The sequence below is a fragment of the Cryptomeria japonica genome, chromosome 5, assembly GCF_030272615.1.
Source record: "Cryptomeria japonica chromosome 5, Sugi_1.0, whole genome shotgun sequence".
In the NCBI taxonomy this organism is placed as follows: Eukaryota; Viridiplantae; Streptophyta; class Pinopsida; order Cupressales; family Cupressaceae; genus Cryptomeria; species Cryptomeria japonica.
The window spans coordinates 194,785,667-194,929,845 of NC_081409.1; the positions used below are offsets into that span (position 1 = coordinate 194,785,667).

Here is a 144,179-nt window from a genome sequence, read left to right on the forward strand (position 1 = left end):
AATAACACTATGAAGATCTTCTCCCAGGAACTTGAAGCACAAGAAAATGATTTTGAAGCTTGGTTGAAATTTGAAGACTATGATCTAGATGAGCTCATCCAAAATGGTGTGATCCCTTCACGATGCATGTAAATTGAGTAGCGAGAGGCCTTGGAACCTCAGATGATTATCCTAGAGCGCTTAGTTAAGGATATGAGGAAAGCTCAAAGAGAATGTGTAGATAAAAAGAAAGAGATTGCTACCAAAATCTCTAAAATCCCATGTGTTTTCCTTGATGAAAATGAAAAAGTGCTTGATGTGGATGAAATCATCAAAGATTTTAGCTTGCTCATGATGGTTGAGGTTGATAGGGAGGATTTCTCTTTGTCCTCTATTGACAAATTACTTGACCTTCAATTTGTCCTAGATTTTCTGGACTCTCTTATGAAGAAACATAAGAAGTGTTGCATCGACTTGGAAGATTCCATCACCAGAGTCAAGGTCATCACTAACAACACTCAAGGACCCGATGGGTTTCAAATGAAGAATTCTCTACGAAAGTTCAAGGAATTACAGAGGAAAGATTCAGCTTGAGGAAAATGATACTTAATAATTATTTTCATGTTTTCCCCCAATGGCATTTTATTATGCCAATTGACACTTCAGGTGTCATTTTGTAATTACTCATGTGCACCTGTTGAGTGCACAAGTCCGAAGTCAATTTGAACTCTTCTTTTGACTTAGTCTTAGAATTAGTTATAATTTTCCTATTTTTATGCTAGACCCCTCTTCTATATATATGAGGGTTATTATTGTAATAAGGATCTTTTTTCCATCTTTGTTTATGTAATAAAACTCTACCAAATTGAAGAGCAAATTGTGACTCGGTATTCATTTTGTAAATTTACAATTTAATCAAGAAAGAGAAGAGCTTGGCATTCAAACTTTGTTTTGAGTTCAATTTGTTATGTGGTATAAATGTTCTTATATCATTGGTATCATATGTTCTTGAATGATTAAAGGTGGATGAAGTTATTGGTGTTGAATATTGAAGAACTTTTGAGTCTGTACAAGTAATCTTTGAGTTACTTTGGAAATTCAGAAATTGGAAATTAGTTGAGGGAGAATTGCTTTAAGTCTTTGAGCTTTTACAAGTTATCTCTATAAATTGTATTTGAAAGATAGAAAGTAGAGTCTTTGTGCTATACAGACTATATGGTTAGAGTACAATATCTTTCAATATATTTGTGAGTCTTTGAGCTGACAATATATTTGAGTTACAATGGTTGATAGGAGTTTTACTACATAGAAAGAATCTGAGTTCTTAACTGTGCAAATTCCCATCCCTAGGTCATTTTTAGAAAAGGGAAGTAACAAAAGACTTTATTCTTTCACAGACACTTTACTTTCTAGATAGATTATTTTAATATTCCTGCAAGTTTTTCAAGTTATTTAAGTTAAAGGAAAATCCATTCTTAAAAGAGAATTGGATGTAACTGGTTCTGAAAGAAGAGAACTACGTTGTTATTGTATCTTGGATTAGTGTAAAGTTAGTAGGTAGGTGAAATAGAAAGAAATTGCCGTAGAAAGGGGAAGCCTTCCCTTATAAATAGGAGGGGTTAAATATCTTGCCTTCTGAAAGATATCATCTTGCGTGTTGTCGTGAAACGCACATTTTGTGAACTTTTGTCAGTTTACAAAATTTTCACCCAACAAATTTACTATTTTAAATGATTGAAAAATGTCATTTTCATTTTCTTTTTTCTATTGGTTTGAGTAAGTTCAAAATTTATTTTTACATATCTAATTTATTTAATACATAAACATAAAATCAAAAAACAAGGTACAAAGATGAGAGCTGTCATTAAAAGCGTTCATAAATAGAGCACAACTCATTAAAAGAGTTCATAAATGAACCACAAATTATTGTATCGAAACAAAAAAATTCAGATATAATATTAATACAAAAGATACAATATTTATAAATATAGAGTAATTTTTGTAATGTACAATTAGAAGCACACAAGGAAATAGCTTAAGTTGGTTGCACGACTATCTATTTTATGCCTTCATCACCCAATGACCTTTACTATTTGGAGAAAAATAAAGGAAATCAATTTGGGAGGTTGTACTACTCTAAATCCCCATTCAAAAAAGTAGACTAGTATTAATTTTTTTGAATATTTTAAAAAATAATAATTTATATTATATTTAAATAATTTTTAAATCAATTAAATTTTTAAGCATAAGTAATTTTTTTATTTATATTTCTAAAAAATTCATTTCATTGGTTTTTGGGATACCTTTTATAATTTATTAACACAAAGATTAAGAGTAAGGATCAAGTGTTAATTATATCGGATAATCAGAAGAAAAATTGCATAGTGAAATCAAATTATATGTGAAAAGTAAATCTTGAATAGGAGTTAAATAAATTTATGATGTGAAAACTATTTCCTCTATGAATTATGGGATAGATGATCTAGCTATTTTATGATATGTTGAACATGGGTGTGGTTATGTTTCTTTGACTATGTTTACTATATTCTACTAATTATTGTGACTAAGTTTGGTTTGAGTTAGACTTGAAAGAGTTTGGGGGTGGAAAGCAAATCTTCATTTCATAGGGGATGCATATTTATAAGGTTTTCACCAATGGATGTATGGGTGCTTACCCTATTTTAAATAATTATAGAGATAAAGTTATTCTAAATATTTTTGTATAATAGTAACAAATTGATGATATGTTTTGCATGCATTCCATAGAGGAGTCTTATTAATATCTATGATTGGGTTGTCCATTGTTTTATGAAAATATCAAACTAGATTGGAGCATTAAAGATATAATAATAATAATATTACATTACCTAGTAATTTAAAAAAAAGATTAATGTAAAGTTAGATAAGTATAAGCATCTAACTCATGTGATAAGAGATGATATAAATTAGCTTATAATGTACATATCATGTGTGGAAAATACTATATTATGCCTTAGTAAACAATGTTATAAGTGTATATGAGTAGATGATATGCATTAACTAGTTGATTCAACATTATAAATCATAAATAGCTAACTAAGAAGTAAATGACTATTAATTTGTTTATAATTTAAAAGAATCATGGAAGTGAATTCCATAACTTACATATGTTTATCACTTGTAAGATGAACTTATGCTATTTGGTTGTGGGTCACCTATAAGATATATACATGCATTATATATTTATATAATACAACTATTCACTATTGTTTTAACAATAAATAATTGAAATTATTTTTTAATTACATATACACACTCATACCATCTAATTAGAGAGGTTCTAATAAGAATTTAAAGGTATAAAAGATTTAAATGCCATTTTATTATATTATATAGATGTATAATATATTCGTATGATTATCCACTAATAGAAAAAAAAGGAATGATTAACTATTAATGCATAGATATAATGTAAATATAACTTATATTATTCAATGTTTAATCTTGTTACAGAGCCACCACTTTCTGGCTAATTACTGTGGTTATGTATGAAATGAATAAATATTGGGAAACAATACACACATTGTAACGCACTGGACTCTGCAGCAAATAGAGTTTTTTTGGAACTAATTAGGAGACAACTATGTCCTAGTCCAATTTATTATCCAACTTACAGAAAGGTTACTCTAGTAATATACTCTTGTCATAATAACTACAGAGTATCTTTTGTAAATAAAAACGTATTGTATGAGTAACATAATCAACATTATAGTGGGAGACAACATGCATTTATGGAGGATGAAAATTTCTCTTGGTCTCATAGACTAATGATTTCATAGATTAATGATTTCATAGACGTCATTAAAATTCATTCATTTTCTTGGTAGGAGCAATTTCAGCTCTTAGACAACTCATACTCTGATGATTCATAAATAATTCATAAATAATATTATAAAAGAAAGAGAGAATGCCAAAAAAGTAAGTAAAAATAAATGAGAATTGAATTGTGGTATTCAAGAAGTAAATGGGGAGAACAAAGGGGTCTCAGGTAAGATTCAACACGCAACTGATATTTTGACTGAGCCATACTCCATCTATCCACAACTTCTAGATAGGTAAAATAGACAGTAAACTTAATGCAATTCAAGGCTACTGAAGGAATTATCTATCCAGTCATAAATTTAAGGGGAGCGTGGAAATTTTGACAAGAGGCCTGCCAAATACAATGGCTGGAAAGTTTTCAGTCAAAAGAAAAATCTGCTAATAAGGGTATGCGATGAGATCACATCTCGGGGCAGGCAAAGTCTAATTAGACGGTGCTATTACTCTCCCAGCAACTCCGACCCTTGGTTTGATTCAAAAGCCAAATTTAACACCAATCATCTTCGATTCTTCTACAAATTAAAATAAAATAAAAAGAGTAGGGGGGTACCTGCAAGTAGTTCATGCACCTGGTTTGGTTTTCACATTGTTTTAACAAGACCAGGGACTGGACAAAAGGGGGGACGTTCATTATGCATTGAGGGATGTCCATACGCTGTTCTAGAGCTCCAAATTTACCACAGGCAGGGACGATACTGGCATAAGAGTAGGATTTATGCCTGTCAACTGTTTCCATTTGAAAGTTTCTAAAGTCTTTTCCATAAATCGATTTTTCTGCATATCCCGCAGTTATTGTGTCCACATCAGGCAGTATTTGTCTGAGGTTTTCCGTCAAACACGGAAGGATTTGGTTTTGGCACAAGTCGAGAGGACTCTGGCCTTACGCCCGTCAATTGCAATTTCTTGAAGAGTTTATAAAGCCTTTTCACCAAATCCATTTTCTGCACAATCTTGTAACCATTGCATTTCATAGGACTGCATCTCCTTCAGGCATTCTGTAAAGATAATGATGGTAAGTGGTAAATAATTCTATCTTTTTGCCTGCGTGTCTGCCCCAAAGCATTTCCAACTAAAATATTCTACAAAAATCTCCATGTCGTTATGGTACGAGGCGTGGTAATATGCCATTTCAAAAGCTCCCATTGTGGCTCAGGGCGAGAGGACACCACAAAAGGATTTGGCTTTACATCTACATTTTTCATTTGCTTGAAAGCTTCTAAAGCCTTTTCAATCGATCCATTTATCTGGGTGCACAATCGGCAGTCAAGACAGGCGCAGAACCCCATCCCCATCAGGCACTGTATCATGTGTTTCACCTGACTAGTCTATGCCTCCATACTTTGCGTACATATCTGCTATGGTTTATTTTTGAAAATGTGAATGTCTCCCAAGCTCCCATTCTGACACAGGCTGAGAGGATACTGGCAAAAGAGTTAGCGTTACATCGCCATATGTATTTTCTTGATATTTCCTAAAGCCTTTTCATCAATTAATTTTTGTAAAACCTTGCAATCATTGACTTCCATGGGACGACACCCCTTGAATCATTCTGTAAATAATTTAGTTTCCATTTCAACTCAACCTGCGAGGAAGCTGTTCTATGGCATTGAGTTGACAAAAATCAGAGGTGGGGAGCTGGCAATGGGAGGGAGACACTCCCTTCTGAGCGTGAGACCAATCTGGTCCCTGTATTTTCATTTGCGCTGGAAAAACTCAGCAATGGAATACATCTATTGGAGAACATATAGGGCGTTACTGGAGCTATGATGGTAAGTAAATTTTTTTTCACACCTACTTAGAGAGTTTTGAGAAATTTTCGCTGCAAATCAAATAGTGCAATTAATTGTTTAAAAATGTATCGATAGCCACAAAGGGAGTTAGATCAACATTGAGCAGATAACAAGTCCTTAGTTCATGTGTTTCAGTAGATAAATTTTACTACATTTCTAATTTATTTGAGATTAGATTCTTGTTAGCGATAATATTATAATTTCTAAACTTTTCATACAGGGTACAATAACCAAATATGGAATTGTGTAGCTGTAAGTTCTAAACAGTGTCATGAGATAAGTTTATTAAACTCTGTTTTATATATATATAAGATGTGGCAAGATCATTTGAGTAAATGATTAGAGATAGGGTCTTATAATATATATATATAAATAACCCAGGAGAATGGTTTAATTGTCAAGTTTGGGAATATTAGAGAAAAATAAATAAAAATCATGGATTCATTGTCATTAAGATATATATACTACCATTTATTTTATACATGATTTTAATATTCTAGAATAAAAGTACACCCTTAGATTAAAGAGGAGTTATGGTTCCATTGTGTATTATACTAAATTATTGCTTTTGGAAAGATATGCACTAGTGTACTTGTTCATGCTCTATGTGTGAGGTGAGTCTACACCGATAGATATCTAAAAGAAATTGGTATTCTCACTCAAAAACATCTAATATGGGAAATGTTTATTACTTGATTGAAATTCTTAGAAATACTATATATATATTTCTAGTATTAATCCGTGTTCTCAAAATGCCAATTTATTACAAGCAGTGGAATAGAGTTAGTAGGATTATGACTGGATTCATTTAAAGTTAACGTTTGAACCTAGAGGTTATATCACAATATTAACCGATTGCGTGATCTACACTCATAGATCTCCTTTGGAGAGTGTATGTATTGTGAGGTCTTTCTCTTCTACATAAATTGTGTCTGCACTTTTGATTCTTGAAATCTCTATATCCTCAAGTTGGTTATCTTGAGAGTTATAAGAATCATCTTGTTGTTTAGAACTCTTGGGAGGTCAAACAAGTGTGTGTTAGAGAGAATCAATTCATGAAGCATGTAGATTGTTTTCTTACTTTTATCACAATTTTACAAATGGACATTGGTCTATGGGTTATGGATGGTTCATTTGTTCTAGCTAGGTCATTGTCTCTGTGTTCACCTAAGTGGGTGGCAATCGACGAGAAAACTGTCTGGGGACTGGACCCTAGAAAGGGTTGCATACCCACTCTTTACCTTCTTAACAGATGGATTTTAAACTGTTTTGTGAACTACGAAGTCTCTGAGCTTTCACGTAGGCAAGACCATCTGTGATGAGCCTCCGAGACACTAGGTCTGGCCCTTAGGTCTTGCATGTCTAAGTTTTGATTGATCTCACCACTCCTTCACAATCTTATAAATTCTCTATTCATCTATACAAATTAGTAAACAATTGTTGTAAATTGATCGAGTCAAAGTAATGATTCATGATAATCATGTATCTAACTTCCCTCTTATCTTGTGTTTGAATATATAGACAAATAGACATCTTGCAGGTGCAGGTATCAGAGGGTGAGCGATCACATCATGATGGAATGCAAGAGAAACTTGGGTAAGAAAGAAAGAGGTATAATGTGTTGGGAACTAAAGAAAGCATTAAGTTAATGTTTATCAATTAATCCTATTTGAAATGGTAACTTGTTATTTGCTAGTGTTGCTCGAAGTGTACAATGTATTTTGTTGTGGTTAAAAAGAAATTTGTAAAAATTGTAAACTATGGTGTAACTCATTTATGTTTAGTTGCATTTATTAAGTGTGTACATTTTGGGAATTGCATATCCATTGAAATATTACATTATTTGTGTTCAAGTTAAAAAAAAAATTGTTAGTGTTGTTTCATATTCACATGGTTAAAAAGTGGGCATGACATTTTCATCACCTCATATTAGATATTACTAACATTGTGAGTCAAGCTAGTACATACTCACTTCCAAATTATGCACTCTCATCAAATGATTACAACATCACACGGCTAATCCCACCCAATCCTAACTCTAAATACATATCGTAATACTATTGGCAAAAACTTGACACATTATATCTCTTGTTGAACTAACCAAAATTAAAATTTATGAAAAGTTTGTTTCTTTTACTATCACTTAAAGCAAACACCACTATGCTTATCACAACCACAAAATTATTGTGAATATTAAACATGATGTCAAAATCACAAAAATAGAATTTCTTATTGATAGTGTCATATTGTTCTTTCCCAAGAAAGTTTATCTTAGCTAAATGATAAAAACTTTCTATTCCTTAAAATAAAGAATACCATCGATAAACTCAACCACAAAATTATGGTGATACTTAACATCATGTCAAAATCATGATAATGAAATATTGATTATCTCACACTTTTCCCTCTCCCAAAATAAAATTAGTTTAGCTAAATGTTAAAACCCTTCTATTCTAGAAAGTATATACCATCTAAGGTAACCTAAGATGCACCTGACTTAAACAAAATGTCTACATGCATAATCATTTAACCTAACAAAATGTCTTAAAATGTACCTTTAATTATATTTATAAATTAATTAAAAAATTTAAAAATATTATATTTAATTTTTTAATTATTTAATAAATACGATCAAATTTAAAAGTCTTGCACCTATTTTATTTGAACTATCAACTAAATGTCAAAAACCTTCACTCCAAATCCTTTGGTATGCACTCCCAACTCTCTGAAACGAATCCAGAGCTTACAGGTGTCCATTTATTTGAGCTTTTAACTGATATTTTGATTTGTAAATATTTCTGCCAAATTTAACAGCAATTTTAATGTATCTGTTTGAATAATTTTTGAATATATTTTTTATTTATAAACACTCAATTAATCCGCCTACCCTGTTTTTTCTAACGAACACCGTAGATTTCGTGTAGAGAAGTATTTTTATAAGATCAGTGCAATCTGGAACTGTCCTCATAAAATTTATACTCCAACGCTTCAAAGCTTGTGCCCAAAATTACATTACAGTATTCTGTAACATGGAGTCCAAGCCTTTTCTTCTCTCATCCAAAGCCCCAGAATTTCAGGTTAGTGGCATCGTTTTCATTCTTTTTTATTTTTCAGAAATTTTGCAACCTGCCCATTTTTTAATTCTGTTGTTTGGATCAAGTTTCAATTTTGTTAGTATCCGTCTGGTGTGAATTTGTTTTTGCAGCTTCCAGAGCCATTGACCGGTAAAGTCTGGAAGTTGGATGATTTTCAAGGCCATCCGGCACTGCTGGTATTGTGTTTGGCTCTATCGGGAATTCTCTTTCCCTCTTTGCTTCAGTTAAAATGAGTGAATGGTCAGTGATGAGTCTGAATTATCGCAGGTTATGTTTATCTGTAACCACTGTCCTTTTGTTGTACACTTGAAGAAAGACATTGTCAAACTTGCAAATGACTACATGTCTGTAAGTAATTTTGACTTTCAGAGCAGACCCAGTTTTCACTATTGGTTACACCATTATTTTGTTGTTTTCTTATTTTCAATGGAATTGGTCATGAGAGAGACGTGACAATCTTGATACGGTACAGAAGGGGCTTGCTGTTGTGGCAATATCTTCTAATTCTACTGTCACTCACCCTGAGGTAGGCTGTGTATTTCCACTTTGTTTCTTGAGGCTAGATAAATCGGTCAAACCTTATTTTTCAATAAGAATTTGAAATCAGAAGAGGAAGGAAAGTGAAAGAGATTAGTTGTGGGTGGAGTTATCCATGTTCTGCTGAATTCTAATGAAATTTGCCTGTTCATAACAGGATGGCCCAGATTTTATGGCTGAAGAAGCTAAGAAATTTGGTTATCAGTTTCCATATCTTTATGATGAGGTGAGTACATGAAAATCCTCCATTCGTTGTACAGTTTACATGTAAGATCCACACTCATTTTTTTGTGTTATGTCTGTGTTAATTTTTTATTTCTCATACTTAACCTAAACATTATACCACTATGCCAACATACACTCTAAATTATCAAGAGGGTTATAATCACTGAGGACACTTACATTGATAAAAAATGTGCATCTCTATATTTTCAAAATTGTGGACTCTGTAGGATTGTAATTGCACTGCAAATGCTGACAGAAATTAGTCTCACAAGATTTTGTCTTATCACTAAATGAATTGAACTATCCTTTTTCTTAAATTTGTTCCTTTTTGAACAAAAAATATAAGAATTCCATGAAATTCAAATAGGAAATTAGCTCTTGAACTGGTTCTGAAACTTGCAGGAAAATATCATAGCCTAACCAACTGTAACTGTCATGGTCTTTATTACTTTTCCAAAGCTGAAATTGGTGCACACTGCTCAATTGGCTGTCCTAAAAGATCATAAGAAGTTACAGCTAAGCATATATGATATGATTGTTAGCTTATCTATACTAAGCTAGCTTGGTTTCCCCTCTCAGCTTTCTTAAGCATCACCAAAAGAAATCCTATGTATGGGTCAATGAGCACCTAAAGATTCTGCCTTGAATCCAATCAATGGAACAGTTTTTGGCAGTATACGTGAGGAAGTTCACATCATTGGATCAATCATGTGATGTCCTTCCCATCTTGGACTATGAAGTAGCATACAAAACAGAATTTCCTTTGCTCGCTTCAGGGCACATGTACAATGGAAGGCTTTTGGAAAGGTCTATCTCATCTAGTGAATTCCCAAATGTCTTTCAATTGAGAAGATGTGATACAAAATCGAATGAGTTAAGGTAGTTTTGTGGGCCATCGTATTCACTTATGTTCTTATTGATTGAAACCAATCTTTATGCCTAGCACACTTTGAAGGCTCATTAGGGAGAAAATGACGCAGAAATTGAGTTGTAGAAGTTGTTTATCAGAAAACACAGTGAATAAGTAACTGAAGGATTTGATTGCACAAGGGAACTGGGCCCAACAGAAGAAAAGACAAAAATTGGCATGTTTGACAGTAGTCAATACTATGCAAGCAGAGCAGGTTTGGCCATGGATGAACATGTTACATAAATGACAGAGACAGGGTCTACAAGGTCTGAGACATCCAAAACATGTCTAAAAGATTCTTTTCCGTTTCTATGATGCTTGAACTTCTTGCTTTGACTCCTTTGTAAGTCTTATCATAAAACTTACAAGAGAGTTTATTGTATGGGGGATTTTTTCTTATTGTTGTTTTAGAAAATTTATTGTAAGCCCTGTTGTTGGCAGCCTATAATTTGTTTATTTTTTCTTTATTTTTATGAAAGCGTATCCAAGGTTTGAAGAGTGCATGAGGGCTTTGAAGAGTTGTATGGTAGGGCATTGTTGTTGTATACACAAAGAAGTCCTTGTAAACCTTGGTGTAGGCAAGAAAACCATTATAGTAGATCAAGAGATAGTGACTTTAGGAGGAACACCGCACTTTTCAGGATTTCTTCCTCATTTTGGTTTTATCTAAGTCAAATTGCTGCTACATTGTCTTTCTCAGTGTTGTTTATGCTCATTGCTTGTATCGACACACTTAAAAAAGTTTGTTTTCTTCTTAAGATTCAACTATGGGGACTGCTTCACCTTATTTTTGCATTAGGGACAGAATTTATGCAATCAAGTTACATTAAGGAAGAATAGGATATGTTGTGGTGGTTTATGTAGTGGAAAATCCACCCTAGATTACAGGTCAGATTGATATTAGCGCTGGATTTTCTTGGACTTTGTGTGATTATTTGCTTGGGTGATTAGTTTCTAGGTTTATGTCCATTGGTCGAGCAGCTAGTCTAAGTTTAAGCTTGGATTTACTTCCTTTGGAACCAGAGATAGAATCCAGAGATTGTAGATAAGGAGTAAGAAGCATGACACATGATGATGGAACACCTGTTGGGGATGATGAAAGATCTCTCAAGCTAGAAGATATGGCAAGCATTTGAAGATCTATGGTGAAGCTAGAAAAAATTATAATGACACTCATGAAGAAAGTAGCCCAGGTATCCCTTGAGAAATCCAAAGCTAAGGAGCAGCTGTTTTCTTGTGAGAAGATGCATTCCCATGATAAAAAAGAAGTTATTTTGCAATCCCTATTTTCAAAGCTAAAGAAAAGATAATATACCTATGTATGGAGAAAAGGTAGACGTGGAGAAGCTTGACCATTGGCTGCCACAACTTGAGTTATATTTCAACATACAGCATATTAGCAAGTAACAAGAACTTGTTTTGCTCAATTAAGATTGAGCAAGGATACTCTTAAATGGTCTGAAAGATATTTTAAGAAAGTCAACACTCTTTTTGTTCTTGGGATGAATTTCAAAAGCTAATCAAAACAATTCAATCTTATTTGTCATCAAGAAGAGAAGTCTATTTACTGATAACATTACAACTAAGTTGCCTGTATGGGTACAAGAACGAGTTTGGATACGAGATATGGGTACGTCGGTATAGCAATTTTTTCCCTTGGGTACGGTACGCATACACACGCACACACAAAAAGAAATAAAAAATTAAAGAAATATACAGAATTGTAAAACTAAATACATTTGATAGTATGATACTTCATCATCGATCAATTCCAAATGCCAAAATGATAGTGATAAAGATAAATATTAAATGCCAATCAATAGTTAAATATTTAGCATATACCTTTATTAATCGGCATTTAATAGTGATAATTTTAGTTGTCTAAGTTCTTGATTTTGGTCTCCACTCCCAGACCCCCTCATTGTAATCAAATTTCTTATAGGTCCTAGACCCTCATTATAATCAAATTTCTTATAGGACAAGAGATCCCAATAATTAGTGGGGGTTTGGATGTGGAGACCCTAATGGGTTTGAGGGGCAACAACAATCAGCTGCACAAGGTGTTAGATGTGAGAAAAACCCAATGATAGAGGAGGTTTGGGGGAACGTTTTGTTCCCCTGCGAGCTGGAAGTGGGGGTTCGGGGGTTATGCCCTGAATTTATCTTTTAGAGAAAATGACTAAAGAGAGAGTGAAGAGAGAAATGATTTTTGAATTGGGCAAAATGATGCTTTTAGGGTGTTTTGGATGCAAAAAAAAAGTCGTTTTTTTGTTACCTTTTTGTGCTCAGCACCTTTGGGCATATGCCTAGGTATGCTTGGTATGTAACTTGGGCGTACCCAGGTGTATCCCCGGGTGAACTTGTACCCAGACATGCTTGGTACTAGTGCGGGAGGCCTTAAGGGCATACTCGGTAAGTTAGCATTACAAGAAACAACGAGGATGACGTTCTTAAGAATACGCTACTAGATTTCATAGAATGGCTATCCAAATGGATAAGGATGTACTAGAGATAATCAAATTAAATACACAGGTAGTCTTTGTATCCATCGAAGGAGTTGCATGTTGCTTTTAAAGCCCAAGGATATAGATGCAATATGCTCCTATGCTCATTTTATTAAGATATATATTTAAGAGGCTCATTTTTTTCTTCAAGGCACAAGGACATGAGGTGCTTCAAATTCCAAAGGCAAATGCAAGAGTGGAAGCTTGGGGCTGCTACTACTATTAATTAAACAACCATTATCTATAGTGTGACATGGATGGTCAGGCAAATGAAACACATTGAAATCTACACTCAGAGTTGCACCATTAAAGAACAAGCCTAAGAAGAACAAACAGAGGTTTATGACTTCTTTTACAGTCCAAGAGCTGGAATGTAGCTTTGATGTCAAATTCTTGTTTGCACATCTCTCAAAAAAAAAGGTTTTCTTGGATGGCAAAGAAGAGGAAGAGAAATATGAGAACATCAAATTTTTTCACATAAAAATTCAAGTGAAGAAGACAAAGGTGAATGCTCCGTTCTATACTTGTTCTTAGGCTAATTTTCTTTCCAAGGAGTTAATAAAGAAATTAGGACGTAAAACATATCTACATCCCCCTTCATATAGTTTGCGTTGAGTAAGGAAAGCATGAGAATTGTGTATCACCAAACAATGCAAGTTACATTTGGTGTGAATGAGCATTTTTTTAATGAAATTACTACAAATGTGGTTTCTCTTGATGTATGTCATGTAGCATTTGGAAGCTCATACATGTAGCAGAGAGAACTAATTTACTGTAGAAGGGACAACTTATACAGTGTTATGACAGAGGAAGGAATTCATCCTTCATGTTACCGGATTTGGCAGCTTGAGGCCAAAATCGAGGACGAGTTCGTTACAGTTCCGAATTCAGGACTGGTCCAGCCTAGAATCGATCTAAATTCGTCTATCTTTAAAAAACTGTTCTAAACCTTCTGTTCATCCATCCGTCTGTCTTCTCTGCATCTGTTCATCTATTCTTTTCCCTGCGTTTGTTCGTTCGTCCGTCTTCTCTGCGTTCGTTCGTATGTGGGTATTCGCTTATGTTTAAAAATATTTAGTATTACCGGCCATTCTTGCAATTTTGGGTATCCGCTTATGTTTAATAATTTTTAGTATTCGCTTGTGTTTAATAATGTTTAGTATTCACTTATGTTTTTGTATACGCTAAGGTTCTTTATTTATTTATTATTTTTATTTTTTGAAAATTCATACATATAATATTAATACTATTTTATATAATATTATTTTATATATAAAATAGTATTAAAATAATATTATAATACTATTTTATATATATTATAATATTAATATAATACTATTTTATATATATTATAATATATATGAAATAGCATTATAATATTAATATTATAATACTTTATATATATGTGATGACGTACCCGTACCTGTACCCAAGGAATTTTTTTTTTGCCATACTCGTGAATCTGTAGCCGTAGCCGTAGCCGTATCCGTATCCGTACCCAAATCGGTAACTTAGCTTATGAGGCAAGCTTGAGAATTTCCTTGGTAAGGGAACCAAAAAGTGGAAGGTTGATCAATGCTGGTGGCAAGATTTCTCTCTCTCTTATTAGAAAGTGCACAAACTGTTGAAATTTGTTTCTAGTTCTATTAATAATCAGAAACTGGGGCAAATAGAGGGCATGTGGCAAAATTGATGATCGGTTGGAAAAGGCTAGGCCATGAAAAACCTAGTTGTATTCAAGAATCAAGGTGGGAGTCATATGTCATTTAGTGAGTTGCTGGCTTTGGGGGACAAAAGGCCTTCTAATTGGGAAGGTATGATTCAAAATTGGAATAGACAATTTAGTCAAGCGGGCTGGTGTATTTACTTATGTCACATTAAAGTTAATCCTTACGCCTAACACATTTTCAAGGCTCACTCTAGAGAAAATGACATATAACTTATAAGTTGAGTTGCAAAGTTGTTTGTTAGAAAATGGGGAAGAACAGTTGAAGGATCTGATCGCACAAAGGAATTGGTCTTGGGAGAAGAAAAAGAAGAACCAATAGGTTCAATTATGGTTAAACATGTCTTATTAGTTTGGCAGTGTTTTAAATTGTCCCTTTCTGGAACTGCATGAGTAGAGCTTGTTTGACCATGGTCAAACATGTCATCGAAACAACAGAGACAGGGTCTGCAAGGTTGATATCTCCACAATGTGTCCAACAGAATCCTGTCAGTTTCTGTGATGCTTTAGCTTCCTTGGTGGACTCATTTGTAACTGTTCTTATTACAAAACCTCCAAGAGATTTCATTCAATGGGGAATTTTTCTATATATTATAAAAAAAATTGGTTGTAGGAACCTATTGTGATGGTCCGAGGCTTGAGAGTGTAGCCGAGATTTAGGGAGTGTGTGAGAGCATCAGAGAGTTCTGTAATAGGGCATTGCTGTTTTAGGCTAGAAGTACTTGTAAACATTGATTTAGGCAAGAAAAACATGTAAGAACGAAGGGGATTTGAGGAATTTATACCTTATTTCTCCATTAGGTGCAACAGCATGCAATCAAATGACATTAGGGAAAAATATGATCTGTTGTGAGGATCCACATAGTGGAATATCCACACTAGATTATAAATCGTGCATGCAGTTCAAATCTTGAAGTGTGATCACATGTTTACCACCAAAGCATTTACAGCTACACACTAACATTTTCCTAATACAAAAGACATCATTGTGCTTAATGTGGACCTTTCTTCTAAAGCTCCTTGTGATGTGCACATATGCATTGACAACATAGGGAAAATAAATACTTGGACAATGTTCACAACGATTTGATGCTTAATAATAAGAGGAGGGCTTAAGAAACAACCTGAGTGGCAAATCACAAATGGCTTTGATCATAAGACATCCATTTGGCACCATGGTATGATGTGGAAACTAAAACCACCACAAAATTTCTTGCTTTCTAGGTGGCACCAACTCTCTCAATTGGTTTGTAAAATGGCACGGAGTTATCTTGAATGGTTTGCACTCATTCATAAGAGTGATGCACCAAATTGTTACCATCAAAGTCCTAAACATAAATTATTCTCTTATAGCAAAATTCCTCATAATGGTTCATATGGATTGGTTTCCTAACAATCATTACAAAGCTCCAACATAACCTAGGGTTAGAGATTCCTTTGTATATTAGTTGCCCCTTTATAAACAAATGGGCACTTTCCATGCTCTTTCCATCTCCTTGACATCTTGTTCCAACCTTCACAACATTAGATGTTGTATAGTTTCTAAGCTGGCAATGTTATGCCATTGATCTTCATTTCGAAGCTGTTCAACAACATCAAACCATTTTAATTAAATCCTACAACAACTAACATATGATAGCATTAATGAAAAATTGGATCCATGTTAGCAGAGGAGGATGACCTTCTTATTTTATCTATACAAATCGACCCCATCATTACTCTTTTAAATTCTCTCCAAGATATATTGCTGTCACAAAAGCTTCTACCTCTAGGAAATGTCTCTAACATTCTCGATCTTTTGCATAAATTTCTCAGACAGCAACTTCGTAAAATCTCATTTGTAATAGATATTACAGCTTTAAAGGACTCTTTAGATGTCATTTGTTGTTTTGGAAATCTAAAATACATTCCATCCTAAAGCAAAGAAGAAGCTTTCAGCTGATGGCTAGGCTACAGGTGTAAAAGCCTCTTTGAGAACAAGAAGCCTCTACCAACCTACTCTAGGAAAAGAAAGTTTTCTACTCAAAGAAATCTGCTGTCAATGATGGTCAGATTCAATCCTTTTGGATGATGGATATGGGGAGGAGGATGTCACATGATGCCAGCGTAGTACAAGGCTAGAGACCGGTTGTGACTTACCTATAGGTTCAGGTTCAACTCATTAATAGTACAGCATTTAAAAGTCTCCAAAACTTTTATTTGGGTCTGATTTTCTCCACTATACCTCTAGATATACTATTCCCAAGGTTGAGCCCAAATGCTACTTGAAATAGTTTCCCAAGGTTGAGCCCATTCAAATGTTGTTTCACCATATACCACAAAAAAGAGGCTTGTTTTTCAAACTTTGTGACAATATCCCAAATAATTTCTCTTTCTCTAATTACAAAGCCTACTTATCTAATATGACAAAAAATCAGCCAACTAATCAATCTTTCTTCTTTGAAACAATCATTCACCTTGTTTGTGCCCCATGATATTGGTACATCTAGAGCCTTGGTCAGATCAAGACTTGTCTAGATTAGTTGCTGATTCCTGTCCATGTCTAGCTAGGGTTCGTCTAGAATCCTATCTCATGGATTCAGCTTGGATATGTTCAAACATACGTGGACTGAATCTGTAGGATCCTAGGTGAATTTGCTAGGTCCCAAAAATGTTTTTTTTAAAATTAAAAAAGGAAAATTAAAAATAACCCTAACTAACCCTAAAAGTGATTATTATAAACCATGTTGATTTTCCACGTGTAATATAAATTAGTGTTCCTCAAGGATGCATCCCTATGATTTTTTTCGTCCTAGTTGTACCAGGGACATTTTGGGAACACGTGGATGCTTTGGGAACATCTCCCCATTGTCCTTGCTTTTTTTTGCCCTAGTCATCCTAGAAACATAGGGACACTATGGCGATGGCTGAATGTTCTTGATAAAGCTATGATGTCAACAACGTTCCCCAATCATCGAGGGGACAAGTAGCCATTCCCACAACAAAACACTTATTTTTCCTTTTAAATAGGTCCAAATCATTCAAACTAATATCAATGTTTTTTTTGTAGGCAACCATACCACAGTTAGCCCTATATAAGCTAAAAAAGCCCCCTTCTTTTTTTTTTTAATTTATTTTTACATGCCAAAAAAGTTTGCAGCTAAGTTGGAGGAAATGTTGGAGTAAATTAATACTTATTCATTATGCTTAAGTTCCACTTAGTTATCAGTGTTCATAATTTAATATTTCCTAAGTGCATAGGTATTTGTGTCGAAATTTGGCAATTATTCATTGCAAACGGACTAGCTCTTTATTCTCTGTATCGGCCTTTATTATTGTAGCTGTGACTTGCATTGTTTTTTCTGCTTAGCAGAGATTTATTGGTGGATTTCCTTGTATTTTTGTTGTAGACCATTGGTTGCTTGATTGCTAGGCGTATTCTGTGGCAGTAGCGCAAGTATATCTGCAGTGGCAATTGTCTTTGTCTTGGCTGGCTTTATTACCAAACACATTTTGTTGTCAAATTTCACTCACACATTATAGGCGGCAATTTGATGGCTTGATTAGGCAATATCTTTGTTGTGAGCCGATTCAACCTTGTTGTAGGTAGGTTTCCTCCTTTGTTGTAGCTGCGAGGCTCCTTATTGGCAAATATATTTGAGACTTTAGAATAGCTAAAGTTTCAACAAAATATTTGCTCCTTTTGCCATGTTAGGGTTTTGCTTTCCCGTTCATCCAGAAATGTTTGGTTTCAACAAAATATTTGCTACTTTTGCTGTGTTGGAGTTCTGCTTTCCCGTTCATCTAGAAACGTTTGGGCTCGTGCACAACGGTTCATTGGTGGGGTACTTGTCCCACATTGTGTGTGTAGCAATATTATTTACTTTTTAAATATCCCACAACCTGCATTGTTTGTGTGAGCATAGGCTCATGTGGGAGGAACGCATTATCCTTGAGTGCGTAGAAAATTGTGCCTTGTGGTGGTGACTCAGTGGTTATTTTATGAATTGTTGACTTGCTTGTTGGTGCGGGCACCCACCAACATAAGATATTACCATCCGAGCCCCACCTAATTTTTTCTGCAAATCAGGTTTTTTTTTCATTTGGATAGTCTCATTGTGATTATGTGTTGGCATATCTCTGATTTTTAGGATTTATCATAATGGGTTTTTCTTTTATTTTGGAGAGGGGGAACTATAGGCAATGGAGTGATTTCATACTCACTCATCTTAATGAGCATGATTTATTGCCATATTTGTATAATCATGTTCCTAGCTGTTGCACACCTTGTGAGATTATTATTTGGAAAGGTCGTAGGGATCAAGTTTTTAGAGTTATTTTTGAGAATATTGTTAAAATTATGGCATCAATAGATAAAGAATCAACAATGAAATATATCAGTTTACCACCTCACTATTAATTATCATGATCGAATAAAGAATGCTTTCAATCTGCATGAATTAATATCATATTGATTTCATTATCGATCGAGTAATGATCGATCAACTTTGCTTACATTGTATATACGTTGAATACCTTTCTTATCGGCATATTAAACATATGTTAGTGACTACTTAACTAATAGTAAGTGACCATTCATAAAATGGTATTCATAATACTATTTAAGTGCCATCGATGAGGAGGCACGTCTTGAGCGGACATGCCTCCACTTTGTGGAGACATGTCCACTCAAGATATGCCCCCTCGATACAAGTATATATGCGGACCCGATAAGGCAATATTGAGAAATTAAAATCGAACATTCTCAGCCTTGTTTGGACCTGCAAAACACAGTCTTCATTAGAATTATAAATCACTTATATTCAGAAATATTAATTACAATCTATCAACTATCAAATCTGAGAGGAGTACAATCTGCATTTACATGGTATCAGAGCCAGGTTAAGGAGGATCCAAGCAGCGATCGAACTTGAGATATTCAGATTTAAATCTAAGTACATCACATTCCTCTTTGGTGAGTGTAATCAGATTCGAAGATAGGCTAGAAGGAGGAAATAACTTCTCATCATGGAAGTTCAGGATTATGATGATATTAAAAGAGAATAAAGTTGAGTCATTTGTGAAAGAAAGTAAAGCAGAACCGGAGAATGATCCCGAGAAGACAACATGGATTTAAGGAAATGAAAAGGCCATGAAAATCATAGCTGATGGAGTTAGAGATCATATCGTGCCAATCTTGACAAAACATGAGAGTGCATATCATATGTTTAAGTCACTTGAAAGCACATACGAAATAAATAATTCCAGCAGGACCTTGGCTGTAAAGAGAGAAATCAATCATATAAGTATGAACAAAGGAGAATCTATCAACGCATACTTTATGAGAATATCTGCACTAAGGGATCAGCGATCAACACTTGGATACCAGATTGAAAGTAAGGAGCTAACACTTATTGCCTTAGATGGTCTACCAAATTCTTGGGAGACATTTGTTCAAGGCATTAGTGCAAGGTCTAAATTTCCAAAGTTTGACCAGCTAAGATCAAACTGCCTTCAAGAGGAATCGAGACAGACAAAGAAAGGATTCAATCAGAAGAACCTAGATGAAGATCTCCATGTCTTGAATGCTAATTCTCACAAGAAAGGAAAGAAGAAGCACTTCAAGAAGAGGAAAAGCCACCATGGGAAGGGTTCATCCAAGAAAGATGTTTCACAAATCCAATGTTTCAGATGCGATCAGCATGGGCACTATGTAGTCAGATGTCCTAATAGAACAAAGCAACAAGCATCATTTGCCAAAGTAGGAAAGTCTAAGACAAAGCATGAATCCGAGAAATATGTATTCTACTTTGCACTTTCAAACCAAGTATCATATAAATCCAACACTTGGGTTATAGATAGTGGATCATCAAGACACATCACTGGGTTCAGGCAACTTTTAGACTCCATGGTAGAAGAAACTGATGAGGAAGTGACAATTGGAGATGACTCTACACATCCAATTAGAGGTGTTGGAACATGTATCATCAATCATCAAATTGAAGTCTGGTATCTCTATTCAACTCACTGGAGTATTGTTTGTACCAGGTATCAAGAGGAACTTGGTTTCCATATCTGCACTTGAAGACAATGGATATAGGGTTACCTTCATGGATAGTAAAGTGTTGGCATGGCCAAAGAACTCTACTATTAAGAAGGGTTAAACCATAGGTTATAGACAAGGATATCTATATAAATTATGTACTGAGCCAAATCTTGCCCTAATTCATGAAATTGCAGACTCTAATGAAATATGGCATAGGAGATTATGACACCTCCATTTCCGTGCCCTATCTTCTATGGAAAAACTAGTCACAGGTTTACCCAAACTCAAATAATATCATTCAGGGGCATGCAAGGGGTGTGCCTTAGGGAAAAACACAAAAGGGTCTCTCCAAAGTAGTTCTAGTAAAACAAATGATGTATTAGAATTAGTCCACTCAGATTTATGTGGACCCATGTATGTACCTTCTTTAGGGGGTTTCTTATATTATGTAATTTTTGTTGATGACTACTCTAGAAAGACCTGGATCTATTTCCTCAAATGTAAAGAATTTGAGGAGATCCTTAGAAGGTTTAAGGAATTCAAATCCCTTACAAAAAACTCTTATGGGAGGAAAGTTATAACATTAAGGACAGACAATGGGAGAGAATACACATAAGATATTTTTAAAGAATTTTGTAAAAATGTTGGGATTAAGGGAGAGTTCACTATACCCTACAACCCTCAACAAAACGGGGTTGCTGAAAGGAAAAATAGAACCATTGTAGAAGCTGCTAGGGCAATGTTACTTGATCAAAACATAGAAACATCACTTTGGGCAGAAGCCTCTAATACTGCTATTTACATACATAACAGATGTCCTCGCTCCCATATTGATGACAAAACTCCTGAAGAAGCTTTCACTGGTGTAAAACTAGACATCAGTCACTTGAGGATATTTGGTTGTCCTGTCTACATTCATGTGCCCAAAGAGAAAAGAACTAAGCTAGAACCTTCTGGGAGAAAAGGTATTTTTGTAGGCTATAGTGAAACCTCCAAAGCTTATAGAATATATGTCCCTGGTCAGAGACAGATTGAACTAAGCAGAGATGTAATTTTTTAGGAAGACAGCTTTTAAAAGAGCTAGAAATTCTATTGAGTCAGAAATTCAAACTTCCCCCATAGACCTAGAAGAGGATCCTGCCCCTGAGATTTAGAGGGAGTACCCTGAGGAAGATAGAAATGAAGAACAAATCACATCATTGGAAAATCCTAAGAAGAGACCACTTTGGGCTACTAAGACAATGAAAGAAGCAAAGACTTATGCAGCTTCGTCAGGGACTTTTAGAGAGAGTAAAAGACCTAATAGATTCTCTAGTTATGTAGCTTTGATGAGTGAATTCATCAAATCAGAACCTGCTAATGTTACAGAAGCTCTCCAGCACCAAGTATGGAAGGATGCCATGACAGAGGAGTATCAATCCATCTTGAAAAATGATTTGTGGGAGATAGTACCTAGGCCAAAAGAGAAATCTGTTGTTTCTTCCAAGTGGCTATGCAAAATCAAGCATGCTGCAGATGGTAGTATAGAAAAATACAAAGCAAGATTTGTAGCCAGAGGATTTTCACAAAAGGAGGGAATTGATTATGAAGAAACTTTTGCACCAGTTGCTCACTATACCTCAGTTAGAGCAGTTCTAGCCATTGCAACAACCAAAGGATGGAAAGTCCATCAAATGGATGTAAAAACTGCATTCTTAAATGGGACTATTGAAGAAGAGGTCTACTTAGAGCAACCTAAAGGATTCGAGATCCACAATGCAGAGTCACATGTGTGTAAATTGAAGAAAGCCCTGTATGGATTTAAGTAGGCTCCCAGAGCTTGGTATGAAAGAATTGATAGTTAACTCATGGGATTAGGTTTCTCGAAAAATGATGCAAACCCAAATCTCTACTTCAAGAAAATCAAAGGTGATATGTTAATATTAATATTATATGTTGATGATCTATTGATCACAGGAATGGATCACGTTATTGATCAGTGTAAGAAAGATCTAGCCTCAGAGTTTGACATGAAGGACTTAGGTCTATTGCACTACTTCCTTGGATTAGAAGTCTGGCAGAAATCAGATGGAATTATTCTGAATCAAGGGAAGTACACCCTTGATATATTGAAGAGATTTGGAATGATGAATTGTAGATCTATGTCATCTCCTATGGAAACAAATCTTCATAAATTGAAGGAAGCAACAATAGATTCTCAGTTAGTAGATCCAACTCTCTACAGGCAGATGATTGGATCTTTGATGTACTTGGTCAACACCAAACCAGATATCTGTTATGCTGTGAATGTTTTGAGTCAGTTTATGTGTGAGCCCAAGGAGATACATCTTGTTGCCGTGAAGCATATAATGAGGTACCTTCAAGGTACCCTTAATTATGGTCTCAAATATGGAAAGGTTGATTTAGATCTTCATGGATTCATAGATTCAGATCCCTTGATATATTGAAGAGATTTGGAATGATGAATTGTAGATCTATGTCATCTTCTATGGAAACAAATCTTCATAAATTGAAGGAAGCAACAATAGATTCTTAGTTAGCAGATCCAACTCTCTACAGGAAGATGATTGGATCTTTGATGTACTTGGTCAACACCAGACCATATATCTGTTATGCTGTGAATGCTTTGAGTCAGTTTATGTGTGAGCCCAAGGAGATACATCTTGTTGTCGTGAAGCATATAATGAGGTACCTTCAAGGTACCCTTAATTATGGTCTCAAATATGGAAAGGTTGATTTAGATCTTCATGGATTCATAGATTCAGATTGTGCTGGAAGCATGACCGATCGGAAAAGCATCTTAGGACGTTGCTTTAGTTTAGGATCGGCTATGATATCGTGGATAAGAAGAAAACAATCTTCAGTGGCTTAGAGTTCTACAGAAGTCGAATACATTGTAGCTTCTATGGCTGCAAGAGAAGCAGTATGGCTCAGAAAACTGCTTGTGGGATTATTTGGTGAGCCTCTGAAACCTACTATTATCCACTATGATAATCAGAGTTGTATTAAGCTTTCAATGAATCCAGTATTTCATGATAGATCTAAGCATATCGAGATTCCTTATCACTATGTGAGAGACATGGTAGAAAGGAATGTAATCCAGTTGGAGTATATTAGTACAGGAGATCAGATAACAGACATACTTACCAAACCTCTCTCCAGAGTGAAAGTGGAACACTTTAGAAAGAGTCTTGGTATGATTGAAACATAAGTATTATATCTATCTGTACTAATATATAAGATGTTTAATGTGTAAACTTCTTTTGTCATATGTGCGACTCTATGACTTTATGGGCCCCACCCCCTGTGTACATTTTTGAAAGGTGACGATCTTTTAGATAATGAGCACTTGTATTTGACACTATAAGGTGACGATCTTATAATGTTCAGTAGATTGATATCACGTGACTTGATATCATTATTCATGGATTTGTCATGATTTGTTACGGTAGACATTATGTGACTTAATGTCAATGCACATACCATGACTAGGATATATGAGGAGAATGTAATGTTCTTGAGTATATTATATCTTTTAGTATCACGAGACAAGTGATACTTCATATCAGGAGATTAGATGATATACCTTATCATGAGATATGTGATAGCTATTAGTATGGTAATGTACTCTCAGAGTTCATTATAATATTCTTACTCTTTATCTTCCCTAGCTAAGAGGGAGTGTTAAAATTATAGCATCGACAGATAAAGAATCAACAATGAAATATATCAGTTACCACCTCACTATTAATTATCATGATCGAATAAAGAATGCTTTCGATCTGCATGAATTAATATCATATTGATTTCATTATCGATCGAGTAATGATCGATCAACATTGCTTACATTGTATATACGTTGAATACCTTTCTTATCGAGATATTAAACATATGTTAGTGACTAATTAACTAATAGTAAGTGACCGTTCATAAAACGGTATTCATAATACTGTTTAAGTGCCATCGATGAGGAGGCACTTCTTGAGTGGACATGCCTCCACTTTGTGGAGACATGCCCACTCAAGACATGCCCCCCTGATACAAGTATATATGCAGACCCGATAAGGCAATATTGAGCAATTAAAATTGAACATTCTCAGCCTTGTTTGGACCTGCAAAACACAATCTTCATTAGAATCATAAATCACATATATATAGAAATATTAATTACAATCTATCAACTATCAAATCTGAGAGGAGTACGATCTGCATTTACAAATATAAATTAAGACATTATGGAGTGTCTTAATCATGTTGAGTGCCCACTTGCTCCTTAGACTCATATTCAAGAAGTATATGGTGATCATGATACTCAACCATTCCTTGATGATCCTCTTTTTGATTCTCCTATTCCTCTTCATTCTTCAAAGAAGATAACTCATGCTTATGATCCTTTGGAGTTATTTGAAGCTTCAGATGAGGTTGCAATTGCTTTAGAGGTTCCTAATTCTTTGTCAATGTTAGTTGATCTACCTTCACTAGAGACTTCCATCATTCCTGACCAATAAGATTATCATTGTCTTCCTAATTGGGATTCCTATTTGCTAGATATTGGTTCATTGTTTGTGGAATCTCACATTTCAATTTTGGAAGACACATTTGAGGGTTTATCTCTCCTATTTGATGATAGTTGTGATACAACTGTTATCACTTCATCTTTGCCTTTGGAGCTTGCTTAAGATTAGTTTCCATTGTTTCCTTGTTTGCCACCTTCTATTATGATTGGGTATGTACTTGATTGGTTCGTGACATCATCTTCCAAGGTCATGGTGACACATGAGCAAATTTCAGAGACATAATTCTACATTTGGATTCCACTTCCTAATTCCTATCCAGAATGGGAAGCATTCTTGCATTTGTACTTGGTTCGTGACATCATCTTCCAAGGTCATGGTGACACATGAGCAAATTTCAGAGACATAATTCTACATTTGGATTCCACTTCCTAATTCCTATCCAGAATGGGAAGCATTCTTGCATTTGTACTTGGTTTATCTTCTTTCCAAGGGGAGAAATGTTGTTTGTAGGCACTAGATTATGTTTTGTCTCCAAGCACTCACTATTTATGCATGACATTATTCAGTATAGGGGGGGGTATGCAGTCTCCTTTCCTTCCTATGGGGGGATATGCAGTCTCCTTTCCTTCCTATGGGGGGATAATTGATTGTATATACATGATGTATGTAGTCCTTGGGGGTTGTGATTGAGTCCTCCATCCACGCATCTTGTTTCTTTTCTCTCTTTTGGAGAGGAGTTTTCTCCCATGAGGTTTTCTCCTTTCCTTCGGTTTATGAGAGAATTCATTGCATTTGCAATTGTACATGGGTACTGTTGTCATTTTATGACACCCTTGGTCCATCAGTGAGAATCGATTAGAGATATGTTCCATGGACCAGTGCGGCCCCAATTGATCAAGGAGAGAAGAATCATGAAGTGTGAAGGTGTGAAGTGTTGCCTTGTTCGGAGGAAGTTCCTCCCTTGGCCTTTTCTTCTTCCCCGGAACTCCGAAACCTCAAGGTTCCGAAGTTCTTTTCTCTTTGCCCTCTCTTTTCTCTTCTCCGAAAATCTGAAACCCCCAGGTTCCAGAGTTTTTTGCCCTTGTCTCTTTCCTTCTTCCTTTTCCGGAACTCCGGAACCCTGAGGTTTCGAAGTTCTTTGCCTTAGCCGCTCTCCCTCCTCTCTCCAGAACTCCGGAACCCCGAGGTTCCGAAGTTCCCTTCCTCCCCTTAGCTTTTCTCCAGTTTCTCCGGAACTCTGGAACCTCGAGGTTCCGAAGTTCTTCTCCCTTCCCCTTCCCTTCTCCGAAACTCTGGAACTCCGAGGTTCCAAAATTCCTTCACTAGCTTAGCCCCTCCTCTCCTTAGCCTTTCTCCCTCCTCCGGAACTCCGGAACCCCGAGGTTTCAAGTTCCCTTCCCTTGCCTTCCCTGGAACCCCGAGGTTTCAAAGTTCTCTTGCTCGCTCCCCCTTCTTCTCTTCAGAACCCCAAGGTTCCGAAGTTCCTTCCCCTTTTGCCTTCTCTCTCTACTTCTCTGGAACTTTGGAACCCCGAGGTTCCAAAGTTCCTTGCTCCTTCCCTTGTCTTCCTCACTTCGGGAGTCCGAACTTCCGAAGTCTCCGGACTTCCTTCCGACTGGCAACACTTTCGGATGGTGTGATCAGCACTCAAGGCATTTAATGCTCCGATAGTTTTGGTGACTTATGCACTTTCTTTTGTGGAGCCACAAGGGTGCATTAAATGTTTTTGGCAGGATTTCCATCAAGGGGGTAGGGGGCCATTCTTGGTGACTTATGTCATGTCTAACTTTGGAAGGTTAGTCAGTCCACCTTCTCAGAATTGCCCCTTGTGGGTATGGCTAGGTTGCTTGCATGTACAAGTCAAGTGCATGCACTTCCTTGCACTTCCAGACTGACATGCAGGGGTCATGATCACCCTTGTAACCATTTTCTATATAAAGGCTGTTAAGCCTCATTGTAAAGGGTTCTCTCCCTACTGCCTTGAGATTTCCTATGCTCTTTCTCTTCTCTTGAAGACTTGTAATTATTTTTGCATTTCTGCAATTGTAAGATTGGCTTTTGGCCTTATGATAATTAAAAATCACCATTCTTGCCTCCTTCTAACCTATGTACGCTATGTATGTTTTTCTTACCTTCATCATAGGTGGATGTCTTGTGGCTTTTCTCTCCATATATGCTGTGTTAACTTGTTTTTTGAGTGTGACTTGTGGGAATCCTTCTCCCTTCTTGACACTTAGCAAATTCTAACCTCCATACATGCGTTTGGGTCACTTATGCAATTGAAGTTGTGCATCTCTTGGGTTTTTTTTTAGTTGGTTACTTGTACCATTTTGGTAGGGAGAGAAACAATCTCTTCTTGGTGCATCACCTCCTTTCATTTCAAGCATTCTCTCCTCCCTTTACCTCTGCAAATTGTTAGGATAGGCTTAGGAATTAGTTTTAAAGTGTTGAGTTGGCTCAACACCTGCAGCTATTTGAAGAAGGAAGCCAGCCTTCTCCAGAGATTCAACCCCATGCACAAGGTCCCACACTTCAGGGTTGTTTCCATGTTTCACAAGGTTGCTGAGTTGATAGCTTAACAAGGGTGCAAGTTTTTGTGATAACAGATACCTAAAATGGTTTTGTAGTCAGAACCCATCTTGCATCTTGCTTATATTGCATAATAATCTTCTCCCTAAGTTGCACTTAAGGGGGGGTGTTGGAGTAAATTAATATTTACTCATCATGCTTAAGTTCCACTTAGGTATTAGTTGTCATAATTGAATATTCCTACATGCATAGTTATTTGTATCGGGTAGTTGGATGTTACCTACTCCATACCTACCCTCGCACCTCATTGGTACTCTCATAATTGCTCTTGCCTTTATAAGCTAGGCACTTGTACATTGATATTCATCTCAATACATTTTATCTTTTTGATGATTTATCATTTCTCTCTTTGTGAAGGTGAATCCGTTGTTTGTGCTCCTAGGAGGTTGATCTCTCCAATAGGAAAAGCTTTATTTTAGGTAGGGTTCGAAGTTGTAATTGGAGAAATCAAAACTAGGGCATCATAATTGAGCAATGAGATAGTATAAAAAAGTAGAAGTGATTCTTTCATTTTTTAATATTTTTTTCTCAGTTTTAAGGAAGAAAATGTTTGTTTTTTTTTTATAAAAAATTTTCAGTTTGCACTTGCATTATTTTTCACAAAGCGACATGGGCGGCAACAATGAGAAAAGTGAATATGAAATGGAAGAATTAGGGTGTTAGAGTGTTGTAAATGAAGGAGAAGAGGCACAAAACCCATTTGAGTGTCCTTCCACAATCTTAAAAACTTAAGAAAAGGGATTTTTAATTCCAAAAATTCTCTTCTCCAAATTGTGACAACCCTAGACAAAGACATGTTTGTTGACAGATTTTTCTACCTAACTCTATATTCTAACACCCACATAAGTAATAATCTGAACAAACAGTTGAGATAGATATGATGACCTTCTATACCTACTCTCTGCTTATATTATAAGGCATAGCTACCTTCTGATGATATAGAATGAATAAGATCCAAGTGTGGTTTTAACCAGAAAGCAGTAGAAAGGCATAACTTTTAACTAGAAAGTTTCAAAGGATTACTAAAACTTCAAAATTCTAAAATGATAACAAAGAAAGCTAAATCTTCCAATCGAGTCTCACTCTCATCACAAAGGATGATGGGGATTAGAAGAACAAATCTAACATCTTCATAATTAAAACAATCACTGTCTTCAACATTCATACAAAGATAAATATCTCACAACAATGGACTAATGAGTAGATTTCAATCACTAATGTGCTCAGCAGCAAAACCACTGAAATAGCCATACATTCAACATAAGAAGAATGAACATCCATTCATCACTACACAAAGTCTATGATCTTAGAAAACCATTTCAATACTTCTCATTGAAGAATATCCAAGTAATTGAAGCAGGTAATAGTATTATCTACTTATAAAAACACAAAGTTTTCCGAAAGATCCTATTATCTACTTATAAAAACACAAAGTTTTCCGAAAGATCCTATACGCATATTGGCTTCTAACATTTATAGCCAAACTTAGCATAACCGTTTTAAAACCATAACGGCCTCTTGAAAATAGTTGATTAAAAACATAAGTCTTTAAAACAAAGTTTAAAATAAATAAACAACTCCCTAGAGCCAATAGTTTTGTGCTGCGTGGCAAATTAAAGCATAAAGGAAAAATTAATCTAAAAGATTAATGCCAACTTCTTCCACCTCATCTCCTGCTGCTAGTGCCTCTTCTCCCTTCACATTTGTTGGCGGTTCTTGAGCTTCTTGTGTCATTCGGTCTGCCTACACCGCTTGTGTATTCATCTTCTTGTATGCTCTGAATTTTATGATGATCGGGGATAACGTGGCTTCATTTGGAGTACTAGTAATGTTGACTCTGATTCTCCATCTATTGATATACTGGTCTACTTCCACTATTTTCCCTAGTATATCCTTAGCACTATCTTTGATAATAGAGAGAAAAATCATTACATCCTTTAACCATTCCAAAGCCACAACTCCTATGTTTGCCAGTGAGAACTCTTCATCAACTCTTTTCTCTGAAATCCCTCTTTACGGTGCCAGTTTCCAGTAACTCCTCCCTACCCTCTCTAAAAATGTTTATCCCCAATGTGAATTAATCACTCCTCAAATCCTTAAGATCGGTGGAATGTCGGGTGATAGCCATGACAATCTTTGCTTCCAAATCTTTGAGCACATTCAGCTTCCAATCCAACATTTCCTTCCAGTTTGCAAAATTGTTTTTCGCAGGATTATTGATAATTTGCTCAGTTATCAAAAGATTGGGAGGCATCTTTGCGATTTCTTCTAACTCCTTAAAAACTGTTGCCAGGCTTCCCCTTTCCCTCTTCACATTCTTTAAATCAATACGGAGAGCAGTCATTTTCTCTGTGAGTAGGGTGTAGGCCTGTAAACCATTTTCAATAAATACCATGCCCTTTAGAACAACTTTGCTCATGCCCATGCATCAACTGCCCTTGTAACAGCCCTACATCTCTTGATTTGTTCTAATTTATCTGAATTGATACCTTCCAATGTTGCGATCCCTGAAGTGCCTTCTGAGGGTGGGGTGTGGGCTTGTAGGATAGATTGAACAAAGGTAGTTAGGGCACTCAATTGTTGGGCTAGCTCTCATTTTTTCTGTTCTTTTACCTTTATTCTTTTTGACAAGTTGCTCACTGAGAACTTGGCATGGTAAATGTCTCCTTCAGTGGTGGAGGGACCCATATCGATTCGACTCAACTTGAAATTTGTTTTTGTGATCTCATGTTCATCCTTGCTCACTAAAGGATCAACAATCTCCAATACATGATTTCCATTATTCGGGTCGACGATCATTCTGGACATACATATGGCTTTCTTTGGTTTTGGCATATCCCCTAGTAGCTTGGCTATTGTGTCTACATGGATTTCCACCATAGGGGTATACCATTTCTTCTTTTCTATGACCTTCTTTAGCTAGGGAGGGGAAGAAATGGCTATAGAGCTACTAGCAACATTGGTTACAGTACCATATATGGTTGTAGGAGGAGGAATTGAGGGTATTGGTTCTCCTAGTGTCTGAGGGTTAGGATTTTCAAACAAGGAATTTAAAATATTATCTCTGCCAATCTGGTTGAAGATGAGAGATTCATTATCAAGACCAGTCATGGTGGGAGTTGGCAATTGTTGGTCAGGCAAAGATACAAGTGTTACTAGCCTCCCATCTCTTTTCCTTTTCGGTGAGTTGGGCACACTTCCTTCACAAACGAACTTCAACTTTTTATTCTCTTTTGGCAGCTCCTCGTTGCCTCTAGGCTGTGAACCAACTCTTTGAGAATTTCTCCCCGTATTAGATGTGGTTTTTATGATCTGGGGACTCTAGGAAGAGCTCCTCTTTGCATTAGGTGTGCCTTTCTGGTGAGGAAGAACTAGCGGGTGCTCTCATTTTTCGTTTCTAGCCATTTCCTTGTCCTTCCTAGCACATCTAAGGACCTAACCTCAATGTCTGCCCTTTCCTCTTCTTTTGGCCATTGGATTAGGGGAAGTGGAGCAACAACGACATGCTGATATGATTCATCAATCAGCTTAGAACCATCATCAATCACATTTTCTCAAAGTTACCCCGAGTTTCCGGGACGGGGACGGCAGGGGACGCGTTTCCGGGACGGCGGGGGACGGCAAAGGGGACAGCTATATAAAATATAGGAAAAATTTAAAATATATAGGAAAATTTCAAAATTCTAAATGTTCATATGAAAACATGGATAAAGCATGCATACATACATCATATTCATATGAAAACAATAAAACATGGATATAGCATGTGTATGATACTATGAAAAGTTGAAAACATTTTAGAATGTAAATTCTGAACATACAACATTGTTAATACTCAATACACAATATGCAATTATGCATTCATAAATCAGAATTTCAATTCATTCACATTGTCAATATGCATATCAATAGACTCGAAGGTTAAATTTTCCCTACTTCGATCGACGCAGTTTCCCCCCATATTTTTCAACGGGGGTTTGGGGGCAGCGCCCCCAAGGTCAAGGGGCAGTGGGTGTTATACTTTAATAAAGGCGTTGGGTGTTATTTTTCTATTGAGTCGCCGAGTTTGGCGATTTTCTAATCTTTGTGTCAAAATGCCCAAAGGCTACACTGCTGCCATATAGTTTCATTGTCAAAATTATGAATTAAATTAATAAATTTAAAATTTAATTAATGTTATCTTTTAATTTTTTTTATTTTTAATAACAATTTGAATTAATAAGGGGCCTATATTAGAAAATTTAAATAAAAAATTAAAAATACAACTTTTTAAATTTTTTTAATATTTTTTAAGGGCCTTAGAATGGGGGACGTCTGGCCGTCCCCGGGACGGATTGGGGACGTCCCAGCCATCCCCAGCCGTCCCCGGGACGTACAGACGTCCCCCAAAGCTAGGGCAGGCGTCCCCCCATTTCGAGGACGTCCCCTCAAAGAACAGGGCAATTTGGGGACGGGGGGAAACGTCCCTTGGCCGTCCCCAAGTCCCCGAAACGGGGATGGGGGTTTTCAGGTCGGGGACGCGTCCCCGGGTAACTCTGCATTTTCTGGAACCGGTAGAGACAAACCAAAGGCTATAACTTGGTCTATGGTTAACCTCATCGAATTTCTCCTTTGGACTTCTCTCTCTACACAATCTTCCTAGAAATCTTCCAATTGTGGCACATGGAGATACTGTTTCTCTCCATAGAGGTTATATTTGACAAAACCTTTGTTGTGGAAATTGGGTCTCAGCGACAAAGAACGAAAACCAAACTCGACCAACAATTTGCTAGCACTCTTGGAGGAATCATTGTTCTTACAAGAATAACTAGACAGAGCTAGGGGAAAAGAATACCCCTTCTTTTTCGAATTTACATATTTGATATTGACAAAGGCCATCTGGCGATAGAGCTCTAAGAAAAAAAGATAATCTGGTGCATACCTCGGTAGTTTTAACGGGGCCTTATCATAAACCCCCATTCTCAAATAATAGAATGTGTGGAATTGGATGTCATAGTTGCCAAATCGTATGACTAGGGTCACAACTTCTGCAAAGATTCTTCTCTTCGGTGACTCTTTAATCCTTTTCACTGGGGTCATGAAGAATGCATCATGGACACACAAGAAGTTTCTCATACCCATATCCTTCCACAATTGAGGGAAATAATTGTACATAGGCAAGCTCCCTGCAAGAGAACCTTCAACTTTCAGGCCTAGCCAAATCGGCTCGTTGCCAACAAGTACATAGAACAATAGGGAACACAAATAGAATTGTGGATTCTTTTTGTAAAGTTATTTCAATTTTAATTAAAGAACAAGTTATGAACTATGAATGCTATATATGGATATGAGGAATTATGTCAATGTCTAATAAATCTGATTTTATCTGCAGGTCTGAAGGAGAGAGATCATTTTAATATTTTCTATGTCTTCTCCAAATAAATTCAATTGGCATATATATTATTTAGGTAATTGGTCAATTGGTGTATTGACCGGTCATGCCTTTTAGGCATGACCGATCAATGCACACATTGATTGGTGCCTTTACAATTATACCATTAACACAATGCTGATTATCGGTTCAAAAACCCCCGATAGCATATTGTAATATCATAATATAATGACTGATTAATTTAATGAATCGGTTCATACAAAAACCGATGATTCAAAGTGCACGATGAATATATTCCAACCGGTGCATTTGTTAACCAATGTTAATGCCAAATGAAGCAGTGTATTCATTAAACCCGATAACAAATATGCTCGATATAATTAAGCCCGATAACAGATGTGAATCGGTGCCAATGTTTATGCATCCGATAGCAAGTATGTATCGGCTAATCTAACTCGATAACTTATAGCATTTAATATAAGTTAGACATGAAGCATGTAGATAAATAACAGAACAAGGAAGGTTAGGGAGATCTTATCTTGCATAAGCTACCATGCATTAACACTCCCTCTTAGCTTTGGAAGATAAGGCAACCTGCATCACATTTCCTTTTCATAACTAAGATAATGTCAATTAGCAAAAATCATTTATATATGAGAAGTACCATCAAAACATATGATACAAAATAGAAGAACATCACTTGAGCATGTGACATAAAGTATTAATTTTAAAAATAAGAGAATCATCACCTGATCATGTGAGAAATCACCAAAACATGTGATCTTGTAAGATTCATCAAGATATCACCTAACACATGATATCAGTATTGCCTAACACGCAATACTTAAGGATAAGTCTATGAGAAAGGTTAGTTTCTCATCATATCCAAGTTGTGATAAGTGCAATAACATTTATAAATGTTTATCACAACATAGTCATGGCACATCCATGGCTTACCAGAGATCCAACATGATCAATGGTTGAGATATCACCTACACGTGATATCAGTATTGCCTAACACGCAATACAAGGATAACCATATGAGAAGTGCTTAAGTTCTCATCATATCCAAGTTGTGATAATGCAATAACATTTGTACAAATGTTGTATCACAACATAGTCATGGCACATCCATGACTTACCAATGATCCAACATGATTACTGGTTTGACTATCATAAGATCGTCACCTTATGATGTCTACATACAAGTGTTCAGTATCTGAGAGATCGTCACCTCTTAGATATGAACACAGGTGGCAAGAAGCCAAGATATAGTCCAAACATGACAAAGAAGTTTACACCTTAAACATCTTAAATATATGTAAGCTAAGTTGCCGGTGCGGGTACGGGTACAGGTACGGATACGTGGGTACGGTACGCTGGTACGACATTTTTTTTAGGGGGGCCTGGGTACGTATGGGTACGTCCGTACAAAAAAATGTAAAAATCATAAATATATACATATATACACTCTAATAAGTAGAAACAAAAATTAAATTTAGAATCCCACATATCATACATATGCTAAACAAAACTTGGAACTATCATATATGATTCATATTGATATAACTATAAGTCTATAACAAAATTACAAACTTTGAATGTTATGATAGATATCGAATTCATTGTTCACTGGCTCAACCGTTCAACAATAAAATAACACAACTAATAATCAGCAATAGCATCATATGGGTCACTAGGAAGATCAAGATCAACATCATCATTGACATTAGATGATGTAGGTAGAGTACTGGAACCACATACAGCCTCACTGCCACTTGCACTAGCAACACATTGGCTATTAGACTCCCCAGAAAGTAAAGATTGTGTGGCAGCTGAAAAATCCAAATCAGTTCGCTCTGGATCTACATCCCAAAACTTTGTGCTCCCATCCTTATACTCATTTTGTTTATGAGTAAGAAGGCGCAAGTTTGAATGCACATAAACGAGCTCTTCTGCCTTACTTGTTGCCAGTCGGTTGCGTTTCACTGAGTGGATAAAGGAGTATGTGCTCCAATTTCGCTCAGATGAAGAGGAACTAGCAACCTATTGAATAATTGACACAAAGTGAGAGGGTGACAATTATAAAATAGTAAAAAATCTAAATTTAGAGAGCAATAAAAATTAAGAAACTTACTTGCGATAAAACTTTGATTGCAAGAGTTTGAAGGTTTGGTGATGTATGGCCATTGAGGTACCACCAAGCATGAGAATCCTTTTTATACTTGTCACGGAGAGCGGAAACACTTTGACCATTGGAGGCTACAAAATCAGCAAACTCACTTGTCATTAAATCCTCCATTTCAGAATCTGGGAAGAGTTTAGTAAGTGCTGTCCTACACCCTTCACTGACTTCTGAATCTCTATATGGTGGTACCCTTGATGGCTTAGCAAGCATTTCATCACTATAAAATTTGGGAGTCAATGCAAATGCAAGAAGATGTAGTGGGGTGGTCATTTTGTTCCACCGCTCAACACAAATTGATTGAACTCTTTGAAGAAAGTTTCTTCGGGATCTTGCTCTTTTGCATTGATGATGGCTTTCATTTTCTCAATCATCGAGTCAATGCCATCATATACCTCTCCCAAACATGGGTGATCCATGTCAGTATAACGGATCATACTCATGATGGGCTCAGTGAAACTCAAAAGATATTCCACTCGATCCCACCAAGTGTCATCTAGGATCATGCGCTTTACATTTGCTGCCCTTCCAGTATTGGATTGCCTCCATAGGGACCAACTTTGACTAATTACCATGCTAGCAAGTGGTTGTCGCACCTTCACAAGTTGCCTCAAGACGATTGTGTTGGATGCAAATCGGGTCTCGGCAACCTATTCAAAAATTAAAAATAAAAATTAGAATACAAAGAAGACATGATAAAAAAATAAAAATTAAGTAACCATCAAAGTGAAATGTAGATTTTAAAAATTGAAGTGTTTCAATTACCTTTAGCAACTCCAACTGTGAAAATGATCTGAAAATGGCCTGTGGCATGTTATGGTTTGTGATGAACATTTGGATCTCTTCAGCCTCAACATAAATTTGTTTGATCCAATCTATTTTCCTGCCTATCTTTTGTAGCATGAGGTTGAGAGAGTGGACAGCACAAGGTGTCCAAAATATGTGTTCAAACCGTGTCTCAATCAACATACCTGCAACTCTACAATTCTTTGCATTGTCCGTTATTACTTGGACAACATTTTGAGGTCCCACATCCTGAATGCATTGTATAAGGATGTTAGCAATAAATTGTGCATCCTTCACCCGTCCCTCACAATCCACAACTTTCAGAAACATTGCCCCTTTAGGGCACACTGCAATTACATTAATTAATGGCCGATTTTTGGTATCCTTCCATCCATCTGAAATGATGGACACCCCTGTTTGTTTCCATGAATTTCTAATGGGAGCCAATGCATTGTCTATGTTTTTTACCTCCTTTGCTAGTAAGGTGCTACGCACCTTCTCATAACCTGGCCCTGTGTACCCTTGTGGAGCCTCATTTACCTTTTTCAACATATCCTGCCAATATGGTGATCGTACCACATTAAATGACAAACCGTTTGCATATAGACATCTTCCAACGGATTGATCTGCAATCTCTCTAGCATCATTCTTAAATGCTCTCTCTAATGGTCCCTTGCTTCTCTTCACAATAACAGGTTCTTCACTAATTGGGTCCAAGAATGGGTGGCTCTCTACCACGATATCAGGAAAATCGCTATAAGATGGAGAAGTAGGGGGCCTCTTTGATTTACTTCCTCTTCCTGTCAACAAAGGATGGTTTGAGGCACGACCAACTCTTGCATCTGCTTCCTCTTGCTCTCTAATATATCCTGCTATTTCTTGAGGTGACATCCCATTTCCATTCTTTCCTAAACATGGTTTGATTCCTTGTTGGGGAATGGCACAAAAATGGGCTTTGACACGACTATAGGAGCTAGTTTTTTTCGTACTACAGAAGTTGCATATCCATAAAAATGTTCCACCACCTTTTACTTGGTCTATTATTGACATATTTCCATAAAGGTGAATTTGGGTCAGTTTTGAAAGTCCGTTGAGGAGTAGAGCTTTGAGGAGTAGAGCTAGTAGTCGTTGCCATTATGATTTCTACAACAAATTAAAAAAAAAAATATTAATATTTAATATTAAACAATAGATTATAAATGTTAAATATATAAAATTAAATTTAATAATTTCTTTAAAATAAAAGTGAAATTATTATAATTATGAAAGTTATTAGGTTTTTAAAAAATATACCTATTATTAAATTATTATTATTTTTAATATTTTAAATATGAGTAGTTTTTAAAAAAAATTATTATAGTTTAACTTTATTTAATAGTTTGTAAATTGTTTGTTAAATGAAAACAAACAATCTAATGAAAAATTATATTTTTATTAGATTGTTTGTTTTCATTTAACAAACAATTTAATTAGCAAACTATTAAACAAAAAAAACAAACTATAATAAATATTAAAATTTAACAAACTAATAAATTTTTTTAACTATAATAAAATTTAACAAACTATACCAAACTATAATAAAAAAATTAATATCAAACCTGATGCCGAAGCCCTCCTGTCGTCGCCCTCCTGCCGTGGCGCCTCCCGCCGTCGTCGCGCGCCTCCTCTGTGTCGTCGCCCTCCTACTGTGGCGCCTCCCGCCGTCGTCGCATGCCTCCCGTCCTCTGTGTCTGCGTGCCTCCTTTCACCTCTGTGCCGTCACGCGCCTCCCGCCGTCGTGCCTCCTCAAACCCCTGTGTCGTCGCGCGTTAATGGTTTCAAACTTTCGCGATTTTTCGGTTTTCCTTTTTCACCATGCATGGCGTGGAATGGTTTCACGATTTTTTATTTTTGCCTTTGCTTTAGGGTTTTAAATGTTAAACGACATATTCGACCCGTGAAAAAAACCCTCAAAATTTGCGAATGATGCAGATTCGTCAAAAAAACCGTATGGAATCGCCACGTCTACACCGGATGCGTCGGGATTCACAAGTCAAATATCGGATATGTTTCAGGGGGAAAAAATCGGTACCCTGTCCGAATCCACAAAGATTCCAGGGCGAATCCGAATCCGATACGCACCGCATCCGGATTCGTGGGGAAAATGTGAAGTACCGGTAACATAGTATGTAAGTATAGATTACAAAGCAGATTACCTTTCTATCATACCTAAACCCTTTCTGAAGTGATCAACCTTCACTCTGGAAAGTGGTTTGGTCAGAATATCTGCAGTCTGATCTCCTGTACACACATATTCTAACTTTATCACATTCCTGTCAACCATATCTCGTACATAGTGATATGGAATCTCAATATGTTTGGACCTGTCATGAAATACTGGATTTACAGAGAGTTTTATACAGCTTTAATTATCACATTGAATGACTATAGGTTTCATAGGTTCTCCAAATAATCCCACGAGCAATTTCCTTAGCCATACTGCTTCTCGGGCAACCATTGAAGCTGCAATATATTCAGCCTCTGTGGAACTCTGAGCTACTGAAGATTGTTTTCTGCTGATCCAAGATATCATGGCTGACCCTAAACTGAAGCAGCACCTTGAAGTGCTCTTTTTGTCAGTCACACTGCCAGCCCAATCTGAATCTATAAATCCATGTAGATCTATGTCAACCTTTTCATATTTAAGACCAAGCTTTAGGGTACCTTGTAGATATCTCATTATATGCTTTACTGCAACCAGGTGTATCTCCTTAGGTTCACACATGAACTGACTTAAGGCATTAACAGCATAGCAGATATCTGGCCTTGTATTTACTAGATACATCAGGGACCCAATCATCTGCCTGTATTGAGTGGGGTCATGTTGTGACGTTTTCACACATCGCCCCATTGCAAATGGGGACCCATGTTTTTTGCTTTTTAGGGTTTGTTCTTTAGGTTTTTTTTAGGGTTTTGTTAGCTAGCCTTTGCATTTTGAATGTCGCCCAGGGGATCACATGGATAAGCAAGTCTGGCTTGAGTAAGGTCCTGATCCTGAAATTTGGCTAAGTCTGATGTCCTGATCCTGAAATTTGGCTAAGTCTGGAATGTCCTGATCCTGAATTTGACTAAGTCTGGAAACTGAAAAAACCTCCAAAAACTAGATTTTGCAATATAACTCCTGGAGGTCTGAAACCACTCTCAAACATCCTGAAAGTATATATGGAATATAACTTAAAGTATAAGAAAGAAGAAACATAGAAGGAAATGTCACTTATACTTTAATGTTATATTCCATAAAAATTATCCTGATAGAGAGTGCGAAAAGTCAAATTTCGCTCGTGTCCTTCTCCAAGGGTCCAGAGCGAAAAGCGCTCCTGTCCCTCTCCAAGGGACCAAGGCGAATCGCTCGTGTCCCTCACCAAGGGTCCAGAGCGAAAATGCTTAGTTGAGCCATTCCTGACCTTGTTTGGACAAATCGAGACATCAAAGGCATGGTGAAGGACGAAATGAGCATGATAGAGCATCCAGACTTGATCAAAAACAACGAAATGATGAAGTTTTTGCCTAGAGGGTCAAATTCGCTCCTGTCCCTCACTGAAGGACCAGAGCGAAATTCTTCATAAGGTACGATCTGGGCAAAGATCAAGCAAGTTTTCGGTTTGAAGACAAGAAAAGATGTGACTTGAGCCCGTTGAAGACAAATTGAAGATTATCAAACGTCAACAAGGGACCCAAATGCCCAAGTTTGCTCCTGTCCCTCTCCAAGGGACCAGAGCGATTTTTGTCTTAGATGATTTTCTTGCCAATTTACAATGAATCCCAGGGCATGGATGAATGAAAGGAGGTACAACGGATCCATTGAAGATAATTTGCGAAGATGATAAAGTGAGATGAAGCCCACAAGAGCAAAATCGCTCCTGTCCCTCTCCAAGGGACCAGGGCGATATGATGATTATATTGCCTCTTCTTCAAATTCAAATCACTCCAAGGCGAAGAACAAGGTGCCAAGGACATTTCGAAGCATCTCCATCAAGCACGAAGCATCAAAGGTCATCAATATTGCGAAATTTGCACTCAAATCCCCAGTTCACTCCTGTCCCTCAGGAAGGGACCAGAGCGAAATTTGCATAAAGGCATAAAATTTGAAAGTTTATCAAGCATCAAGTGATCACGAAGGATCAAGGAACTTTATTTTGCACGATGATAGCGATGACAAGTTGAACGAGGCAATGACAAGCTCAAAATCATGAAGTTCGCTCCTGTCCCTCAGGAAGGGACCAGAGCGATATTGATTATAGTTGCTAATTCCTTCAAAAGTCACGTTAAGTCAAGGTTTTGCAAAGGGGTAAAAGGTACAAGGTGTTTTTTGAAGATCACATGTAAGAGTTTTGAACGTCCAAACGTTGCTAATCAAGTTAAAGAGCTCATATCGCTCCTGTCCTTTGGACAAGGACCAAGGCGATCCCATCAAAAACACTCATATTCCTTCAAAGTCAAGGCAAGGCGAGGATGGACAAGGTGAGGGACGGTGTTTGGAAGACATCACAACGAAGATTGAAGTTAAAAGTTGCCAAGATTAGAGAGAAAGACATGGATCGCTCCTGTCCCTCTCCAAGGGACAAGGGCGATGATCCCTCTAAACGTCCAAACACCTCATACAAAAAAGTTGAACAAGCGTAGAAGGAACAAGCAATGAAGTTATTCGCCCTACAATGAAAGTTCGAGGATCAAAGATGCATATTGGACGTGAAAACATGGAGATCGCTCCTGTCCTTTGGACAAGGACCAGGGCGATGAACATCCAAAGGCACTTAAGCACACATGCAAGACGATCTAACTCAAAGGACCCATCAAAATGATTGATATTGAACGTGGAAAGGAAGGAGATGAACGTTAAAATTGCAAGAATTATGACAAAATCTTGGATCGCTCCTGTCCCTCTCCAAGGGACCAGGGCAATGAGGTACGTATATTTCATTTTCAAAAATTTGGCGTTCAAACAAACATTTTTCAATTTATTTTAAATGCTAAAAATCGATAATTTTTGAAAATTCAATTAAGTAGCATTTAAAATTTGCACTTGATATTCATTAATTAATTGTTTTGCCTTGTAAAAAATCGAAATTGTTAAATTAAAAAAACGTTGGCAAATAATTAATTATTTTAATAAAAATTGAGTGAGCGCTTGATATTTATTTGTTTATTTTACACAAAGTCGGCCTTGGTTTTTATTAAAAATGGCTTTTAATTATCTTTGTTTTCACCAAGTCGGCCTAAGGTAATGCATGAGGAAAGTGCTTATAAAAGGAGGTGTTTATTTCATTTTTAAATCATTATTCAAGCATCCTCTTTCATATGCGATTTGGAGTATATAAAGGAAGTGCGAAAGTATCATTCAAGAGGAGGAGCGAATTTCGAAGGGAAGGTGCAAGCATTATCAAAGGAGTTTGAGTTTCAAGTTAGGCGAACTTGCCAAGGACATTACAAACTACGTCAAGGACATCCCAAAAGGTGGCGAAGGTGCTAACTTGAGGAAGGATCACATTGAAGCCATCAAATTTTGATTTTTGCCTAGGCGAATTCCTTTATTTTGGCATTTTAGAGTTAAGCTCTCAAGTAAGGTATGGCAAGATCTCTTGTTTTAATTTCGAATTTTGATCGTCATTGCCTTAAGCTTGAATTTTGAATTTTGAATTGTATTAGCTCAATCGTCATTTAGGAAATGATAATTCAAGGACTAATCATGAAGTTTCCTAAAATTAATTTAATCTATGCTATTCATTGCGAAATCATGTTACTAATTTTGAAATGTTGTGTAGGCATCAAATGGAGATCTCTTCAAGGAAAATCAAGCCGGATCCAGGACGGTCTTCGCCAGGACGATCAAGTAAGGACATGGGCAACCTCTTTCAATCCAGCGTTCCAAGGTGAGGTACATCATCCTGCACATCAAGGACAAAAGGAGTTAGGACAAGAGTTAATTAAAGATAGCCTCTCAACGACATCAAATTGAATATCTAGCAAGCTACAAGTGTCAGATGAGGTGGCATCCCAGTCATCACTCCTCCAGTCAGTGTGGTCCACCTCAGCATGTCCAGATTCAATGTACTTAACTCATGGAAGGTGGCACAAACTCCGATGTACCTACCCCGGCTATCCATTGGTCGATTTTTCTAGAGAGGACATGTGTCCAGGCAATACAATTTTATCATTGGTCAAGCATTAAATGTTATGTAATGGTTGTAACAAACCCTAATTAGGGTTTTCATTGTTGAATCTTGGCCATTGATCTTGAATTGATCTAAGCCATCAAATTGTATTGTGGGCACTATATAAGCCCAGGCATTTCATTTGTAAAGGCTAATGAGCAATAGTTAGAGAGATAAAATTAGCAATAAGTTAGAGATAGCATGTAAATAGTTAGAATAGTTAGAGAATAGTTGGAAGCAATTAGAGTAGAATAGGAGGACAAGGCAAGAAATTGTTGCCATTGATTGTAAACAAACTCCATTTTCATTGAAGTAATGGTGAAATATGTCGTTTTCTTGCAATTTGCATGGTTTCTTGTTGAGTCTTCAATCCTAGATGGTAAATGATTAGATGAATGGAGGAAATGCGATTGATTAATGGTGGAATTCGTACATCCATACTACTAGCAGTTTGTTGATTGCAGACTTGCCTTGCGTAGTCAACTGGATCATTCAGCCTAAGCTCAATTTCAATTTGTTGCCTCTTCATTGATATGCATCAACTTGGATGGTATCTATGCCTGCGGTGATGATTTGAACATCATAAAGCTCCCTTAGAAGATCGCACTAGTCTTGTGTAGATGTTCCATTGATGTCAAAACAAGATCTAGTTAGAGTTTCATCAAAAATCAAGTCATTGCTCCTACATTCTTAGTAGTAGGATTAGATCCTCTCTTCGCCCTTATCCTTTTTTCATTTTTTCAAATCTAAGTTAGTAAGAGCCTGTGTCCAGCAAAGCAGATCGGAAATTCAATCACCAAATGTAAGTCCCCTTGTGATTCCAGCAAATCACATCATACCACTGGAGCTTGTCCACACGTAGAGACCCTACTAAAAGAACCTTGGAGTCTACCTAACTGATCCTTTATGCGAATCTTCAGCAGTTAGAGACTATTTTCTCAAGAGAGGATAAGATGCCTTTAGGTATTTTATTCTGTGTATGATGGTGTACAAAATACACGTCAACAGGTCAGTAGGTCTTGATTCTGCTGCTGCTTCTTTAAGTTTATGGAAGTTGGTTTCCATAGGAGAGGTCATGGGTCTGCAATTTGGCATTCCAAATCTTGTCAATATGTCCAAGGTGTACTTCCCTTGGTTCAGTACAATATTATCAGAATTCTGCCATACTTCCAATCCTAGGAAGTAATGAAGAAGCCCCAAGTCTTTCATATCAAATTCTGTGGATAGATCTTTCTTGCATTGATCTATTAGATGATCATCTCCTGTAATTAATAAGTCATCAACATATAAAATTAATATTAACATATCACCTTTATTTATTTTGAGGTAGAGATTAGGATCTGCATCATTCTTAGAGAAACCCAGCTTTGAGAGATAGGTGTCAATTCTTTCATACCAAACTCTGGGAGCCTGTTTGAGCCCATAAAGAGCTTTCTTGAGTCTACACACATGAGACTTTGCATCATGAATTTCAAACCCTTCAGGTTGCTCTAAGTAGACTTCTTCCACGATCTCGCCATTTAGGAATGCTGTCTTAACATCCATCTGATGTACCTTCCACCCCTTTGTTGCTGCAATGGCTAGGACAGCTCTTACTGATGTGTACCTAGCAATAGGTGCAAATGTTTCTTTGTAATCTATTCCTTCCTTCTGTGAGAACCCTCTAGCTACAAATCTGGCCTTGTGTTTTTCAATACTGCTATCTGCAGCATGCTTGATTTTAAACAACCATTTAGAAGACACGACATACTTCTTGGTTGGCCTAGGAACAATCTCCCAAACATCATTCTTCATAATGGACTGATATTCTTCAGTCATGGCATCTATCCATACTTGATGTTTGAGTGCATCTGAAACATTGTTAGGTTCAGCTTTAGAGAGATCATTCATAAGTGCAACATAGTTGATGAATTTATTAGGCCTCTTGCTTTCCCTGAAGGTTCCTGAAGGAGCAGCGAACTTCTGAGCTTCTGCTATAGTTTTGGTGGCCCATAGTGGTCTTTTCTTGCGATTATCTATAGGTGGGTCTTGTGTTTCACTTATAGTTTCCTCAAGATATTCCCTCTGAAGCTCAGGAGTAGGTTCTTCTTCTAGGTTAGGAGTAGGATTATGAATTTCAGGTTCTATTGTATTTTGGGCCCTTTTGAAGGCTAAATCTTCTTCGAAGATTACATCCCTACTGAGTTCAATATTTCTCTGCCCTTGTACATAGATTCTGTAGGCTTTAGAAGTTTCACTGTATCCTACAAGTATTCCCCTTTTTCTAGAGGGTTCTAGTTTTAGTCTTTTCTCTTTAGGTACATGAATATATAGACCAGACACCCAAATATCCTAAGATGGTTGATATCTGGTTTTGTCTTGGTAAAGACTTCCTCAGGAGTTTTATCTTCAAGGTGTGAATGAGGACATCTATTTTGTATGTACACAGCAGTGTTAGTTGTTTCTGCCCAAAGGTTCAAGTTTAGATTTTGATCTAGTATCATGGCTTTGGCAACTTCTACTATGGTCCTATTTTTCCTTTCAGCTACTCCATTTTGTTGTGGATTATAAGGTATTGTTAACTCCCTCTTAATCCCAGAATTTCTACAAAAGTCTTTAAATAGTCCTGATGTGTATTCCCCCCCATTGTCAGTTCTTAAGGTTTTAATTTTGTTTTCAGAGAGATTTTCTGTTAATGTTTTAAACTCTTTGAACCTACTTAGGATCTCTTCTGATTCTTTACATTTCAGAAAGTAGATCCACGTCTTTCTAGAGTAGTCATCAACAAAAATTACATAGTACAAAAATCCCCCTAGCGAGGGTACGGACATAGGTCCACATACATCAGAATGAATTAACTCCAAAACTTTGCTAGTTTTCCTAGTACTATTCTGAAATGCATTTTTGGTATTTTTACCTAAGGCACACCCTTTGCATGCCTCTGAATGATATTGCTTCAACTTAGGTAGACCTGTGACAAGGTTTCCCATGGTTGTCAAAGCTCTATAATTCAGATGGCCTAATCTCCTGTGCCATACTTCATTTGCATTAGTTGCTTCATGGATCAATGCTAGATTGGGCTCTATACATAGCTCATACAAATAGCCTTGTCTTCGACCAATGACCTTAGCGTCTTTGATAGAGGATCTCTTTGGCCAAGCCAACACCTTGTTTTCCATGAAGGTCATTCTGTATCCTTGATCTTCTAGTGTTGATATGGAGATTATATTTCTTTTGATGCCTGGAACATATAGTACTTCTTCAAGTCGTAGTGACATGCCTGTCTTCAGTTTGATGGTGCAGGTTCCAATTCCTCTGACTGGATGTGAAGAATTGTCTCCGATGGTTACTTCCTCATCATCTTTCTCTATCATGGAGTCTAGTATTTCTCTAAAGCCGGTGATGTGTCTGGATGAACCACTGTCGATCACCCATGAGTTAGATTTGTTTGAAGTATGGCTTGTAAGTGCTGAGTAGAGGACATAGTTCTCGGAGTCATTTTCTTTTTTAGATTTCCTCACTTTTGCGAATGTGGCTTGCTTCCCTTTCTCTGGACAGTTTGCAACATAGTGTCCGAATTTGTCACACCTATAACATTGAACATGTGATAGGTCTTTCTTAGAAGTGTTCTTGCCTTGTTTAGCTTTTCTTTTCCTGAATTGCTTCTTTTTGTACTTCTTATTGATGTTTGTATTTAGGACTTGCAAGTCTTCATCTATATTCTTCTGTTTTATTCCTACCTTGTTCAATCGGGATTCTTCTTGTAGACAGTCATCTCTTAGTCTTTCAAACTTAGGATATTTGGACCTTGCACTGATGCCTTGGACGAATGTGCTCCATCCACTAGGCAACCCATCTAAAGCAATGAGTGTTAGTTCTTTGCCTCGGATCTCGTAGTCCAGAGTTGCAAGTTCATCTTTTAGAACTGATATCCGCATGAAGTAGGCGTTGATTGTCTCCCCTTTGTTCATTTGTTCATGGTGATATGATTTATTTCTCGTTTTAGTGCTAGAGTACAACTTGCATTTGATATCTCAAATGTCCTTTCAAGTGCCTTGAACATTTTATAAGCCATCTCCTATTTTCTAATGATGGGCATTATATTATTTCTTACCCATCCACTATTATTTTAATAGCCTTATCATTTCCCTCGATCCATGTGGATTTCTCGGTTTCATCTTCTGGTTGTGCACTTTCAGTTTGGACATATGAATCAACTTTGTTTTCTCTTAAAATCATTTTGATTCTAAACTTCCAAGCTGAAAAATCTTCGCTACCTCTGAGTCTATCTTCGAATCTGATAGCGTTGGCCATTATGGAAATGTGATATAGTTTGTAACTTAGTCCTTGAATTTTATCAAAATTGAATAGCCTTAGGTTCGATTACCTTGGCTCTGATACCATGTAAAGTTATTTCAATTTTAATTAAAGAACAAGTTATGAACTATGAATGCTATATATGGATATGAGGAATTATGTCAATGTCTAATAAATCTGATTTTATCTGCAGGTCTGAAGGAGAGAGATCATTTTAATATTTTCTATGTCTTCTCCAAATGAATTCAATTGGCATATATATTATTTAGGTAACCGGTCAATTGGTGTATTGACCGGTCATGCCTTTTAGGCATGACCGATCAATGCACCCATTGATCGGTGCCTTTACAATTATACCATTAACACAATGCTGATTATTGGTTCAAAAACCCCCGATAGCATATTGTAATATCATAATATAATGACTGATTAATTTAATGAATCGGTTCATACAAACACCGATGATTCAAAGTGCACGATGAATATATTCCAACCGGTGCATTTGTTAACCAATGTTAATGCCAAATGAAGCGGTGTATTCATTAAACCCGATAACAAATATGCTCGATATAATTAAGCTCGATAACAGATGTGAATCGGTGCCAATGTTTATGCATCCGATAGCAAGTATGTATCGGCTAATCTAACCCGATAACTTATAGCATTTAATATAAGTTAGACATGAAGCATGTAGATAAATAACAGAACAAGGAAGGTTAGGGAGATCTTATCTTGCATAAGCTACCATGCATTAACACTTTTGATAACCTACCAGTTGCTCATGCAAATGTTCGCTTATCAATCTTGCCTAGTCCACATACTTGTTCTCATCAGAAGTAGTCAACACAAACTAGCGCATCCATTCTTCAAAGTATTTAGAATTAGGCCTTCTAGCTACTCAATGCAGAAGCACAATCATGTCTGAGATATCCTCCTTGAATAAGTCTCTTTTTATCTTGGCGGGAAGCTCGGACTTGCCCCTCCTTTCTACTTTTAACCAACTTCGAGCAATACAACTGAAACACGAATCTATCTAATTTTGAAAGAATTCTCACCTAGATTGTACAGGTATGTCTACGTATTGCTCCCTTCTCGGAATCCGTAATGCTGAGGCTACGACTTCAATATCAATTCTCAAAACTACAAACTCATTCAAAGTCCTGATTTCTCAAGAATTTGGGTGATAATTTTGAGCGCATGCAAGGACTAACTCTGGACATGCAATAGCTAGCGATAAACCTCTGGCTTGTAGGAGCCCACTATCCAAGATTTTTTGTGCAATGTGAGACCTATCACGGTCCTGTAATCTTCCTAAGACTTCATGGAGGTGAGTATCCCCCATATTTGTTTCTCTCACATCATCTAAGGCATTATCTATAGTAGGAGACATTTTGGGTTTCATCCTACATAGGAGAAAATAGGCTAGGGCTTCTGTGACTATAATGGGGACTGAATTAATTGGCAAAGTATGCATAGCGGAGTAGAGATATGAATTCATGAGCATGGCCATGGAGACCCCTTTCTAATTTCACCAGCAAAGCCCTAAATTTTAAACAAAGTATTGGGAGAGAAGGAGAAATCTTTCTCAAACCTGGTTTTTATGGGCCCGCAAATTCACCATGAACATGATCTTTCAGATTGTCTCTTGTTCGCCACCCAAAACACGCAACTAAATTTCAACCAAAAGAAGGTAGCTCTATACATGCCTAGAGCATTTAAAACTTGTCTGCTTTGGGTGGCGTACCGTACTGTCTAGCGCACAAAATGAGTTGATATTCTCTTCTTGAAGAGCACCAATTCTTTTCCTACATTTTGATTTGATTTTTGCATTTAACACTCATTAATGCTTTATGCTCGCTGACATCACGGTTGGAAACGTGCCTTGGGAATAGGAATTGCTCGTTGTTGGGCCATCGGCAAAGATTGGAATCATGGAACAATTTAAAGTGTGTGCAAAAGTTCCTAAATGGTGCAATTGACCAATAACAAAGACAAGTGAAGGCCCTTTACTTACTACCACGGCTCAGCTATATCGGGTATCGGGTGATCAGGGAAAGATAGAACTTGAGAACCACAAAGACTATGAGCGACTGCATTTCGAAAGATTGTGATTTGCCAACTACAAAGGGGCTAGGGCCTTAAAACAAGTTTGGACACCGCTAATGCCTAAACACTTCAAGGCGATTGGCCAATTGGATGTCACAAGAGCTAGGGAGATTGCGGACTTGGTTCCGAAATGGTGAAAAGGACTGATTGAGCAACCAAAGGTTGGCAGATTAAGTATTTGAATCAACATGTGTTAAACTCAAAAACCAAAAGGTGGGTAACAAAGACAAAAAGGAAAAATCAAGGGGTAGTGGAGTGTGGTTGTGTCATATTTGCAAGATAGATTTTAGAGGGAGTTACACCGAGGTATATTCTCATCTCTTGGGCTTTATAGGACATGGGGCTAAGGTGTGTTCATATATAAAGGAGGATGAGAAGGTAGAGGTTAATAGATTGCATATGAAGGCATATGAAAGGTTTAATGATATTCTAATGCCAATTTAGTCTACACAATCAACCATTCTTATGCCATCCATGGTTGCTAGTGGCAGTGGTGATATTTCCACTAGAGGAAAGAGAAATGTAATGTCCCAATCAAAAATAATTATGCAAATCCGATTCTTATCCTTCCACAAACACTTATTATTGGAATAACAACGTTATCAGCCCTAGCATTCAGTTATATCTAGACAACTTAGATTAAAATTACTGTTTATGCATTAGCAATATCACTTCATTTCAAATAAAAAATGACTAGAATCACAATCCTATTATCATAATGAACAAAAAATTACATTTGTAAATCCTAATCTCCTTATTACATATTACATTCAAACAATTTTGCAATATCCGTAACTACAAAAGAAAATCATATCAAAAGCAATGGTAAATCATCAAATTAATGTGGCTGGAATCCACATCTTAGGAAGTTCAAATACAAACTTTGTATGAAATCATCCTCCAAAATCACTAAGGTTTCCAGGTTTACATCCTGGGATTCCCATGCTTGAACACCAATGGGCAAAATAAATTTTGAAAGTAATTTTGATTAAGATAGATAATGATTTGAGATGAAAATATTCACTCTTTTATCTCCTCCACAAATAGAATAGGTTGGCCCTATGTACACCCATAACCTGAAATTCGAGCAATGATGATGGGTAGGAAATATATCATTTTGAAAGTGATATCAAAACAAACTACTAGAAACAATATGACACATGTTGGGAAGTTAGGAGGGGGACACAAACATAGGAAGAAATATTGAGGATCGGGAGTTGGCCCTATCATAAAAATCAAACTATAGGATGAGGCAATGAGGGTTGAGCAATAGGCATGTTGGTAAGGGAAAATTTTAAAGTCTCATAAGAAGGGAAGATCAAAGCTGTAAGAAAAAGCATACTTAGGACGGGAAAACACCCAATAGACAAAATTAAGGAAGGCACAAGTATAGACCTAGTATTTACAGACTTTAGATTAATTGAAAACAAGACATGACAAGTTTGTCTTGCTCAAAATTGCTTGTCCTCAAGCAATTGCAGGCTTGTATGTTAAAAAATCTATAGGCTGTCCAGTGTTGCATCTTCCATTGAATGAAGTAATCCTTGGTTCTTCTATTTCTTAGCTTGCTTTCCCTTACATCCATGACTACTTAAAGAATGAGAATCAATTTACCATTGATCAATTGGAGGCAACACATCCAAGAGTTATTTATGTTTTCCTAGCACCTTTTTGAGGCAAGACACATGAAAAATATTGTGCATCTTGCTTCCCTTCCCTTTGTAAGGCTCGTAGAAACATGGTTTGAGATTTACCACCCCATTTACTTTTAAGGAAGATTTCTTGTATGGATACAATCTCCTAAAACCATATATCCGATCTCAAATGTTCTCTTGATCCTATGACGTTCTACATACAACTTATGTTGGTTTTGAGCTTAGTGGAGATTATTCTTGAGTGACTTCAAAATGTCTTAGGTTTTCTTGATCACATAACTTGCTCTCATACCCTACTATCTACCAAAGTAAGATCAATGAAGCTTCAAGGTTCATACTTGTACAAAGCCATAAACAACAACATTTTGATTAACATGTGGTAGGTGGTGTTGTAGTAGTCTTTCCCCAAGTAGAACCACTTGATCCAAGTCTTCTATTGATCAACAACATAATCTCTCAAGTAACCTTAAACCCATTTGTAAACAATCTTGGTCAAGCCATCTATTTGTAGGCGGTAGTTGGTGTTGGGGGCGAACTTAGTTACTCCAAAAAGAAACCTCTTGCCAAAATAAATTGATGAAGAGACTATCTTTATCACCCATGATGCCCTTGGGTAGTCCATAAAGTTTCTTCACCTCCTTGAAAAACAAGTTAGCCATTTGTGGTGCCTGTAAATTTGAAGAGATGGAAAAGAAATGTGCTTACTTTGTTAGTTTGTTCACAACAACATATATATAGTCTTTACCTTGGACTTAGGAAGTCTTTGTTGAACACACCATAGGACTAAGAGGGGGACATGAAGGGAGGGAGGGGGGGTGAATCAATCTAGACTTCAAAATTCTTAATTTCTGATCTTTAAAATTCAAACCACAATTATATAATTACAACAGTAATAAATCATGAAAGCACAAAGCACAACAAACATACGAATATCAAATTTATGTGGAAAACCCTAGGAAGGGAAAAACCACAGTGAGAATCACACTCACAATCTGAATATAATTTGTTACAATGTTGCCTCTAGAACACATTGCTCCTGAGAGGATTTGCAAAAATAAGGCACACAACCTTAGGGCAAGATACAAATGATTTGCAAAACTGAGACATTATCTCAAGGCAAGGTATAGAAAGCTGCCAAGAGACTCATCGTCTTCTGACAAAGAAAGGAATAGCTAAATTGAAATAAACGGGATCTCCTAATCATGAAATTGTCCTTGAACCACTGTGTCAAGCGACTAATGTCATGGAAAACACGTTTGACTTTAAAGGCTATCTCAAAACACTATCACATTGAAGATATCATCATCAAAGATCCTCACAATTGACTTTCACACATCAAATCTGCTTGCAAATCATTCACATCCACTGCTTGTCAATTCACACACATCCCATACATTCACTCACACATCCGCACTCCTTTATATATAAGATTATTAATTAAAACCCTTGACTAGGTGGTCGGTGATAGACAAAATAAACAATATTACATAAATTCGGTCACCCAGACCTAAAATATCCATTCTAGTCCACTCTAGGAGATAGAGAGGACCCAAATACATCACAACACATCCTTTCCAAACGATTCCAATGAACTGCACATACTAACACATCCTCCAAGGTTGACACCAAATGAAACGTGTAGATAGACAATGTATCACGCCAACCAATCTGTCCAAAAACATCTCCCAATGAACAAAACTTAATGTGGATCTACACACGCCATGATGAGACCCATTTCAACCTTCAAACTTATCCACTAAAGTATATCCAAACCAAAAGGACATGATCCAGATAGAATACACCACCACAGTCAATGGGAAACCAAACCAGCTGATAGCATTGATCTCAGAACATCATAACTTCACATGCCAATCAAACCATCACTAGCAAACTAAACAAGAACACTACACAAACCAAATAAACATGCCCTCCAAACCACAACATTTGAATCCACATATCCGGAAGCCACCAAGCATTCTCCGGACTAGTTCTGACATACACCCTTATTGCCAGAAACAACAATAACCAACTCTACCATCTGAGAAACAAGGGACCCATAAACTTGATAGTAGAACATACATTGATCATAAAATATTATATCTCGAACTGCACCCCATAATCTTCACATACCGGAGGAATACAAAACATTCTTCCATTGGGACATTAAAAGCTCTTTACTACATAAATATTGTTACTTGCATATTGAAACTTCCACTACACAAGCCTTCCAAATACACTTCAACATCTTTACTAGACCACACAACAATACTAGGACACTCACTTCTGAACCATCTGCAACACATAGTGACATCAATGACAACATAAGACAGGTTGACATCAATTACAACACAACACAGCTCAAGTTTCCAATAGTCTTATGATAAAATTCTTTAAGACACTTTTCCATTTCTAATCTGGAATGAGAAATTTTGCAAGAGACCTACTGGAAATGCCTATTTTGTTTTATTCTTTTAACAAATGATGCATTATTTGATGTGGGTGAGGACGTCATTCTTGAGTCCCTTCCATGTGAACCTTTCCTTGATTTGTTTGAAGGTCTTGAAATACCCAGGGTCGCTTGCAAAGGGAGTGTCATGAATTGTCTACAAAATCTTTCTCATCATCCTTGATTTGAGCACCAATTAGGCTCTTCCCTTGTAGAGAATGAGTTCATTGTAGATAGTGTACCTATCATCCCACAACTTGCCTTCCAACTTGTCAACTACAAATGCATTAATGCCATACTCCTATGAATTCATTCTCTGAATTTGTGGAGATTTGAGATATGAAACATGAATTTGGCCTTTTGGATAGCACATCAACAACAACATTCTTCTTTCCTTTGAGATACTCAATATCAAAGTCTTATGCTTGGAGTTTCCTTACCCACATTTTTTGCCTCTCAATTAATTTCTTTTGATTGAGAAAACATCTCAAACTATTGTAATTAGTCTTGACCACATATTGGCCTCCCACTAAGTATTGCTTGAATTTGACCAATGCATGTGAGATGGCCAACATTTTCGTATCATTGATGGAGAGCCATCTTTCCACCTTTTTGATTCACTTCATCACTGTATCCACGTACCTATACCCGATTCGGCAACTTAGCATATATGTACATATCTACATATATGTACAAATGTCAAATATATATATATATATATACAACTCTCAAAAGCAATTGGGTGCTTGTTTTGCACAGCCATGACTGTGTTCACTTCTCCTAATGCATCACATATATATACAACTCTCAAAAGCAATTGGGTGCTTGTTTTGCACAGCCATGACTGTGTTCACTTCTCCTAATGCATCACATTCCAATATGAAAGGAAGAGTGAAGTTTGGAATCACTAATAGGATCTAAGTTCATCACCTCTTTTAGTTTGTCTAATGTTTGTAATGTATCCTTTAGACAAACTAAAAGAGGTGATGAACTTAGATCCTATTAGTGATTCCTGCTGGCATTTTGATGATGTTTATACTTAGTTGTGATTGTCATTGATGGACACACACTTATTTGCTGTATGAGTTATTCTCAACCGGTAGTATGTGATGTATTGTTCAAACCGGTATTATATGCCAATATATGCAGTCTTTGTTTGTAGAAGACTATCGGTGTTTGCAGAAGAAGCTTACCGGTCAAAGCATGACCGAGGACCTCAAGCGGTACGAGGACCCCAAGCGGCAGCCAATCTTTTTAAGATCGGAACACTATGTTCCAGTTTACCAGTCTTTGTTTGTAAACCGGTAATCGATATACTTTGTTTTGTTAACTGACAAACTTGTAAAGTGTGATGAGTTATCATCCACCGACACCGATGCGGTGATTTTGTGCCATGTTACAATTATGTCCATATGCACTGTACCTAGGAAATTGTAATCTAATCTCATTGGACCGACATGAAATCAGATTCCTATATGAGGACATCATATCTAGGGTTTTGAGTGTGTTGTGTAAGAAGATTAGGTCTTTGCAAAAAGTATCTTGCGACATAGATTGAACGTGCGAAGGATAGAAGACTGAAGTAATGCTGCAATGCATTAACAAAGAGCAATCAAGGATCTAACTAAGCATTTTGTGCTACTTTGTAGATCACTTACTTGTTGATTACTAATCTCTTCGACAAGTCAAAAACCCTTAACCGGGTAGGCTCAGTTAAGCCTGTTCTAAATCCTCTAACAAGGTGGTTTATAGTTGTGGATCTGAAATCCTTTAACAGGGTAGTCTTTAATAGGACTTATCTCCTAATAGAGATCAAGATTCCTAACAGGATCTGTTTTGTTGAAGAACATTGTAAGGCCTTAACCGGTTTGACCTTAATTGGCCTGGTTGCTATTCTGCAGATAGTAGACTTGTGAGTTTTACTCACCGTGGTTTTTCCCATTTGGGTTTCCACGTCAAAATATCGTGTTATGGTGATTGTGTTATTGTGGCTGAATGCTTTATTTGCTATTTGGCTTGTTTGTGTATTAACCGACTTGCTGTTTAAAGGGCTATACCAGTTTGTAGTAAAATTGCTCAAGTGTTTGGTAAGGTTTTTGGGTATACTAATTGTGATAACCCTACCTCACCACATGATGTAAGCCTTTTAAAACACAAATAATGAGCGAATCAATTATTAATGATGTAATTTATCAAATAGTGTTAATACACTAAAAAGGAAATAACACTAATAAATTACTAGAGAAGAATAATTAAATATATTTAATTGATTTAATATAATTGATATGTTTAAATTATGTTAAGTGGGAACTAGGAATCATTTTTATTTAATAATTAAAAGTTAAGGTATTTTTATTATATTAAATATATTTACATTTAAGTAAATATGTTTTATGTATGTATGTGGACCCCCCCTCTCCCCCCCACGGGAAGTGGTGGGACGGGAAGCTGCAGCCTAGGCTGCGACCGGTCACATCCCTTCCCACAGAAGGGTCCCCGTGGAGGGACACGATCTCTCCCCTCCACGGGTATTAAACCCAAACTAATCCGCAGGGGTCAAGGGGAGAAAAAGGAGACAAGGCGGGAGGAAAAGAGGACTGCGGCACTGCAGATTGGAGGTCAGACTGCGGGTGCAGACAGGTAAGAGGTCATAGAATGTATGAATCAATAGATATAGGTAATAATATTTAATATATATATTAATGAATATAATGAATAGGTAATATATATATTAATAAATATAAATAATGAACATCTGAATACATATGTAAATGAAAGGTTCGTAGATGTTAAGGAATGTGTATAAACATAAGTAGTAAATACATATCAATGAATAGTAGGAATATTTGTTAAGGAATAAATGTGAATATTGGTTAATGAACATTTTTATATATGTTGGGGAATACATGTTAAATCAGGAATATGTACATGTGGTTTATGGAATAGGAAAATGGTAATAAAATGCAAAAATATATTATAAATGTAATCACATGTTGGAGGCTATAGGGAGGAAACTCATTTAGTCTAAGGGAGGGATTAGGATAATCCCTAGGGCAGTATATATACTGAACATCTATATGCATATGTATGGCTTGATTGACTAAGTTCAACTAAGAAGAGACGGATCTGGCCGGTCCCCTCTGAGGACTTGGATGATGAGGTGCATCACCCAAGGCAAGGAATTGACATAGGGTCTTCCTTGGATGGCTTGGGTGTAAGAAATTACACCCAAGACAGGAATCAAAGTAACCTTCGATTTCCTGGATGGCTTGGATGTAAGAAATTACATCCAAGATAGGAATCGAATTCATCTTTGATCTCCTGGAGGGCTTGGAACCAAGATGGGTTCCAAGAAGGCGAGCCTCATGGCCGCCTAAGGACATATCTCTGTATGGTATTCGTATCCTTTTTATTAGATGAGAATTGTGATTATGTTAATTACGTATTTTTAAGTTAATTTGCAAAGTAGATTAGTTATATATGTATATATCTGTTGTATTCTAACAATCTGTTTTGCAGGATAGTGATCTCTAACTAGTAGGGACATTACACTAATTCACCCCTCCCCTCTTAGTACACTTTACAAAACAAAGTATACCGATTACCGGTTTACAAACAAAGACTGGTAAACCGGAACATAGTGTTCCGATCTTAAAAAGATTGGCTGCCGCTTGGGGTCCTCGTACTGCTTGAGGTCCTCGGTCATGCTTTGACCGGTAAGCTTCTTTTGCAAACACTGATAGTCTTCTACAAACAAAGACTATGCATATATTGGCATATAATACCGGTTTGAACAATACATCACATACTACCGGTTGAGAATAACTCATACAACAAATAAGTGTGTGTCCATCAATGACAATCACAACTAAGTACAAACATCATCAAAATGCCAACAAGAATCACTAATAGGATCTAAGTTCATCACCTCTTTTAGTTTGTCTAATGTTTGTAATGCATCCTCAATGCACGTAAAAGCTCCTTTCTTTGTTGGTCTATCAAATGTGCATCTAGTTGGGAGAAACCCTTACCAAATCATCTGTAGTAGTTGCGAAGGCCAAATAATCCTTGTAGTTTTGTCAAGGTCCTTGGGGAAGGTCAATCTCAAATAGCTTTAGTATTCTTCATGTCCACCTGTGCTCTCTTTGCATTTATAATGTGACCTAGGTACAAGATCTTTGTCATATTGAACTCATACATTGGCTTCTTGGCAAATAACATTTGTGCTTCCAAAATTATGAACAATTCATCAATGTGTTGTAGGTGCTCCTCCTAAATTTTGCGGTAGATTAAAATGTCATAAAAAAAATAAGGACAATTTTTCTTAGTTGTATGCGAAAAACCTGATTCATGCATGATTGGAAAGTTGCTGCAGCATTTGTCAAACCAAACCACAACTAGAAACTTAGTTCCTATAGCGACATCGAAAAGCCATTTTGTAAATATCCTTCTATTGGAATTTTTTTATATAGTAAGTCGACTTGAGATCTATTTTGAGAAGTAGATTGCTTCGTGAAGCTCATCTATCAATCAATCGATCTTGGAAATGGGGTATCGGTTTTGGATATTGTTCTTGTTTAGTGCTTTATAATTGATACATGTCCACATTGTGCCATCTTTCTTCTTCACTAAGATTACAAAGGAAGCAAAGGCACTTGAATTAGTTCTGATGTGCTCCATTTCTAGTAGTTCCTTAATGGCCTTTTTGCTTTCCTCCTTATGTTTCCTAGGGTGGCAGTAGGGAGTAGTGATGATACACTGAGAACCCTCCTCCAATTCGATGATGTGCTCAAAGTCTTTGTCTAGTGGTTTACTTAGAGACATGCTATTAAATAATTTATTAATTTATTGTGCTTGTCCAAGATGCTCTATACATCCTCATGGTATACCTTCTTTCCTTTAGTGGGCTTGGTTATAGTCACCAAACACTAAGTTGCCCATGGGGCTTGCTCATGTGACAAAATATCTTCTCCATTCTCTTAACCAAAACAATCCTTGGTGCTTTATTAGTTATTCCTTTTAATACCACTTTTTTCCTTTCGATTAAAACTTCAATTCCATGGTTTGGAAGTTTTATGTAATCTCTTCTAATGAGCTTTTCCACTAGATACCTAGGACCATATTTGTATCACCTATGTTGACAACATAGAAGTCATCCTTCATATTGTATCCTCCTAGATTAAGATTTGGCTAAGAGATCTTCCTATTGCATTGGATGGTGAAACATGTTGATGTGTTTTTAATGCACAATCAAACATATAATAAAATACCAAGGTATCTTATCCTCTCTTGAACAAAATCTTCCCAAGTGCTAAACTATGTGATCAATTGGAAGAATCCAAGGTTCCTATTGTCGGGTCTCGACTTGTGGATAAGCTCAATGGTTTATGTGATTGCTAGTAATCCAAGGGGACTTATGTTGAATAATTGAATGCTTGAATTGCTGGAACTTAGATTCTAACTACTTCCTTGGAGAATAAAAAAAGAGAAAAAGTGAAGGGTTTAGGAAGACTACGCTACACCTAAGAATGCAAGAGACAATGAATAATCTTTGGTGAAACTCCACTAAGCCTTGCTTTGACATGCAAAGCAACAACTCCACAAAGCTTAGTGCAATCTTCTAAGGAAATTAGATGATTTTCAAATCATTATCAAGCATAGACACCATTAATTGAATGCATATCAATGATTGAATAACAATTGAACTTAAGCTCATTCAAGTATTCCAGTTGATCACACAAGGCAAATTTGCGATCAACAAACGGCTAGTGCTATGGATTAGAAGTTTCACCATGAATCATACACAACGCTTTGTTATTCAACTAATCAACATGAAAGCAAATGAGAAGTAGAAACCATGTAGCTTGTTGAAATAATGCATTTCACCATATCTTCAATGAAAAGAGTACTATTTACAAGCCTTAGCAACAATTTCTTCTTCTCCTAATCTATTCTAATTGCTTGCTATCTAACATATATCTATCCTTCTATTAACCTCCTATTGACTATTCACTATTTCTAAACTATTGACTATTAACCTGCCATTAACTTTTACAAATGAGGAAATTTGAGCCTTTTATAGATAGCTCTTTACAATGAGTGGCTCGGATTGATTCACAATCAATGGCCGAGATTACAAGATGGAAACCCTAATTAGGGTTTGTTAGAACAACTTCCTTTGGCCAATGAAAAAATTATATTAAGGTTCAATACTGAATGTGAACCAATAGAAAACGGGGGTAGGTATCTCGAAGTTTGTGCCTCCATAAGATGAGTCAAGTGCATTGCATCTAGACATGTTGATGTGGAACTCCTCTGGTTGGTGGAATGATGACTAAGATGCCACCTCATCTTGCACTTGTAGACTTGATCCATTTGAGCAATATCTCTTTATACTCAACATTATTCCATTAGCTCAATGTGATGATGATGGTGAAGGTACATTCTCAAATTATGTTATGTTGTTCGAACTGATCTTCTAACTTTGATTAACTCTTCTGGAACAATCACCCGATGTATTGGAAATGATTCTTGGATTTCCGGAGGAAATTCAAGATTGTGAAATTTTTTCTTCCTTGAGTGCCTTCATTCTCATGTTGTATTTACTTTGTCTCATGTTGCTGATATTGATGCTGCCCTCCTGTCCCACTTGTGTTTGATTTGAACATGCCGGCATTGATGTGTGAGTCTTCATCTCCTTCAAGTGATAGAATTCCTTCTTCCTTGCTTCTATAACTTGAAAAACACACAAACCTTGATTAAGCACAATATCAATCTTAAATTCCGAAATGGATTTCTTTGTTCAATTTCTGATTTTAATCTCCAAGGTCTGATTTTATCTCTGATTTGGATGATTTTGACCTTGAATTGATGCACCTAATCAAAAGATGTGGCTGATAGTATTTAGGAAATTTGCTGGTGTTGAAGGTATATGACAGAATTCGCTTTGTATCTGCTCTAATTCACTGCTCTATAGCGTTTAGATTGCTGCACTTCTCTTTTAGGAAAGGAATTTGAACATTTAATGAGCAAACAAGGAAGTTCGCTCCTCCAAGAGGGCAATGCAAGTCAGCTAGGTTCGCTCCTCCCAAGGAGCAAAGGAAATGAGCTGGCTCCTTTAGAGGGGCAATGGAAGTAAACTCGCTCCTTCATGGGAGCAAAGGAAGTGAGCTAAAATTGCCATCTCTATCAACTTCTCCATCAATTTGATCCCTTCATTTGATTTTGCCATGTTAATGAGCAAAGGGAAGGTAGTATTCAAGGTTGAGGCACAAGGATCGCTTAAGGTTCCTTCCTCCATTCCCCTAGGTTCATCAACTCTCCTTCAAAGAACGCCTTGCATATACATCAAACCTCAAAATGTCTACTAGGCCTGATTGCTGGTTGAAAGATCAAAATCATTGCTTGACAAAGGCACTAAATTGTCATTCACGAAGAGCAAAAGATCTCTTGGACCTCTTAGAAAGCAAAGAAACTGAAATTGCTCCTATCAGAGAGCAAAGGAAGTAAGTTCGCTCTTGTCAGAGGACAAACGAAGTTCGCTCCTATCAGAGGGCAAAGGAAGTTCACTCCTGCCAAGGGGCAAAGGAAGTTCGCTCCTGTCAGAGGGCAAAGGAAGTTTTCGTATACAGTCAAATTTCATCCAACTAATCTTCCTTGCCTACTATGCTCGAATTGACATTTCATCTCAGATTTTTGCCACTTTAAAAATGATGGCCAAATGGAGCGATCATCCAAATCATTTATCTCCCAAGCCACTCTGACCTCATTCCAACCTAAGGAGAGAGAAATAAACCTAAGGAGAGAGAAATAACCCTATCGCTGCCTAGCCACCTGAGAAAGTGCACTTCTTCTCACAAAAGGCTAATAGCAAAAGACTACCACTATCCTAGAAAGTAGAAAAGAATGGGGGTCCCCATTTGCAATGGGGCGATGTGTGAAAACGTCACAACAAAACCAACAACCGCTATAGCATTGAAGGAGATGCAACTCCATGAGAGTTGCCATCTCAAAGAGGAGACAAATCTTCTCAATCACCTCCTCCAGATTTGCAAGGTGGGACTCAACAAATCGACACTCAAGATCTACCATGTGCTCATCCCAATGAGCTGCCTCCTAGAAACAAGGATAATCTTGATGAACTGAATCACTAGAAGCTCTCGGTAAAGACTTTGAACTCAATAGAAGCAAGAGATGATGGCATAATCTAAATGCATGTCATTTGACTACATTGCTCATCGCATAATGTGTCCACATTAGATGCCTAAATATGAAGAACTGTCAAATTTGTTGATGTTGGAGTAGAAGAGTCTTCAAACTTAGAATGTTGACTTGGAGTTAAAGAGGTGAAGCCTTTGCATGTACAATAGGAGTTAATGAAGTTGAAGAACTAATATAGTCTTTGTGAGAGGAGCAGAACCATGACATCAATAGGTATGAGATGGTCCATACAGACATTATCTAAGATTGGAGGATTATTATGATTTCCAATGTTGATCCAAATAGCATGAGGGCAATTTATAATCATATAATCAATGTCAATGTCAATTATCCTAAGGACACCTCTCCTGTAGAGTTTTTGTCATTCCTTGATTACTAGATTCAAGAATGAATCCATAGAGATAGGGCAAAAGCTCCTTCCACTAAAGATGTTTCTGAAATTCTTCTCACCAAACCTTACAGCCAAGCATGTTAAAATGAACAATAAAAGGATGGAATAGACAACCAAAATTTATGATGAACTCCTCAAATTATTCAAGTAATAAACCAATCAAGAGGCTAACCAACAAAAGAAAATGCACATAATATCACTAAATCAAGAGCTCCCCTTCAACAAAATTGATAATGATACTTTAAACTTATTGCATATATAGTTAGCTACTTGCCAAATGTACAATAATGGAGTTGATTTTAGTGAATTACAAATGCCAAAGAGGCTTTAGCCTTTAAATAGTGAGACAACAATTTTGATAAACAATGGGAGAAAGCCAAGGCTACCATTGTAAAGTAAAAAAAAAATAACACTTTAAAAAAATAGGCACTTGAAAAGGAGTCCATATGAGCCCAATGGAGGCTCAAAAGTTCCTAAAACGAGAACTAGCAAGCAACACCTTAAAAAACTACAATATTTGGAAAAAAGAAAACACTAAAATCATGAATTGTGTACACATTTATGAAGGCCTTGAAAAATTAGCCTACACAGAAAAATTGCTTGAAAATCAAAGCTCAGATGCCAATGAAGGGAGCTTGTAAAGACTAAATCCCAAAACCAAAATGGAAATGGAGAGGGGATAGGTTGGGGAAAGAAAGAGTGCAAATGTTAGCATCACATCACTAGCCAAAAAGCTACACAAGCAATGGAATATACAACTAGATGGCAAGACCACCCTTAGAATCTCCAAACCACTGATAAAAAGGTCAAAATCACCTTGTAAAAGGTTAGAAGTTTCCCTCAAGGGGTGGAGGTGATTCATAGGTGGTAAAACCATTGGTGAGGATATATACTAGCTAGCAAAGGTATATGTGCTACTAGATGCCAAAGGCAATAGTTGGTGGTGCCCAAAGGGTCACTGCAAGGTTTTGATTGGTGGTTGGTTCATCATTGCCAGCAGTACCTTTTTGGTGACAAGAAATTCGTAGGTTTCTGTTATAAATTTAATAGATGCCCTCTAATACTTCATTGATCTGTACACATTTGCACGCACAAACAAAGATGGCAACATAATTCGCCTGTGCAGACAACGATGCTAGCAGAATACATGATAGAAAGAAGGAAAATTTTGTAGCGGGTCTTGAGCAACATGCTTGAAAATTGACAATTTAACAAGTATTCCTAGGGCTTTGGGCTGCTTTGGACTCAATGTTAGGGTTGGATTTGACCCAAAATGCACTAAAAGCTACGTGACTTGTGAAATATAGCAAGCACCTTCTTAGTTTAAATCTGCATAGATTTGGCCTCCAATGTCAATTTACGCAATAGAAGGAAAAATCAACCTTTTTGAACACTCTAGATGCAATGGTAAACTTCAATCAACTTCACCAAGCATCTAAAGAAAGTCTGCAACACAGAGCCTTGAAAGGAACTCTTGATCCTCAATGGAAATGAACATGCCTTGAGTCACCAAAAAGGCTTTGATACCATGTAAGATTTGTGAATGGGGCAAATCAACCCAAGATCTTGGTGTGAAGAGTGACCACAACAGCAAAAGCACAAAGACAATCAGAGATTGCAAAATGCAATATGATAGCTATTTCAAAATAGAGGATACAATATGATCATATTACATTTTGCAATCTTAAATTGTCTTTCTGCTTTTTCTATTGTGGCTGTTATTGGCATCAAGATCTTAGGTTCATTTGTCCAATTGACAAATCTTACAATATGGAAGCCCTAGAAGGACTTTTTTATTCAAATACTAGATGTTACATTAGTCAGAGTTAACCACAATTGTGATGAATGAGAGCCCAACAATACTGAATCCAGCTATACCAAAAAATATATTTACAATGGACTTGTAAAGTACCTTTGTTATTGACATGAAGAAGAAATGGGCAAGGATGGGTTCTAACAGTAGAAACAAGTTTGGATTCTCTAATATTAGATAGCTACGTTGAATGTTCCACTTGCAACCACATCCAGATGCTAATGCTGAAAGGATATGTAACTCACTTCCATGATCAAATTATGGAAGACAATAAACTTCAGTCTTTGAGTGCGCTCTAGTAGGGCAGGAATATAGATGCCTTACAATATTGTCCCCCGTTGATTAGTATGTGCAAGACAATGTCCAGGAGATTGCATTCTATTGTCTAGCCATTAAGATTGATGATGGTATAACTGCCAGGTGGACAAGTTGAAGTAGATCATCAAGAATATCTGGTTAACTCTTTAGCTGGTTAATTTAGAGAATATTATTTTGATCAGTTGACTTCATGTATTGACTGAGGAGCAAATTTACGATAGGCACCAGTTGTCACTTTTTCATTAACGTACAAGAGAACCTTACTATAATAGGAAACTTGGATGTAATATACTTCTGGATACTTTTAAAACATTTGGAAATATTTATTGGAACAATTACTGAACAATTTGTTTATATATTTTCTAATAGACACAAGAAGTTGCGAGGGCATTTGGAGCTGTTTGTACTCCTGAGTTTTTCCTTTTCAAAAAGGTATAGAGCAAGTTCAAAAAGTTATAAAACCTTAAATCACTGTTTCTTCTTTAAGCTATTTCTAAATCTAGCATAGTCAATTTGTTCAATTACCTAATGATATAGAATGTGTGTGTGTGTGTGTGTGTTGGGTACTAAAAGGATGGAAACCAACAATTTGAGCTTGCCTACCATGGGCGGTTTGATGAATCGCGACCCAGAAATGACAAGCCTGTTACAGGAAGGTATGCTACAAAGAGCAAGTATAATTAGAGTTCCATTTTAACTTATTCACTCCTTTCAAAGCCTGCTATTGGATGTAGCTTTCTTTATGATAGAGCAATTAACATACATCATATCTACAGTGACATAAGGCAGGCAATAGACTGTGTCTTGAATGGTCAGCCAGTCAATTCTGCTCAAAAACCAAGGTATGCAAAACTAAAATTTCTCTTGAAACTTATTCTAATTTTCTGTATGAAACTGAACTGTTAATTATGTTGAATATGTGGATGTACTCACACAATTTGTCCTAACAAAATATTATGTTCTACTTTCACAGTGTTGGATGCAGCATTAAGTGGCACCCCAGCCAAAATGTATAATTATTCTAGGCCCGTATTTGATGGTGTAAACATATTCTATATGGAATGAGAGTAATACTCACTCCTATTACTAGTCTTTATGGGATATATTTGATGTAGAGAGATAATTTATGTGTTTGTTGAACTGAGAGTAATACCCACTCCTATTACTAGTCTTTAATATATATGTAGAGAGATAATTTATGTGTTTGTTGAACTGAGAGCAATACTCACTCCTATTAGTAGTCTTTATGGGATATATTTGATGTAGAGAGATAATTTATGTGTTTGTTGAACTGTTCACCATAGTGCTTTGTGTGCTGCAACTGTCAAGTGGTAAGAAATACTAGAAGCAGGAAAAATATATGAATGCAAACCGGATGAAGTTTGGATAAAACAAGACTTTATTCCATAATGAGATAGTATTCATTGCTCAAATCTAGAGATCATTACATAAAATTATGCGTAACCGTTAAACTGAGTTTGTGTATCTTTGCAGTATTTTTTCTGTTGATTTAATCTATATTGAGCTTCTATATTTTATTTATTTTGCTATGGATCCTACGGTTAGGGTCCGTAGAATTGCAAAAGAATATAGCGAAAATATGAATAACAGGTAGAAAATTCCATTTACTCACCATTAAATTCCGGATGTAAATCCAAAGTATGCAGATAGCTTATGGAAAGAGTGAAGCAAATGCTTTGACAGTCAATAATAGTAGAGTTTCCTCGTGGGAATTCTTAATGTTGAAATTCTGTTCCTTACCGAACTTAATTCTAGGTCGGGAAGAGATTGAGATTTGGGGTGCATGGTGTCCAGATCACGCTCTAATAGGGGATCATTTATGTATTCAATGTAAGTACTCATGAAATCAATGATATTGGGTTCTAAATATGGCCAAGGAGGAGTGGGGTGTTAAGATACTAGTACAACATATATGACTCTTGGGATAAATACATATAGTAATATGGAGGGACTAGGTTTTCTTTTTCCCCATCCATATTCCGTAACCCATTTATGAATCTGATTAGTAAGGGCCACACACATTGTACTATACCTATTTATTAGGTTCCCGAAGGTTAACTAGAAGCAGGAACAAGTTGATTGATTAGGTTCATCCTCTTTACTATTTTGGTCAAGAGTAGGTTCTTTTGATTTCCACTATCCTTGATGAAATGTAAAGCTTCCCCGATTACCCACATCTACGAGTGAAATTGGTTTTCACCATCTATGGGCATGCGGATTTATATTAACGATCTTCTCTCCTTTTCTTTTGTGGAATGGATCTTCATGTACATAATAATGCAAAATTTATCTCTAGCTCCGAGAACGCTAACAAAAGAGTATTGCTAAAATGGTAGTCCTTTTTTGTCATGCCATTGGTTTTTGTGAGTTTCATCCATCTATATTCCCATTTAGGGCTTCTTATCATTTTTTTGTGATATTTTCTACTTTGGAAAAGTATCCTTTCCTTTACACTTGGTTTTGGTGTCTCCCTTTTCCTTGACATCTATAAAAGTCTTACCTTTGAACCTAAATTTCCCTTCAATATTCACTACACATAGTAGGTATTCCTAATTTTGTTTTTTCCATAAGCTTCATCTCTATGCATCTAGCAACAAAGGCCACTAATACTTGAGGATCCAGTTGTTCTTAGAGTCCTTGATGCCAAGTTCCATAAGCTTCATTTCTATGCATGTACCAACAAAGGCCACTATATTATTTGAGGATCTAGTTGTTCTTAGAGTCCTCGATGCCTAGTTTACATACACTGCACATTAAGTATTAGTAACCTCCTTCACTAGTTGGATCTTAAGCCATAGTATTTTTTTAATATACTTTCCTTCATATGTACCCCTCTAGAAAAAAGGTCTTTTGTATCCTTAAGAAGATCTCTGCAAGCACATTGTTCTTAGTTATCGTCAAAATTAAGCTCTCCATATTCCTTGGCTAGAAGGCTAGCCTTCCACTACCATTCAACATGGAGTTTGACTCAAGAAAGGAGAATAACATTTTATCTAGAATCTAATAATAAGTGCAAAGGAATTTTGTTTTTTAATTAAAAAATCTAACCATCAATGACCTTTTCATCATTTGTTTTTTAAATGAGGGTTTTCAAAGTTTACTTGAACTTTGAAGGGAGTTAGACCATCAATTGATATCTTATGGGGTTTTATCTTTGCAAAATAAATCATCTTTTGCCATTTTCTTTCTAGAGCTACCTTAATTAACACTTGATGAGACCAACAATCACTAACTTGTTATTTAGTTTCCATTTGCAATTTATTTGCACCTATCAAGAAGGTAGTCCAATGGATTTTTCATATTCAACCCAAAGTTTTTAATATTATGAATGTTTGATGGTATATGTAGAGGATAAAATAGGGTTTGATACCATTGTTGTGGATCAAGTTGGTTAAAACTCTAGTTACAAAACTTGTGTAATATTAAAGTAGTAATTAAACCAAAACGAACAAAATAGAACTAGAAACTAATAAATAGATCTACAAAATATAACTCTTATTTGAACTAAGATTGTATGAAAATGAGAACACATTTTAGGATACATGTATTCTTGTTGGAATCAATGAACACTGGCGGGGGGGGGGGGTGAATCAGTGTTCTGCTAATTCCAAACTTGTTATGCTTATTCTTTAACCACTGGATGAATAGAAAGTAAAGTGTATAAACATATAACAAGTAACCATGCAACCGCAACACCAAGATTTTTTACGTGGAAATCCAAATGGGAAAAACCACAGTAGGATTTGAACCCACAATATTATTTCACTATGGCCAGTAGCAAAACAATATTATATAAGGGAATGCACTTGCATTTAGGCACACTGCCTAGAGCTCACTACTCAAGTTACCAAACAGGGCAACAACCTCGGAGTAAGGCTCACTGCCTTACAAGAAATTACAAATTGATTACAATAAGTAGTGAACTGGATCATCAAATGCCAACAATCTCCCCCTTTGGCATTGATGGCAACATAGGTGAAAAATGATAAGTATCCCAAAATCTGCAAAACACCAAAAAACTGAATTTTGTACACTCAATTTGACTAACCCCCCCTGAACTACTTTCTCTATTTTTCATTACTATCTCTCTCCCCCTTTGACATCAATGGCAAAGGGTGGGAATCTGCCAAAACTTATGTACAAAAGAATGAATGAATGCAATTGATTACATGAACTTAAAAACGTCAGAGTAAGTCACCTTTAGGGATTCCAAATATTGGTTCCATCCTCTCTAGAAACACTCCAAAACACTTATTAGGGCACTATACATGAATGCATGAACCTCAACACTCTGAAGATCAAATGGTGTTGGTTTACCTAAGGCACTTATTGCATCCTATTGTGCTCCCAACAAGGTATCCATCCAAGGAGTTCTCAAACTCCTCAGTTCTCCTACTCTGCTCAACATTTTCTCCTTGTCTTAGTTCAAGCCCTTTATTTTATTAGAAAGCTCCAAAAATTTTGCTTCAAGGGTACTCGGGAAGACCAATTGAGATGCAAAAGAGTGACCGATACTGCTAACTTACCCTCAAGATATTTTATTTGCTGATCAAAGTCTATAGTAAACTTGGGCAAAAACAAACACGATTTGAAAATTTTCTCGCCTTCATCCAATGCCTCTTCTACACTCTTCATTGCAGTCTTCAGGCCCGTTCTATCTCTCTCTAACTTCTTTCAATTTATTCTGTAATCTCACCTCATTAAATCTTTTCTGTATAGATTCATTTGTAGCCTTCTCTAATGATACAAAATTGGAGTTAACAACATTGAACAAGTTAACCTTTCCGAAGGGAGAAGCACTAGAATCTTGATTGAAACTAGGTAAGTTTTTTTTCAAAACCTCAGTTGCAAGAGAGATGATTTCTTTATCTTTAGACTGAGATTTCAACAAGTCTTCACTTGCCTTGATCTGAGCTTGAGTAGCAAGTTTCAATGTTTGAATAGGGGAAAGAGTGCTTAAATCGACAAGACCATGAGAAAAGTCATCCTCAACATCTATCTGCTTACCTTTGTTAGAGACATTGGCCGCAGACATGGCTTCAAAAGGTTTCTCTGTTGGCTCATCACCCTTCTCTTCTATACTCACACTTTTTTCAACTTTTGCAATCTCCTCAGCTATCATTTCTGCAATTACTTCTATCTCAGGAGGGTCCTGAGTAGCTTCATCGAAGATATATGTTGTTAGATTCTTAGTAGGTGCATCTTGTGCTACTTCTTGCTCAATCGGATCAACAAATGGCTGATCCTCCTAACCACTTGAGACTTCTTCATGTACTTTCAGAATGGAAGTGTCTTCAAGATTCTGTCCTTCCAAATGGGTGGCATCATGAGGTTGATTTACCTCATATCTCTGTGCTAGCAAAAAGTCTTTCATTATTTTCTCAGTCTCATTTGCAACTTCATCAATTTTTCCAAGCATTATTCTGTTAATTCTCCTCTTGCTTCTGAATTTCTCTTTGGCCAACTTCAATAATCTTTCAACTTCATCCCTAGATATAACTAAACAAGTATTAACCAATACATATTCCTGCATTTCTTCATCTTTCCGACAAGCAGTATGTCTCCAAAAATCAAGAATATCATACAACTCTTTAGGTAACTCAGATGATAATTCAATCAGAGCCCTGCTAAAGTAGTTCAAATATTGAACAATTGCTTTTTCAATTTCTCTTCGCTCCTTATCATCCTCATTCTCATAATACACAACAAGATCATTCAAATTTCCATCCTTAATGATTTCATTCTTTATATCTTCTAAGGACTTAGGAGGAATAATCTTAACCTTACCAGACTCCAAGGCTTTATCTACCTCAAGTTTTTGCTTCTTGGTTCCTCTAGATCTTCTAGATGGCTCACCTTGAGTCTTTGTCTTCTTGGAGGGTGGAGCATCATCAGATGGCTTTCTGGCTACTCTAGCATAAGTTGCAGTCTTCTTAACTTTCGGGACTTCCTCATTCGACTTTGTCTCCTCCTCAGCTACAACATACTGCATTGAAGGCTTTTCCTTTTTCCTTTTCTCAACTCCACTGGTAGATACTGTTGGTTTGGGCTTAGGTGGAGGTACCGATTTCTTTACGCCGGAGATAGGTGCAGATTTACTAGGCTTAGCTTTAGGCTGCATAGAAGAGGAGGACACCAGTTTAGGCTATGGTTTGATCACATCCTCTTCTTTCAATATATTATGAGCTCTTGCCCTCTGTACAACCTCCTTTGTTAGTCCCATCTGTTTCTGCAACAACCTCAACTTCCTTTCTGATCTTTCTATTCCTTCTGACATTAGTGAATTGCTTGTGCAAGCTTAAGTCCTTCTCCTTAAAGGTACCAAATCTTTCTTCCTTAGGATCTACTAGCTGGCTCAATTGATGTTGAGCATATGCTTCAAGTGTAACAGAATCAACTTCATACCCTATGGGTATGGTCAAAACTATCCTTGGCTCAATCGCTTCCATATGGCATTGATCTCTATCAATCATGAAACAAATTGTCTTCTCATACGTCTCTACAATCTCCTTAGGGATTCTTTCTCGGGCTTTCATAGAGGCCCGAAAGGTCTTGAAATAGCCCCATAATGCGAATATTTGCATTGTAGCTTCACCTATTCCCATTATCCCTTCCTTGATTTGCATGGCCACCGGTTTGTCATAAGCCCATTGGACTTTGCCGACACCGGGAATCTCATTCATGAAGTATAAGGCCAAACAAACAATAAGAGTACCCAACTTGAACGTGTGCTTTTTATCTTGTTTGATCTTCATCAAGTTATTCAAAAATTCATTCAAGAGAACTTCATACAGATCATACCTCTTATCTTCCTTCAGAATCTGATATGTTGAATAAAATGCAGTCCTAGAGACCGAATTTTGTCTGCTTGATTGATAGACTTTATGACCAACCACCATTGATGCAAATCTGACATCATGCTCCAAGATGTCATTGATAGTCATTGCTCTATTGTCAAACTTCAAACCGGTAGTGGCTATCACAGTGTTATTTGATAGCTTTCTTAGACTAGGTACTTCACCGGTTGCACTTAGGCATGTCACAACTTGAATTGCCCGCTTACTGATCTTATAGGACCTATCTAGCCACATAAACTCATCATGGACTCAATTGAGGACGTATTGAATCCATTCCACTTCATCAAATAATGGGAAATGGACGAACTACGCAAAACCCTTGCCCTGCAGATTCTGATATTATGGTTTAAGGTTCACCAAGCTTTCTGCCAAATGCATGTTATATAGGGATAACATATTAGCAATACCAAGCTCCTCAAGATCACAATGGATGTATGCCCTGATATCCTCATTGTGAAGAACGTCGTAGGGTATCGAAGAAAATGCTCCTTCCGGATCATCTTTGACAGACATGAAGGGGTGTTTCTTAAAAAGAGGTCTAGCACTATGCTTTATCTCAACAACCAACGGGGTAGCAATTTCGGATGTTGATGCCATTTTGAATCTAGGGTTTGAAAACAAATAGCTTCACGAAATAGATAAATACCTTTTGATTCAATCGGATGCAAGAAATCGCTTTCGGATCACTAGAAGCTCGATTTAGATCGCCAAATATCCTCTCTTCACTGCATTGCTCTTTTCTCTTGATCGCATTGTGAAAAATAAACCTTTGAAATGCCTTTTTAACCTCTGAAAACCTAATTCTGTGTTGTAATAAATGCTTCAATTGGTTACCTTGATTTTCATGAAATTTCTTATCGGAGCCTCAAATCTCCATCAAATCTTCTGGATAACATCTGCAACCTACTGGAATCGGTTACAGATCACCGAAGAGGGGGTTCTATGAATCTGCATGTAAAACTCTCCCTAAGGCCAAAAAGCTCTAGTTATTGGATGAGGTTCCATCACCGGATTTAGGTGTTGAGCCATTATGTACATTGGAATCTTCTTTCTTAACCCACATTTTTCGTATGCTAATTTTTGATTTCATCTACCTTCGCTTTTCCTTTCTCATCTGATTTGTTCTTGTTTACTAAACCATTGTTCTTACTTCTGCAATATTTTGCAATGTGACCTTGTTTATTGCATGCATGACAAACAACATTTCTATGCATCGGCCTTAAATTCATTTGATTTGGTCTCATCCTCCATTGGTTAGAGATATGTCCAAACATCCCACGTGCAAAACATCTCTTATTTTGAAAGTTATTCATCATTCTGCACAAGTTTAACTTGTGACCAAAATTGTTGCATATGAAACACTGACCGATAAAGGTAGGACCATTGTTCATCATGTTATTCATCATTCCATTATTCATCCTACTTCTGCATTGATTTGCCATATGACCAAATTTATTGCAAGTATAGCATGTACCATTGAATTTATAAGCATTAGGTTATCTTACCAGAGGATTCTTACTCTTTTGATGATTAGGCTTTGCATTGCTCTGTCCCGAAACAAAGGATTCTCCTTTCTCATATCCAAGTCCTCTTGTGTCCTTTTCATATCTATGATTTTCCAACATCTCATCAAGCCTTGCTGAGCTAGTATTAAATTTGTCTTTGTATTCATTTGTAGTAGCAAGTTCATCTCTTAAGGCAACAATCTATCTATCAAGTTCTTGTCCATCATTCCTTGATTGCATCAACTCAAGCTTCAACCAATCATTCTCATAGTTAAGTCTGTAGCATTCATCTGATTGGTCTTTCAACGATTGAGTCAAACTTTCTTCATTCTTCTTTTGGCCTTCAATCTCCTTAGTCAGCTTCATCACAATGGATTGCATCTCATTCTTCAATATAGCATTCTCTCTAACAAGTTTTTCACATTCATCAGTTTTGTTTTGGTCTTCAATGCTTTGATCCTGTTTCTCCTTTAGCTTGTCCATAATATCTTTCCTCTTGTCTCTTGAAGTGTTGACTTGTTCTCTCAAATCCTTAATGAAGTCTTCAGTTGCATTCAAGTTTCTCTTTAAGGAACTTATTTCATTTCTTGTTGCATCAAGATACTCAAGTGCCACACAAAGTTGTCTTTGCAAATTGGAATCCATTGATTCAATCTCGTAGACCTTCCTCAAGCGATTAGGTTTCCTCAGAGGAAATGGCGTTGATACCAATTGTTGGAATCAATGAACACTAAGAGGGGGGGGGGGTTGAATCAGTGTTATGCAAATTTCAAACTTGTTATACTTATTCTTTAACCACCAAATGAATTGCAAAGAAAGCAAAGTGCAGAAACATAAAACAAGTAATCATGCAACCATAACACGAAGATTTTTATGTGGAAATCCAAATGGGAAAAACCACGGTGGGATTTGAACCCACAATATTATTCCACTATGGCCAGTAGAAAAACAATATTACATGGGGGAATGCACTTGCATTCAGGCACACTGCCTAGAGCTCACTGCTCAAGTTCCAAAACATGGCAACAACCCCAGAGGAAGGCTCACTGCCTTACAAGAGATTACAAACTGATTACAGTAAGTAGTGAATTAGAAAATAGCATTTGATTATGCCAAAAATCAGTTCTAGTTAAGTGCAAAATGATCCACTATAACTGATCTGCTTATCTGCTTTGTTATGCTCTACAACTGCTTACCAGATCAACCAAGATCAAGATGCGCACATGAAACTACACTTAATTACTTCAAAACAGTCTACCACATCACATATCACACCAAATGCATCATCCAAATTGATCTTATATATCCACACATACAAAAATAAATCTTCCACAAGTCAGCTTCACCAATTATCAAAATGTGAAACATGTAGCTGCAAGTCAGTTTAGATCTTTTACCAAACCATATTCCGAACCCAAAATATAAGATCAAACGCTTCCTATAGGTCTCACATATCACCCTAAACACATTTCCAATCACCGCCAAAATCAACTTAAAGAATCCAAACACACAATACACCACCAAACATGAAGAATACTTTGCTTTACTACTCTACTAGATACCGCATCTTCAAACAAGCATAGGAATTAACACCGGAGGGTGGATTGTCATGATAATCTGCTTCATATACCCAACCAACTATTCATTGATCATCGAAACCAAAATCTGCTTCACCGGAAATGAGAAATGCCCACAAAACTATACACTGAGTTGCACTGACAGTCCTTAATCCAGAAATACTTTTTCCAAGACATCCGGTTAGCCAAAACTTCATACTGGATCAGATCAGAAGGCTGAGTTGCCATCAATGACAACTCTTAAGAATCTACAAGCATCAAGAGCCACCAATCTTCACTGGAGCATCACCGGATCATCAAATGCCAACAATTCCTTCTACTATAGTTACATGCATTAATTTACCTATGATATACATGTTATAATTTGAAAGAAAACTTTTCTAAAATTAATAATTTAAGGTTTGATGAGAATCAAAGAGTCAAACACGTAGTAGTGATAACATAATAGGCTATATTTAGTGTGAGTTTTCAACTAGTAAATTGTCTCATGCTGATAAACTTGTTTCATGTTGGTAAAAGTGGTAGAAAATAAGCCTAGATAATGAGAAACAAAATGCATTCAAAGAAAAAATCTATAATATTTTTACAACAAAAGTGCCATATCAATATGGGTATATCTAATTCACTATTAGTAGATTAGATAATTCTCTTTGAAGTAAATGTAGTATCGAGATCAACAGATTCGATTCACTTAGGGTTGCCATTTACTATATAGGATACTGTAAATGAGTTTTTGTTGTTGCTAGTAGTTATTTGTACTCATGTCACTACCTAGGTTGTCTATAAGTAATGCTAAATAGAATGAGTATCAAAGGAACTTCAAAATATCAATTGACAATGCTTAGAAGAATAAAAGATGATTATAGAGCAATAATAAGCATATGCCTATTGTTTACTAATCATTTACTTTTGGGTTATTTATCTTTTTTGTATGAACAAGTGGTGTTTGTATCCTAGTAATCAACTTTTTTATTGATAACATTTCCTTGAACGATACTTCCTACACATTTCTATTTGACAAATATATAATCATAGATTATTTTAGTTCATGCTATTTGTGTTTAAAGTTTGACCATGACAAATAGAAAAATATGTGCCCCTATATAATAGCATGCATCCTATTGAAGATAAACACAAATTTGCAAAAGCTAAAAATACAACACCATAGAACAACTTGCACCCCATAATAGAGTGAAAATTTTAAAACCAAAAAATGCTCACCTTTGTAGTGGTGCATGCTTCATAGAAGTCGACCATTTTATCTACAATTTAAGTTTTTCACTCATGTATAACAAAGGGTGATTTATGAGTAGAAGTCATGTTTTTGAAATTTAAGGTTTGTAAGTGATGCAACCATTGATGGAGAGCCTCAAAAGGACTATTTGAAGGTGCATCTTAGAGTTAACATAATATAATAAAGTTAGAAGAGCAAATTAATCATTGATTCCATATCACACAGACTATAACTAGCTCATTGGCCTATCACATGTAAATTAAAAATATAGACTCTCACAAACCACCATAAGCTTATTACAAGCTTATATGTGAAGATATAAAAGTTGTATCATCACTCTACTAAACTCTATATTATTATTGTCTTCACCTATCTTACTCTTGATTCCTCTAAATTGACTCTAGGGGTATTTACATATTATCTCTAGGCTTTAGGAATGATCTGTGCCGGTTGCAAGATATTCTAAACCTTAATGCATAGTTTAACATGTAGGTTGGCCAAAAACCATTGTTGAAGAATTGGGTGTTGAAGAAACTCAATAAAATTCTATGTGAAGGTTTCTTTGGTCCCATATTGCCTTGAGATATATTATGCTAAACTCTGCAAGGCATGGAAAGGTTTCACAAATCTTGCATGTCTTGAACTACACTTTTTTGACAACAATAACGTTCTGTAATATTCTCCAAAACTCTTGAGACCTAGATATGATGTGTATGGGCCAATTTTGGACTATAATCCTTTATCGTTATCTAAAATTATGTCATGCAGTGAAATGTAATAAGATACATTGGGATGCTCCTATACCATACACTCGAGGTTGTTTGAAAAGTGAGTCCTGCACTTTGTCGATTCTAAAGGATATCCAAAACACTCCACCTCAGCCTGTGAAATCCATGATGAATATTTTATTGGTCATCCTTTCCACTTGACTAGGTATTTTGCATACTACTTGTTTTTGGTACTACATCCAATTCTACTATCCAAAATTTTCTCTATTTGTTCTTGTGGTTGTTGTGGTATTTTTTCTTAAAAGAAACTTGTGCAGTTTTGTCATTCTATTGTCCTTCCTTGTATTAATAGATATTTTCAATGTTGAATAAGGTAATATACCAAGTGTTCTATTAATTCAATGTCAAGCATTCTTTTAGTCAAAATTTTTAAGAATCTTACATAGGCCAATATTCCTTATCTTTAGTTTGTTATAGGTGCCTATTGGAAACATTTATTTTTTGAGATATACTATCATCCCCAACAACAAATTCTTTGGGCCTTTGTTTTTAATTTGTTTGTCCCTTGTACTTGTTCATTGTCTTTAGGTGTTCCCTTACATGATTGTTTATTGTTTCCATATACCCTACAAATTCTTCTACTTGTACACCACTTTTGTTTTCATTACTAATGTCTTTGAATTTTAGTACTCTAGATTGCAATCTAGTCATGATTTTAAATGGTGTCTTCCTTGTTCTAATTTTCACTATGGTGTTCCCTTACATGATTGTTTATTGTTTCCATATACCCTACAAATTTTTCTACTTGTACACCACTTTTGTTTTCATTACTAATGTCTTTGAATTTTAGTACTCTAGGTTGCAATCTAGTCATGATTTTAAATGGTGTCTTCCTTGTTCTAATTTTCACTATGACATTGTATGCAAACTCTAGTCTTGTTAGAATTATATCTTAATTTATTATGTCATCTTCCACTAAACATCACAACAAATTTTCCAAACTAATAGATGACAATTTCCACAACCAAAACAAATGTAGACTATAATTTAAATAAATTCATTTTATTTAATTAACTAACCCATAAACACAAATAATAAATTAATAAATTATATTTATTAATGTATTGTATTTTCCTCCAAAATAGAGATAATTAATAAATTTCATCTTTATTTGCTTTTTATGATGAGATATTTAATAAATATTATATATAAAATATCTCTACTTATCCTCTCATATGAGGATAATTCCCACTTTTTATATATTTTTAATTCTTCTATTTTATCCTCTTAGGTGGAGATTTTAGAATATTGTTTTTAGTTATTAAAATTTTCTTATATCTTCGACCTGCTAATTTGGTCTTTATGAGGAGATAATTAAATATTTTATTTATTATTTATCCGAGATATCTTCTCCTTAGCTTTTTTTCATTCTCATCTTCCTCCTAGATGATAGCTTTGTCATGTGCTCAATTGGGTCCATTTGATTAACTAAAAATCAATTTGATCATGGTCGTCCACAGAGTCTCAAATTTTCTATAAATTGAGACCTCTTCCTCCTTTCAAATAGTCTAGTTTTAGCGTTGTCATTCTATTGAAATTATTTAGAAATCATCCACTTTTTGCATCGTTATTATGTCGAATTCAGTAGTTAATCTTCAATTATCATTTCATTTGCATAATCACACTTCTAGTATTTCTTGTTATCATTACTTGCTTTATCTGCATTCACGCACCTTGCATTAGAGAGCAACATATCAGAATTAGAGAAGAAAGGAGAAGAAGCGAAGTGCCATCAAAGGAACATAGAAGATGATGATTTAATTCTTGTTTTTAGTCATGTTTCATTTTGATAGTTTTATTGGTTAGGTTAAGATTGATTTGCATGTTTGTTTAAGTTTTTGATTAGCTTAGTTCAATTCATTCATGCTTAACCCGATTCCTTGATTGATAGCATCCCTTTATAATTTTACACTCATTTGGGGCTCACTTTGGTGGTTGTGCCTCATGCCCTTGATTTATGCTCGATTGTGCTCAATACAACCATTTTTGGAATCTTTGTCAATCCTTTTCTCTATGACATTTGTTTCAGCCCAAAATTGTAGGACTAGATCCCTTAGTTCCCTTGTCCTCTTGGACTAGGGTGCCTAGTGCCTTTGTCTAGCCATTTTGGCCTCAAATTTGGCTTTCAAATGGTCAGCTTCATGGGTACTAGGAAAGTGCTCCTTGATGTTCATCTTCTTCAAAATTTAAACCTAAAAAAGTTTAAGTTGTGTATAAATATGACTCCCCCTCCCATTTGAACTCCTATCTCATATCTTTATGTAGAGGAGGGGATTTTCTACTCCCAAGATGATGAGGTCTCAAAGAGAAAATGACTCTCAATTACCTCAATTGAAATGACTCAAGTTAACTAGAAATGAAATGCTAAAACTAAAACTTTAAACTATGTTGAATAATGAATGTAAATTGAAAATACTAAATAACTTCGAGATACAACTTGATAAAAATGTTTAATCTATAGAAATGTAAAACACAATGAATATAGATTATGATACCAAATTGACAAATCCTTGGCCTTAGATGCTAGCGCATCACAAGGATGTTTGTGTGACCACACTACCGTTTATACAAACATAGCCCAAAAGCTACTAGAATCAAGTCCTTTCATCTTCTGAATCTATGTTTTCACACATGGAGATAGGAAAAAATGTTGGGTCTGTATAGGGGTTTGCCTTAGTCAAACCCTCGCTTTAGTGTTTCCACCTCTATGAACAACCAGATATGATCAAGATAGACAAAAAGACAGAAAATAGATGTGTGATAGATATAAACCCTATTTTGGAGGAGAACTACTAACATGATAGATAATAGACAACAAATGAGATCATAAAGTAATAGATAAGATCATAAGACAAATACAAAGAGAGTGTAACCAGTAGATATGACACCCTTATTGAGATAATAAACATGGTAGACAACTTTGAGAGGATTCTGGGTTGTTGTGAGAGTCCAAGAACTAAGATAATTTTGATAGAGCTTTATTGTGAGAGATATATTAAGACAAGACAAGAATATTGCTTAAGAGAGTTTCTAGAATGACCAAATGAGCAAGAAAGAGAGTTTTGTTGCTTGGAATTCAGGTGGGAGTAGTCATTACAAGAATGTCTGGGTCCTGGGACACATGTCAAAATAAAACTCTATAGAATATGCTTGTTTGAATTTTAGAATTCATTAGGACGTTTGCATACATCACACAAATGTTTGCATGTTGTGCTCCTATTTGATCAATTTTGCCTGAAATTCAAACCATAGGCTACTAATGCTTGATCATTACTATCCATGAAGTTAGAATCATGAAATCACAATTGTGAATTTTGTCATAAATGCATTGGGAATTTTTTTTGTGTGAAATTGACATAGTATGCAATTTATGACACTACATTTTGCCCCCACTTTAGTGATATGATCATTTAGAATGATCAGATACACTAAAGTAGCTAAAACGATGTAAATAATTGAATACCAAAAGTGCATTACTTACCTCAAAAATGATACTATAGAGGTTGATGCTCTGCAAAAAGGATTAGAAAATCTGTTTGATGGCAACACACACAAGAGCACAAGAAACAAACGTTAGTGTTAGCAACAAAAGATTATCCTAAACAGGCATATCAATAGAGATATTAAGCATAAAATAGAAAGCATATAAACATAGAATAAAATAGCTAATCAAGATGCTCATAGTTGCTCCTCCCTTGTTCCTCTCCTCTCCAAGTCCCAAATGAGTGTAGCTCTCAGCTTTTAGCACTAGCCATGGATGCCATATGGAGATTCAAGATAGTTGAATATGATAAGAAAATGCTATGCAAGTGTAGATAGTGATGCTATGAGAAAGCTCTATGCTAATGCTAGTATAACAACAATACTCTAAATGCTTTCCTTTTGCTTGAGGAGAAGGGTTCTATTTATAGAAGAAATGGAGAAATGAAGGGTTAAGATTGAGCAATCTTAACAAGGGTTAGGATTGAAAGATATTCAATCCATGTGAGACTTTCAACCCAATCCCATGTTGACAAGTGTCACCATGAGGAGGCTTGAGAGGAGAGATAAGGAACATTAAATGCTTGAGGGGACATGATGGTTACCCTAGTCAAAGAAATAAATGCTTTGAAGAGACACATAGGTTACATGAGGGTTAAGTTAGGGGTCAAAGTCCTTAACCATGGGTGCAAGTGGAATTAACCATTAATGGTCATGTAAGAGCCATAAGTGGTTTGGAAGACTTTAGAGGTTAATTTGTTGAACACACAAAGCATTAATTGTTTTTCAAAGACTTTGGAGTCTTTGAGAAGTGACTCCAATTTGCTTAGGAATGTGACAATATTTAGGGAATGGATTAGGTTAATTAGGAAGGGTTTAGAAGAATCTAGAAAGGGTTTAGGCATGCAAGTGGATTTTGTAGGAAAATGCAAGTGGGAGGAATTTTGGTATTTTCAATTAAAATAAAATCATTTATTTCAATTAAATGGTGTACTTTGCATTTGGATAAATATTCAGATAAATATTAATTTATTTAAATGAGAAAAAGGAAGATAAAGCATTAAAATGCTTGAAGACTTTGAGGGAAACCATTAAAGGCTTGAAGACTTTAAGGAAAACCATTAAAGTCTTAAGAAGACTTTAAGGGAAGCTATTAAGTTTGAAGACTTTAAAGCCATCAAGTTTGAAGACTTTAAAGCCATCAAGTTTGAAGACTTTAAGGGAAACCATTAAAGGTTTCAAGTGGGTGAGGATAAATAGGATTTTAAATAAATAATTTATTTAAAATAGTTGTGCAACTTGCTTTTGTAGGAAAATACAAGTGGGTGGAGGATAAAAGTGATTTAAATAAATTATTTATTTAAAATAATTGTGCAACTTGCATTTGTAGGAAAATACAAGTGGGTGGAGGATAAAGGTGATTTAAATAAATGTTAATTTATTTAAATGTGAGAGGTGCGATTTTGGGGGATTTAAATAAATATTAATTTATTTAAATGTGAGAGAATATTTAATTAAATAAATATGATTTATTTAATTAATTAATGGTCTGAATTTGGTTAAGTGAATTAAATCAAATAAATTGAATAATTTATTTAATTAATAGGAGAAGAGGGTTAAGATGAATTAATTAAATATTAATTTAATTAATTATTAATTGATGGTTAAATAATCAAATAAATACTAAGTATTCATTTAATTAAGTGGACAGATTTATGTGACTACAGAGGTCATAGATGTTGAGTAAGAGAATGCAAACAATGCCCTCAGTGCTCAACAAAAAACTCCAACATCTGACATGAAAATTTGTGTTGTGACATCGAAAACGTGTTAGTTTCAAAAATGGAAGAATGCTTTGTTGGATATCATTGGCATATGATGAACCGGCATGTTGATATGATGATAATGTATGTTGTCATTGATGTCAAATAAGTGTAAGTGAACCGATGTGCAGATTGGAAGAAGTTGGTGAACCGGTATGAAGAAGCATGAGGAGATTCAGTGAACCGGTGTCGCGGTTTCACTAAGTGTGATTACAGGTTGGTAGTCTTAGCTCTATGGTTATCGGTTTGGTGATCTAGCTTGTGCGATGAACTGATGATACTCTGTGATGAGTTAGCTAAGAGATGTGATCGATGTGCCATGTCATCTTTGTGTGCTTGAAGGATTGAGGCATAAGAAGATCGACAGCGTTTGAAGTCTACCTCGGGAATGATCATTCTTCTTAGTGGTATGAGAAGAAAGCATGATGGGTTACTGATTCCCATGTGCGGTGATGAATGAACGATGTAGATTGTCTTGTGATCTCTTTGAAATTGTAATGCTCTATGCAATATGTTTGGACGGTCAGGATTGGATCGCCTGTGTTGTAAACCTAAGATGCTTAGGGTTTAGGGTTTATGTTACCGACCTATCTGTTGTCTATAAGGTCGATGATGTTTGTTATTGAAAAGTTGTTGGAAAATGTTGTGTGTAAGTATCCGAGTGAAGAGATACTTGATACTTGCCAGACTAGTAAGAGGGAAACTGCAGAGTGTGATTGCAAAGTAGAGGATATGAAAAGGATCTGCCTTGGCATGTAATGCTATGCTATTATCAGATCATAGTTTTTCCTATTGTCTTCTAATCATTTCAATAGATGGAAAATCCCTTTATTGGGTAGTTTTAACAGGCTTATTGTAAAACTTGTAACCAGGTGACTCAAGATCATTGAGTTCTTTAAATCCTCTAGCTAGGTAACCTTTAACAGGGTATATAGCCATCCCTTAACTGGGTGATCTCTAACAGGATCGATTCCTAGTAGAACCTTATTGTAAAGTCTTTAACTGGACTAGGCTCCTAACAGGGCGAGCTTCAAAGGAGTTCAAAACAAGCTTGTGGGTATTCATCCCCACCGTGGTTTTTCCTATTTGGGTTTCCACATGAAAAATATGTATGTTATGTGTTATGTAGTTTTCATGTGATGTTTATGAAGTATTTGGTTGAAAGATTATGCATGCAGGGTTAATAGGTTATGGTATTTTTAGTATACCACATGCATATGTTTATGGGTGAAGTTGATGTCGAGTATTGATTGTATTTGAAGTATTCAGACCTATCAGTTTATGGTGTTTGGTGTCTTACTATGTTTAACCGGTATTGCCATGGTTAAGTTCAGTAATGGTGATAACCAGTTGGTTTTGCTTTAGCTAGATAAGTTGTTAAGAGAGTTTTTACCTGTACTGATTCACCCCCCCCCCTCTCAGTACTGGTTGGGGTATCTATTGTTCATCATTATTCATCAATTGGTATCAGAGCACCTCCAGGTCCTTGGTGATATAAGCTTAACCACTTGAGGTAAAAGATCCTATTGTAACGATCAAGAGGGAAGGTCCTAAGTTCAATAGAGATAACTTTAAGATATGGAAGGACAAAATGAAGATTTACAACAAGAGTATGGGTGCTCAACACTGGAGCTATGTTGAGAATGCATTTGTGACTCCCACTTGCACTTTGACTGATGATCAGAAGAGAGAAATCCAGGAAAATGGGCAAGTCATGGAAGCCCTTATCAACAACTTGTCAGACATTGAGTTTATTGATGTTCAAGACAAGGACACACCTAAGGATGTATGGGATACACTAGAAAACATCTATGGTGGTGATGAGGATGCAAAGAAAGCTAAGGAAGAAAGCCTTAGAGGTAAATTTGAGGATATGAGGATGGTTGAAGGTGAAACCATTCAGCAATATGGCATTAGGATTAAGACTGTGGTTGGTGATATCAAAAGCACTGGTGGAACTATTGATGATACCACTATTGTTAGTAAAGTCCTTAGATCATTATTACCAATCTTTGCAATCAGAGTTGCTGCTATCCAGGAACTAAGGTCTATTGATAAGACCAAGGTATCCTTAGATTCTATTATTGCAAAATTAACTGCATATGAGTTGAATAGCTATGATGGTAGTGTTCAGAAGACTGAGTCATCCTTTAAAGCATCTACTGTACCATCCAGAAAAGGAAAAGAAACTAGTACCAGTTATGAATCTAGACAATGTAGAGATATGGATGATGAAGAGATTCTGATGGAGTTCAAAGCTCTTCTTGCTAAAAGACTTCCGAAGGGAACTGGAAAATATAGAGGTAAACTTCCTTTGAAATGTTTTTCCTGCAATAAGATAGGACATATAGCTGTAAATTGCCTTAACAATGAAAATAAGGATAAACCAAAGAGTTCAGAAAGTATAAAGGAGGAAACAAAAGAAATTGTCTAGTTGCTATGGATGAAGGTGTCACTGATGATGAAAATGAAGACATAGTGTTTGTAGCAATAAAGGAAGAAGTGTTCGACAAGAAAGCTCTTGTCTCTCGCATTGACAACTCCAATGAGTGGATAATTGATAGTGGTTGTTCTCACCATATGACTGGCAACTGGAGAAAGTTTCTGTCTCTGGAGGAATATGATGGAGGTGTTGTCAGATTTGGCAACGATGCACCATGCTTGGTAAAAGGTAAAGGATCCATCTCACTGAATGGAAAGAGCAGTGCAAATGATGTCTACTGGCTAGAAGGTCTCAAGCATAACCTATTGAGTGTTGCTCAGCTGAATGACAAAGGATTAATTCTGGAATTCAAAGATGGAATTTGCAGTATAATTGGGAAGAGTGGTGAAGTTATTGCGACTGGTAAGCAAACCAGAGGCAACTTATTTCAGTTGAATGCCAAGATAAGTCAGTGTCTAATGACTAAGTTTGATGATAGTTGGATATGGCATAGGAGACTCTGTCATATGAACTTTGACAACATTGTTAAAGCCGGTAAGATCAAGGCAGTAAGAGGATTACCATTGCTGGAAAAACCTGAGAATTCTTTGTGCAGAGAATGTCAACTTGGGAAGATGTCTTCCTCAACTTTTAAAGGTAAGTCTTTCTCAGTAGAAAATTTACTTGATCTTGTGCATACTGATTTGTGTGGTCCTATGAAAACTAGAAGTATTCAGGGAGATAGGTATTTTATGATTCTTACTGATGACTGCTCAAGAATGATGTGGGTCACATTCTTGAAAGACAAGTCTGAAGCATTTGGAAAGTTCAAAGATTTTAGAGAATTAGTAGAGAAAGAAAGTGGTAAAAAGATAAAGTGCTTGAGAATTGATCAAGGAGGAGAATTCACTTATGATGAATTCAATAAGTACTGTGAAGATAACGATATCAAGAGATAGTTGTCTACCCCAAGGACACCACAACAAAATGGGATAGCAGAAAGAAATAACAGGATTGTAGTTGAAGTGGCTAGAACAATGCTGATCCAAAGAAAGGTAGCTCACACCTTTTGGAGAGAAGCGGTGAGCACTGCAGTCTATACTATGAACCAGGTACTCATCAAGAAAGGAAAAGATAAAACCCCTTATGAGTATTGGACCGGGAAAACTCCCACTGTGAGCTACTTTAAAGTGTTTGGTAGTAAGTGCTATATCAAGAGAGGTGAACATTTGAGAAAATTTGATGCAAAATATGATGAAGGAATATTTCTGGGATATTCCACTAAGAGCAAAGCTCTCAAGTGTTACAACAATAAAACTTAGAAAATTGTTGAAAGTATCAATGTCAGGGTTGATGAATCCCCTGAGGAACCTGAGGTAACATGCAACGAAGGAGTAGAAGATGAACCGGGTATAGCCTTCTAGGAACCGGTTAAGAAAGAAACTTGTAAAGATCTTAGTGTTCCTATACCGGTAGAAGCCGCAGTAAGAGAAGAAGAAGAGGTTAGTGAAGAAGAAGAAGAAAAGCTAGCAGATCAGGCTAGAGTCATTCCCAGATATGTGAAGCTACACCATGATCCAAAGAAAATCATAGGAGATAAAGATGCAGGGATACTCACTAGAAGAAAAGTGAAGGAGAACTCTAGCATGATTTTTGAATTTGAACCCAAGACTTCCATAGAAGCTCTTACAGATGAAGACTGGATTTAAGCAATGGAAGATGAGCTAGATTAGATAGAAAAGAATGCAACATGGTCTTTGGTGCCTAGACCCAAACATAAAAATGTCATAGGTACCAAATGAGTCTTCGAGAACAAGTTGAATGAAGAAGGCATAGTTGTTAAGAACAAGGCTAGGCTTGTATGTAAGGGATACGCTCAGGAGGAGGGAGAAGATTATGGAGAAACCTTTGCTCCTGTGGCTAGACTAGAAGGTGTTTGAATGCTACTTTTATTTGCAACATTTGAGGGATTTAAGGTCTATCAGATGGATGTGAAGTCTTCTTTTCTGAATGGAATCCTAGAAGAAGTGTATATAGAGCAACCATAAGGGTTTTCCTTATCAGAAGATAGTGACATGGTGTTTAGATTACACAAAGCCCTGTATGGACTGAAACAAGCACCTAGGGCATGGTATGAAAGACTACACTCTCATCTTGTGAATATTGGATTTTAGAGAACAAGGGAAGATAGCAACATCTACTTGAAATTAGAAGGTGATCAGATTATGATCTATGAAGTATTTGTGGATGACATAATCTTTGGAGGAGATGATAAAATGAGTCATGCGTTTGCAGATGAAATGAAGAAAGAATTTGAGATGTCTTTAATAGGAGAGATAAAATTCTTCATTGGTTTACAGATTCAACAAATGAAAGAGGGTATCTTTATTACCCAGTCTAAGTATGCCAGAGAGGTATTGAAGACTTTTGGCATGGAGGAAATCAAACCGGTTGGTACACCGATGGTGACTGGCTGTAAACTGACCAAGGTAGATGATTCAACACTAGTGAATGAAAAAGAGTATTGGTCAATGATCGGTAAACTACACTATGTGGTGCACAATAAACCAAATATTGCTCATGTAGTGGGTATAGTAGCTCATTTTCAGAAATGTTCGAGAGAATCCCACTTGGTAGCTATGAAGAGGATTCTTAGATATCTGAAAGGAATAGTTGATTATGGATTGTGGTATCCATATAATGGTGACTATAATCTCAATATATACCGATGTCGATTGGGCAGGTAATGTGGACGACCGGAAGAGCACAACCGATGGAGCGTTCTTTCTCGATGGAAGATTAGTATCATGGAGAAGTAAGAAGTATAGTTGTACTTCTCAATCTACAGCTGAAGCAGAATATGTGGCAGCATTTATGAACTGCACTCAAGCAATTTGGATGAAGCATGTATTGGAAGGTTTCAAGGTACCTGTATCTGAACCGGTGAACATATTTTATGATAACAAAAGTGCAATAAACATTTCCAAGAATTCGGTATTGCATGCTAGAACTAAGCACATTGAGCTTAAATATCATTTCTTGAGAGAGAAAGTTCAAAATAAGGAGGTTATATTACAACATGTTTCCAGTAAGGAGCAGCTAGCAGTTATATTCACTAAGCCCTTACCGAAGACTACATTTACCTATTTGAGAGGTGAATTAGGGGTTCGGCCCCTTCATGAAGTCAACTAAGGTTGTGTGCTCCGCATCAGTCAAGTAGTACAACGTCAAATCTTTCAGGATTGATGTGTTGATGGAAGCTACTCCTTAAGGGGAGCAACATAGTAGATTTTGGAAGCTTATGCCTCCACTTTGGCATTGTTGTCAAAGGGGGAGAAGATATATGATAGATGTATGGAGGAGAAGATATCTGATATTGTAGATACATTGGTCTATGAGGTTTTCAGTTGCAATGCTACATTGTGTATTGCCATCAATGCCAAAGGGGGAGATTGTTGGATATCATTGGCATATGATGATCCGACATGTTGATATGATGATAATATATGTTGTCATTGATGTCAGATAAGTGTAAGTGAACCAATGTGCAGATTGGAAGAAGTTGGTGAACTAGTATGAAGAGGCATGAGGAGATTCAGTGAACCGATGTCGGGGTTTCACTAAGTGTGATTATTGGTTGGTAGTCTCAACTCTATGGTTATTGGTTTGGTGATCCAGCTTGTGCGATGAACTGATGATACTCTGTGATAAGATAGCTAAGACATGTGATTGAGGTGCCATGACAGCTTTGTGTGCGTGAAGGATTGAGGCATAAGAATATCAACCCTGTTTGAAGTCTACCTCAGGAATGACCTTTCTTCTTAGTGGTATGAGAAGAGAGCGTGATGGGTTACTGATTCCCATGTGTGGTGATGAATGAACGATGTAGATTGTCTTGTGATCTCTTTGAAATTGTAATGCTCTATGCAATATGTTTGGACGACCAGGATTGGATTGCCTATGTTGTAAACCTAAGATGCTTAGGGTTTAGGGTTTATGTTACCGACTTACTGTTGTCTATAAGGTCGATGATGTTTGTTATTGAAAAGTTGTTGGCAAATGTTGTGTGTATGTATTCGAGTGAAGAGATACTTGATACTTGCCAGACTAGTAAGAGGGAAACTGCAGAGTGTGATTGCAGAGTAGAGGATATTTAAAGTATCTGCCTTGGCATATAGTGTTGTTATTAGATCATAGTTTTTCCTGTTGTCTTCTAATCATTTCAGCAGATGGAAAATCCCTTTATCGGGTAGCTTTAATAGGCTTATTGTAAAACCTGTAACCAGGTGATTCAAGATCATTGAGCTCTTTAAATCCTCTAGCTAGGTTACCTTTAACAGGGTTTCAACCTTTAACAGGGTATATAGCCATCCCTTAACCGGGTGATCTCTAACAAGATCGATTCCTAGTAGAACCTTATTGTAAATTCTTTAACTAGACTAGGCTCCTAATAGGGCGAGATTCAAAAGAGTTCAAAACAAGCTTGTGGGTATTCATCCCCACCATGGTTTTTCCCATTTGGGTTTCCACGTGAAAAATCCGTGTGTTATGTGTTATGCATCTTTCATGTGATGTTTATGAAGTATTTGGTTGAAGTATTATGCATGCAAGGTTAATAGGTTATGGTATTTTTAATATACCACATGCATATGTTTATGGGTGAAGTTGATGTTGAGTATTGATTGTATTTGAAGTATTCAGACCTATCAGTTTATGGTGTTTGGTGTCTTACTATGTTTAACCGATATTGCCATGGTTAAGTTCAATAATGGTGATAACCAGTTGGTTTTGCTTTAGCTAGATAAGTTGTTAAGAGAGTTTTTACCTGTACTGATTCACCCCCCCTCTAAGTACCGGTTGGGGTATCTGTTGTTCATCATTATTCATCATGCTTAAGGAGGCATGTCATGTCAAAATAAAAGTTGATAAAAGTGTGAATATATGCCCACTCACTTTTTTCTCCTAGCCACGAGGGTAAAAAAAATGAAGGTAGTTGAGTAGGGATCTAGTGGACCTATAAGATGCCAGAAATGAAATTTCACCCTGTTATGATCATGGTGCTCATGGAGAGTCTAGAAGATTTTGACACTATATTTCCATCTCCCCATAAGGGAGATGATGGTTACATTTTTTGATCTCTATTGCATTCTGCGACTCCCCATTTAAGGGGAGAGAGTCTCTCTCAATGGCTATGAACATCTAGGGATGTCTGAGACAACCAACTCTACTATATCGGCTGAGTGGTGCCCTCTAACACTTCAAGGCACATATATCTAAGATAGCTAGAGTAGGGTCGAGTCATAGTGCCCCTTATTAGACACATCATGATTGTTATGGTTGCACTATGAGTCATCAATGACGTACCTTCAAGCGAGCCTCATGCACTACATTAGAGATATGGAGGAGCAGGGTTCCATATTTGCCTCGGGTCACAACATGTTGGTCCACCTATACCATGACCTTAATCAACCTTTTGATTGCAATTACCATATCGTTATAGCCTATATTCTCCTTCATATGTGGAAATTCAAGCATATCACCTACATGAGGCTAGTAGGATACCCCTACTAAATAAAAAAGTGATCAACCATGAGTGCATGCATACCCATTGGTGCATCAGTGGAGGTTTAGAGATTTGTTGTTTTGGAGGTAGATTGTGTATTAAGTCAAGGTCAATGATGTGCTATGGTTGCTATATCAAGGGATGGTAGATAGCCAATTGATAAGGTACAACTTCCATGCACGAAACACCATGAGTTCCTAGTTGGTCATCATGATCATGTTGTGGTATCATACTACTTACGAGGTTGCATATGCTAATTTGGATTGGTTTATATAGTTACTAGGATAATGACTACACATGTTTGGTCTTTTAGGAATCCTTTCATACCTAAGGACTAAATGCAACCCACCCTTGGAGATGTCAAAATCAAGTATGCAACCACCAAGGATGATGTCCTTCCTTCCCCACTGGACATTGATGGCATCAGTGTCACTAATGGGTTTTCTTGGTAGTGCTAGGTGGTGGATCCTGATCCCATCTTCCTAGTAGATAGATCTAGAGGTGACAAACAAAGAGGAGGCCCAATAGGAGGTTTAGTAGAAGAAGGTGCCAGGAGGGGTAGAGGAGGTAGTAGTAGTGAGGCCTCAAATTTGACATAGTATATCCTCCGCAACAATAGTCCCAATAATCTTGGATATTTTGCTAGAATGTTCCCACATTGACACTTCCCTATAGTTGTTTCACCATAGGTACCACATACACAAGTTTTAGTGAGAGGGACATCGGGGACCTTAGGGAGAGAGGTTGTACTAGTGGATCCAGATTGGGGAGCTAGTGATCTAGGTATGAGTTTGATTTTGATATAGATGTGATGTACACATGTATTAATTTCATGTATATGTTTTGACTATCATGATATATTTATTGATATATGTTCTCTCCTCCATGTTTACAATGTTTGCACGAGAGTGGCTCAACTTTTTAAAATGATGACTTGTATATATGCTACAACCCATGCAGACACACAATCCTATCCTAGATATGTATAGACCCTAATAGATGGCCATCATGAACATCCAACTTTTTAAGCTTGTAGCACAACACAAGATGGCTTACAAGTAGACCCATGTAGATTTGGTTCAAAGAGAGACCAAGATTAGGACAATTATATGGTAGAGGCACTAGGGGGTTGTAGAGCTCTATACTACCCTCATTGAGTGTGACAAAGCCATGATGAGAGTGGAGAGTGTCAAGAAGGCACATGTCACCCTTTAGAGTGAGGTCAGTGAGATCAAGAGGGAGGTCAAAGCTATGCAGACCAACACCCCTATAGACCTTGAGCAACCTCAAGTGTGACAACTAATAGAGGACATGGTAACTAGGAGGCAGAAAGAGGACACCTTACAAGAGTAGCTAACCACGTGGATGGATAAAATGGTCTCCTAGATGGAGAATATAGAAAAGTTGAGAGGACTTCATACATAGAGTGGATCAATTTCCTGATCATAGCTCCATACATTAGTTCATTAGCCTCCTCATTTTGATCCACTAGGACTAGCAGGATTTGTGTAGATAGAGTTTCTAGACACTTTTGATATAGAGACACTGTATGACCTTTTTTATGTATATAATCATATACACATATATAGACACAATGTTTGGAGAGATATAGAGGTGAGAGACCTAAAGCTTAGAAAGAGAGAGGTGAGAGAGCTAGAGGGTGAGAGATAGATATAGGGGGAGAGAGAGGTGGGTAAGTGGATATGGATGCATAAGTAGAGAGGTAAAAAGGGATAGTGAAAGAGATCTAGAGAGGGGGGGAGAGATGATGGGAGGGAAAATTAGTGATCAAGATAATGGAGAGAGAGAAGGGAGATAAAAAATAAGAGAGGAGAAAAGAAGAGAGAGGGAGGGATGCAAGGATAGTGATGGGGGTAAAGAGGAGAGGTGAGGTAGAGAGGAAAGGAGGTAGGGAGGAAGTGATAGGTAAAACCTCAATTATCTATCATCAATCATAAACCCTAAACTCTAATTCTTAATATAGATATGAGATATGAGATAGAGATAATATACTTAGAGAGAGGTGTTGAAATGTGGTGACTAATCAGCAAAGTACTGTACACTCAGCACATATCCTCGTCGGGGTTCGGGGCCGGTAGCCACTGAGAAATTTTTTTTTGCCATTTTTTGTTGATGAAAACCAACATTGTAATAAAACCCTAAAAAGGCCGACTTTGTTTGTTGCCCTAAAAATGCATGTTATAAGCGGCTAGGATGCTTAAGGCATTGTAATGTTTATGTACTATTTTTGCTGGATAATAAGAAAGATTGGACGGCTATGTATGGTGGACGTAACCCATTCTAGGTGAACCACGTTAAATCTCTGTGTTATCTGTGTCCTATTTTATTCCTTTATCTTTTGTATTTAAATCTGCATATAACTGTTAGTTCATATTTGCTTCGGATTTGCTTGAAACCCTATCAATTGGTATCAGAGCGAGGTTTTCTGTAAATTGGCAGGACTTTCAGATTTGAGTGGGAGCAATGGAGGATTCCAAATTCAAGGTCGAAAAGTTTAACGACCAGAATTATCAGTTATGGAAAATGCAGATGGAGGATTACCTGTATCAAAAGGATTTATGGCGGCCATTGAAAGGAAAGGCAAAGAAAGTGACCACAATGTCAGATGAAGAATGAGACATTTTAGATAGAAAGGCACTGGGATCCATTCGATTGTGCCTTGCACCGTCTGTAGCTTTCAATATAACAGAAGCAAAAACGGCTGTAGATTTGATGACAACATTGGATAAGTTGTATGAGAAACCCTCGACTTCGAATAAGGTATTTCTTATGAAGTGTTTGTTTAATTTGAAAATGAGTGAGGGAGGATCTGTAGCGGAGCACTTAAATGAATTTAATACAATTACCAGTCAATTGTCTTCGGTAAAAATTACCTTTGCAGAAGAGGTTAGGACTCTCTTGATTTTATGTTCTTTGCCAGAAAGTTGGAATAGCTTGGTTATGGTTGTAAGTAACTCTGTCTCTGGTAAAAATACTTTGGTATTTGATGATATTGTTGGTGTTATCCTAAGCGAGGAAATGGGAAGGAAAAGCACAGTGTTGAAATGTGGCGACTGATCAGCAAAGTACTGTACACTCAGCAAATTTTTTTTTTGCTGTTTTTTGTTGATGAAAACCGACATTGTAATAAAACCCTAAAAAGGTCAACTTTGTTTGTTGCCCTAAAAATGCATGTTATAAGCGGCTGGGATGCTTAAGGCATTGTAATGTTGATGTACTATTTTTGCTGGATAATAAGAAAGATTGGACGACTGTGTATGGTGGACATAACCCATTCTGGGTGAACCACATTAAATCTCTGTGTTATCTATGTCCTATTTTATTCCTTTATCTTTTGTATTTAAATCTGCATATAACTGTTAGTTCATATTTGCTTCGGATCTGCTTGAAACCCTATCAATTGGTATTAGAGCGAGGTTTTCTGTAAATTGGCAGGACTTTCAAATTTGAGTGGGAGCAATAGAGGATTCCAAATTCAAGGTCGAAAAGTTTAACGACTAGAATTATTAGTTATGGAAAATGCAGATGGAGGATTACCTGTATCAAAAGGATTTGTGGCGGCCATTGGAAGGAAAGGCAAAGAAAGAGACCACAATGTCAGATGAAGAATGGGACATTTTAGATAGAAAGGCACTGGGATCCATTTGATTGTGCCTTGCACCATCTGTAGCTTTCAATATAACAGAAGCAAAAATGGCTGTAGATTTGATGGCAACATTGGCTAAGTTGTATGAGAAACCCTCGGCTTCGAATAAGGTATTTCTTATGAAGCGTTTGTTTAATTTGAAAATGAGTGAGGGAGGATCTGTAGCAGAGCACTTAAATGAATTTAATACAATTACCAGTCAATTGTCTTCGGTAAAAATTACCTTTGTAGAAGAGGTTAGGGCTCTCTTGATTTTATGTTCTTTGCCAGAAAGCTGGAATAGCTTGGTTATGGCTGTAAGTAACTCTGTCTCTGGTAAAAATACTTTGGTATTTGATGATATTGTTGGTGTTATCCTAAGCAAGGAAATGGGAAGGAAAAGCATAGTGTTGAAATGTGGCGACTGATCAGCAAAGTACTGTACACTCAGCGAATTTTTTTTTTGCCATTTTTTGTTGATGAAAATCGACATTGTAATAAAACCCTAAAAAGGTCAACTTTGTTTGTTGCCCTAAAAATGCATGTTATAAGCGGCTGGGATGCTTAAGGCATTGTAATGTTGATGTACTATTTTTGCTGGATAATAAGAAAGATTGGACAGTTGTGTATGGTAGACGTAACCCATTCTAGGTGAACCACGTTAAATCTCTATGTTATCTGTGTCCTATTTTATTCCTTTATCTTTTGTATTTAAATCTGCATATAACTGTTAGTTCATATTTGCTTTAGATCTGCTTGAAACCCTAACAAGAGAGAGAGGTGAGAGACATAGATAGGTAAAGAGAGGGGTGAGATACATGGATGATGATAGATAGAGGTGGGTAATGAGATATGGATGGGGAGGTAGAGAAATACAGTGGGAGAGAGATAACTATATAGGTTACAAATAGAGATAAGATATCTAGAGGGGAGAGAGAGAGGTGAGAGACCTAGATAGGTAGAGAGAGGGGTGAGATAGATAGAGGGGTATGTTGCAAGGTGTGCACCCTTGGTCTCCTTGTTCTTTGCAGTGCAATGCTTGGGTTTGTGACATGGCTTAACCGCCTCTTGTGGATTCTATGTCTAGTGGTTGTATTGGGAATTAACAGGTCGTTCTTTTGGTGCAACAACAACCGCACTTGTAACAAGTGGTATTAGAGCTTGGTCACAGGTTCAAACCCCTCGCTTGCACTGGGGGGATTGTTGCAAGGTGTGCACCCTTGGTCTCCTTGTGCTATGCAACACAACACTCAAGTTTGTGACATAGATTTACTATCTTCTATGGATTCTATAAGTCTACTGGTTGTACCAGGCATTAATAGGTTGATCTTTTGGTGCAACAACAACCGCACTTGTAATAGTATATATAGAGAGGTGGGTAATGAGATATGGATAGAAACCTCTATAGAGGTGGAAAGGGATGAAGGGAGAAACCTAGAGAGGGAGAGAGAGAGGGTAGAAGAGAAAGGGATGATGTAGATAATAGAGAGAGAGAATAAGAATCAATAGGGAAGGGAGAGAGATGGGGGTAAGGAGGGAGGGGGAGATAGAGAGGAAGAGGAGAAGAAAGGGATGGAGAGACCTAGAGAGGGGAGAGAGAAGAGGAGAGATAAATGAACAAAGAGAGAGAGAGAGAGGATTAAGAGGGGATGGAGGGAGAGGTAGACATGGAGGGAGTGAGAAACCTAGAGGAGGAGATAGAGAGGTGAGAGGAGAGAGAGAACAGAAGGAGATAGTTGATAAATGGATAGGGGTAAGGGGGGAGTGAGAGAGAGGTGGAAAATAAAACTAGAGAGGGGATAGATAGATAGGTGAGAGACCCAGAGGGGGAAAGAGAGGTGAGAGACTTAAATGGTGAGAGAGAGGGGTGAGATATATAAAGGGGTATATAGAGAGGTAGTTAATGAGACATGGATGCATAGGTAGGTATGAGGGGAGGAAGGGAGGGGGGAAACTAGAGAGGGAAGAGAGCGAGGGAGAGGTGATGACCTAGAAAATGAGAGAGAGAGAGAGAGAGAGAGAGAGAGAGAGAGAGAGAGAGAGAGAGAGAGAGAGAGAGTGTGTGTAAAATAGAGTGGGGAGGGAGATAGATATGGGGGTAAGTATAGATGGGGAGATAGAGAGGGAGAGGGGAAGAAAGGCAGGTAAAGACCTAGAGAGGGGAGAGAGGGAGAAGATGAGAGAAAAAAGAACAAAGAGAAGGTGTAAGAGGGGATGGATGGAGAGGTAGACATGGAGGGAGTGAGAGACCTATGAAAGGATGAGATAAAGAGGTGAGGGGCGAGAGAGAAGATAAGGAGAGAGTTGATAAAGGGATAGGGGTAAGGGGGAGAGGGAGAGAGGTGGAGAGGGAGGGAGAGAACTAGAGAGGGACATAGAGAGGTGAGAGATCTAAATGGTAGAGAGGGGTGAGATAGATAGTGGGGGATAGAGAGAGGTGGGTAGTGAGACCTAGATGTAAAGGTAGATAGGTGATGGAGAAATCTAGAGAGGGGAGAGAGATGGTGGGATGGAGAGGTGATGACCTAGATAATGGATAGAGAGAGAATAAGAGAGGAAGAGAGAATAATAGAGATTGGGTGAGGGAGATAGATATGAGAGTAAGAAGGGCAAGATAGAGAGGCAAAGGGAAATAAAGGGAGAGATATACTATTACAAGTTTGGGTAGAATGAGCTATTGGTGTGTCGTAATTAATGTCAACATGATTTGGTTGTCATTAGTGACTAGCCGATAGGGTTGATGTTGAATTTCCTATGCAATTGCGTTGAGGGATTTGCTCTGGATTTCTTCTATATTGTACATCTATTCATGCAGTTTGGATATGTTGTTAAGAAGTGTTTAGATATGTTAGATTTGGGATTTGGTGCTTTGGATTGTAGTGCTAAGGAAGTTTTGTTCACCAGTGTGTGATAGTATTTGACAATGGTTCTGTTTGAAATGAATGCTCCATATTTCCCCTCTTTATGGTGTTTGGTGCTGCAGTTTTTGAGATATGTTGATAATGTCCTTAGCTCCATTATATTCACTTTGCATGAGGTCTTGGGATTTAGAGGCATTCTTTCAAAGTTCAATGGTGTTTACTCCAAGTTTGGCCGAACTCAGGTGTTTACACTTGACATTGTTGCTCCGATGATTGATGTGTAACATGTATGATATTTATTTTGGTCTAGATAAGACATGTTATGACCCACTTTACATTCTTTTCCATCACGATAATGTTTAGTGCCGGCCTAGTTTGAATTGTGTTTAGTTAAAATGCTTAGTTGACCTTGGGAGACTTTTCATATCTAAGGATGATATAAATAAATGATAATTCATTGAGGATGACATGGGAAAGAAAGTATAAATCATGGCATATCTATATCGGTGTATGCAATGAAGGTGTGTAAAAGAAGATCTATCTCCTTGATTTTTTGAGTTGGTGATAAATGTTGATTGAGTTGGTGAAAAGTGTTGACAAGTGTGTAATTTCACGTGTTAGTTACCAGAAGTAGTGAGCTGAAGGTATCTACAGATCATATAGTTGCAGATGTATATTAATGGTGGATTCCTTCTATTTTATTCTTCTTCATCTAGGCAGTGAGCTCTCTGATAGTGAGCGTTTATTTATTTCTTTTGGGCAGTGAGCCCTTTAGTAGCGAGCCTTTTTTTTTTGTAAAAATCACCTTAATTGGGGTCACCCTAATAGGTGTTCATATATTGAGAATAGCATTCTCTGTGGTTTTTCCCTTAACAAGATTTTCTACGTCAAATCTAGTGTTTCATTGTGTATTATGTGTTTTTCTTTGTATATTCTTTCATGATCATATCTTTTTGTGGATTACGTGATAAAGTTAAGTTACCGTGGATCTAATTTAAATAAAAGGATTTTGAAGTTGTGTGGACAACTGATTCACCCTCCCTCTCAATTGTCTTGTGCATAAGAACATTCAACAATCTAACAATCCCTATGTTTGATGGATTTGACTATAATTTCTAGAAAGTGAAGATGCAAGGTTACCTGATTTCTCTTGGTTATGAAGTTTGGAACTCTGTTACATAAAAGTTGATGCAGTCAAGGTAGGGAGACCCAATAAAAGGCATCCTCTCCTTGCAGCCTATAACACAAAACACCATGCAAGGTACCGACAGTCGGTAACACAACATAAGATCTAATCAGTAAACAGATAAAGAGAAACCCTAACCGGTAGAAGTAACACACGATATAACCGATAATTAGATAAATCAATCATTATAACCATTTAATGAATTACATATTTCTTAAGCGGCTACACATGTTGGATCGCAACCAAGGATTACAAAACAATCCATACAACATAAATCTAAGATCTGTAGATCTTCTGCTCGACAAATAAGCCTCTGGTAACAGTCTGCACTATTCTGCACTAATCCAGACCTCACTCCATCCAGACTTCAGTCCCCCTAAACCAAAATCTCTCAAGAAACTACATCTTTTCTCGATCTCTTCTTCTTCTGACCTCTATCTCCTTAAAATGATTCTCAAAAATTCCCTTTATACCATCCGCAAGCAATAACAACTTGATCAAGTTGGCCAAAGACCAACCGGTTCATGATGAAATGTGTAAACAATAACATGTCGGCCCAAACCAGAAAGAACATCTTCAAATGCATAAAAATTTGTGCGGTCCTCCAGAAACATCAGATAAGGACCAAAACAACAACGCTCAATGATCCACAAGTTATAGGAACCACCCACAACCCGATTCATCTTCGCTACACACACTGTAAGACCAACCGATAAGAACATACCAATATCAGACTAATATTGGGATCGATGTCTCACTGGGATCAAATCCAAATGCTAGTTTGAACTACTCTGGTGCTCCTGCATTAGACTCTCAGGGTTAATTGAAAAGTGAGTCCCATCACTTGATCTAGTTCGACGATCTGTCAGTGGGTACTTGCAACTACCTCAAGGGCTCGATGGTCTGACTACAGGTTCTAGTTGTCTCTCCTCGGTGAATCTACCAGTCCACCTTGCAGCTTGCCTCGGTTCGGCGATTTGTTCAAGTCTCCACCCACTAAATGCCTCAAGCTCAAGCTCTAGGTTTGGTGGTATGCTTGCAAGCCTTGCACCACCTCACATTTGATGATTTGAACAAGTCTACAAGTTGCGTCAACTTCCTTTCCAACCAACTGGTACATAACCAGGTCTTCTTTGATCAACAAGTTCACAAACTAGCCCTAATACCACTTGACACATTCAAGGTAGGGAGATCCAATAAAGGACATTCCCACCTTGTAGCCTATAACAAAAAACACCATGCAAGGTACCAACAGTCGGTAACACAACATAAGATCTAACTGATAAACAAATAAAGAGAAACCCTAATCAGTAGAATTAACACACGATATAATAAGTAAACAGATAAATCAATCATTATAACCATTTAATGAATTACATATTCCTTCAATGGCTACACATGCTGGACCACATCCTAGGATTACAAAACAATCCATACAACACAAATATAAGATCCACAGATCTTCTGCTCGACAAACAAGCCTCTGGTAACAGTCTACACTGATCCGGACCTCAATCCATTCAAACTTCAGTCCCCTTGGACCAGAATCTCTTCGAAAACTACATCTTTGCTCGATCTATTCTTCTTCCAACCTTCGTCTCCTTAAAATGATTCTCAAAACTTCCCTTTATACCATCTACAAGTGATAACAACTCGATCACGTCGGCCAAAGACCAATTGGTTCATGATGAAACGTGTAAACTATAATATGTCGGCCCAAATCACCAAGAACATCTTCAAATGCATAAAAATTCACGTGGTCTTCCAGAAACATCGGGCAAGGCCCAAAACAACATCGCTCAATGATTTGCAAGTTACGGGAACCACCTGCAACCCGATTCATCTTCGCTCAATACACTGTAAGACCTATCAATAAGAACATACCAATACCAGACTAATATCAGGATCGATGTCTCACTGCGATCAAATCCAAATGCCGGTTTGAACTACTTCGATGCTCCTGCATCAAAAGTACATCAAATTGACAACTGGGTTGAACACTCTGGATGAGATCAAGGAATTTGAAGATAATGAAAAGACAAGGTTTTCTATTTTTAGTTCTCTTTATAAGAATGAATTAACAAAAGTTGTATCTTTAGAATTTGCTCATGATGTTTGGAATGAATTAGAAAATATTTATGAAGGAGATCATATAGTCAAAGAAGGTAAGTTGTAGAATGTTAAAACTAAATATGAATTCTTGCGGATGGAAGAAGAAGACAATATAAATATCTACTTACAGAAGATAGATGATCTTGTAAATGAGATTAGAGGTCTTGCCACTAACTTGCTGGAAGATGAAGTTGTGAAAAAGGTACTTAGAACTCTTGCTAAACCCTATAGCTCTAAGGTTTGAGTAGTAAAAGAATAAAAAAATTATAATAAGTATACTAGAGAATACTTATATGGCTCATTACTTTCTTTTGAGATGAGCAAATTTGGTACTACCAGTGCAAAAACAAAAATTGCATTTAACGCTACTAAATTAGCAAAAGACAAGGAATCAAATGAAGAAAACTTTAATGAGATTGAGGTGAACTTTGAGAGAAGAATGAAGAAAGGAACCCAAAAGTAAAAAGGTAAGTTTCCCTTTAAATGTTTAAATTGTGGAAATATAGGTCATTATGCTTCTAGATGTCTTGACAAAATTGCAAATCAAAAGAACAAGGAAAGCAAAGGAAAGTTCAATAGGAAGGTTTATTATGTTAAAGAAGATGCTAGTATTTATGATGATGAATATGATTATGAAGAAGATAGTGAATGTTTGTTCTTGGTGGTAAAGGAAGAATCTTGTTATGCTAATGCTGACAAAATTGTGAAGGAAAAATCTCTAAAAGATGCTACTAAAATTAAAGGCAATGTTGTATCTTCTTTTCATGCTATAAGAGACAAAGATGAATGGATTATTGACAGTAGATGATCAAATCATACAATGGAGGTGTTGTTAGATTTAGAGATGATCAGATGAATAGGATAGTTGGATTTGGTTCTATTAGTTTTGATGGCAAACATAATACTTATAATTTTTTCTATGTGTAGCATCATAAATTGTCACCGGGCCAATTTACATCTCATGTTTGTGCCCCTACTTTAGCGTGTCTCATCCTCATCTCCTATCCAAGTCCATTAAATGCCTTAACTCCAATTTTGATGCCATATACACCTACCAAATGACTCTATAGAGGGGTTTCCTCCTCTTTGGGCCCAAATTTTGGTCTCTGATTGAAGAGAACTAGGGCACTAGCACCCTAGCCCCCCTTAATGGGGCTCAATTTTCAAGTGGAGGATGGGACCTATCTCTCCATTGAGAAATGAAGTAGGTGGATCTATGTGACTACTGGAGGTTGGCCTAATTGGTAAATTGACCTAGGATCTCATATATAAAGACATTAATCAATTCATTTCAATCTAAGACTCCAAGAAATCAATTCCTATCACCCCTACATTCATGAAGCATTCATCATAAAATATTTTCAGAGATCTTCAAGGCTACCTATTATTAATTCATCCATTGTGGAGCAAAATTACATCATTCTATGCAAGCATGTGTGTGTGATTAGGGTTTTGTCATGTTCATGCCATTTCATACAACATATGTAATTACATTCAAGAAGCAAAACATCATCATCAACAATTGCTGATCTAAGGTATACCTTTCCATTATTAATTTCAATATTTTTAATATTTAATTCAAGGTTAATTCCTATACCGAGGTTTGACTTAGGCAAACCCCTACTCCTAACCATTTCCCCCTCTCCACTATGTGTAGGAACATGTACAAAGCTGTAACGTTCAGGATCAAAATAATCCTCAAAGAAGAATAGGTTCCCCTTTGGATGACGAAAAGTGCAGAGGACCAGAGTGACCAGTGTTGTGGTTCCAACAATTTAGGTCAAATTTCAGGGAGCAGATCCGAACACACTTACATTCTTGAGATCTAGGTTCGTGGCTCGATCTGACGACTGTAGGTCATTGTCCATGTTTTTTTACTTTAATTTCAACATATTTACCCTAAATTTTGTATCTTCAACAAATTCAATTCAACTCAAGGGAAAGAAGAGCCTCATGAAAAAGGGCTTGGAATTAGATTAGAATCTAGATCTATTACATTTAGATCTATCAAATTTCTATCTTTCTCTAATGTAATGGTTCCTAAGCAAAATTAGCGGTCTTCTCCCCTTTTACGGGGAAACCCTAATTTTTCGCCATTACATTTTGGTGAATTAGACTCCTTACACCATTATTTTTGGTTTGTGTTCTCGTATTTGAGTATTTATGCATTTTCAAATTCAAATTTACATTTACAAGTTCAATTTTCAATTGAACTACACAAATTTAGAGGTTCAATTCATAGAAGCCCTAATTTATTTTGGTTAATTTTTTGTGGGTTACATAATTTTTTAATTACATTTTCAGATCTGATAGTTATGACATGTTATGTTCATATTTATATGCATTCAATAATTATTTATGTAATTGCATTAGTGAAAACATCATAAAAAATTGCACATTGTTATCTATTTTTATCATGTATTTTGCATAGTTACCATTTGAAAAAATTCAAATTGTTGTCATGATGCATTTATTTCATAGATCTGATAATGGGTTAGCCTACCTTGTTTCACTTTATCCCTCTTTTAAATATCACCCTATCCATGAGGAAATTTTAATGCAAAAAGAGACCATTAACACTTCTTTCAAAACTCTCCTTCCTAAGGATGAAGTTTTGAAGAACGATATTGGTATTTCTCCTAAAACACGCCTCTCCCATTTGAGTATCTTAGAGGAAGATGATGATATCATAAAACCTTCCTTAATGTTACCTTACCTTCCATACATGGTGTTTCTCCTATAGAAAAAGTGTTGATGGACATTGATTTATCCTCTCCCAAATTTGGTCCTACCAATGAGGGTACATTGGTGAAAGAAGAGGTTATGAACACTTGTTTCAAAGATATCCTTCCCAAGCTTGAATCTTTGAAGAATTATGTGTTGGAAAATGCACACTCCAATGAGAAATTGTAGGTGATTGAAGGTATTGTCATTGATGGCAACCTTACAATCCTATGACACCGACATACTCTACAATGACATACAGTTCACCGGTAGCGAAAAGATGATTACTGACACCCTGGTCGACAGGATTTTGTTTATTACATAATGCATTTTATTGTAATATCTTTTTGTAAGCCGACATGGCATATTGTAATAAGGCTCATATATAAGTATGAGATCTTGTAGAACATCTGTAATAGGTAATATGCATAGATGGATATTATGTGCGAATATTGAGGCAGATTTTAGAGTAAGGTTTATGATTACTGCAAGAGCTTAAACCAGTATTGGATCTAGCATAGCAGATGCTTTTTATAGCTGTACATCATATTGGATTTTCATAATCCACTTTTGTAAGTTTGTAATTGAGCAGTGAGCTCTAGGTAGTTGGCCTTCCTGCATGTGCATGCCCCTATTGTATCAGTAATATTCACTTATTGGCCAGTAAGAAAATATTGTGGGTCACAAATCCCATTGAGGTTTTTCCCACATCGGGTTTCCTCGTTAAAAATATTGTGTTATGGTGTGCTTTCTATGTTGTGTTTATTGTTCTTATTTACTGCATTAATTCTGGTTTACCAGTACACTGTTTTGGAATGCAATTCATTTAATAAGTTCAGAAAATCCATTAACCAGTTAGATACTGATTCACCCCCGCCTCTCAGTATCTTTGGGAATCCTAACAATTGGTATCAGAGCATGGTCCTATATTTTCAAAAGCATAACAACTTGAGGAAGATTCTGACACCGGTAGAGATGGAAAATTTAAGAAAGCAATTGGAAACAACTCTTTCAGACTATGATGCAAAAAAGTTGAAGAATATCAAACTTGAAGATGATCTGAAGGATGCACAGGAAATAATTCAAGGACTTCAAGAAAATATCACTATTGCAAGGAACAAAAGAAGAGAACTTTCTAAGAAGATGCGGAGTGATGATGATGAAAAAGAAACTCTTAATGACCTTGTGAACAAACTCAGACAAGAAAACAATACAATGAAGAATGAGATGCAAGATATGAATATGAGGTTTTGTAAAGACATTGAAGATAGAAAGAAGAATGAAGATGACTTGGTTAGAAGAATAAATGATGCTGAAAATGAAAACACAAGACTCAGTCATGAAAATGATATGTTGAAGACAGATATAATTCACTTGGAGCATGATAAAACTGAACTCATGAGATAGAAAGATTTCTTAGAAAATGAGTTGGCTGCTGCAAATAAACACAGAGAAATTCAAGAAAATCTCAGAAGAACTTGACAACATGCTAAAAAATCAGAAACCTGATGGAGATACAAATGGTCTTGGCTTTGAAGTTGGTGAAAGCTCCAGTATTGCAAACAATCATGAACATAGTAAACTGGTAAGACAACCTAATGCTTATAAATTCAATGGGAAATACTTTAACTGTAACAAGTATGGTCATAGAGAAAATCAATGTAGATCTAGAAACTATCATAACACCAATGCACCCACTGGTCAATGTTCTAAATGCAATAAAATTGGTCATAACTCAGAAAATTGCAGAATGAATGTAAGATGTTATGTTTGTGGAAGATTTGGACACCTATCGAATCAATGTAGAACATTTACCGGCATAGGATATGGAAAAGCTATTCAGAAAAACAATGTGACTTGTTATGCTTGTAACAAAATTGGACATATTGCAAAATTTTGTAGAAGTAAGGCATCACCGGCAAATAACAAAGGACCCAACTTGAAAGGTAAATAAAAGGTTGAAGAGGTAAAGAAAGAATTCTCAAAACAATGGATTAGAAAGTCAAATCAGAGTGTTAGTGAAGCTATTCCTTCACCAGTAGAACAAAGTATCACTCCACCGACAGGAGATTCTTCATCTAACTGAAAAGAAATCCCTTGGGGGTATGGCAAAAAATTGAAAAACATGCTAATTTACCCTCGGTTGATGGTGAGAACTTGAAATACTTCTTTATTGGCAGATGTGTTAAGTTTCACTTAACCAACAGGCATTAAATGTGGTAGTTGAAGGAAATGACATTATAAAGTAAGTATTTTGGGCTCTTTTTCATTCACCGAGCATTCAAATTTTTTGAGAGCATGAAAATATCGAGTGAAGGCATCCATAGCGAGAAGTGAAGCAAATCATTCAAAAACTCATACCTAAAGGCAGATACCACTAGTATACATACTGATGTATCTACTGAGTCACCGACAGTGGACAGTACTGAGGTGCAAACAAAAAAACCGGCAGTGGATACCACTATAAAATCATCAGAGGCACCATCAAAGAAACCATCAGTAGAGAGCATAGAGAAACATAAGAGACACATACAAAGAAATAGGTAGAGCAACAGGTTCATTCACAGGTACTTACAGAGACAGTGCCACCGGCTACAACTGAAAAACCTAAACCTTTGGTAGTTGAAATGCAGACACAAACTGACCCTCCAGAGAAAGAGGAAAGCAAAGCTATTACTACCACCGGCAGATTACAAATTGTGAAGGTTGTTGGAAAGTCATCCGGAACATCCATAATTGAATTTAGACCAACTAATGTGACAGAGGTATTATTAGATTCAATCAAGAGAATAACAAATTGTAATGCACTAGCATATAAGGCTATTGATGATACCTTACCAATTTTGAAATTGATAGCACCTAAGTGTAAAATAGAGAATAAATATTCTTTGAGCCAATTAGACACATTATCTAAGTACATAACCGACAACTTACTAACAATTGATCAAATCAATGAGGAGACCTTAAGAGAGAAAATGAATAAAGAGAAGGACAAATTCTTTGAGGAGATAGTCAAGAAGAATAAGGAACATATGGATACATTATTACCAATACTAGGAAAGACAATTTTGGACTTCAAGAAATTATACAAAGATACATGCAAGACAAACATTTTGACAAAGGATATAGATAAAGAGAGCAACAAAGCTCAAAAGGAAATTAACGATATTGCTGACAATTTAATGGGTTCATCAGATTCAATATCGGTAGTAGAACAAGAAATTGCAGGATTTGAAGAGAAAATAGAAAAACTTGAAAAAGATAAGGAAAGGTTAAAATTTAAGGCAAAGGAACTGAAGTGCAGACTAGGTCCTAAACTAGATATCCTCATCTCTTTGAGAAAAGAGATTTCTGTGGCTCTTGTTCTAGGACTTAAGACACCGGAAGAGAAAATGCACTTACTCACTAGTACAATCCAGAGGACTGAAGCAGCACTAAAGGATAGTGAAAGATTCTACAAAAGTCTGAATGTTGCTTTTGTAACCCACCGGTTACAAGGATCATAACAGGAACTACACTCAATTGACATTGAATGACAATCTTTGTCATTGATGCCAAAGGGGGAGTAGTAGAGGATGAGAAAAAGGAATAAGGATGAGAAAAATGTATGACAAAAGAGATCATCTGCTCAGGGGGAGCACAATTTTGACAGTTTTGATAAGACACTTTTGGACAACACTTTTGGATATACTTTTTGGCTTTTTCTCATGAGTGTTGCCATCAATGCCAAAGGGGGAGATTGTTGGCAAATGCACACTCCAATGAGATATTGTAGGTGATTGAAGGTATTATCATTGATGGAAACCTTACAATCCTATGACACCGGCAGGCAACAACACCTAGCAGACTCTACACCGGCATACGGTTCACCGACAATGAAAAGATGATTACCGACACCCTAGCCGATAGGATTTTGTTTATTACATAATGCATTTTATTGTAATATCTTTTTGTAAGCCGACATGGCATATTGTAATAAGGCTCATATATAAGTATGAGATCTTGTAGAACATCTGTAATAGGTAATATGCATAGATGGATATTATGTGCGAATATTGAGGCAGATTTTGGAGTAAGGTTTATGATTATTGCAAGAGCTTAAATTGGTACTGGATCTGGCATAGAAGATGCTTTTTATAGCAGTACATCATATGGGATTTTCATAATCTACTTTTGTAAGTTAGTGAGACTTCCCTTTGTAATTGAGCAATGAGCTCTAGGCAGTTGGCCTTCCTGCATGTCCAAGCCCCTATTGTATCAGTAATATTCACTTATTGGCTAGTAAGTGAATATTGTGGGTCACAAATCCCATCGAGGTTTTTCCCACATCGGGTTTCCTCGTTAAAAATATTGTGTTATGGTGTGTTTTCTATGTTGTGTTTATTATTCTTATTTATTGCATTAATTCTGGTTTACCGATACATTGTTTTGGAATGCAATTCATTTAATAAGTTCAGAAAATCCATTAACCAGTTAGATACTGATTCATCCCCCCCCTCTCAGTATCTTTGGGAATCCTAACATTATGTTCATCTTCCTCCTAAAATGTACCTCCCCCATAAGCATCATTTGGTGCAAGTGGATGATATTGTCACTACCTATCCTAGATATGAAGCATTAATGAGTTATGTTTGTCCTTCTCCTAAAGCTACCTTGAAGCAAGAAGATAAAATTATTAGCAATTTCCTTGATTCTCTCTCTTATAAAGATGTATCAGGTGCAGGAGCACCCAGGAAGACAAGGTGGAGCAGGGTCACTAATAGGCCCTATGGAGGATTTGATGAAAAATGAAGACAAAAAATACCTATAAGGTCTTTAAATGATGTAACATGACCATGTGAGCCATAAAATGTAGTGAAATGCAATGTAATGGTCAAAAAGTGTAAAATTGCCATTTTGAGCAATTAGGCCTAGAAAAGGCTAAAATTGGGTTTTTGGGGTAGAAGTGTGTTTAGGTGGATAAAATATGTTTATAAGGTCATATAATGACCATTTTAATGTTTTAGAAGGTTCAGATATAGGTTTGGCAAGTTGACATACATAGTTGTCAAACTTGACAACTTTGGAGCAACTTTTTGTTGTCAAAAAGTTGTCATAAGTTAGTTATAAATTGGTTTTAGGTTGGATTTAGGCCTAGAAGGTCTTGAGGGTTATAAATGGATGAAATTGAATCATTTTGTGTGGTTGGGAAAGGTGTTTTGATTGGGTTTGGAGTTTTGAAGCAATAAAAATCTAATTTTCATGTGTATTTTCCAAGTTTCCACGTAGAACAGCTCGATTTTCCATTGTTCTGAGTGCTTTTATGAACTAGTTTTAATTCCTTCATGGTTGGAGATGTTTCTATAATGAAATAAGTTTATTTTGGCTTTGGTTTGAAGTGATTTGGTTTTGTTTTGGTGAAGATGTCTAATTGCTTGTGAAAACAATCATATCACTGCCCTAGGGTTAATAGTGAGCAAGAAATTGTTTTATATTTTATTTCCAAATTGATCTAACCCCAAAAATGGGTATTATGGTGTATTATATTGTATATTTTCATAATTTTTGGTTTCATGAGGCCATGCACAAGATGGCATGTGCATTGTGGGAGTAAAGGTTTGAAATTTAGGGGCAGACTGTTTCAGAAAATATAGTCCTAATGCGAGGGCCATATCTCACATTTCCACTGTTGGAGTTTCCTGAGTTTTGGATATGTTTTTTATAAACAAGTTATGAATAATTTCATTGGAGGGATCAAATAAATTTTTTCAGTTGAAAAAGTTATGGGTGACTGTGTAAGGGTCTATCAATATGGCAACAAGGTGGTAGTTATGCAATGCTTTTTCTTTGTCAAAGCATTGAGGCAGTTTGTAAAGTCTCAAAGGGTCATGTTTCTCTTGGTTGATTATTATGACACCATTTGTGTCAACTTGATCATCAGATAGTCTTGTGTTGTTAAGTTTGATTTGGGTTCTTTGAAGCTCCGCATCAAAGTGGTATCAGAGCAAGCGAAAGGTTTGGGATATAGGGGTGAAGATGGAGTTAACAAAATATGAGAAAGAGATAGTAGGTGCTTACAACAAGTGGAAAGAACTAATGTTTGCTAGAAAGATGAAAAGAGAGGAAGAAGATTTGAGGGAATAAGAAGTAGAAAGAACGAAGAGAGAAGAAGAAGAATAGAAACGAGATGAGTTGTGAAGTTTAAGAAGGGCTTTAGAAGCAAATGAAGCAAGATTGAGGGAGCTTAAAGAGGAACTAGAGAAAAAGAGAAAGGATGATGAACTTAGGGAAGCAAAAATGAAGTTGAAATTGGAAAACCTAGAGGGTACAACAAAGAGTTGGCACTTGAGGGTGCATAGGAAGGTAGTTTGGCCTGTGAAGAGGCTAGTTGCAACAAAGAAGAAGACTCATGATGAAGCCTTGATGATGGGTGAGGTTATGGTGACATGCCAAGGAGAATGGCATTTTAAATATGAAGAGATTTCAATGGGTTTGCTGGAACAAGATGATATTGTAATCAATGAAGAAGATGTTTCTGTTTATCCTAATGTTTTGTATGCAGGTTTGCTGAGTGTTTACAAGGATGATCATGTTGGAGGTGCTTATCTTGAGTACCAGTTTTTTGAGAGGAGGTGCCATGAGTTGCCAAAGCATGTACATTTTTTTGCAGGGAATACAATGCAAGTTCCAATGAATTGGAAAACCCAGAAGAGGAGGTAGCTATGTAAGGGGACCTTGCATTCTTTTTATCGTCGGGAGTATGGTGCAGGAGCACCCAGGAAGACAAGGTGGAATAGGGTCACTGATAGGCCCTATGGAGGATTTGATGAAAAATGAAGACAAACAAGACCTATAAGGTCTTTAAATGATGTAGTATGGCCATGTGAGCCATAAAATGTAGTGAAATGCAATGTAATGGTCAAAAAGTGTAAAATTGCCATTTTGAGCAATTAGGCCTAGAAAAGGCTAAAATTGGGTTTTTGGGGTAGAAGTGTGTTTAGGTGGATAAAATATGTTTATAAGGTCATATAATGACCATTTTAATGTTTTATAAGGTTTAGATATAGGTTTGACAAGTTGACATACATAGTTGTCAAACTTGAGAACTTTGGAGCAACTTTTTGTTGTCAAAAAGTTGTCATAAGTTAGTTATAAATTGGTTTTAAGTTGGATTTAGGAATAGAAGGTCTTGAGGGTTATAAATGGATGAAATTGAATCATTTTTTGTGGTTGGGAAAGGTTTTTTTATTGGGTTTGGAGTTTTGAAGTAATAAAAATCTAATTTTCATGTGTATTTTCCAGGTTTTGCACGTAGAACAGTCCAATTTTCCATTGTTTTGAGTGCTTTTATGAACTAGTTTTAATTCCTTCATGGTTGGAGATGTTTCTATAATGAACTAAGTTTATTTTGGCTTTAGTTTGAAGTGATTTGGTTTTGTTTTGGTGAAGATGTCTAATTTCTTGTGAAAACAGTCATATCACTGCCCTAGGGTTAATAGTGAGCATGAAAATGTTTTATATTTTATTTCTAGATTGATCTAACCCCAAAAATGGGTATTATGTTGCATTATATTGTATTATTTTCATAATTTTTGGTTTCATGAGGCCATGCACAAGATGGTATGTGCATTGTGGGAGTAAAGGTTTGCAATTTAGGGACAAACTGTTGTAGAAAATACAGTCCTAATGCGGGTGCCATATCTCACATTTCCACTGTTGGAGTTTCCTGAGTTTTGGATATGTTTTTTATAACCAAGTTACGAATAATTTCACTAGAGGGATCAAATAAATTTTTTCATTTGCAAAAGTTATAGGTGACTGTGTAAGGGTCTATCAATATGGCAGCAAGGTGGTAGTTTTGCAATGATTTTTCTTTGTCAAAGCATTGAGGCAGTTTGTAAAGTTTCAAAGGGTCGTGTTTCTCTTGGTTGAGTATTATGACACCATTTGTGTCAACTTGATCATCACATAGTCTTGTGTTGTTAAGTTTGATTTGGGTTCTTTGAAGCTCTGCATCAAAGTGGTATCAGAGCAAGCGAAAGGTCTGGGATATAGGGGTGAAGATGGAGTTAACAAAATTTGAGAAAGAGATAGTAGTTGCTTACAAGAAGTGGAAAGAACTAATGTTTGGTAGAAAGACGAAAAGAGAGGAAGAAGATTTGAGGAAACAAGAAGTAGAAAGAACGAAGAGAGAAGAAGAAGAAAAGAAATGAGATGAGTTGAGAAGTTTAAGAAGGGCTTTAGAAGCAAATGAAGCAAGATTGAGGGAGCTTAAAGAGGAACTAGAGAAAAAGAGAAAGGATGATGAACTTAGGAAAGCACAAATGAAGTTTAAATTGGAAAAAGTAGAGGGTAAAACAAAGAGTTGGCACTTGAGGGTGCACAAGATGGTAGTTTGGCCTATGAAGAGGCTAGTTGCAACGAAGAAGAAGACTCATGATGAAGCCTTGATGATGGGTGAGGTTATGGTGACATGCCAAGGAGAATGACATTTTAAATATGAAGAGATTTCAATGGGTTTGCTGGAACAAGATGATATTGTAATCAATGAAGAAGATGTTTTTGTTTATCCTAATGTTTTGTATGCAGGTTTGCTGAGTGTTTACATGGATGATCATGTTGGAGGTGCTTACCTTGAGTACCATTTTTTTGAGAGGAGGTGCCATGAGTTGCCAAAGCATGTAAAATTTTTTGCACGGAATACAATGCAAGTTCGAATGATTTGGAAAACTAGTAAGAGGAGACAACCATGTAAGGGGACCTTGCATTCTTTTTATCCCCGAGAGTATGGTGCAGGAGCACCCAGGAAGACAAGGTGGAGCAGGGTCACTGATAGGCCCTATGGAGGATCTGATGAAAAATTAAGACAAAAAAGACCTATAAGGTCTTTAAATGATGTAACATGGCCATGTGAGCCATAAAATGTAGTGAAATGCAATGTAATGGTCAAAAAGTGTAAAATTGCCATTTTGAGCAATTAGGCCTAGAAAAGGTTAAAATTGGGTTTTTGGGGTAGAAGTGTGTTTAGGTGGATAAAATATGTTTATAAGGTCATCTAATGACCATTTTAATGTTTTAGAAGGTTCAGATATAGGTTTGGCAAGTTGACATACATAGTTGTCAAACTTGACAACTTTGGAGCAACTTTTTATTGTCAAAAAGTTGTCATAAGTTAGTTATAAATTGGTTTTAGGTTGGATTTAGGCCTAGAAGGTCTTGAGGGTTATAAATGGATGAAATTGAATAATTTTGTGTGTTGGGAAAGGTGTTTTGATTGGGTTTGGAGTTTTGAAGCAATAAAAATCTAATTTTCATGTGTATTTTCCAAGTTTCCACGTAGAACAGCTCGATTTTCCATTGTTCTGAGTGCTTTTATGAACTAGTTTTAATTCCTTCATGGTTGGAGATGTTTCTATAATGAAATAAGTTTATTTTGGCTTTGGTTTGAAGTGATTTGGTTTTGTTTTGGTGAAGATGTCTATTTTCTTGTGAAAACAGTCATATCCTTGCCCTAGGGTTAATAGTGAGCATGAAAATATTTTATATTTTATTTCCAGACTGATCTAACCCCACAAATGGGTATTATGGCGTATTATATTGTATATTTTCATAATTTTTGGTTTCATGAGGCCATGCACAAGATGACATGTGCATTGTGGGAGTGAAGGTCTAAAATTTAGGGGCAGACTGTTGCAGAAAATACAATCCTAATGCGGGGGCCATATCTCACATTTCCACTATTGGAGTTTCTTGAGTTTTGGATATGTTTTTTATAACCAAGTTACAAATAATTTCACTAGAGGGATCAAATAAATCTGTTCAGTTGCAAAAGTTATGGGTGACTGTGTAAGGGTCTATCAATATGGCAACAAGGTGGTAGTTTTGCAATGATTTTTATTTGGCAAAGCATTGAGGAAGTTTGTAAAGTCTCAAAGGGTCGTGTTTCTCTTGGTTAAGTATTATGACACCATTTGTGTCAACTTGATCATTAGATAGTCTTGTATTGTTAAGTTTGATTTGGGTTCTTTGAAGCTCTGCATCAAAGTGGTATCAGAGCAAGTGAAAGGTCTAGGATATAGTGGTGAAGATGGAGTTAACAAAATCTGAGAAAGAGATAGTAGGTGCTTACAAGAAGTGGAAAGAACTAATGTTTGGTAGAAAGACAAAAAGATAGGAAGAAGATTTGAGGAAACAAGAAGTAGAAAGAACGAAGAGAGAAGAAGAAGAAAAAAAACGAGATGAGTTGAGAAGTTTAAGAAGGGCTTTAGAAGCAAATGAAGCAAGATTGAGGGAGCTTAAAGAGGAACTAGAGAAAAAGAGAAAGGATGATGAACTTAGGGAAGCACAAATGAAGTTGAAATTGGAAAACCTAGAGGGTACAACAAAGAGTTGGCACTTGAGGGTGCACAAGAAGGTAGTTTGGCCTGTGAAGAGGCTAATTGCAACAAAGAAGAAGGCTCATGATGAAGCCTTAATGATGGGTGAGGTCATGGTGACATGCCAAGGAGAATGGAATTTTAAATATGAAGAGATTTCAATGGGTTTGCTGGAACAAGATGATATTGTAATCAATGAAGAAGATGTTTTTGTTTATCCTAATGTTTTGTATGCAGGTTTGCTGAGTGTTTACATGGATGATCATGTTGGAGGTGCTTACCTTGAGTACCATTTTTTTGAGAGGAGGTGCCATGAGTTGCCAAAGCATGTACAATTTTTTGCACGGAATACAATGCAAGTTCCAATGAATTGGAAAACTAGCAAGAGGAGGCAGCCATGCAAGGGGACCTTGCATTCTTTTTATCGTTGGGAGTATGGTGCAGGAGCACCCAGTAAGACAAGGTGGAGCAAGGTCACTAATAGGCCCTATGGAGGATTTGATGAAAAATAAAGACCAAAAATACCTATAAGGTCTTTAAATGATGTAACATGGCCATGTGAGCAATAAAATGTAGTGAAATGCAATGTAATGGTCAAAAAGTGTAAAATTGCCATTTTGAGCAATTAGGCCTAGAAAAGACTAAAATTGGGTTTTTGGGGTAGAAGTGTGTTTAGGTGGATAAAATATGTTTATAAGGTCATATAATGACCATTTTAATGTTTTAGAAGGTTCAGATATAGGTTTGGCAAGTTGACATACATAGTTGTCAAACTTGACAGCTTTGGAGCAACTTTTTGTTGTCAAAAAGTTGTCAAGAATGCAAAAAGTTGTCATAAGTTAGTTATAAGTTGGTTTTAGGTTGGATTTAGGCCTAGAAGGCCTTGAGGGTTATCAATGGATGAAATTTAATCATTTTTTGTGGTTTGGAAATGTGTTTTGATTGGGTTTGGAGTTTTGAAGCAATAAAAATCTAATTTTCATGTTTATTTTCCAGGTTTCCATGTAGAATAGTCTGATTTTCCATTGTTTTGAGTGATTTTATGAACTATTTTTAATTAATTCATGGTTGTATATGTTTATATAATGAAATAAGTTTATTTTGGCTTTGGTTTGAAGTGATTTGGTTTTGTTTTGGTGAAGATGTCTAATTTCTTGTGAAAACAGTCATATCCCTGTCCTAGGGTTAATAATGAGAATGAAAACGTTTTATATTTTATTTCTAGATTGATATAACCCCACAAATGGGTATTATGGTGTATTATATTGTATATTTTCATAATTTTTGGTTTTATGAGGCCATGCACAAGATGGCATGTGCATTGTGGGAGTAAAGGTTTGAAATTTAGGGGCAGACTGTTGCAGAAAATACAGTCCTAATGCGGGGGCCATATCTCAAATTTACACTATTGGATTTTGCTGAGTTTTGGATATGTTTTGTATAACCAAGGTAAGAAGTATTTCACTAGAGAGATCGAATAAAGTTTTTCATTTGAAAAAGTTATGGGTGACTGTGTAAGGGTCTATCAATATGGCAGCAAGGTGGTAGTTTTGCAATGATTTTTCTTTGTCAAAGCATTGAGGCAGTTTGTAAAGTCTCAAAGGGTCGTGTTTCTCTTGGTTGAGTATTATGACACCATTTGTGTCAAATTGATCATCAAATATTCTTGTATTATTAAGTTTGATTTGGGTTCTTTGAAGCTCCGCATTGGTATCCTTGGAGTAAAAATAACCTAATCAAGTGAATGCCATTCATGTTTCTAGTTATGAGATGCCTAAGGCTACAAAACCTCCCAATATCCTAAAAGTTGAAAAATACATACTTCACATATTTAATGCTTGTTCCAAAAAGAAACATCCCAATGTTCTTTTAGCCTACCTTCCTTCCTCCCTAATTCTAAGAAACATGGTGATAGGGAACCTAATCTTTTTGAGAAGCTTCATGATATCTTAGCTAAGATTTCCCTTTGGGGCTTCATTCAAACTTCACCTTCACATCTTAAGTTGATCCAAGAATCCTTACAAAGGGTAGTTCCTCATCTTGCTTCTAAACCAAATCATATTACATTTTCACAAGATGAATTTCATTCTATAGAGGTTAAAAATAGAGATGATCCCCTTATGATTACTCATGGCATTTATGAACAAAAGATAAGAGGTACTTTAATTGATAATGGGTCAACACTTAACATTTATTGTGTTGACTTATTAGATAAGATAAATTAGGATTATTCTTCTATTCAACTCGATCCTCTTTGCGTGCATGGCTTTGATAATGTTCCTAGAGAGTCACTTGGTATAGTCATATTACCTATTAAAGTAGGACTCATGACTTTAACTACTCCTATTCATATCATGCAAAACCATCTTAATTATCACCTTCTTCTAGGTAGACCATGGATTCATGCTATGAAATAAGTTCCTTCAAACCTTCATCATACAATCAAATTCATATATAATAATGAAAAATCACACAATAAAGGCTGATCCTAATCCTTATAATTTCAATCATGATGAAGTGGGACACATTTCCCCTTTTAGTGATATGATCCCTTCAACAACACCATCTCCTATCAATTACACTTCCTTAGCAAGGAATTGGGGTACAATAGACTTTACACCCTCCTTTAATGTGTATAAGACCCCTCAATCTAAGAGTGAAGCCTTGCAGGATCATTTTGCGTCTTTTATCCAAGCTTCTTCTAAACCAATTCCCACCTCTCCTTCCAACACATTTCTTGGTAATGATTGGGGCTCTTTATATTTTGATACTAGGAATGAACCATCTCCTCTAGATATTTCAACATCTACACATAGATATGATGGACATGGTCTAGGATGTGTGCAACAAAGTCTTGAAAGTCAAGAGAAATCACACTTTTCTAATGAAAAGCTAGGTTTCCCACCTCTTCCTTTGTCAACATCCCCTCCTCCATTTTCTAGTGAATCCACATCTTCTCATTCCAATATGATATTACAAAATGATATATTGTCCAATCTTCTTCACGCCAATTTAATCTCTCTTCTTTGACTTAAAAGAATAAGGAAATGAAGACAACATCTTGAAAATTCTCCTTTTTGCAAGTATCATCAAATTCATGGCCCTTCTACTAATGAGTGTCAAGCTTGAAAACAAAAATACAATAGTATATTGATTTAGGTATCATAAAAGTAACATGTGACAATAAATGACATATTTATCATAATCATTTCAAATAACATTCAAGTTCCTATTATGTTGCTCCTCAATATGTGACATCGTTACCTCACCTATTGGGGGCTCATTGTCATTCATGGTGGTACAATTTCAAGTGCAATAATAATTAGTGAGCAGCATAATAGTCTATTTATTCTCTTATCTATGCCTAGGGGGCAAGAATAAATTTTCTATCTCTTTCCTCTTTCTTGGGATTTACTTTTGCCCTTTATGAGTTGCATTTTTCATAACATGATGTCCTTTCCTACATATAATCATCCTTCAGGCAAGTACATGTGTGTTCCTTGGTTATGGCATTTTCTTTGTTTGAAATGGTACATCTCTTATGAATAATATATCTTTGGAAGTTGTGTAATTATTCTCATTGTCCCTATGCTTAGGGGGGGGAAATGATTCCTCTCTTATATTTTCTAAGGATCCACTTTTCCAATGTTGAGTGGTGTTCGCTTATGATTTAATGTCATTCCTTGTGTGAAGTTGTTTGCTTGCTCAAGGATTCTCTCTTATGCAAGAGTTGTGTATCCTTGAATACAACCTCTTTTTCATGTGGCAATGCATATCTATTACAAACTTACCCCTCATATTGGGTCAAAAGTGTGCCATCCTTCATCAAGAATCCCTTTCACCTAGTAATAGGGGGAAGGTACACATTATTGTTCTCCTTCCCTTATTTTAGTAGAATATTTTATGTTTGTTCAAGAAATCCTCTTGGAGGTAGATGTATTTTGAGCAAATATCTCTTCTCCTCCAAGGATCCTCCTTACACTTGTTGCAAGATATCTCTTTATGAACTATCTTATCCTTTCTTCTAAGAGTATTGCCTCTTTATCTTGTATTTATGAACATTGTTTCCTAAAAGGATATCTCCTTGGTGTTGAAGGTTGGATATCCTTGTTTCTATCTTACTTAAGACAACAACATAGGGCTATGTTGACATCTTAAGGGGGGCATCCATATCACCCTCTTTGTAGTATATTTTCGCATGTCTTAAATGGGGTTACACATTCTTGAAACCAGAGAAAAAAAACTCTTATACAAGATGTTACCAAAACCAGAGACTCGTCACTTGGCATTTGCATTTTCATTATATGTCTTAAACAAGTTGAAGAATGGCCAAAACTAGAGAGAACAAACTCTTATACTGGGTGCTATACACTTGAAACTAGACATCACATGCACACACACACAAGGATGAGTGGAACTAGCCAAATATAGCTAGACTATTCCTAATCTCTTTCCCAACATGGATCACCTAGAAAAACACATCTAGAATGTGTATCCATGTACTCTCTCATTCTTATCATAGATCACCTAGAAAAAAAATCTAGAATATGTATCCACACTTTCACTCTTTTCTTCTCATAAGCTCATATCTTTTCTATTTGTAGTTCATGGATGATGCGTTCTATTTCTCTTTTATATTATCACTCATGTTCTTCAGATGGCATTTTTCAGGAATGATATTAGTGGTTGAGATATTTTGATATAAAGGTCTCTTCGGGTAGTTGACTTGAGGTCTTGTTTTTGGTTTTTAGCTTTTGTGTGTTGTGTCTTTTTTCCTTTTTGTCTTTGTTTGTTTTCCCTTTTTGTTTTAGTCTTATTTTGTGTGCCCTTGCATGCATTTGAGTGAGTTAAGATCCTAAGATTGGGGGCTTGGTTCCTCAAAATTAGTGATGTCATATACTCCTTGTGATTTTTCTCCTCATTCCTCATCTATTTCATCTCTTTCATCTACTTTACCATGAGTATTTGCATAGGCTCATGCTTTCATTAAAGTGGGGGATAAATGTAGAGTCATAAATTATCATCAAGCCAATTTACACCTCATGTTTGTGCCCCTACTTTAGTGTGTCTCCCCCTCATCTCCTATCTGAGTCTATTCAATGCCTTAACTCTAGTTTTGATGCCATATACACCTACGCCATGACTCTCTGGAGGGATGTTCTCCTCTCTGAGCCCAAATTTTGGTCTCTGATTGAGGTGGACTGGGGCGTTTGTGCCTTAGCCCCCCTTAATGAGGCCCAATTTTCAAGTGGAGGATGGGATCTATATCTCTGACGAGAAATGGAGTAGGTGGCTCTATATGACCGTTGGAGGTTGACCTAATTGATAAATTGACCTAGTATCTAATATATAAAGACATTAATAAATTCATTTCAATCTAAGACTCTAAGTGATCAATTCCAATCACCCTTGCATCCATGAAGCATTCATCATCAATCATTTTTAGAGATCATCAAGGTTGTGTATTCTTCATTCATCCATTGTGGAGAAAAAATACATCATTCATATGTAAGCATGTGTGTGTGTGATTAGGGCTTTTTAATGTTCATGCCATTTCATACAACATATGTGATTACATTCAAGGAGAAAAGCATCATCATCAAAAAATGTAGATCTGAGGTATACCTTTCTATTATTTATTTCACTATTTGTAATATTTCATTCAAGGTTAATTCCTAAACTAGGGTTTGACTTATGTAAACCCTTACTCCTAGCCATTTTCCCTTCTCCACTATGTGTAGGAACATGTATATAGCTATAACTTTCAAGATCAAAATAATTCGCAAAGATGAATAGGTTCCCCTTTAGATGGTGAAAAGTACAGAGGAACAAATCAACTGACATTGTGGTCCTGACAAATTAGGCCTAATTTCAGAGAGAAAATCCAAACACACTTACATTTCTCAGATCTGGGTTCGTGGCTCAATCTGACGACTATAGCTCATTTTTCATGCATTTTTACTTCAATTTCAACACATTTACCCTAATTTCAGTATCTTCAACAAATTTAATTCAACTCAAGGGAAAGAAGAGCCTCATTAAAAAGGGCCTAGAATTAGATTAGAATCTATAGATCTATTAGGTTTAGATCTATCAAATTCCTATTTTTCCCTAATATAATGGTTCTTAAGAAAAAATAGTGGTCTTCTCCCCTCTTATGGTGAAAACCCTAATTTTTCACCATTACACTATGTTAAAGGCTTAAATCATAATATTTTGAGTGCTGGTCCAATGTGTGAAAATTGATATAATCTCATTTTTTAGGATGATGGGTGTGAGATCAAAAGGTCCATAATTATGATTGCAACAAGAAAGAGGACAAATGGAAATGTTTATTAGTCGAGGATAGCTAGTGGATATTCCCTAATGGCACATATTAATGAGAGTTGGTTATGACATCGAAGGATATGTCACATTAAATAATTTGGTGATGATGAGTTCAATTCAAGTTCTAAGAGAGTTTCCAAAGATTACAAAGACTGCTAATGCTATCTACAAATAATGTCGAGTTGGAAAATAAACAAGGAGAAATTTTAAATTTAAGGAACAATCTTCTATTGGACTGTTGGAATTAGTGCACATTGATCTTTGTGGTCCAACCAGAACAAGAAGCCAACAAGGTGATAGGTATTTTATGCTCTTAATTGATGATTACTCTAGAATGACTTAGGTTACTTTCGTAAAAGAAAAATCTGAAGCTGTAGAAAAGTTTAAGAAATTCAAGGCTATGGTTGAAAATGAGATATATAAAAGAATAAAATGTTTGAGGTTTGATAGAGGTGGAGAGTTTACTTCTAATGGGATCAATACTTTCTGTGAGAATCATGAGATAAGAAGGCATTGGTTTTCTCCAAGAACGCCACAATAGAATAGTGTGGTTAAGATGGTGGATAAAATAATTCAAGAGGCTGCTAGAGCAATGCTAAATGATGCAATTCTACTAGAAATATATTGGAAAGAAGAAATACATACTACGATATGCACACTTAACAGAGTAAAGATTAGATAAAACTATGAAAAGACATCTTCTGAACTATGGTATGGAAGGACTTCATTTGTGAAATATTTAAGAGTATTTGGAAGTAAATGTTATATTAGAAGAGATGAAGATAATTTAGGAAATTTTGACATAAGAGCTAATGAAGGTATATTTCTTGGCTATTCTACTAAATGAAAAGCTTACAAATGTTATAACAAAATATCGAGAAGAAATGTTGAAAGCAAAAATGTGAGTTGATGAAGACATTCTGAAGAATACAGTTCTAGAGATGAGATATAAATCATATATATATATATATACACACACACACACACACACACATGTATATATGTAACATACATATATATATATATATACATACATATGTATATATATGTATGTAACATACACACACACACACACACAGACATATATATATATATATATATGTATGTATATATATATATGTATGTATGTAACATATATATATATATACATATATATGTGTGTGTGTGTATGTATATATATATGTATATATATGTATGTATATATGTATGTACATACATATACATACTTGCACACACACACATATATGTATATATATATACATACAGACAAACACATATATGTATATATATGCATATACATACATATATACATACACACACACACACATATATATATGTATATACATACATACATACATACATACATATATATATGTATATATATGTATGTACACACACACACACAAATACACATACACACATATATATACATACATACATACATATATACATATATATATACATACATACATACATACATATACATACATACATACATACATACATACATACATACATACATACATACAGACATATATATATACATACACACACACATATACATACACACATACATGCATACACACACACACACATATATACATACATATATGTATATGTATATATATATACATATATACATATACATATACATCTATATATATATATATACACACACACACACACACACACATATATAAACAACAAGAAGAAAAGACTGAAGAAATAGAAGTGCAAAGTGATATAAGGAATATGCTCTTGAAATTTCTCCTAAGATTTTGAGGTATGTGTAGAAGAACCATTCAAAGAAATAGGTTCAATTGGAGACACAAAATCAAGGTGTTATCACAAGAAGTAAAGCTACTGAAGAATATGTGAACCTATGCATGATTTCAGAAAGAGAGCCAAAGATAGCAAAATAATCTTGCAACAATCAACATTGGATAGGAGCTATGAAAAAATAATTGGAATAGATTGAGAAGAATTAAACTTGGGAACTTGTCCCAAGACCAGCTGACAAGAATGTGATAGGAACTAAACGTGTATTTCAAAACAAATTGGATGAATATGGACACATAGTAAAGAATGAGGCAAGAATTGTATGTAAGAGCTACTCACAAGTAGAAGAAATAAATTTTGAGGAAACTTATTCTCCTATGGAAAGAATGGAAGCCATGAGAATGTTTTTGGATTTTGCGGCACATAAGGATTTCAAGGTTTATTAGATGGATGTGAAGTCTGCTTTCCTAAATGGATAATTGAAAGAAGTGTATATAGAACAATCAAAAGGATTCAAGCTATCATACACTCTGGATATGGTCTGAAAATAAAATAAGGCACTATATGGATTAAAGTAAGCTCCTAGAGCTTGGTATGCAAGGCTTGACAGGTATTTTCTTAAGAAAATATTTCGAAAAGGTACTGCTGACAATAATCTCAATTTTAAGGTTAATCAAAATGAAATCTTGATTATAGTTGTTTATGTGGATGATTGTAGGAAATGATGGTATGTGCAAAAATTTTGCTGATGAGATGTAAGAAGAGTTTGAAATATCTATGATTGGGGAAATGGATTTCTTTTTTGGATTACAAGTTAGTTAGAAGGATGATGGTATATTTATTTTACAATCAAAGTATGGTAAAGAAATGTTGAAGAAGTTTGGAATAGAAAATGTTAAACCAATATGTACTCCTATGGCTACTGGTTGTAATTTGAGCAAAGATGTTGAATCTTTGAAGATTGATGAGAGAAAATATAGATCAATGATTGGAGGATTATTGCACCTAACTACTACCAGACTGAATATCATGCATGTTGTTTGTCTCATAGCTAGATTCTAGAAAGATCCTAGAGAGACACATGTTTCTATTGTGAAAAGAATTTTAAGATACTTAAATGGAACATAAGACTATGGACTATGATATGCTAGAAGATCCGACTTCTCTCTTATTGCTTATACCAATGCAGATTGGGTTGGTTGTGTGGATGAGAGGAAAGTACAAGCTGGGGTGCATTTTTCCTTGGACCCTAGTTGGTTGCTTGGTCAAGTAAGAAACAAGATTTGAAACATCTTTGTTTATTGATGAAGCTAAATATATTGTTGTTGCATCTTGCTGTACATAAGTATTATGGATGAAACAAACTTTAAAGGATATTGGAATATTGTTTGATGAGCCAATCTCTATATTTTATGACAATACTAGTGCAATAAATATTTCTAATAAATCAGTATTAAATGTTCAAGGATGAAACACATTTCAATCTAGTATCTCTTCTTGAGGGATAAAGTTTTGGAGAACATGGTGAATCTTGATTATGTACCTACAAAAGAACAAATAGCTGATATCTTTACTAAAGTCCTCTCCAAAGATACTTTTGAGTATCTCTGAAGGATATTTGAGGTTATTGTCCCTCCTTTTCTAAACTAGATGCATATAGAGGTGTATTAATCCAGTGAACTTCATGAATATTATTATTCTAGACTAATGATTGGGGCTTCCTCTTAGGGAGAGAGAAATGTAGTTCTGAGTTATTTTTTGAGGGGTCGAGTAGAATTGTTAATGTGAGGATCCAGTTAACACTGAGAGGGGAGGGGGGTGAATCAGTGATAATAGTAAACTGTAAACTTTCACCAATCTGAACAATACTTCACAAAACAATTCATAACTAGTATCGTAGCTTATACAGTCTCCAAAATAGATTTACCAAACTAATACCGATATCTACTTACGTGTTCATCATTAAGAAAATATAATAAAGACATCAAATGAACAACTTAACAATCCATCCACAATATGAACACTAGGATTTTTCACATGGAACCCCAAATGGGAAAAACCATGGTGGGAATTGGTACCCACAAAATATGCACTCTTTCAGAATGCGCCTTGTTAGGAGCCTAGACTGGTTAGGAGCTTTATAACAATGCCTAGTTAAGAGCAGACCTTGTTAGGAGTCACCTGGTCAAGGGAATTTACAACTTAGCTCTGTTAGAAGATTTACCCTATTAGGAGTAACTTCGATTGAGGATTTAAACCCAAATTAATGATCCACCCGGTGAAGGGATTTACAAGTTCAGGCTTGTTAGGACCTACCCAATTAAGGGATTTTACTGTTGCTACAACTATTAGGAAACAACAGATAAAATATCTGGACTCCACACTTCATTGCTTGCTATTATAGATCCTTGTCAGCTCCAATCTGCTTCTCCCATGCAGACATCTCAATCTAGTTTGACACACACATACACACTTCTCTGATCACTGACACACCCAACCTTCTCAAACTTGACCTAAATATATTTTACAATTAGGTCCGTTACAAAACCCTAACCTACAATGAATCTACATCATAGATCATATCAGATCATTACAAATCATTATAGATCATCACAAAAAATTACAAGACAATTACAACTGTTGAATGATCATAACTCATCACCGCACATTGATTTGATAAGCTGTCAAACCCTTTAAACATCCTGCTAAGCACTTTGCTGCTTCCCAAGAGATTCGATCCTTGTATGCACCAAAATAACATCTTGTCTCTTCACACAGATTCTGACATGTCGTCATCAAATTATGAACATGAAAAGAATCACCGCCAAACCATAAATCATCACCGGTCAAAGATCTTGATACCGGTTCTCAAACCTTAGCTGATTATACAACAGTCAATAAAAAACATGACTTCCAGTTCTCCAAACATGATTTAGTTCAATTCATAGACTCCTTATGATGTCATAAGAACACATTCCAAACTGCAACACTTGACTCAACACAGATCACTACCGCAACCATCTCCTTCTCTGTTCCTGCTTACCGGTTCACTGTCACTAGGCATTTTTTCTTTCCAACTTAATTCAATTCAATCCTTTACTGGTTAGACTTAACCAGTAGACTTAGATGACATACCAAGCATAAAAAAACATGGATAGATATGGCTGCCATCAATGACAACACAATTAATTGATTATCATATCATAGTTATATCATCACCAATAGTGCTTTACCAGTACAACATCATCTCCATCAGTTATGCCAACATGCCAACAATATCCCCCTTTGGCATTGATGAAAACACCAAATACTGCAACATCAAAATCTCATCATGAAACCTATTATGTCTCCAACATCTTCTCCTTGGCTCTTTATTTCTCTTCTCCTCTTATCTTATTTCTTCTCCCCCTTTGACAACAATGCCAAAGGTGTAAAGGCATCTTTTGTCATCATCTCAACTGCTCCCCCTAAGGAGTAGTCTACTTCTCATCAATCCATAGTGAAATATATTCAATGAGTCCACTGGATTGATGCATCACCAACATCCTAGGTGATATTGGGTAGGGGTATAACCCCTATTTTACTTCTAAGATATTCAAAGGTAGCCTTAGGTAACTTATGAACATGAAAAGAATCACCGCCAAACCATAAATCATCATCAGTCAAAGATCTTGATACCGGTTCTCAAGCCCTAGCTAATTATACAACACTCAATAACAAACGTGACTTACGGTTCTCCAAACATGATGTGGTTCAAGTCATAGACTCCTTATGATGTCATAAGCACACAATCCAAACTGCAACACCTGACTCAACACGGATCGCTACTGCAACCATCTCCTTGTCTATTCCTGCTTACCGGTTCACTGTCACTAGGCAGTTTTGCATTCCAACTTAATTAAATTAAATTAATTATTGGTTAGACTTAACCAGTAGACTTAGATGACATACCAAGCATAAACAAACATGGAAAAACATGGTTTCCATCAATGACAACACAATTAACTAATCATCATATTATAGTTATATCATCACCAAAAATCCATCAATATATCATCATCAACAATCCTTTACTGGTACACCATCATCTCCATCAGTTATGCCAACATGCCAACAAGAATGCGATAACCATTCTTGAGTTTGTTCCTTTGTCCTTGATATAAAAGGGGGAGAGATTGAGAAGTTTGGAAAAATGTTAGAGTGTAGTTGACAAGGGGGAGAATAGCATATTGGAAAGCATTGAAAATTTATATGAGTTGTTGATATTGTTGATTTGGTTGATGTGTTTCCATCAATGAAAAAGGGGGAAATTATTGTAAGTTTGGGAGAAATGAGCTATTGGTATGTTGTCATTGATGCTAACATGCTTTGGTTGTCATTAGTGACTAGTTGGTAGAGTTGATGTTGAGTTTCCTATGCAGCCGTGTTGAAAGATTTACTCCACATTTCTTCTCTATTGTATATCTATTCATGCGGTTTACATATGTTTTTAAGAAGTATTTAGATGTGTTAGATTCAAGATTTGGTGCTTTGGATTGCAGTGATAAGGAAGTTGTGTTCACTAGTGTATGACAACATTTGACAGTGTTTCTATATGAAATGCATGCTCCACATTTCTCCACTTTATGGTTTTTGGTGTTGCGTTTTTGGAGATAAGTTGTAATGTCCTGAACTTCATTCTCTTCAGTTGGCATGATTTATTGGGCTTTAGAGGCATGGTTTCAAAGTTTGATGGTGTGTACTCTAGGTTTGGCCAACCTTAGGTGTTTACACTTCACATTGTTGCTTTGATTATTATGGATCCATATGTAACATGTATGATGTTTATTTTGGTTTCAGTTATGATGTGTTGTGGTTCACTTTACATTCTTTTCTAGTGCCAAAATGTTTAGTGTTGAGATAGTTTGAATTGTGTTCAGTTAAGATGCTTAGCCAACCTTGGGAAATTTTGCATATGTAAGGATGATATAAATAAAGGATAATCTATTGAGGATGAAATGGGCAAGAAAGTGTGATTTGTGGAATATGCGTATCAACATATGTGATGAAGGTGTGTGAAAGAGGATCTATCTCCTTGATTGTTTAAATTGGCAATAAGTTTTGATTGAGTTGGTGAAAAGTGTTGAGTAGTATGGACTTTCATGTGTCAGCTACCAGAAGTGGTAAGCCTAAGATATATATAGATCATACAGTTGCAGAGGTATATAAATTGTGGATTCTCTCTCTTTTATTATTTTTTATCTAGGTAGTGAGTCCTTTGGTAGTGAGCCCTCTGTTAGTGAGCCTTTCTTTCTTTCTTTCTTTCTTTCTTTCAAGCAATGAACCCTATGGAAATGAGCCTTTATTTGTAAAAAATACATTAACTGGTGTCACCCTAATAGGTGTTAATATATTGAGAATAACATTCTCCGTGATTTTTCCCTTAACATGGTTTTCAACATCAAATATGGTGTTTCATTGTGTATGATATTGAATATTCCAGACAACTGAGAGGGGGAGGTGAATCAATTGCCAATTAAAATCTTTTACTTATTTCACAGAAATAGATCAAGTAAACAAATTAATGATTACTTAACCATAAACATATATAAGCATGAAAGAGCACACATATGAAACATGCACAATAAATACTAGATTTTACATGGGAAACCCAAGAAGGGAAAAATCATGTGCAGAGAATGCTAATTCTCAATTATGAAACACCTGTTAGGGTGACACTGATTAAGGTGGTTTTTACAAAGGGTGGCTCACTACCAGAATGCTCACTGCAGGTGGGCTCACTGCCCAAATAAAACTTCTAGAAAAAGAAGAGGGATCACTTCCTAGAAGAAGAAGAAAGAAAATAATCCACCACTATAGCACAACTACCACAAAACTGCAATGCCGGAAGAAACCTTTGGCTCACTGCCTATGGTACCAAACAACATCAACACACTACCACACTGCTCAACCACAACCAAACACAACCTAACACAAATTCACACCAAAAGGAGATAGATCTTCTTTTCAATCCACTTACTTCTATATGATCTTCATTATAATCATCCTTATTTATACTCATCTCTTGAATTAGGAATCTCCCAAGTTGGCTAAAAACAATTCATCAAAACACAATTTGAAATAGGTCTTCACTAAACATTCCCACAATGGAAAGTGATGATAAGTGGACCACACCAAAATGCACTACATTGATCAAAACAACACATTATCTATACACCAAAATCACTGAAGAAAAAATGCATCATTCAAGGTCAACCAAACCTAGAATGAGCATATCCACAACCATGACTTTAGTGCACATCATCACATCCAGAATCAAAGACATGAATATAATGAATCCAAGATATCATCATCAAAATTGGAAATGCAGAGAAATGTGAAGCACTGCAAAGACTATAAAATAAGAAATGCGAAGCACTGCAAAGACTGTAAAATATTATCATCATTGAGAACACTTCCAAAGCACAACTTTCAGAGCACTAGATCATAAGCATGACATCCCAAGGCAAAATCCAACAACATACCAAAGTCAACACAAAATAAATATGTTGACATCAATGAAAACCATATTGACACACCATCAAATTCATATTTGTAACATATGATGTGTTCTTCTTTTCATGTTCTTTCATGCTCATATCTTTCAGTGGATTAAGTGATAAAGTTAAGTTATTGTGGATTTGTTTTAAAGAAAAGTATTTTGAAGTTGTTTGGGCAATTGATTCACCCCCCTGTTGGCAAGAGACACTATTATGGAAGAGATAAGTGCTTGAGGATTGTTTAGGGGTTGTCATTGATGGTAACTCATATCAGATGTGTTATCCAGTATATGCAAATTCATTCTACCAGAATTTCTAAGCCTATTTTGCTTAAGTGTAGAAAGTGAAACACAATGTTCAACAGAGTATGAGTACATTGAATAGAACTCAATTTTGGGTGCACATTTTGGTTTTCAGTGGAAGATGTGGTTGATTCGATGATTGGAATTTATTTGTTCGCAATCCTATCTTTTAGTGCTAATTCTTGTGCAGGTTTAATGATCTGGTATCCAACATTTTAGGAAGAACAAATTTATTTTGGTGTAGCGTGCTATGTGGAATCTTCAGGATTATTTTGTTGATTTGTGTCATGTTCGAGGTTGTCGTGATGACTTATGTGAAGCTTATTATCAATTTGTTTTGGTCCGCATGTATATTTGTAATCGGATTGAGCCGACTTCTTATTACACGTTTCAAATTTTGTGAATATGTTTGTGATGAGGAGGTAGAGATGGAAGATGGTCTTCTTTGAGGTTGGTGGGCTTTTGTTCTCAATGTGCTTTCCAAATCAATCCCTAGGTACAAATGGGATTCTTCTAAACCTTTCTCCTATCTCCTCCTCTCTATTCAACACTGCTTGAACCCTATTGTATTGGACATCACTCCTCCTTACCTTCCATTCTAAGGCATTCAAGTCTGAAATGAGGTCCTCTTGTGTGTCACCAAAAATGAATAAGTTTGGTTGTCCAACTAGCTGAATCTCCTCTCTTCCAGGAATGGGCAACTGTTGGAGAACCATGATTTACCTAACCTTGTTTGCACCTTTAAGGATTTAAATCATATTAATGTGTTGACTGAGCATCTAGACATGCCTGCAAAGTGTGATGACTGTCCTTCACCTTTCAAGGATGAAAATTTCCAAGTTGGATGCAAGGAGCGTTGAAATACTCAAGGCAACTTTCTAGGTTCAAATGGTCATTTTGATCGAATGACTCAATGTAATGCTATAGATATTGTAGTAGGGTGTCTCAGGTCTTTACTCATCAATTTTGATGATTTGAAACAATCAATTGCTTCTCCTTCCTTACTGATTTCATGAAATGGTCAAATTTGCTCCAAAAAGGCTACTAGAATTAGCCCTAGTTTTTAATGAAATTTGTTCACCCTGCTCAACCTGCTAAACTTCATGACAAACCCTTGAAGATGTGGTCATTTGATGATGAAATCTCAAGGATTTTTTCTAGGGCAAGTACTGTACGGACTGTTTGAGGATTGTCCCACAAAATATGCACTTTTCAAGTGTTTTTAAGGGTTTTAGTGAGGGTTTGCAATTTACAAGTCTTCCTCATGATAGTAGACCAATTTAAATGCTTCAAATCTTGCTACAACATATAAAAAACACTTCCAAGGATTCAAAACTTATCTGAGCACACTGTCATTTTATCAAACAAGTACCATACTGCTGCATTTACTCAGAAATAAGAGTCTAAAGACTAGGACAATGATGTTTTCAAGGTTTTGCATACTTTGTTAACATTAATAAAACAAATACAATGAAAGTATATAACATATGAATGCAACAATGTCTTGACAGTAGTTGGAGCAACCTGCAAATAAGTAGGAAAGGGTTTTTTTCATGACTGTTGGTCATTTACCCGCCTTACTGCACTTTTACAGTCTTAAAACTGTGACAACTTTCTTTCTCTGTTTTGACCTGCTTCTTCACTCTGTCCTTGGCCTGCAAGAAGGTGTTAATGGTATGATAGAACAATGCATATAACCTCTTCAAAGATCTTGAAGGTTTGAATACTTAAAGGATGACAAAAATCATGACAGCATTATAAGACTGTGACAAAGGAAACACTTTTCTAGGATCCTTATTTAGGTCCTGTACAATCAGATTGTGTACCTTGTCTTCTTAACATTGAAAAACATTTGCAAATACATTTTCATGATGCATGAAAGAGGAATACATCATTTCCATACTATCCATTTAGAGAGGTTGGCAATGGGGATCTAACAATGAAACAGTGACTCACTGTTTTGCAATCTGTTTTACACCTTTTCTTCTTGCATCCAACCAAGTCATGAGAGAGACAAGGATGGTAAAATACAATTAAGACTCTTTCCAACTTAAGTCTCCTTCAACATATCAAAGTACCATTCAAACTACTATAAGGATACCCAAGCCAAGTTGCTCACTCCACATACTTGCCATGGGTTTACAAACACCTGTGCATAGTTAGAAAAGGAAAATAGATGTATGATACAGTATGTACAGAGGGTCCAACAAATTTCCTCAAAGCCATGGATGAAAAGACCTTGAAGAAACTAGTTGGACCATGAAAGACCTTCCATTTGAACCACAAAACAATGCCTTTCCTAAGAGTACTTCAAATAAAACTTGTTCCAATCACTAATAAAACATTAAAGGAGATCACATCAATCAAAAACAGGAGCAGTACGGACACATGGAGCCATGGTACAGACTGTACTCTCAAAAGTGCAGGAAACTAGTTAAAACTCACAGAAAATAAGAGCAAAACAAGTATTTTTCTTACTTTTCCAATGTAAACTGCACATACAATGATTGGAACATGGTTTTTATACACGTGCCAACTTTTTGAAGCCTTTGTACAGATAGGTATAGGCTGGAACTAACCAAAACCACCAAAAGTCATTTTTTGCACTTTTTGACAACTTTTTGACAACTTTTGACAACTTTTGTTGCTCAAAAAGTTGCATTTTGACTTCCGGTGACTTGGAACTCAAACCAATGACTCAAAATAATTGGAAAAACTAAATAAACATGCTTCAATGCCTTTCAAGGCTTTACAACATAAAAAATTCAAAAATGCTCATTTGGACCCAAAATTAACAGTTTTTGGCCCACTGAGAAAAAAACAAAAATCTTGGAAACTCTTAAACACAAATGAGTTCCAAGCCTTATTAAACCACAAAAAAAACCTATTAAACCTACTAGAAGTATAAAATAAACACACATGCTTAATTTGCAATAAAATGTTATACCTGCTAGGATTTGAGCATTCAGGTGCTTAGGTGCTCCTGCACCAGTTTGAAGCCGACATGTTGGTGATCTAATCAAGTGATGCAAATATATAAGACCAATCTATATGAGAATTTTGGTGATCGATTAGAGTGTGCAAAGATTGAATGAGTGGTAGTGCGTAGTTTCACTTGTGCTATTGTTGGATTCATGCTCTAGTATGTGATAGAGAAGAGTAGAATAAAGCAGTGTGCTAGAACAGTGGAAGAAGACCTTTTGTGCTTATCCAGAACTGCATTTTGGCATTTGTAGATGCTATTCATCACTTCAGACAATTAGTTATCATTTGCAATAATTTGTAGAGTCCTTTGGGGGTTGCAACTCTCTTCCTTGTAATTGAGAAGTGAGCTCTAGGCAGTGTGCCTAAATGCATGTGCATTCCCCTTGTAATATTATTTTACTCCTGATCACAGTATTATAATATTGTGGGTCTCAATCTACCATGGTTTTTCCCTTTCCGGGTTTCCACATAAAAATTCAAGTGTTATGGTTTTGTGGTTGTGTGTGTTAAGTTTCTACATTTTACTTTCATTATTTTGCATCTGGTGGCTTAAGAATCAGTTAAAAAAAAATACAATTTGCAAAACACTGATTCACCCCCCTCTCAGTGTTCATTGATTCCAACAATTGGTATCAGATCGTAGTTCCTCTGAGGAATCCTAATAGCTTGAGGAAGATCCAAGAGAGAGAATTAATGGACTTTGGTTTACAAAAGCAACTCACTGTGGCACTTGAAGATCTAGATACAACAAGAAATGAAGTAAATAGCCTGAGAAGAAATTTGAGTGATGTTGAAGACTTTATTGAATCTTTGAAGGATAAAGTGAACACATACAAAGAAAAGAGAAAGGAGCTTATGGACAAACTGAGGGAGAAAGAATACCAAAGAATTGATGACCAAGCCTTAAAAGATAATACAAATGAGTGTGAAAAACTTGCAAAAGATAATGCAGTCTTGAAGAATGAAATGCAATTCATTGTGATGAAGCTAACAATAGCGATTGAAGACATGAAGAAGAATGAGGAAAGCTTGACTCAATCACTAAAGGATTGATCTGATGAATGTTGCAGACTAAATCATGAAAATGACCTACTGAAACTTGAGTTGATACAATTGAGGAATAATGAGAAAGAGTGAGCAAGAGCTTGAAAGACAAATCATAATTCTGAGAGATTAACTTACCACTACTAATGAGCACAAAGAAAAATAAAAGCTAGCTTAGCTAAGCTAGATGAGATGCTACAAAGTTAGAAGAATAAAGGTGATATGGGAGGACTTGGATTTGAAAAAGGAGAAAGCTTCGGATCTGGTCAAATCAATGCTAAACCTCAGAGGAACAAGAGATATCCGGTAAGGCAACCTATTGCTTATAAATTCAATGGTAAATGCTTTGTTTGCAATAAATTTGGTCATATGGAAAGTCAATGCAAAAATAGGGCAAATCAGAATAATTTATCATTCTCCGGACAATGTTTCAATTGCAATAAATATGGTCATAAGTCAGTTGAATGCAGAAGTATGGAAAATAGGAGAAATGTAAGATGCTATGCTTGTGGAAGATTTGGACATACTGCTAATCCATGCAGATCAAAGGAGATCAAGGTAATTTTAGGCCTAATTAGAGAAGCAACATTGTTTGCTATGCTTGCAACAAATCTGGTCATATCGCAAAATTATGTAGAATAAAGAATGTGAAAAAGAATGCTCCGATAAACAAGAACAAATCCGATGATAAGGGAAAAGTGAAGGTTGAAGAGATAAGAGAGCAGTAAAAGAAGAAATGGGTCAAAAATGACGATTCAAATGCACTAGACGAGTTCGCACCTGATTCTGGTGCTGGAACCTCATCTGGTAACTAAGGCACTTGGCCTTAGGGGGAAGCTTTTCATGCAGATCTTTAAAACCCCCTGTCTTAGATCTGTAACTTGTTGCGGGAGGTTACAGATGGTTGTCAATGATTGTGTAGTAAATCCTGAAGGATCTCCCAAAGACTTCATGCCAATTTGTGACTCCAGAATAATATTCATGAGATACAAAGCATCTAGTAGAGTTAGGGTTGAGAATTTATTATACCTAAAATTTAGGTATGTGACGAATAAAAAGGTGATTTAACTTTCATTTCTCACATTGCGTTCGAAGTGAAAGAGAAGGAGAGCTTGGCGAAGAGATTGTGAAGTGAACCTAGAGCATTAAGAGATTCGGCGAAGATTTCTTACATCTAGTTGAAGACAAAAGGGTATTTTTTAGAGTTCAATAACTTCCTCTGTTTATAACCTGAAATTGATAATGACATCATCTAGTGTGGTGACTACATTGGTTGTTGATATAGCTGATAGGGAAATACCTAAGTTTAAAAAACACCCATACAAATTGATGGAAGATGATCCGCAAGGGGCCTTTTCGACTGTTCCATATGGTGTTTTGCATGTTGAAGACATTAGGGCATATATTCATTGCAATTTTGAAGAACTTGGTAATGATGAAATGCTGAATCTTTACACAAAGCACATGGTAGATGGAATGGGTAACCTTAAACCCGAATTTAAATCACTCCAAGAAAAGGGTTTCATTCAATTCGTGAATTTTCTGGTCTTTGACAAACTTGAATGGGTCAGATTCATTCTAAGAAGAGTTCATGGCAAGTTTATATGGCTTGACATGCCACACAAGATCACAAAGTAAGCAATCAAAGTCATAACATGATTGAATGCAACCAATGTAGTTCTTGCCCTAAGGAATGTGAAGAACACAACCGTGACAGAGTCAACCAGTTCTGAACATGATAGAAGATCCATGACAACTAGTGACATTATTGAACATAATGTTAGATTTGCATCCATGGTAACGAGATACAAGGTCTATCAGTCCAATAGAGATAACTCGGTATTTGGTATGACCATTTACGCTTCTTTTAAAATTCTTAAGGAAGATAAGCTATATGATCTATGCGAGGTTCTCCAAAATGAGCTCTTGAATAATCTGAAGAGGATTAAGCAGGATAAAAAGAATATCTTCAAGTTTGGTACCCTGATTATCTGCTTGTACTTGTGTTTCATGGATGAGGGCCCCGATGTAGGTAAAGTTGAATGAGCCTATGATAGGCCGGTGGTAGTACAAATAAAGGAAACTCTAAGTGGACTGGGTGATGCACAAGCTCAGAGAGATACTCTGTGGGGTTACTTTAAAAATTTCCAAGGCATGATGCAGAGCAGGGAAAGGATCTAAAGAAATTGTTGAAAAGTATGAAGACACCATATGCTTCATGGTGGAAATTGATCAATGCTTGATGGAGGTTATCGAACCCAAGATAGTTTGGATCATGCCCATGGGGTATGAGGTTAGTGGTGACATTCTTAATGCATATGCTCAACACCTCTTGAGAAAGCCGGTAGACACAAATGAGGAAAGGTTTGGTACATATAAGGAGAAAAGCTTGAGTCTGCATTCTCAGTTCACCAAACCTGGAATGTAGAGGAGAATAAGGAAGGAAGTGGAACAACTAGTGAAAGACATGGGAATGACAAAAGAGGCATTTCAGAGATCCCGAGAGAAGAATATCCTGAAGGAAGAGGATATGGTGAAACCTAAGAAGACAAAACTGGAGTCTCCAAGGAAGCCAACACCTTCCTCTGGTGCTCACAATCTTGTCCCTTCAATTAAGCCTCAATCAAAACCATCTAATGGAGCTGAGAAGAGGAAGAAAGGGAAACCTGAAAGAGTTTATGCAACAACCACTATGGAAGAGGAGACTAAATTGGATGAAATAGTGAGGGAAGTAAAGAAGAATGCTACTACTGCTAGGGTTGTGAAGATGCAATCCTCCGGTGGAAGTCAAACTAGTAAGAAGCCAAGAGTTGAAGCTGATCCATCTGACATAACTCTTAAGAAAGTCAAGTAAGCAATAACAGAATAAGGTAGCCTTTAATTGCTTTCACAATTTTATGATCGTTTGGATGAGAAAGGGAAAAGATCTCTAGAAGAAGCTACTATTGTATATCTGAATAAGTATTGTAGGGTGCTTATTGAGATTACGTTTGAAATACCTAAGAGTCTATATGATATTTTGGATATGAGAAAAGAAGAAGCAAGAATAGAAGAGGAGAGAATTAGGGAGTTTGAATTTGTACAACTCTACCCGATGATTGCTAAGACAAAAGTTGATAGAATACTTAAGGAAACTAAAGAAAGATTTAGAAGCAAAACCCGTGTAAATAAAATAATGATTGGTAAGAATGCTAAGGTTCACAAGGAGACACAAGAAATTTTGAGAGAAATAATTAAGAAATATGGTTATGATGTAGTTCTTGAAAGATCTCAGGGAAGTGTTCATAAGTCTGTTCCGGAAGTCCTTGGGATGCCATCCCTAGGAAATGAACCAAAAATTGCAAAATCGGATTTACAGACAACTGAACTTGTTGTTGCAAATGATATTGATGATGATTGGTGGATTGTAGACTCCAGTTGAGTAGTTTAGGATCCTCCAGTAATGAATGTTGATTCAAAGAAGATTGCTAAGGAGGTTGGTGATGAGAAGGCAGGTGATGCATAAATGGGAGAGAAGGAGAAATATGAAGGCAAGATTGAATAGGTTCTTGTGGCAAGAGACACTGTGGAATCTGACAAGGGCAAGAAGATTATAAGTGACATTAATCTCATCCAAGGGCCTATCAATGTTAATTCATTATCTCCTATGCAAGAACTGAAGTTTGTAGCTCTAGCTCTAGAAAAATCCAGTGAAGATTTGTTGAAGTCTCACTCTGAAGACAACGAGCTTATATCTTTGGCCATAAGTGTTGTTGAGAAAATTTTGCTGACATTCAAGCAAGAAACACTTGACTTGCCCTCCGATAAACTAAGAAGTATCCATAAGGTAGTAGATTCTCATTTTGAAACTTTAGAGAAAGAGACAAATATAAAAGTTTTGAACCATTTTAATGCTATGAGGTTAAGGACTGTTTTGAGAATGGTTGAAGGTGATAGGGTTAGTCTAATAACCAGTGTGAAGGGCATTTAGGAGGTATGGAACGAAGGGGAAAAAATCTACAAGTCATGTCTTCTATTGCTGAAGTTCACTATAAAGCTTGACAAGAAAATCAAAGAGTGTGAAGGTCAACTGGCTGGTATATCTCAGTCCTATTCACCCCAAGCCATTTTTGCAAGTAATTAAGAAGTTCAAGTGATGTCTTTACTAGATAAAATAAAGAGCTTAAATCAAGAAAAAAGATAGAGTAATTGGTAGAGTGGGAGAGCTGAGAAATATGATCACTCCCCGATTGGATACTCTTTTGAGCAGTTAGCAGGATGCCTTGAATGCGTTGAACAAGAGTATTCCTTCCAATCTCAAAGGAGTAGACATGCATGCATATCTATTTAGTGCTATAATAAACATTCTGGAGAACCTAAAGAAAGGTTGGGATGACCACTTTCAGTCATTGAGGACTATTTTTGCAGACATTTTCAACTTTTTGTAAGTTACTGTGTATACTCTTGTACATACAATTTTGAGCAGATATCTGCCTTTTCCATTGATGTCAAAGGGAGAGAGAGAAGAGTGAAAAATGTTGTATATTCTTAGACGGAGGTTGTGCCTATTGCATTTTTGGAATTTTTAAATTTAACAGTGCTTGACATTTTTGGTTTGACACTTAGTCATTTTTCACCAAGTGTTGCCATTAATACCAAAGGGAGAGATTGTTGGCAAGAGACATTATTCTGGAAGAGATAAGTGCTTGAGGATTGTTTATGGGTTGTCATTAATGACAAATCAGATTAGATGTGTTATCCGATATATGCAAATTCATTCTAATGAAGTTCTAACCCTATTGTGCTTAAGTTTAGAAAGTGGAACACAATGTTCGGTAGAGTATGAGTACATTGAATAGAACTCAATTTTGGGTGCACATTTTTGTTTACGATGGAAGAGGTGGTTGATTTGATGACTGGAATTTCTTTGTCTACAATCCTAGCTTTTAGTGTTGATTCTTGTGCAAGTTTGATGATATGGTATCCGATATTTCAAAAAGAACAAGATTATTTTGGTGTAGCGTGTTATGCAGAATCTTAGGGATGGTTTTTTTTATTGATTCCATGTTCGAGGTGGTTGTGACGACTTATGTGAAGTGTAATATTAATTTTTTTCTATCCACATGTACATTTGTAATCAAATTGAGCCAACTTATAGTTACACGTTTCATATTCCATGAGTATGTTTGAAGCCGACATGTTGGTGACCTAATCAAGTGATGCAGATATATAAGATCGATCTATATGAGCATTTTGGTGATCAATGTGAGTGTGCAAAGATTGAATGAGTGGTGGTGCATAGTTTCACATTTGCTATTTTTGGATTTATGCTTTGGCGTGATAGAGCAGAACAAAATAGATCATTGTGCTAGAATAGTGAAAGAAGACCTTTTGTGCTTAACCGGAATTGCATTTTGGCATTTTTAGATTCTATTCATCACTTCAGACAATCAGTTATCATTTGTAATCATTTTTAGGACAGTGAGTCCTCTGTGGGTTGCAACCCTTTTCCTTGTAATTAAGTAGTGAGCTCTAGGAAGTGTGCCTAAATGCATGTGCTTTCCCCTTGTAATATTATTTTACTCCTGATCATAGTTTTATAATATTGCGGGTCTCAATCCCACTATGGTTTTTACCTTTCTGGGTTTCCATGTAAAAATTCTAGTGTTATGGTTTTGTGGTTGTGTGTGTTGAGTTTCTGCATTTTACTTTCATTCTTTTGCATCCAGTGGCTTAAGAATTAGTTAAAGAAAATTACAAATTGCAAAACACTATTTTACCCCCATCTCAATGTTCATTGATTCTAACACCCCCCTCCTCTCAGTTGTCTTGTGCATAAGAACGTTCAACAATTGGTATCAGATCATTGGTTCCTTGGAGAGATATTAATCGCTTGAGGAGATCCTGATGATGCACAAACTGACAATCCCTATGTTTGATAGATCTGACTATGCTTTCTGGAGAGTGAAGATACAAGGTTACTCGATTTCTCTTGGTTATGAATTTTTGAACTCTATTACACAAAATTACATGAAACCAACAACTGGGTTAAGTTGAACACTTTGGACGAGATCATGCAATTTGAAGATAATGAAAAGACAAGGTTTGCTATATTTAGCGCTCTTTCTAAGGCTGAATTAACAAAAGTCGTATCTTAGGAATCTACTCATGATGTTTGGAATAAATTAGAAAATACTTATGAAAGAGATCGTATAGTCAAAGAAGTTAAGTTGTAGAATGGTAAAACTAAATATGAATGCTTGTGGATGGAAGAAGAAGATAATAAAGCTAGCTACCTGTAGAAGATAGATGATGTTGTAAATGAGATCATAGGTCTTGGTGGCAACTTGCTGAAAGATAAAGTTGTTAAAAAGGTATTCAAAACTCTTACTAAACCCTATAGCTATAAGGTTTCAAAAATAGAAGAATCACAAAATTAGAATAAGTATACTAGAGAATACTTGTATGGCTCATTACTTGCTTTTGAGATGAGAGAATTTGGTACTACCAGTGCAAAAACAAAAATTTCATTTATGGATACTAAATCAATAAAAGACGAGGAATCTGATGAAGAAAAAATGGATGAGAATTGAAGCAAACTTTGAGAGAAGAATGAAGAAAGGAACCAGAAAGTATAAAGGTAAGTTTCCCTATGTTTCAGTTGTGGAAAGATAGATTAGTATGCTTCTAGATGTCCTAATAGAATTTCAAATCAAAAGAATAAGGAAAGAAAAGGAAAGTTCAATAGGAAGGTGAAAGGAAATACAAGAGAAAGGAAAGAAAAACAAAATCCAAGTAAGTTTATTGATGAAGTAAATGTTACCAAGAGAAATGTAGAAACCTTGGAGCAATCAAACGAATGTGAAGAAGGAGGCACAAGAACTTTTGAAAGGGGAAAAGCAAAGAAAAACCCCTTGTGTTATTGTGAATGAGGCAATGCCTAAAATGAGAGAGAGAGAGAGGGAGCAAGAAGCTCTTTACAATATTGTCATTAAGAAGAAATGAGAGAGGAGACATCTCTTAAATAGAGATGGGGAAAGGAGTTACAAAGTAACTCCCAAATATATGAATGCCGCCATTCATAAAATGTGTGTGCCATGTGTCCATATCCTCTTAAGGAGGAAATCTAATATTCCTTAATAAAGAAAAATACAACAAATGACTTGTTCTCACACATGTACTAGAGGACAAAATACATGTAGGGATTCCAAAGGAATATCCCAAACTAAATACAAATAAACCTAAGCCAAGTAAAGATTAAATATTCTAACAAAAGGCTTATTATGTTAAAAAAGATGCTAGTATTTTTGATGATGAATCTAATTATGAAGAAGACAATGAAAAAGATGCTAATCCTAGAAAAATTGTGAAGGAAGAATCTCTAGAAGATGCTACTAAAACTGAAGGTACTGTTGTATCTTCTTTTCATGCTAGAAGAGACAAAGGTGAATGGATTATTGATAGTGGATGCTCAAATCATATGACTGGTGACAAGAGTAATTTTGTAAAGCTTGAAAAATATGATGGAGGTGTTGTTAGATTTGGAGATGAATGGACAACTAGCATAGTTGGAATTGGTTCTATCACTTTTGATGGAAAACATAATATTTACAATGTTTTCTATGTTAAAGCCTTAAATCATAATATTTTAAGTGTTGGCCAAATGAGTGGAAATGGATATAATCTTGTTTATAAGGATGATGGGTGTGAGATCAGAAAAAAGGTCTAGAACTATTATTACAACATGAAAGAGGACAAATGAGAATGTTTATCAGTTGAGGATAATTGACAGATATTGCTTGATGGCATGACACCTGAGAGTGTGTCACATTAATTTTGATAATTTGGCAAGGATTAGTTCAATTTAAGATGTGATATTTTCCAAAGATTACAAAGATTGCTTATGCTATCTAAAAAGAATGTCAAGTTGGAAAACAAACAAGGAGAAATTTTAAAGTTAAGAAAAATTCTTCTATTGGGCTATTGGAATTAGTGTAAACTAATCCTACTGGTTTGACTAGATCAAAAAGCAAACAAGGTGATAGGAATTTGTCTATAAAATATTTCAGAGTATTTGGAAGTATACGTTATATAAGAAGAGATAAAGAGAATTTGGGAAAGTTTGACATGAGCTGATGAAGGTATATTTCTTGGATATTCTAGTATAAGAAAAACTTACATATGTTATAACAAAGGAATGAGAAGAAATGTTGAAAGCACAAATGTGAAAGTTGATGAAGATATTTTAAAAAATATAGTTGTAGAGAGATAAACATGAAGAAGAAAAAGATGAAGAAATAGAATTGAGGAGTGTTAAGGAAGATTCTCTAGAAATTGCTCCTAAGACTCTGAGGTATGTGTAGAAGAACCATTCAAAGAAATGGACTATTGGACACAAAAACAAAAATGTTATCATAAGATGTAAAGTTGTTGAAGAATAGGCAGACTTATGCATGATTTCAGAAACAAAACCAAAGATAGTAAAAGAAGCTTGTAGAGAGATCAACATTGCATAAGAGCTATTAAAGAAGAATTGGAACAGATTGAGAAGAATTAGACTTGAGAACTTGTCTCAAGACCAGTTGACAAGAATGTGATAGGAACTAAATGGGTATTTCAGAACAAATTGGATGAAGATGGACACATAGTAAGGAACAATGCAAGACTTGTATGTAAAGGCTACTCATTGGTAGAAGGAATAGATTTTGAGGAAATTGTGGTAAGAATGGAAGCTATTAGAATATTTTTGGTTTTTGTAGCACATAAGGATTTGAATTGAAAGCACAAATGTGAAAGTTGATGAAGACATTTCTAAGAATATATTTTTAGAGATGAGATTGAATCAGATGAGTCTATCGATTAACAACAAGAAGAAAAAGTTGAAGAAATAGAAGTGTTGAGTGTTAAGGAAGATGCTCTAGAAATTACTCCTAAGACTCTAAGGTATGTGTAGAAGAACCATTTAGAGAAACAGATTATTGGAGACAAAAATAAAGGCGCTACAACAAGAAGTAAAGCTATGGAAGAACAAGTGAACTTATGCATGATTTCAGAAACAAAACCAAAGATAGTAAAATAAGCTTGTAGTGATCAACTTTGCATAAGAACTATTAAAGAATATTTGGAATAGATTTAGAAGAATCAGACTTGGGAACTTGTCCCAAGACCATTTGACAAGAATGTGATAGGAACTAAAAGGGTATTTCGGAACAAACTGGATGAAGATGGACACATAGTAAGGAAAAAAGAAAGATTGTATGTAAAGGCTACTCATAGGTAGAAGGAATAGATTTTGAGTAAATTGTGGTAAGAATGGAAGTTATCAGAATGTTTTTGGCTTTTGTGGCACATAACGATTTCAATTGAAAGCACAAATGTGTAAGTTGATGATGAAATTTATAAGAATATAGTTGTAGAGATGACATATGAATCAGATGAGTCTATCAATAAACAACAAGAAGAAATAGACGAAGAAATAGAAGTGCAGAGTATTAAGGAAGATGCTCTAGAAATTTCTCTTAAGACTTCGAGGTATGTGTAGAAGAATGATTCAGAGAAATAGATTATTGGAGACAAAAACAAAGGCATTATCACAAGAAGTAAAGATGTTAAAGAACATGCCAACTTATGCATCATTTAAAAAATAGGACCAAAGATAGTAAAAGAATCTTGTAGTGATCAACATTACATAAGAGCTATTAAAGGAGAATTGGCAAATATTGAGAAGAGTTAGACTTGGGAACTTGTCCCAAGACCAATTGAAAAGAATGCGATAGGAACTAAATGGGTATTTCGGAACACATTGGATGAAGATGGACACATAGTAAGAAAAAATGCAAGACTTGTATGCAAAGGCTCCTCATAGGTAGAAGGAATATATTTTTAGGAAATTGTGGTAAGAATGGAAGCTATCCGAATGTTTTTGGCTTTTGTAGCACATAAGGATTTCAATTGAAAGAAAAAATGTGAAAGTTGATGAAGATATTCCCAAGAATATAGTTGTAGAGATGAGATATGAATCAAATGAGTCTATCAATAAACTAGAAGAAGAAAAAGCTAAAGAAATAGAAGTACAAAGTGTTAAGGAAGATGCTCTAGAAATTTCTCCTAAGACTCCGAGGTATGTGTAGAAGAACCATTCAGAGAAATTGATTATTATAGACAAAAAATAAGGCATTATCACAAGAAGTAAAGGTACTGAAGAACGGGCAGACTTATGCATGATTTCAAAAACAAAACCAAAGATAGTAAATGAAGCTTGTTGTGATTAGAATTGCATAAGAGCTATTAAAGAATAATTGGAACGGATTGAGAAGAATCAGACTTGGGAACTTGTCCCAAGACCAACTGACAAGAATATGATAGGAACTAAAAGGGTATTTCAGAACAAATTAGATGAAGCTGGACACATAGTAAGGAACAATGCAAGACTTGTATGTAAAGGCTACTCATAGGTAGGAATAGATTTTGAGGAAATTGTGGTAAGAATGGAAGCTATCAATTTTTTTTTGGCTTTTGTAGCACATAAGGATTTCAAGGTTTATCCTATAAATGTGAAGTCTACATTCCTGAATGGAGAACTAAAATAAGAAGTGTACATATAGAACAATTGAAAGGATTCAATCTATCAGACACTCTAGATATGGTTTGCAAATTGAAGAAGGCACTGTATGGATTGAAGCTTGCTCCCAGAGTTTGGTATGTAAGGCTTGATAGGTATTTGTTGAGGTAAGGATTTCAAAAAGGTACTGCTGACATTAATCTCTATTTTTTAGGTTGATGAAAATGAAATCTTAATTGTAGTTGTTTATGTGGATGATATCTTCTTTGGACAAAATGATGGTATGTGCAAGAAGTTTGCCGATGAGATACAAGAGAAGTTTGCCGATGAGATACAAGAAGAGTTTGAAATGTATATGATTAGGGAAATGAATTTATTTCTTGGATTACAAGTTAGTCAAAAGGGTGATGGTATCTTTATTTCATAATAAAATTATGTTAAAGAAATGCTAAACCGATATGTACTCCTATGACTACTAATTGTAAGTTGAGAAAAGATGTTGAATCTCCGAAGACTGATGAGAGGAAATATAGATCAATGATTGGAGGATTACTGTACGTAACTCTTACTAGACCAGATATCATGCACATTGTTTGTCTTGTAGCTATATTCTAGCAAGATCCTAGAGAGACACATGTTGTTGTTGTGAAAATAATTTTCAGATACTTAAAAGGAACATAAGACTATAGACATTGGTATCCTAGAAGATATGACTTCTCTCTTATTTATTATACTGATACATATTGGGTTGGTTGTGTGGATGATAGGAAAAGTGCAAGTGGGGGTGCATTTTTACTTGGACCCTGGTTGGTTGCTTGGTCAAGTAAGAAACAAGATTCAATATCTCTATCTATTGCTGAAGTTGAATATATTGTTGCTACATCTTTTTGTATATAGGTTTTATGGATAAAAAAAACACTAAAGGATATTAGAATATTATTTGATGTGCCAATTTATATCTTTTTATGAAAATACTAGTTCAATAAACATTTCTAAGAATTAGGTATTGCATTGTAGGATGAAGCACATTGCAATCTGGTGTTACTTCTTGAGGGAGAAAGTTTTGGAGAACGAGGTGAAGCTTGATTATGTACCTACAAAAGAATAGATTGTTGATATCTTTACTAAAGTGTTCTCTAAGGATACTTTTGAGTATCTCTGAAAGAGATTGGGAGTTATTGCCCCTCATTTTCCAACTTTTGATGCATTTAGAGGTGCGTTAGTCTAGTGAACATGAATATTATTATTCTAGACTAATGATTGGGGATTCCTCTTAGGGAGAGCTAATTGCAATTGTGAGTTTTTTTTTATGGAGATGAGAAAAATGAGCTAACAATTTTTGAGTTTGTGCCTTTGTCCTTGATGGAAAAGGGGGAGAGAATGAGAAGTTTGGCAAAATGTTAGTGTAGTTGGAAATAGGGAGAATAACGTATTGGAAAGCATTGAAAATTTGGTATGAGAGCTATTGCTATTTTTGGTGTCATTGATGTGTTTCCATCAATGACAAATGGGGGGAGATTGTTGTAAGTTTGGATAGAGTGTGTTGTTGGTGTGTTGTCATTGATGTCAACATGATTTGGTTGTTATTAGTGACTGGTTGGTAGAGTTGATGTTGATTTTCCTGTGCAGTTGTGTTGAGAGATTTTCTCCACATTTCTTCTATATTTCACATCTATTCATGCATCTTGGATATGTTTCTAAGTAGTATTTAGATAAGTTAGATTTAGGATTTGGTGCTCTAGATTGCAGTGCTAAGTGTAATCACATAAATATGTCCACTTAATTAAATGAATATTTAATATTTATTTGATTATTTAACCATCAATTAATAATTAATTAAATTAATATTTAATTAATTCATCTTAACCCTCTTCTCCTATTAATTAAATAAATTATTCAATTTATTTGATTTAATTCACTTAACCAAATTTAGACCATTAATTAAATAAATAAATCATATTTGTTTAATTAAATCTTCTCTCACATTTAAATAAATTAATATTTATTTAAATCCCCCAAAATCCCACCTCTCACATTTAAATAAATTAACACTTATTTAAATCACCTTTATCCTCCACCCACTTGTATTTTCCTACAAATGCAAGTTGCACAACTATTTTAAATAATTATTTATTTAAATCACCTTTATCCTCCACCCATTTGCATTTTCCTACAAATGCAAGTTGCACAACTATTTTAAATAAATTATTTATCTAAAAACCTATTTATCCTCATCCACTTGAAACCTTTAATGGTTTCCCTTAAAGTCTTCAAACTTAATGGCTTCCTTCTAGAGTCTTCTCAAAACTTTTAATGGTTTCCCTTAAAGTCTTCAAACTTAATGGCTTCCTTCTAGAGTCTTCTTAAGCCTGTAATGGTTTCCCTTAAAGTCTTCAAACTTAATGGCTTCCTTCTAGAGTCTTCTTAAGCCTTTAATGGTTTCCCTTAAAAGTCTTCAAGCATTTAATGCTTTATCTTCCTTTTTCTCATTTAAATAAATTAATATTTATTTAAATATTTATCCAAATGCAACTTACACCATTTAATTGAAATAAATGATTTTATTTTAATTGAAAATACCAAAATTCCTCCCACTTGCATTTTCCTACAAAATCCACTTGCATGCCTAAACCCCTTCTAGATTCTTCTAAACCCTTCCTAATTAACCTAATCCATCCCCTAAATATTGTCACATTCCTAAGCAAATTGGAGTCACTTCTCAAAGACTCCAAAGTCTTTGAAAAGCAATTAATGCTTTGTGTGTTCAACAAATTAACCTCTAAAGTCTTCCAAACCACTTATGGCTCTTACATGACCATTAATGGTTAATTCCACTTGCATCCATGGTTAAGGACTTTGACCCCTAACTTAACCCTCATGTAACCCATGTGTCTCTTCAAAGCATTTATTTCTTTGACTAGGGTAACCATCATGTCCCCTCAAGCATTTAATGCTCCTTATCTCTCCTCTCAA

At 36.0% G+C, this 144,179-nt stretch overlaps 1 protein-coding gene across 3 annotated transcripts; it reads left to right on the forward strand.

The window, feature by feature from the left end:
- Window positions 1-8,285: 8,285 nt before the first annotated feature.
- Window positions 8,286-64,834, forward strand: LOC131027988 (uncharacterized). Of its 3 annotated transcripts, none has more exons than XM_057958092.1 (10): window positions 8,286-8,379; window positions 8,544-8,707; window positions 8,836-8,901; window positions 8,993-9,073; window positions 9,171-9,251; window positions 9,420-9,488; window positions 63,906-63,968; window positions 64,110-64,192; window positions 64,313-64,378; window positions 64,510-64,834. In XM_057958092.1, the coding sequence occupies exons 2-10, from the start codon at window positions 8,660-8,662 to the stop codon at window positions 64,550-64,552; spliced, it is 600 nt and encodes a 199-aa protein (XP_057814075.1). In that variant the 5' UTR covers window positions 8,286-8,379; window positions 8,544-8,659; the 3' UTR covers window positions 64,553-64,834. The 3 variants fall into 3 exon arrangements, with proteins under 3 accessions (XP_057814075.1, XP_057814073.1, XP_057814074.1); XM_057958090.2 differs by having other exon boundaries at window positions 8,291-8,379; window positions 8,555-8,707; XM_057958091.1 differs by having other exon boundaries at window positions 8,293-8,379; window positions 8,555-8,707; window positions 9,198-9,251.
- Window positions 64,835-144,179: the final 79,345 nt, after the last annotated feature.

Excerpts from the sequence above, each read along its gene's own strand:
- LOC131027988 (XM_057958090.2), top strand. The coding sequence starts at position 8,308 with ATGTCAAAAACCTTCACTCCAAATCCTTTGGTATGCACTCCCAACTCT. Across the intron at positions 63,969-64,109 it reads AGTTTTTCCTTTTCAAAAAG|GATGGAAACCAACAATTTGA; the intron begins GTATAGAGCAAG and ends GGGTACTAAAAG. Across the intron at positions 64,379-64,509 it reads AATTCTGCTCAAAAACCAAG|TGTTGGATGCAGCATTAAGT; the intron begins GTATGCAAAACT and ends CTACTTTCACAG.